The 122893-nt window shown below is 43.5% G+C and overlaps 5 protein-coding genes across 16 annotated transcripts in view; 3 read left to right on the top strand and 2 right to left on the bottom strand.

Annotated features, from left to right (window-relative positions):
* top3b (DNA topoisomerase III beta) overlaps window positions 1–5900 on the bottom strand; it is a 95132-nt gene extending 89232 nt beyond the window's left edge. The window contains exons 1-2 of one of the 2 annotated variants that reach the window (XM_061673140.1): window positions 5664–5701; window positions 216–450 (exon numbers count right to left, since the gene is read on the bottom strand). Coding sequence is in view for 1 of the 2 variants with exons in the window: in XM_061673139.1 (XP_061529123.1) it covers window positions 5664–5733 (70 nt within the window). In the remaining variant the exon portion in view is untranslated. Of the gene's footprint in view, window positions 1–215; window positions 451–5663 lie in introns of both variants that reach the window. The other variant, XM_061673139.1, reaches the window with a different exon arrangement.
* Window positions 5901–5914: 14 nt separating this feature from the next.
* Window positions 5915–19315, top strand: sdf2l1 (stromal cell-derived factor 2-like 1). Of its 3 annotated transcripts, XR_009768356.1 has the most exons (5): window positions 5915–6376; window positions 9070–9266; window positions 11426–11760; window positions 18469–18560; window positions 18647–19313. XR_009768356.1 is itself a non-coding variant. In XM_061673143.1 (4 exons), the coding sequence occupies exons 1-3, from the start codon at window positions 6115–6117 to the stop codon at window positions 11714–11716; spliced, it is 750 nt and encodes a 249-aa protein (XP_061529127.1). In that variant the 5' UTR covers window positions 5915–6114; the 3' UTR covers window positions 11717–11760; window positions 18469–19315. The 3 variants fall into 3 exon arrangements, 2 of the variants coding, with proteins under 2 accessions (XP_061529127.1, XP_061529126.1); XM_061673143.1 differs by having other exon boundaries at window positions 18469–19315; XM_061673142.1 differs by lacking the exons at window positions 18469–18560; window positions 18647–19313 and having other exon boundaries at window positions 11426–12354.
* oclnb (occludin b) lies at window positions 16521–34442 on the bottom strand. The gene is made up of 9 exons (XM_061673141.1): window positions 34331–34442; window positions 29574–29650; window positions 26213–26903; window positions 25495–25659; window positions 23900–24006; window positions 19072–19176; window positions 18721–18892; window positions 17157–17198; window positions 16521–17050 (listed from the first exon to the last, which is right to left on the bottom strand). Exons 2-9 carry the CDS (start codon window positions 29624–29626, stop codon window positions 16967–16969), a joined length of 1419 nt encoding a protein of 472 aa, XP_061529125.1. The 5' UTR covers window positions 29627–29650; window positions 34331–34442; the 3' UTR covers window positions 16521–16966.
* Window positions 34443–47187: 12745 nt separating this feature from the next.
* Window positions 47188–78195, top strand: gtf2h2 (general transcription factor IIH, polypeptide 2). Of its 6 annotated transcripts, none has more exons than XR_009768355.1 (15): window positions 47188–47332; window positions 49720–49792; window positions 49871–49948; window positions 59311–59347; window positions 60040–60126; window positions 60209–60259; window positions 64980–65034; window positions 65707–65812; window positions 65902–65992; window positions 70308–70506; window positions 72104–72167; window positions 72642–72745; window positions 73321–73389; window positions 74763–74802; window positions 77613–77660. XR_009768355.1 is itself a non-coding variant. In XM_061673133.1 (15 exons), the coding sequence occupies exons 2-15, from the start codon at window positions 49737–49739 to the stop codon at window positions 77721–77723; spliced, it is 1182 nt and encodes a 393-aa protein (XP_061529117.1). In that variant the 5' UTR covers window positions 47188–47332; window positions 49720–49736; the 3' UTR covers window positions 77724–78195. The 6 variants fall into 6 exon arrangements, 5 of the variants coding, with proteins under 5 accessions (XP_061529117.1, XP_061529122.1, XP_061529118.1 ...); XM_061673133.1 differs by having other exon boundaries at window positions 73287–73389; window positions 77613–78195; XM_061673134.1 differs by lacking the exon at window positions 47188–47332 and adding an exon at window positions 47346–47563 and having other exon boundaries at window positions 73287–73389; window positions 77613–78195.
* A 1974-nt stretch (window positions 78196–80169) lies between these two features.
* dhfr (dihydrofolate reductase) lies at window positions 80170–122349 on the top strand. Of its 4 annotated transcripts, XM_061673129.1 has the most exons (6): window positions 80170–80314; window positions 94678–94727; window positions 104768–104873; window positions 105285–105408; window positions 120242–120357; window positions 121742–122349. In XM_061673129.1, exons 1-6 carry the CDS (start codon window positions 80223–80225, stop codon window positions 121839–121841), a joined length of 588 nt encoding a protein of 195 aa, XP_061529113.1. In that variant the 5' UTR covers window positions 80170–80222; the 3' UTR covers window positions 121842–122349. The 4 variants fall into 4 exon arrangements, with proteins under 4 accessions (XP_061529113.1, XP_061529116.1, XP_061529114.1 ...); XM_061673132.1 differs by lacking the exons at window positions 120242–120357; window positions 121742–122349 and adding an exon at window positions 116211–116325; XM_061673130.1 differs by lacking the exons at window positions 120242–120357; window positions 121742–122349 and adding an exon at window positions 112547–116181.
* Window positions 122350–122893: the final 544 nt, after the last annotated feature.

Genomic DNA, 122893 nt, shown 5'->3' with positions numbered 1-122893 from the left:
TAGACGGGATTCATTTATCCATCACAGGATGGAGTCCTCATTGCCATTCCCATTGTCTGCTCTCTGCCGTTCCAACCTCAGAATACCCACCACCCTCTGCTGCCCCAGTGGATCTCTGTCAAATTCTTGTAGAGTATCATGACCTCTCCCCGGTATTCAGCAAATACTTGGCTAACTCTCTAACCCCCCACCGCCCGTACGATTGTGCCACTGACCTCTTGCCGGGAGCTCCACTTCCCACCAACCGCCTCTACAATCTCTCGCGTCCCGAGAAGAAGGCTATGGAGGATTACATCCGCGACTACAGCAAGGTCGCCATCCCTCTCACCAGGCTCACATCCAACAGCTCCCCCTTTCAGTGGACCCCGGCAGCCTCCCAAGCACTGTTGCCTCCAAGCTGCGCGTGGGCGCAATTGCGCAATGCTGATGTGGTCTCTGCGCACAGACATTCTGCATTGCGCACAAAAAATAAAAATCCAACCTGAATTGAAAGTATCACATACAACTATTCAGTCTGTGCTATTTTGCAATGTGATTCAATGAGTGAGGGGTGACTGGCTGCTACATCCAATGGCACAATTCACATACGTACTTACACAGCCTGTCAACGTTGCTGACAATGACAGCGTCCTTATGCGCCGCCCGCCACGCTAGCTAGCAAAGCGGTCTGGTCAACGCAGAGTGAAGACGAGCTAGACACACTGCTTATGTTTACCCTTGATGATAATGGTGAAACGAACGGGCAGTGACATATCCTCAAACCAAGCCAAAGTAAAAAAATAAATGCTGTTCTTTTAAGGTGGAATGGCTGTCGGAGTGTGTGCAAATAGAAGACAAAGCGGTGAAACTCGACAAGAATTTCTTTTTCGAACGAGAAAGGTCTGGTCTGCAAAAAGTGTTACGAAGCCAAAGTAGCAAGCGAGTTTTCGGAAGGAAAAGTGTGAACAGAATGGAAGCTGGACTACCTCAAGCGTCACATTCAGCACAAAAGTCATTTGAAAGCAGTTGGAATTGTACGCAGATCTAAGATCGGAATGGGGATCGGTACTTTGTTGGGGGAGAGCGCCAAAGACAGAGAGAAGAGGAATGAGCTGACACTGGTAAACAAATCGAACCCAGAATTCTCGACAATATTATGCTAGCCATCAACATGAATGCATATCTGCTGTCGGTTCACCAAATTCATAATCACATGGCAAAGTACCTGAGTATACCAGAAAGCTGGCGTAGCAAAAATTATGTCTTTGGATTTTTTAATTCAATCAATCAAATAGTGCAGGATGTGACGGTGTGTAATGTTAAAAATGCTCTTTGGCACACCCTCATCATAGATGAAGGCACAGACATTTCTGTGCACAAAATGCTCGTTCTGTATTTTAAACACAGGGAGGAAAATAATGTTCCACCATAAAACTGTGTTTGGCAGCATAATTCAGCTGTCAGCATGCACTGCTAAAGATATTGTGCAGGCAATAATTCAGTTTTACACTTAAATAAAAGTGTTCCGATGGGAATGTAAATGCTGTAATCTGATTGTTTTAATAAATCCTTGTAACTTCAATGGATGTGACACTGACCTGACCACAGTGCACACGTCTGATGTTGCTCACAGAGGTCAAAGGGACCGCTCTGGGGCTTAGTGTGTTTGCTTAGACACAAAAACATGAACATTGCTCCCAAGCATTCCGTAAATTCAAATCACTATTCACCAATGCTCCCATTCTGCGCCACCCTGACCCCTCCTTCCAGTTCGTGGTGGAGGTTGACGCCTCAATCTCCGGAGCTGGAGCTGTCCTCTCACAGAGAGACCCCACGACCCAGAAACTTCACCGATCTCCTTTTTTTCCCCCGTCGCCTATCCCCAGCAGAGAGGAATTATGACGTTGGTAACCGAAAACTGCTGGCCATAATATGGGCCCTGGAGGAATGGAGGCACTGGCTGGAGGGGACTGAACAACCATTTCTCATTTGGACCGACCACAAAAACCTCACTTACCTCCATTCTGCTAAACGTCTCAACCCCGACAAGCTCGCTGGCCAATATTCCTGAGCAGGTTCAATTTCAGTCTCTCCTTCCGTCCCTGTTACCGTATTCACGCACCACCCTCCAGCTCAGCAGAACCTGAACCCATTCTCCAGTCCTTCTGTTTCATTGGAGCAGCCACATGGAAGATTGAGCAGGTGGTCAGAGGCTCAAAAGAACCAACCTGATCCCAATAGCGGGCCTCCAAACCACCTGTTTGTACCGGAATCTGCACGTTCTGAAGTCCTACAATGGGCCCACAACTCTAAACTCACTTATCACCCTGGCATCACCCGTATTACCCAGTTCATCCAGCAGCACCTCTGGTGGCCCAGCCTCATCAAAGACACCCGAGAGTTCGTAAAAGCCTGCTCCTTCTGCGTCCGAGGGAAGTCTTCACACCTGCACCCACCTGATCTGTTGCGCCCCTTGCCAATTCCAAGCCACCCTTGGTCTCACATCGCTGTGGACTTCATTGTCAGCCTGCCCCCGTCAGAATGACTATCATCAATCGCTTTTCCAAATGTGTCCATAATGTGCCCCTCCCCAAACTCCCGACCGCACCGGAAACTGCTAACCTCCTTGTCTTGCATGTGTTCAAACTCAATGGTATCCCCATCGACAGTCTCCGATCGAGGTCCCCAGTTTTCTCCTCAGGTCTGGAAGAAATTCTGCAAGGCGGTGGGCGCGGCAGCCATCTTATCCTCGGGTTATCATCCGCAGGCCAACGGCCAGACGGAGCGGGCCAGTCAATCCGTGGAGTCAGTTCTCCGCTGTGTGGCCGCCCGCAACCCCTCTTCATAGAGTGCATTCCTCCCGTGGATCGAATACGCCCCCACTATTCAAAGTACAGGAGCAGGCGGTGGCAGTTCCAACTGTACAGGATCACCTCCGGAGAGTCCGGGCGGTGTGGGAGGACATCTGGGCGGCGTTGACCCGGTCCGCGGCACATAACAAGCAGCTCGCGGACCGTCATCGCTCCCCTACGCCCGAATACATTGGTCCTTTCCCCATTACTAAAATCCTCAGTCCCTCTTCCGTCCAGTTGAAACTTCCCCAGTCCTTGAAAATTCACTCCACGTCCCATGTCTCTTTGCTTAAACCTGTCTCCACCTGCGGCCTGAGCCCTCCGGCCGAACCCCCCCCAACCCCCCGGATTATCGACGACCATCCGGGCTTCACAGTGTTGCGTATCCTCGACGACCTAGGGGGAGAGGGTTCCAGTACCTGGTCGACTGGGAAGGGTGTGGGAGGACATCTGGGCGGCGTTGACCCGGTCCGCGGCACATAACAAGCAGCTCGCGGACCGTCATCGCTCCCCTACGCCCGAATACATTGGTCCTTTCCCCATTACTAAAATCCTCAGTCCCTCTTCCGTCCAGTTGAAACTTCCCCAGTCCTTGAAAATTCACTCCACGTCCCATGTCTCTTTGCTTAAACCTGTCTCCACCTGCGGCCTGAGCCCTCCGGCCGAACCCCCCCCAACCCCCCGGATTATCGACGACCATCCGGGCTTCACAGTGTTGCGTATCCTCGACGACCTAGGGGGAGAGGGTTCCAGTACCTGGTCGACTGGGAAGGGTATGGGCCGGAGGAGTGGTCTTGGATTTCCCGGAAGCTCATTCTCGATCACACCCTTTTGGATGACTTCTATGCGGCTCACCCGGGGAAGCCTGGCAGGACGGTGGGTGGGTGCAGAGGGGGGTACTGTCATGTACTGCCCTGCACTGCCCTGCAGTTCCTTTATTGGAGCTTGGATGCCGCTTTGCGTCCTCTCTCTCTCCCCCCTCCCCTCTCTGTTTCAGCACCTGTCTCCAATCAGCCTCATCACCACCTGCATATAAGCCTGCCTGTTCCTGGAAATCCTCGCCAAAGTATTGCAGTTACTTCTCGCGGTACCACAGCCCACTTGATTCAAGTAATCCACACTATTCTTCGTTCCCTTTTTTGACTCCTGTGTTGCACAGTTACCCCTGTGTATTTTTGACTCCTGTGTGTTTCAATTTGTGTAGGAGCGTAATCCGTTTGAAAGAAAGACAGCAGCTTGTTCATGGTCTGTCCATTCTGGTTTAGGATGACACCGTAAGCGGTGAGAACTAAGATGGTCACTCTTAGCGTGTTGCTTAGCGACCGGGGATTGGTTACTTGTTTAGCCATGCCTTGTCGTGTGGATAGTAATCTCGGGCAGGATTTCCCGAAGTTGTGTTTAGTACTTAGGTTACCAGCGTCAACGGTGGGGTCGCTGTGGATGTGTTTTATTTCAGTCGTTATGTTATTGGTTTGTGGCAAAGCAGCGCGTTTGGTTTCATCTGTGCCTTGGTCGAGCATCTGAGTTGGAGGACTTGGTTTAGTCGCTGTTGTAGCGAGGATGAGGTCATGGAGGTTGGACCTGCTTGACCAGTCCGGTCTCACTGTGTTGACCCTTCTTCGTTCCGTGCATGGTGTATAGTGGGCGTATGATTGTGTGAGTACAGCATTGACAACATACGATAGACACTTACTTGGGGTGATTGAAAATTTAATATTGTATTCTTATCGCCGGGTCTGCTCAGAGTGACACGAAAAAAAAAAAAAAATCTGGCGACATTAGCTGTCACTCAAAACAAATTAGCCAACGACGACGCATTCCTCATAAAGCCCACCCACCCGAGAGGTTTGTGCCAAAAGTCACACACACAGACACGGAAACGTATGCGAAAAAAATAAAAACGCAAGTGAAAAAAAAAACCGCAAACGCCAAAGTCGTCATTGCGAGAAAAATAAAAATTGCCAGCTTTGCGGCATAAGAAGTGTTGTGTGAATCTTTGCTGCACGTTTGTGGTTGAAAAGGTTTTGTGTGCATCAGTGAATGTTCAATAAAAAGTCCAAAATTATCACAAACAAAAACTGCTCAAAAGTCAATGATCTTTATGTGTTCAAAAGTGTAACTATAAATCGAACCGTTTGAAATCTCAGACCAACTAATAGACTGAGGAGTATCTGCAACATTTGCACAATCAACACTGTCCCAGATTATCGCACAACTCGCTTGAAGTCTCGGCGCCCTTTGCACAATGGTCGTTGCACCAGGACTATTGCAATATTAGTCTTTCGAACTGCTCTAAGTGCGAGAGGACTCTGCATCTTTTTGCACAATTGTCCAAAAAATACAAAATTAAAATAAAAAAATGTATCGTCATTACCAGATAACTAGCAACCCAAATTCCTTGTGTGTTTTTTGGACATACTTGCCAAATAAAGATGATTCCGATAACTAAAATTGTCATCATGGACATTTTTAAGAGCAACTGTAATTGAATTCAACATTTTCTAATTCAATAAATTGTAATGACATACATGTTGTAATTAAATCACGTCATCTTGTTACATGTTACATACATTAGTTACTGCCCAACAGCGATCACACTTGAAGCCATTCCTGCAAAAACAGAATTACAAAGCTCGGTATGTTCTCGACTGAAAGACTGCTGTGTGCTCGCTTTCAAATGATAAAACGAGACTTTGATCGAGTACTACATTCAAATCTGCAAATACGTCTACAATTTTAAATTGCGGCTTTCGTTGGTTTTGTTTACTTTTTGCGCTCACTCAACACATGAACGGCATACCATTGGAGGACACATGATTAATCCGTACAGACCTTTGGAGAGAATTCTGGCAATTGACTGAGCAAGGGAAGGTTTTTCTGCCACCATCAAAACGGTCCTCATTTTGGAGTCGTCAACATAAATTTAAAATAAGACACAAACAGTTAGTGGTGCCAAATCGTTCCATTGATGGCGACCCTCGTCATTAGCTTCTTCTTCTTCGTGTATGACTGGCAGTTGGCAGCCTCCTTGAAGATGCATTACTGCCACCTGGTGGGCCGGGGTATGAAACCGACCGACCAGGTTTCAGCCGCGTTATTCCTGTTCATTTCGTCATGGTAAAAATGACAAAATCATTTTTCGTCTATATTTAGCTACTGATTACACGAGGAGAAGCTTTTCAAGCCACGAGCTCTCAAAACGTTCAGTTATGTCGCGCTTTTTAACAATATATCCAGTGGCACTATATAACGTACCGCGCGGCGCTTCCTTCCGTGTTGTTGCATGTCACGCCACGATTGGCCGAGCGCGTCTCCGACATTTTTAACCCGGCACTTCCCTCGCAGTCAAACCGCCGCAGCACAAGACGTGAAGATGGAGAGCAGCTCCTCGTTCGTTGTCAAATCGCTGGTATTTTGCCTATTGTGGTCGCACTATGAGGCAAGAGAGACGGAGTTGAAAGGGGTCACCTGCGGTTCACTGGTGAAGCTCCTGAACACCAGACACAGCGTCCGTCTCCATTCCCACGATGTCAAATATGGCTCAGGTGAGTTCATGTAAAACTCTATATATATATATATATATATATATATATATATATATCTGATGCATAAAGCTAAATTGTTGACATCCGTTTTCCTAGTTACCTGTTCAGTGTGGCGACTATAGGTCAAAATAGGTACATGCTGCTTCTCACTGTCCTGCTGGGTTGGGTTGACGACCAATGTTCTGACGCCACCGTGTCTGTCCTCCTCCACGGTTTTACACAGAATTTCTATCAAGCACGTTTGTCGAGGCTGGTGCTGGAAGAGCTTTGGATTTGAATCCTGATGATAAAAGAATCCCTCTGTTAATCGCAACAGTGTTCCACTTCTGGGAGAAGCGACACGATCCCAGGATCCATTCAGATGTGAGGGTGCATTTAAATATAAAGGGTCCTCTGAAATGTGCATAAGTCACTGTAATCACATCTGATGTGTCAACTTGGCTAAATGTCAGAAAACTCTCATCAATGATCGCCCCGAAATTCGAAATGGTACTGATGCCCCCCCCCCTTGCTCGTGTGAAAATATCAGAACGATCGCCCAAATATTATGGATTTTAGGAAAGGTAAAGTGGACATATTTTGCAAAACCAACTTTTTCGAGTATTTGGGGTGTAATACAGTGGGGCAAAAAAAGTCAGCCACCAGTTGTGCAAGTTCTCCCACTTAAAAAGATGAGGGAGGCCTGTCGTTTTAATCATTGGTATAGCTCAACTATCAGAGACAAAATGAGAAGACAAAAATCCAGAAAATCACAGTCTGATTTTCTTTAAATTTTTTAAATTGTATTTATGTATTTTTTTTAAAACAATGTATGAGCAAATTATGCAAAGCAAAGCAAATGTATTTGTGAAGCGCATTTGATACACAAGGTAACTCAATGTGCTTTACATTATTAAAAGCATTTGAAAACAAAGACGAAAAACGGCCTATCGATATTTTAAGACAAAAGAGAAAAATATAAATTAATAAAAGTAGAATTAAAACGGCATTCAGTGCAAGAAATACTTAAAAGTGGAAGTGCTCTAAAAAGCATGAGGGGGGGGGGGGGGGGGGGGAGTTTTTAACCTGGACTTAAAAACATTCACACTTGGGGCTGACGTCACTTCTGTTGGCAACTTATTCCATTTGTCTGCAGTATAATAGCTAAATGCTGCTTCACCATGTTTTCTTTGGACTCTGTGCTCCACTATTGGACCTGAGTCTGTCAATCTCCGAGCCCGACTGGGTTTATATATATACCATTAGCATTTCTTTCATGTATTCAGGACCTAAACCATTTCGTGATTTGTAGACCAGTAGCGGAACTTTAAAATCTGTTCTAAAGCTGAATGGAAGCCCCGTGTAAAGACTTTAGAATTTGAGTAATATGCTCTGACCTCTTTGTTTTGGTCAGAACCCGAGCTGCAGCATTCTGAATGAGCTGTTTCATACTCTTTTTTTTTTTTTTTTTTTTTTTTTTTGGGGGGGGAGTCCAGTCAGAAGACCATTACAATAGTCAAGTCCACTTGAGATCAAAGCATGGTCTGCTTGACACATGCAAGCCTTCACTCTGGATATGTTCTTCAGATGGTAGCAGGCAGTTTTAGTCATTGATTTGATATGACTGTTGAAAGTCAGCTCGGAATCCATCGGAACACCAAGGTTTCGGACTTGGTCTTTGGTTTTTAAAGAGAGTGACTCCAGGTATTAACTAACAGCAATCCTCTTTTCTTGCCAAAAATAATTATCTCAGTTTTGTTGCAGAAAAGTTTGGCTCATCCAGTTATTTATCTGTTTTAGACGGTGACACAACACCTCAATTGAACTATAGTCATCTGGAAACACCGCTAGCTATAACCGTGTGTCATCTGCATAGCTATGACAGTCAAAATTAAAGTTCTGAAGAATTTGACCCAAGGGTAGCATGTACAGGCTGAGCAGGAGGGGTCCAAGAACTGACCCTTGAGGGACCCCATAGGTCATTGGAACTGACCCATTTAAGCACTGTTCTATTTCCTCCTACCCACGTTTCCAACTTATCCAGCAGTAGATTATGATCTACCGTATCAAAAGCCACACTGAGGTCCAATAAGACAAGAATTGCACCTTTCCCAAGTCAGTATGAGACTCGGGGAAACGAAGTTTCATTCAAATCTGATGAGATATTCTCTTTAGTTTCTGTTATCACATGTAATTACGGTCAAATAAGAAGATTTCTTGAGTTTGAGATGCAACATCATCCCGTTCTGAACGTTCTGGGTGGAGTCCATCATCTCTTTCTCTTCGAAGCTTACTGTGGCATGATGACAGATGGATTAAAAGTGTTTAAAATTACTTGTAATTACAGACAAATCTGCAGATTTAATAGGACCTTTATTTTTAAATGCAACATCAAATTTGAATGAAACTTCCCGCGGGTGCACTCTTCGGATATCATAATTTCTGGTGTGGTTGCATAATAACAGGTGGATTATTTTATATAATTATTTTAAATCCAAAGAATTGTTGTGTATGTATTTATGGTTTTCATTTAAAAGTGGGTCTCGCAAATATTGTAGAGTACAAACCAATATTGACAATCTGTGTGGAGGCTGGCTTGACTTAATCTTCTCGACTGGAGGCTGCCTGTCGTTTCATAGTTATGGGAGAAGTTTGTGTATTGCCGTGGTTACTACAGTTGTTTGTGTGTGTGTGTGTGTGTGTGTACATGTTAGGGAGCGGCCAGCAGTCTGTAACTGGAGTGGAGAATGCAGATGATGGCAACAGTTATTGGCAGATACGAGGAAAGCCCAACCATCCGTGTCAGCGTGGGACAGCAATTAAGTGTGGTCAGGCTATACGCTTCACACATATGAAGACTGGCCGGAACCTTCACACACACCACTTCACCTCCCCCTTATCAAATAATCAGGTTTGTCGTATGTGCACAAAGTCAGAACTAGTGCTGTGAGATATGGACAAAATGTTACATCCCGATGTGGGTAATTTTCTATCCTGAAAACGCCATTTCCGTCCATCCGTTGTTTTGTGCGACTTATCCTCACTCGTGTCGCGGGCGTGATGGAATCTATCCCAGCTATCTTACCCGGAGAAAAGCCACGCAGGCACGGGGGCGAACGTGCAAACTCCACACGGGCGAGGGCGGATTTGAACCCCGGGTCCTCGGATCTCTCAGGCAGATGTGCTAACCAGTCGTGCTTGCCCATAACGCCATAGATAAATAAATATACAATAAAACAAATATCCAATGGAAAAATACCATTCGAAATATCTGGTAGTACATTCCGTTTTCTAAGAATGTACACTGTATTGTATATATTGTAATCGTAGTTATGCTAGTTGTTGCAAACATACACGAGGGCGTCTGCTGACCTGTTTTCCGGTGTGGCTAAAGTGACATTTGCAAAGCAAGCGCGAGAGCCGTTTCGGTCGACAGCAGAGGGCGATGTTGCGCGACATGGCGGCCCTCCGAGATGGATGAATTATGGTGATGAATTCACCTGCTTCAAGGTCAGATGACAAAAATGTTATGCAGTCGGTTAAAATACATAGTTGCCATGGTAGGTTGATTGAAGACTCTAAATTGCCCGTCGTTGTGAATGTGAGTGCGAATGGTTGTTTGTCTCTATTTGGCTGGCGACCAGTTCAGGGTGTACCGAAGATAGCCGGGATAGGCTCCAGCACGCCCGCGACCCGAGTGAGGATAAGCGGTGCAGAAAATGGATGGAAGGGCTGTTTTATATGTTCTGTAATACATGCACGTCACTTCCAGCAAGTTGTCAACTCTAGTTTAGCTAAAAATGAGGTTTTTATTCCGTGTATTGAGGCACTCCCCGAACATACCCGGCGCTCAAGACACTGGGGTGTGGTTACCCTAACCACCGCAAGGGCTACCGGAACGGACGTTACAATTGCCAAACGCAGCGCGCTCCACTCTATACGCAACGGCGAGCAACGTGTTGGAGTATGCGGAGGATTTCGACGTGCAGAAGCACCTAACTGAACTTGGCATCGTCAAAGCGTTACGCGTTTGAGCCGATCAGGAAGTTGGAACGTGACAGTGACGACGACCGGCAACCAAGTAGCAGTTGGAAAAAGAGAGCGGCCGCTGCGCCGCCTGCAGAAGAGACGACACAATACCGCCCAGAGCCGTTTGGAAATACAGACTGGTATGTTTCTGCATCCCATAAATCCATAATTTACTTGCTCCGGCATCCTCACTTGTCGATAGCAACATAGTCACGAACCGACGCAGTATGAGCAGTCGGCCATTCGTGTGGGATTCATAACGCGTTGGTGCATCCAGCCGTCTCTGTCCCGCTTATATTTGTTGTGATATGATCGAGTGTTTTATTGTACGTGCGTTATGTACACTTGGTCAGTGTTCGTCCGGTTTCTTGGCGAGAACACACTTGAAAAAGAGACAGTGGTCTCAGTGTTCATCAAATAAACAAGGCAGAGGTTTTCTTCCTAAAGAGTATCTTTTAATATTATTGTAATACAGTCAAACATAATGCATAATGACTTGTTTTTCTCTTTTTTTTTTTTTTTTTTTTTTTAAACATTCAGGGTCTACATGTACATCGCATACAGACGATTCACACGACGGATCGATCACATCCTTGGGAAGAAAAACAGAAGAGTTCTGCCATCCTGTGTTGTTAGTTGAATCCGTGCTCAGTGGGAGAGTGAAAACTACAATTATTGCCAACAAAGAGTATTGAGATGAACTTTTGTTATTGACCAAATACTTATTTTCCACCATAATTTGCTAATAAATTGTTTTAGAATCAGACAATGTGATTTTTCTGGATAATTGTTGTTTTTTTTTCTCATTTTGTCTCTCGTCGGTGAGGTGTATACCTCGTCCAATACGTCACCGCCTCGATCGGTGTCGCAGTGTGTATGTTGTATTTGTGAGTTTTTTTGTTTTTTTTTTCACTCCCATATTCAGACTCCGAGCATGTCAGTAATTTCAGTCATTTAACGTGGTGAAGTAGCGAACTGGGTATACTTATTCGACCGTTTGCATACCGTGCTGAAGAGTTGACCGAACTGTTCTATCTGCAGGAGGTCAGTGCATTTGGAGAGCATGGCGAGGGCGATGACCTGGACATTTGGACGGTGCAGTGCGATGGTGTGTACTGGGAGCGCAATGATGCTGTGCGATTCAAACATGTAGGTACCAATGTTTTCCTGAGTGTGACGGGTGAGCAGTATGGCCCCCCCATCAGAGGCCAACTGGAGGTACACGGCATGACCTCACCAAACCAGCATAACTGGTGGCAGGTTATGGAAGGGGTCTTCATCCAGCCAAGCCAGGATCCACTCCACCAATCTATCCATCACAGTGAACTCTGAAATCAAAACCAGCTATCACATAACTCGTCCATGACTGTGCCATGGTAAATTATTTCTTCTGGTTTTTTTTTTTTTTGGTTTGGTTTCTCAAGGAATTGTGTTCAATTATCTGTAGTGATCATGCATAGAGATGGGCAATCAAAACGGGATACATTTTGACAAAATCCTGCTATTCGTTGATGTGTCCGCTGTATGTTCGACAGGCAAGGATACATGATCACTAAATCAATGTTTTTGCTGTCTCTATTGGGTTCGGGTCCTTTTTTTTTTTCCCCCCTCTGAAAGTACAACAGACTTATCGTCCTGGTATTAGAGTAGAGAGGGGCGGGTGAGCAGTCACTCATTGATCTGAGCCAGGATAGCCCCTCCCCCCCCCCCCCCCAAACCCCCCTGTGACAGGCACAAACAGGGCTGTCAGAGGGTGTTAACTGCTGTCATTCTTGACCCTAGTCTATATTGACTGATGCATGTTACAGACATTTTATTAAGACATTTGGGAACCGGAAAAATCCAAACAGCGCGAGTCTCTGCTATGAACCGCAATTGCATGTGTTTTACAAAACATTGGAATTGTATAGACATTTGTAAATTTAAAATAAAACGATACTAAAACATAAAAGAATTGTTGGTGACATCATTTTTAGATTTTCCAATATATGGGTAATATCTGTTCCACAGTGAAGATGAAAGGCTTTCAGTCTTCTCCAGGAGCCAAAACAGCTGCTAGACTGCTCTCGAAAAAGTTGTTTTTGAACTTTTGGTTGCCATATCTTAGTAATATATTTTCTAATTATGTTAGTTAATAAATGGAGGACGGCCCTACAGACTTAGAGAAATGGTTACGCACATTTTAAGCTGACAAATGCCTTAAAATACAGTGGCTACAGAAAGTATTCAGATCCACTTAAATTTGTCACTGTTATATTGAAGCCATTTGCTAAAATCATTCAAGTTCATTTTTTCCCGCATTATTGTACACACAGCACCCCAATATTGACAGGAAAAAAAAAGCAGATTTATTGAAATTTCACACAGCCCTAAGTATTCAGACCTTTTGCTCAGTATTTAGTAGAAGCCCCTTTTTGAGCTAATACAGCCATGAGTCTTTTTGGGAATGATGCAACAGGTTTTTCACACCTGGATTGGGGGATCCTCTGCCATTCCTCCTTGCAGATCCTCTCCAGTTCTGTCAGGTTGGATGGTGAATGTTGGTGGACAGCCATTTTCAGGTCTCTCCAGAGATGCTCAATTGGGTTTAAGTCAGGGCTCAAGAACAGTCACGGAGTTGTTCTGAAGCCACTCCGTTATTTTAGCTGTGTGCTTAGGGTCATTGTCTTGTTGGAAAGTGAACCTTCGGCCCAGTCTGAGGTCCTGAGCACTCTGGAGAAGGTTTTCGTCCAGGATATTCCTGTACTTGGCCGCATTCATCTTGCCTTCGATTGCAACCGGTCATCCTGTCCCTGCAGCTGAAAAACACCCCCACAGCATGCTGCTGCCACCACCATGCTTCACTGCTGGGACTGTATTGGACAGGTGATGAGCAGTGTCTGGTTTTCCCCACACGTACCGCTTAGAATTATGGCCAAAAAGTTCTATCTTGGTCTCATCAGACCAAAGAATCTTATTTCTCACCATCTTGGAGTCCTTCAGGTGTTTTTTAGCAAACTCCATGCGGGCTTTCATGTGTCTTGCACTGAGGAGAGGCGTCCGTCGGGCCGTTCTGCCATAAAGCCCCGACTGGTGGAGGGCTGCAGTGATGGTTGACTTTCTAGAACTTTCTCTCATCTCCCGACTGCATCTCTGGAGCTCAGCTGATCTTTGGGTTCTTTACCTCTCTCACCAAGGCTCTTCTCCCCCGATTGCTTAGTTTGGCCGGACGGCCAGCTCTAGGAACGGTTCTGGTCGTCCCAAACGTCTTCCAATTAAGGATTATGGAGGCCACTGTGCTCTTCAGGTCTCCTTATACTCCTGCGCTCGCGTGGCCGACAACATCCGCATTGCATCACATGACCGAAGAATTGGCCCCCACTGCGTTGCTTGACATGCAGACGGCAAAAATTTTGCTGCACGTAGAATGCCGCGGAGATCTCTTGTGATTGGTCTGTTTTAGTCATATACTGTGATGATGTAATCAGCATTTCTCCCGGTTCTACATAGCACCTACGCCGCCACCTTCTCGACGGATTTTGTAGCACAATTAAACGTATCCCGTGGTTCTCTTGGTCCATTTGTTTGAGCAGACTCTGTTCCACGGTCGCCATTGTTGTCGCTTTGTTCCTTGTTACGGAAAGGAAAGGAAATACGGCTACCGGAAATGGCCACAAAATGCAGAGGAAACTCCACCCTGTGGCGTCCTAGCCAATACCAGCCGTAGCGACACCCCCGACTTGGAGGAGAACTGCAGCACACTTTCAAAACAGCGCGCATGGGTTGCGCTCGAGTATAAAGGCAAACTGCGTGTGAGATAGCCACAGTGACGGTTATGGTTCCTAAGCCTTTAAGAACCATAAGTGCAGCAGAATTTTTCTTGTATCCTTGGCGAGATCTGTGCCTTGCCACAATTCTGTCTCTGAGCTCTTCAGGCAGTTCCTTTGACCGGATTCTCATTTGCTCTGACATGCACTGTGAGCTCTACTTTGTCTCGTTCGAGTTGCATTTAAGATGGCGCCTATCCCAGTTGGTCTCCAGTCAATCGCAGGGCACAAACAGACAAATGAGCACTCACACACGAAGTTTAGAGTTGAGCCTAACATGCTTGTCATTGGAATGTTGGAGGAACCCGTAGTACCCAGATAAAACCCAAGCAAACACAGTTAGAACATGAAAACTACGCACAGGAAGGCAAAAGCACAGATTGAAACAGGAAAACATTTTCAATCCTGGTCATAAAACCCACAGTGTTGCATTGAAGTTGAAGATATACTAGCCACTATTCCACTGTGCTGCCCATTTTGGATGTAATAGTTAATTGTTTGTGGTTTGTGCTGGAAAGAAAATCGACAATTGGTAAATCACAAAATATAAAACCGAATTGTGTGAATGTAATTGTAACTTAATTTCTACCACGAAATACATCGGCTGAAATAAGTATTTAAAACGTCACCATTTTTCGCACGACATAGTTCCAAAGGTGCTATAGACATGAAAATTTTACTAGATGTAAGTAACCCATGCATACCAAGCAGAACAAATTGGCTCAGAATTTAAGGGGTGTGTAATAATGTGAAATGACACAGGGGAAAAAGTATTGAACACGCCAACAGGTATTTATTTAATACTTTGTATAATTATTTTTTTTTAAAAAAGCCTTTGTTTGCAATGACAGCTTCAAGATGCCTCCTATATGGAGAAACGAGTCGCACACATTGCTCTGGTATGATTTTGGCCCATTCTTCCACACAAGCAGTCTTCAAATCTTGAAGAGTAGTGCTTTCATGGACCTTGAGTTTCAGTTCTTTCCATAGATTTTCGATTTAGATTGAAGTAATGTGATTGGCTGGGCCACTATAGCAGCTTTATATATATTTTTTTCCTTTGAAACCAATGGAGAGTTTCCTTGGCAGTATGTTTTGGGATCATTATCCTGCTGAAATGTCCACCCTTGTTTCACTTACATCATCCTCGTAGATGGCAGCAGATTTTTAAGAATGTCTCTGTACATTTGCCCATTCATCCTTCAATAACGTGACGTTTACCAGTACCATTTGCTGAAAAGCAGCCCCACACCATCATGTTCCCTCCTCCGAACTTCACTGTTGGTATGGTGCTTTTAGGGTGATGTGCAGTGGCATTTCTCCTCCAAACGTTGTATGCGTTATGATATCCAAAGAGTTAAATTTTGCTCTCATCTTACCCATAATGAGATGTGTCTTGACTCACACCTTGGCAATGAGACCTTTTTGTTGGGCATCAATTAGGACTAAAGCAGCTGATATTCATTTGCACTAACAAGGGGCTGGATTGCTGTTTTGATTATTGATAGATTTTTGGTGTTGTCTTGGCTATGGATGCCTTTTCGCATCTCCCTTCCTTCATGCGTTCAATACTTTTCCCTGTGTCGTTTCACTTTATTGCACGCAACTTAATTTTTATATTTGCTCTCCTTTCTTTGTATGTATGGATGACTTGAGTTGTTTCCAACATCCGGTGAAAATTTCATGTCAATAGCACCTTTGGAAATATATTTAGTGAGAAAAATGGTGACGTGCTAAATACTTACTTCAGCCGCTGTATATTGGGTTTACAGTACTGTAATACAACTCATCATCTTTTGGGGCCCTGCTTGAACATGTAAATTGGCTGTTGTGAAGACTTAATAAGGAGAAAAAGAAACACCTACACAGTGGTTACTGAAATTACTTGAACTAGAACTTGCCTGTGGCAGAATAATCTCAGTCGCAGCAAGAGGTGGTGAGGTTACAAGGAGTAGAAGAACAGAAGTTACAGGAGTTGAAGTTCTGAGGATCAACTGTTCAAATCAATGGAGAGTGTGGAGGAGAGGTGATGAGATCGCAGGCAGGATTGAAGCCAGTGGAGTAAAGTAGTACGGGGTGATCTGCCAGCTGTTAGTGAAAGGAAAGGTTTATGGGATGGTAGTGAGACCAGCCATGTTGGATGATTTGGAGACGGTAGCAATGACCAGAAGACAGGAGACAGAGCTGAAGATGCTGACATTTTCTTTGGGAGTGACGAGAATGGACAATATCAGGAATGAGTCCATCAGAGGGACAGCACAGACTGCAAGGTTTTGAACTAGAGAGGCCAGATTGAGATGGTTTAGACGTGCATCGGAAGGACAAAAAAATCTGTAGTAACATTTTATTTCAGCGTTGCTAAAAATTACAATTAAAAACATGTACAATTGTAAACCAAATATTGTTTACAAGTGCTGGTCAATGATTTTAAATGCAGGAATGAGTACATGACTTATTACCTATGCCTCTAAGAAAGTATACAGTAGTATATAGTATATAAAAATAAAATAAAAAATAAAACAAAAAAAGGAACAGCATTATTTCTAGAATGTTACTTGACAAATAATCTAATACAATTAAAGTACACGAAAAAAAAAATCATTCTTATTGTTCTTCATAGTTCAGGAAAAAAAAAAAAAAGTCAGTAAACAAGAAAAGCCACGCATCCCTGTTACCTTAAGTCTTAAAGTATATTGTTATTGTATAGGCTGGTGATCAATCTTTAAAAAAAATGAAGACTCTGGAGGTTGGCATCATACCCTGAATAACTCATGATTCAAGGTCGATGGTCATAGTCACTGATCATCCTTTTGATGTGGGACAGCTTAGACCTGAGATATTTGCACCGCTTCTTCAAGGTCTGGTAATCGGGGGAATAAAATTAAAAGAAATGCACAACCAAATCTGAAGCGATGTCATGTTATATCTTTTTTAATTTTTTTTTTTTTTTTTCTTAAATGACTTACCTTCTTCAAATTCTTCAGTTTGATGTAGTCTTCCATGGCATCCTGAAAATAAAATGTAAAAAAAACTAATTAATTTAAATAACAAAAAAAATAATAATTGGAGGTTGGACCATTATACAAAAATGTGTACGAAATTCCAAATTCACAAATGTTCAGTATATTTGCAGGCACTAAAAAAAAAAAAAAAAAAAATCCCATTCCTACGCAAGTAGCTGTACCTTTTGTATTGGTCCTTTTGGAGCAGCTATATTGATGGGTATTTTAATTTCTCAACAATTTAAAAAAAATAATAATAAATGCACTACATTGCCAAAAGTATTCGCTCACCTGCCTTGACTCAGCTATTAATTCAAGTGACATCCCAGTCTTAATTTATAGGGTTTAATATGACATCGGCCCACCCTCTGAAGTTATAACAGTTTAAACTCTTTTGGGAAGGTTTTCCACAAGTTTTAGGAATGTGTTTTCTGGAAATATATGACCATATTTTCCTGAAGCACATTTGTGAGGTGACACACTGAAGATGTTGGACGAGAAGGCCTGGGTCTCAGTCGCCACACGAATTCATCCAAAAGTGTTCTATAGGGTTGAGGTCAGGATTGTGCAGGCCAGTCAAGTTCATCCACATCAAACTCTCATCCATGTATCTATGAACATTGCTTTGTGGACTGATGCACAGTCATATTCACACAAAGATGGGAATGTCAAAAATAGTAGCCCCTAAATTCCAGTGAAAGGAACTCTGAATGCTTCAGCATACCAAGAGATTTTGGACAGTGAAACAGTTTGGGGATTACCCCTTCCTATTCCAAAATGTCTGTGCACCAGTGCACAAAGCAAGGTCCATAAAGACATGAATCAGAGAATTTGGTATGGATGAACATGACTGGCCTGCACAGAGTCCTGCCCTCAACCCGATAGAACACCTTTGGGTTGATTTCGTGTGGAGAGTGAGCCAGGCCTTCTCATCCAACATCAATGTGTGACCTGACAAATATGCTCCAGGAAGCAAAAATACCAATAAACTCATTCCTAAACCTTGTTGAAAGCCTTCCCACAAGAGTTGAAGCTGTTACAGCTGCAATGTGTAGACCAACATCATATTAAACCATATGGATTAGAATGGGATATGACTTAAAATCATATGAGAGTCAAGGCAGATGAGCGAATACTTTTGGCAATTTAGTGTGTGTATATATGTTAAAAATGTATTGCACATAAAAGTTAAATAAAAGTTTTAAAATGTTTTTTAAAGATTAACAACAAATGTCCATTCTTTTTCCCCATGTTCTACATCGTTTACACTCACTAGGTTCGCGGGTATGCTGGAGCCTATCTCAGCTGACCGTTGGGCGAGAGGAAGAGTACACCCTGAACTGGTCGCCAGCCAATCACAGGGCAAATGTAGACAAACAATCATTCACACTCACGTTCACACCTACGGACAAGTTAGTCGTCAATTAACCTACAATGCATGTCTTTGGACTCAGGATTCCGATTAAATGAGTTCCAAATCCGAAGATGGACTTGGAGAAGGGCTGGAGTAGCTGTACTCTCCTCTTACCAGAAACTGTGGACTGCCATCTGGATGTTTTTCCAGTTCTCGATCCAGATGAGCAAGGCTCTGGTTTATGTTGTCCAGCTCTACTTGAATTCTCTTGTACTCAAGGTAATCCTGCTCAAACTCTTGTTTGTAAATCAGACGCTCATCCTCATCCACAATGGGAGGAAATAATCTACAGAGATGAAGAGAGAAAAAAGTATATATATCTTACATAGAAAGAGTCTAAGAATTCCAGGAATACGCGCTAATCCGTATCATTATTGGCAATGGTGCAGAATCAAATAAAAGTCCTAAAGGAAGCCTACACTACAGTCATAACAAACAAATCAAAATATCACCTGATCTACTTACTTGCTGAAGTCCTCCTCCTCAAGGTCGTCTCCTGAATCCGGACCAGTGTCATAATCTTTCAGTCCGGCCTTGAGGACATCCACTGAGCTGGAAATATCAGAATTCCTGCAAACAAATTTTAGATGTATCTGTTGGGTTTTCTATCTACAACACTTCATCCGCTTCGGATGCCTCCTGGACACCTCCCTGGTGAGGTGTTCCCACCGGGAGGAGACTCCGGGGACAACCCAGGACACGCTGGAGAGACTACGTCTCTCGGCTGGCCTGAGAACGCCTCGGGATCACCTCGGAAGAGCTGCAGGAAGTGGCTGGGGTGAGGGAAGTCTGGGGGTCCCTGCTAAAGCTACTGCCCCCGCGACCCGACCTCGGATAAACGGTAGAAAATGGATGAAACCCCAATTCCAATGAAGTTGGGACGTTGTGTTAAACATAAATAAAAACAGAATACAATGATTTGCAAATCATGTTCAACCTATATTTAATTGAATACGCAACAAAGACAATATATTTCATGTTCAAACTGATTTGTTTTTAGCAAATAATCATTAACTTAGACTTTTATGACTGCAACATGTTCCAAAAAAGCTGGGACAGGTGGCAAAAAAGACTGAGAAAGTTGAGAAATGCTCATGAAACACCTGTTTGGAACATCCCACAGGTGAGCAGGCTCATTGGGAACAGGTGGGTGCCATGATTGGGTAGAAAAAGAGCTTCCCTGAATTGCTCAGTCATTCACAAGCAAAGATGGGGCGAGGTTTACTTGAACAAGTGCGTCGGAAAATAGTTGAACATTTTAAGGACAATGTTCCTCAATGTACAATTGCAAGGAATTTAGGGATTTCATCATCTACGGTCCATATTATCATCAAAAGGTTCAGAGAATCTGGAGAAATCACTGCATGGAAGCGGCAAGGCCGAAAACCAACATTGAATGCCCGTGACCTTCGATCCCTTAGGCGGTACTGCATCACAAACCGACATCAATGTGTAAAGGATATCACCACATGGGCTCAGGAACATTTCAGAAAACCCATGTCAGTAAATACAGTTTGGCGCTACATCCGTAAGTCCTACTTGAAACTCTGCTATGCAAAGCAAAAGCCATTCATCAACAACACCCAGAAACGCCGCCGGCTTCTCTGGGCCCTAGCTGATCTGAGATCGACTGAGGCAAAGTGGAAAAGTGTTCTGTGGTCCGACGAGTCCACATTTCAAATTGTTTTTGGAATTTGTGGACATCGTGTCCTCTGGGCCAAGGAGGAAAAGAACCATCCGGACTGTTATGGACGCAAAGTTCAAAAGCCAGCATCTGTGATGGTATGGGGCTGTGTTAGTGCCAATGGCATGGGTAATTTACACATCTGTGAAGGCACCATTAATGCTGAAAGGTACATGCAGGTTTTGGAGAAAAATATGCTGCCATCCAAGCAACGTCTTTTTCATGGACGCCCCTGCTTGTTTCAGCAAGACAATGCCAAACCACATTCTGCACGTGATACAACAGCGTGGCTTCGTAGTAAAAGAGTACTAGACTAGCATGCCTGCACTCCAGACCTGTCTCCCATTGAAAATGTGTGGCGCATTACGAAGCATAAAATACGACAACGGAGACCCCGGACTGTTGAACAGCTGAAGCTGTACATCAAGCAAGAATGGGTCAGAATTCCACCTACAAAGCTTCAACAATTAGTGTCCTCAGTTCCCAAACGTTTATTGAATGTTGTTAAAAGAAAAGGTGATGTAACACAGTGGTAAACATGACCCTGTCCCAGCTTTTTTGGAACATGTTATGATTATTTGCTAAAAACAATCAAGTTGATCAGTTTGAACATTAAATATCTTGTCTTTGTAGTGTAGTCAATTAAATATAGGTTGAACATGATTTGCAAATCATTGTATTCTGTTTTTATTTATGTTTAACACAACGTCCCAACTTCATTGGAATTGGGGTTGTATCTTATAAAGAGAGAGATTTCTGCCGTTCTGGTTTTGTTCGCTTGCCTGAACTGTCTCTTTGATATGCATTGTTGATCATGAATGTGGATACTGGTTTGTTATACACAGAAATCATGCATGTAAAATTATGGATATGATTATATACTGGATACGATACTGTTGTAGTTTTTCCTCCGAGTAAAACAAAATATAATTTTACAGCCACTTAAATGAGGAGGCACATACGCTCACAGACTTTTGAGTAAGTACACTGTTATTCAAGTTAATGTTGTCATCAAACAAATGTAAATGTTAGACAAAGATAATCCAAGTAAACATAAAATGCAGTTTCAAAATGGTGATTTTATTTATGAAGGAATTAAAAAATTCAAAACTACCTGGCACTTTGTGGAAAAAGTAATTGCCCCCTTAACCTTATAACTGGTTGGGCCGCCTTCAGTAGCAACAACTGAAATCAGGCGTTTTCTATAACTGGCAATGAGTCATTCACATCTCTGTGTAGATATTTTGGCCCACTTTGCCTTGCAAAATTACTTTACTTCCGCAATGCTGGAGACTTGTTGAGCATGAAGAGCCGTTTTAAGGTCATGCCACAGCATTGCAATCTAATTCAAGTTCAACCTTTGACTAGGCCACTCCAAAACCCTCTATTTCTGGGGGGCATTCAGAAGTTGACTTGCTGGTGTGTTTTGTATAAACGTCCTGCTGCAGAACCTGAGTGCGCTTCAGCTTGAGGTTACGAATTTATGGCTGAACATTCTTCAGGATTTTCTGGTAAAGAGCAGAATTCATGCTTCCATCAATCAAAGCAAGTTGTCCAGGTCGTGAAAGAGCGAAGCAGCCAATGTCAATCACACTACCACCAACATGCTTTGACTGTTGGCATGATGTTTTTTTTTTCTGAAATGCTGTGTTACATTTACGCAAGATGTAGCGAGACACACACCTTCGTAAAAGTTAAATTTCGCATTGTCATTCCATAGACCGGTCTCCCAAAAGTCTTCAGATATAGATTATAGATTAGTACGCATTTATTTATTGCACAAGTAAGACAAGCTTTTATTTTTATTTTGGTCAGCAGTGGTCTTGGCCTTAGTACTCTGCGATGGATGCTATTTTTGCCCAGTCTCTTCCTTATTGTTGAATCATGAACACTGACCTTATCTGAAGCAAGGAAGGCCTGAAGTTCTTTAGCTGTTGTCCTAGGTACCTTTGTGTCCTCCTGGATGAGTTGTTGCTGTGCTGTTGGGGTTGATGTTTTCTCCATTTGTGGATAATGACTCTCAACCTGGTTCGCTGGAGCCCTCAGCTTTAGAAATGGCTTTGCAACTCTTTCCAGCCTGATAGATGTCAATTACTTTATCTCTCACCTGCTCTTGAATTTCTTTGGATTGTTGCATTTGGTTGCAGCTTTTTGAGATCTTTTGGCCGACTTCATTTTGTCAAACAGATTCTATTTAAGTTATTTATTGGTTGAACAGGTCTGGAGCTAATCAAGCTTGGGTGTGGCAGTGAAAATAAACTCAGCTGTCCAAAAGAAATGTGATTAACCACAGGTAATTAATGATTTAACACGTGGGCAATTACTTTTTCCACACAGAGCCAGGTAGTCTTGAATTTTTTATTATTTTATTTTTGTTTGTTCCCGTTCCTAAGTAAAATCACTTACTAAATCACTTGGGTTATCTTTGTCTGATATTTACATTGATTTGATGAGCTTAAACATTAAAGTGGGGAAACTGCAAAAATAATAAGATAAGAAGGGGGAAATACTTTTTCACAGCACTGTACATTGGATATAAAAAGTCTACACATCATTGTTCAAATCTTTGTGATACAAAAAAACAAGACCAAGATCAATTTCAAATCTTCTTCCACCATTAATGTGATCTATAACCTATACCCTACAACTCAAATATATTTTAGAGAGGGTATAACTTATTATTATTATTTTTTAATCAAACCATGTAGTTACTCTGCTGAGTTTTGAGTTAATTATCGCAAACATTATTTGCTCCTCTGATCTCCCCAAAATCCAAAATATGTGTCAACTGTAAACAACACATTTCAATCACTAGGATACATTACATAAGTCAAAGGATAAACCATTTTGGTACCAACACTGACTCCTGGGCGACACCACACACAATGCGCAACCATTTTAGCGTTAACTCACCCAATTTGATAAACTGCTGCCTTTTTGTTCAGTAGCTTCAGAACCAATTCAAGGTAACATGCCTAATCCCATAGTGTCCCAATTTATTGATCAGTATACCATGATTTATGGTACTGAATGCTTTCTGGAGATCAATAAACAGCCCGACTGCAAGTTTCTTTTTGTCTATGCTGTCAGTGATTTCTACAATTCTGTTAAAGCTAGTGCAGTTGATCAGATTGTTGTGAATTTATACATACCGTCTGAGAGTAATTGTTGTTCTCTTTTTTTTTAAGAATTGCGTCAGAGCAGAGGACCATAGTTTGTTAATTTTTTTTTTTTTTTTTTTTTTTTTTTAAATATAAATCTCTGTAAATGTTAACATTTTCAAATGATCACTTCTACATGTTCAGGTCCCTTCACTGTCTGGGAAGAATGCTGAATGGCCAATGAGTTTTATTTTAATTTCAAAAAAAAAAAAATTGGTGTCGGTCTGAATAAAGCTTTCACTTTTGTTGCCACAATATATGGTGATTTCAGTTCAACACCAAATTTTACATGACGACTAATGGATGCTTTGATGTTAGGTTGGACGCATGACTGACAATTTTCTTTCTAGTTCTTGAGTACACCAACAGATTTAATATGCAACACTGTACCCATTCGGATTTGGAAAATATTGTTTTCCAAATGTGCTCATTATGATGCATGGCTTACCCTGGGATGTAAATAGGTTTATTTAGGTCCATATAGCCCCGGGGTGCCCCAACTTGATCGTTATAGTCATTCACCAGTGTTTCTGGCTCGCCTGACACATTTTTCACCTGTAGCAAGACACAATGTCACATACTTGTTTATACTGCAGCAATGTTTTCTCCTCAGATGGTAAAAAAGTTGTTCAGCAAGTCAAACTTGTTTCAGTACTCCCTGCATGCCTGAATAGCGCGGCACAAACTGGTGGCCAAAGACAGACATAACAGAAATGCGAATGTCAACTTTTAAGTCTTTGCTGGGGAAGAGAAATGAACCAGGAAGGATCGGAAGGAAGGTTTTTAGGTTGATACTGGACTTGCTTGGAGGAATAGCATTTCTGTTATGACAAGACACTTTGATTTATACACATGCACACACTTTAAAATTCTCTCAATTGACCACACCCAGAAACTACTCACAAAACTCATCGCTATGAAAACACAATTGCTTTTTAGACCACAAAGCACATTGTGGGGACCCCAAAGACTGACTGAAATACCACACCAGGTTAAAAATGTGGTAAAATGGTATGTGAAAATGCCTGACTGAATATATGAAAATATGAAAGGCAAAAAGGTTATGAACATACAAGTTCACTCTGAAATGCTGAGAATTCAGATCAGGAGGATACAATTACCAACACGGCGATAAGGGCACGGAAACACTAACCTATTCTTTGTTTTATCAGGTAAGACAACTGAAAACAGTTTTTCATTTATAATGCTGACTTGAAGGCAATTTAGGGTTCAGAGTCTTGCCCAAGGACACTTCGACTGCAGGCAGTGGGGAGCCGGGATTCAAATTGCCAACCCTTCAGTCACTGGACTACCCGCTCTACCAACTGTGCCACAGCTGTCCCGAACAGGCTTCCTTATGTTAAAGGTCCCATATTTTGGCTATTTAGACCTCCATCGAGTGACTCTCTAACATGGACTTAGTATAAAGTGTCCCTTTCATTTAAAAGAACACACCTTGGTTTTGTCATGTTAGTGTCCAGAAAAGGCCCCTCTGACACCTACTTCTGTTTGACTCCGGTTTATCCATATTTGCCTAAAACTGCCCCCATTTCCTCTGATTGGTTGCCTCCTTGGAGAAGACCCAACCCTCGCTGCTTGTGAGAGCACACGTGTTTGTTATGTTGACAGCGCTGACTCGGGAGCGGAGAGGTAGGCGGAGATCTTCTCTGGTGACGTAGATTAGCTCAAGAAATTTGAATGACCTGATTTCAGGCGTCTGTAACTCAGGAACGCGTGGACATTTTTTATTTATATTTCACGTTTACTCAGGCACCATAGAGCCAATATAACATCCCAAATACTACAAAAAGTTGGTTTGGTAAAATATGGGACCTTTAAGAAATATTTGTTTCTGTTTTTTTGAGGGTTTTTTTTTTTTTTTTTTTTTTTTTATACACCCCCCTCAAGAAAAACTTTGCATTTTTTTTTTTTTTTTGCATTTTAAGAAGGGGCTGTCCACTTTTTATATCTACTGTTATTGTTATCTTGCCTCAAAATGTCATTCAGCATCTACCATACTTGTATATAAACATACGCACTCACCCACTCTCCAACGCTGTGATGTCCACCGTCATTGACAAACTTAACCTCCTCCCATAGAATACGATCTCTGCCCCAGCGCCTAATGCTGGAGCGTGTCTTAACAGCAAACACCAAAAGAATGATAAGGGCTATAAACACCAGGAAGCCCAAGACGATTGCTATGGCCTGCAGAAAACGAAAGACCAACTGTCAGCATCAACCCACAAACCAGAAATTGTTAATATCCTGCATAACGTTCTAATCGTCATGGACAATAGGTTTGTGGCATGTATATCCTGTGGTCTATTATATATAGTGTAAACATTATCATACACATATTTCACAAAAACAAAGAAACAATTATGAGGATGACATGACTCGCAACTTAGTCAGCACACAAATTCTGAAATACTGTACTGTATGTTTCAATGAATGACTTAAATTAACTTCAATCTAATATGTTCTGGGAATACCGTATATTTTAATAGTGACCAGAGGCTTTGATATACTCAACTACCAGACAGCTAAAGTATTCAAGGGAGGCCACTAATGGAGTAAAGACTGTAGTCCTATAACAAAGATGCTAAAAGCATAAATAAACCCATTTAATCCAATGATTTATTCTAACACCAAAATGATTTTTTTAAAATATAAGCACACACTTCCCAAACATGAAACAATCAATGAAAGTGAATTCATAAAGGTTTAAGGCTCAATCCCAACAATGTTCATATCTCACCTCTTGGGGTTCCACCACACAATAATGGTACAGGTATTGGTTGAGGAAGATACCCTGGGCCTGGTTCTGGTTTTGATACTGAGCACACAGCTGGCGAACTTGATTGTAGTAAATGGACCCTGAGGACTGGGCGGTTGGGTTTACGGCCACCAGGTACACTATGGTGGCGATGAGCATCAAAAATGCCAAGATGGCACATATGATGATTGTTGCTAGGTAGAACTTTGACGAGTGAGCAGCATTTTGTCTTGACACAACCAACACAAAAATGATTAGCACAGCTATGAAGGTGATGGCGGCAATGGCAATAATGAAGCCTTTTCCCGCTCTAGGATCCATTTGTGTTGTTCCTCCATAGCCACTATAGGTACCGCCAAGGCCTCCTCCATACGAGCCACCAAAACCGCCACTGTATGAGCCACCGTATGAGCCACCATATGACCCACTGCCAAAGCCTGGCACCAAGCCGGTGCTACCACCCAGACCAATGGCATTCATATCATAGTCCCAGGCAAGTGTGGAGGCCACACAGGCAAACACAGCCACACACATGATGATGATCAAGATGCAAAGTATCTTCATCACACCCGGTGGTGACCTCCAGCGATAAAAGTGAAGCATCTTGTCCGCTGGGTGGTAGGAAAATGCTGGATTGGACATGAGCTCATTATGCCTGTGTCTGCTGCTGTGGCTGCAACAAAAGAGACAGAAACTGAGATTCATTTTTGTTTTACTCAAAACAATAAAAAAGTGAAAATGCCTATCCTGTAACTACTCATGAGTCTGACAGTGAGTTAGATAACACAACAGTATTTCTAATTAATGTACTTTAAGCCTGTAAGAGCAAAAGCTATCCATCCATCGATCCATCCATTTTCTTCCACTTACCCGAGTCAGGTCATGGGAGCAGCAGCTTAAGCAGGGAAGCCCAAACTTCCCTCTCCCCAGCCACTTTGTCCAACTCTTCCGGGGGAATCCCAAGGCATTTCCAGGCCAGCTGCGAGGCATAGTCTCACAGTGGCCTCCGCCCAGTGGAATGTGCCCTGAACAGCTTACCAAGAGGCGTCCAGGCGGCATTCTGATCAGATGCCCGAGCCATCTCATCTGGCTCCTCTTAGGGCAGAGGGGCAACTGCTAAACTCTAAGCCCCTCTCAGATGACAGAGCTTCTCACCCTAAGGGAGAGCCCTGACACCCTGCAAAGGAAACTCATTTCGGTCGCTTGTATCCACAATCTTGTTTTTTCGGTCATGACCCACAGGTGAGGGTAGGAGCATAGATCGATGGGTAAATTGAGAGCTTCTTCGCTTTTGGCTCAGCTCCTTCTTTACCATGACAGACCGATACAGAGTCCGGATCACGGACGCTGCACCGATCCTCCTGTCGATCTCCCGCTCCATTCTTCACTCACTGGTGAACAAGAGCCCAAAATACTTGTACTCCTCCACCCGGAGAGAGCACGCCACCATTTTCCGACTGAGGACGATGGTCTGAGATTTGGAGGTGCTGATTTTCATCCCAGCTGCTTCACACTCGGCTGTGAACCACTCCAGCGAGAGTTGAAGATCACGGTGTGATGACACCATCAGAACCACATCATGTGTAAAAAGCAGAGATGTAATACTAATGTCACCAAACCAGACCCCCTCAAAAGGGGGGTCTGGTCTGGTTTGGTGACATTAGTATTACCCTAACCCTAACCCATCGTTCTTGCAGCAAAAGTATAGGCTTTTCGTCAGACCTGACCAATTTGGGAGACTACAAATAGTCACTTAACACACTCAACAACATACAACTCCTAGGCTCACACAGGCAGAAAATCTCTCTGTGCCGAGAAATTCTGCTCATGAAGGTAATGAACAGAATAGGTGACAAAGTGCAGCCTTGGCGGAGTCCAACTCTCACTGCCAGCAATGCGGACCAAACTCAAGACACCGATCGTACAGGGACCGAACACCCCTTATCAGGGCGTCCGGTACCCCATACTCCCAGATTACCCTCCACAGGACTCCCCGAGGGACACTGTTGAATACTGGGTCATGACTACTATATTGAACAAATGATGATCTCGTTTCAATTGAGTCACAAATGGACTTAGTGTAAAATCTGGTCCTGTGTAGTTGAAAACGAAGCTATTATTCTGTTATAAGAATGGCAACAGGTGGTAAACAGGTTAATTGTACCCTCTGTCATCCAGTGGAAGAGCATTTAATTGTTCTATCACTAGAAGTCATTGCCAGATAGATCAACAAAAATACATTATTTGTAGAAAGTAAACCGTCTTCCGACTAAGTAAAATTGGATCATTTGCCACGGCACACCTGATGATCTCTGCTTTGGCACAATGATGGAATCACTGCTCTAGAGTGTCCTTTATACCCCTATATGGACATGCATGGAACCACTGGGGGGGGTGTTAAAGACGTATCCTCAATACCTCAACAACGGCTATTCTTTACTTGAAGACACTGCACAGGTCAGTACCTAGAGCTTGTGGCCATAGGCAAAGGGAAATGCTATGACTGTCCTATGAAAACCTTGTATCGTCGTTTTGTTTTTCCTTTATACACCTTCCAATGACAAATTGTTAATCTGATCCCGAGAGATGCTTTGCCAGGCCTTCGTTGCAGTCATTTGGAGTTGATGCTTGGTCGTATGTCCTGTGGGCTTCAGTTTTGTCTTCAGTCAGGGAAAAAAAAACATGCTCTGTTGGGATTCGGTGAATTACTTTGCCACTGAAGAACATTTATTTGCTCTTTGACTGACATGGTTGACACATCTCTTCCTGTCCACCAAACAATGGTTGAGTGAGGACTCATCCAGAAAGGATGCAGAGTAGCGTTGCTCCAACTGAGGTGGCTTTCTCATGTACTACAGATGCCTCATAGCTTTCCCTCCCATCGTTCTTGCAGCAAAAGTATAGGCTTTTCGTCAGACCTGACCAATTTGGGAGACTACAAATAGTCACTTAACACACTCAACAACATACAACTCCGAGGCTCACACAGGCAGTCACCAAAACAAGGTAGTGACTCTCTAAATCTCATTTTTGGCCCTCAAGTGGCACAATGCCAAAGGAATTAAACACATGGAATCATATATCCTCAGATGGGATTGAGGTCTTTTTCAAATGTGGATTAAAATCTGATTCATACCCGTCAATTCGTTTGCAATGTAAACAGACAGATTAGATCTACCACTACGAGCCTGACGTCATCGTCGTGCACACAGAAAACATCTTTAAACTTTATTATCATCTATTATAATAATATATACTGCACATGGTGCCCAGAGTGAGGGCGTGCGTCTTCAACTGGAGAAATACAAATACACTGTATTATATAAAATAATAGTATACTCACTGTTTGCTGCCACTTGGCTGGTATGGCGGAATGCTGAATTTATCACCCGGCATCGTGAAGTCCACTTAAAATGTACTCTACAACAAAAAACAGATGTTCACTTAAAAAAAAAAAAAAAGAAAGAAAAAAAATACTGTGACTCCGAGCTACGCTCGAAATTAGTGATTCTCAAACTGTGGTATGAGTGCCATGAGTGGTGCGTGGGCTCCGTTTACATTTCATCTTTTAGAACCGTTTGTTCTTTTACTTTGTACAATGTGTTTTTACAGATAGAAATTGTACCTAGTTAACTTATGCGCCATCCCATGCATTTCAAATGAAGACTTAAGTACTTAAGTATTTTCCTACTTTTAAGCACAGTCTTAATGTCCAAACTGTGCATAATTTTACAGTGACTTAATAACATTAAATATATCATTTGGGGATAAAACCACAGTCTTCGTTTTTATGCGACTGCATTTTAAGGATGGTCATTAGGGTGGTATTTTTCGTGGTGGTACTTGGCCTAAAAAGTTGGAGAGGCACTGCCCTTTTGTCAAAACACAATACTTTACAAATTAAAATTATACATTTCTAACATTAACATACATAAATTCACATGTAGCTATAACTAGCCGATATTTTGACTCTCTCATAAAACTAACTGAGACGACAAAAATATTTAAATCACCTCTCCATCCAATACAGTGCAGTTCGAACTAGAGAACCAACAACTAAATAACCAAATTATTAAACTCTGGTTTAGATCAAACTAGGGCTGTCAAGATTAATGCGTATGATTAATCACAAAACAATTATTGCATTAATCATGTAATTAATACAGATTAATCCCACAGGTTATTTTGACCGGACACAATCCTTTACAGATGGATATCTGAAAGGTGGCACAGGTTGCTATAAGGTCAGGGATCAGGTCAATGCTAGCACCAGTGCAAAGACGGGTGAGGAGACTGGTGGGCTTGGCAGCAAATTTTGCTCCAAAAGTCACCCCAATGGGATGTTCGAGAAAACAAAGCTAATTTGCATATAATGCAGCCCTGGCACATTAGTCTGCCATGGGCAATCTTCAGGGGTGCCGTGGGAAATTATCAAATTTTACTTAACGGCTCAAAAAGTTAGTCATTTACAAGAAATAATGTATCTTTGTGGAATGTATCCTCTATTTATGCCAGTGAGGCGTAGTGACAGACAGAACACAAATGCTCTTCTATTAGATGACAGGAGGCACATACAGGAATTACTGTGCATCTACAACCCCAATTCCAATGAAGTTGGGACGTTGCGTTAAACATAAATAAAAACGGAATACAATGATTTGCAAATCATGTAAGACCTATATTTAATTGAATACACTACAAAGACAAGATATTTAATGTTCAAACTGATCAACAGTATTGTTTTTAGCAAATAATCTTTAACTTTGAATTTTATGGCTGCAACACGTTGCAAAACAGACTGAGAAAGGTGAGGAATCCTCATTAAACACCTGTTTGGAACATCCCACAGGTGAACAGGCCAATTGGGAACAGGTGGGTGCCATGATTGGGGAGAAAAGGAGCTTCCCTGAATTGCTCAGTTATTCACATGCAAAGATGAGGCGAGCTTCACCTCTTTGTAGACAAGTCCGTGAGAAAATAGTCCAACAGTTTAGGGACAATGTTCCTCAATGTACAATTGCAAGGAATTGAGGGATTTCAACATCCATAATATTATCAAAAGGTTCAGAGAATCTGGAAAAATCACTGCATGTAAGCGCCAAGGCCGAAAACCAACATTGAATGCCCGTGACCTACGATCCCTCCCCTGCATCAAAAACTGACATCATTGTGTAAAGGATATCACCACATGGGCTCAGGAACACTTCAGAAAACCAATGTCAGTAAATACAGTTCGGCGCTACATACGTAAGTGCAATTTAAAACTCTAGTATGGAAAGCAAAAGCCATTTATCAACAACACCCAGAAACGCTGCTGGCTTCTCTGGGCCCGAGCTCATATAAGATGGACTGATGGAAAGTGGAAAAGAGTTCTGTGGGCGGACGAGTCCACATTTCAAATTGTTTTTGCAAATTGTGGACGTTGTGTCCTCTGGACCAAAGAGGAAAAGAACCATCCGAACTGTTTTGGACGCAAAGTTCAAAAGCCAGCATCTGTGATGGTATGAGGCTGTGTTAGTGCCAATGGCATGGGTAACTTACACAACTGTGAAGGCACCATTAATGCTGAAAGGTACGTACAGGTTTTGGAGAAACATATGCTGCCATCCAAGCAACATCTTTTTCATGGACGCCCCGGCTTATTTCAGCAAGACGATGCCAAACCACATTCTGCATGTTTTACAACAGCGTGGCTTCGTCGTAAAAGAGTGCGGGTACTAGACAGGCCTGCCTGCAGTCCAGACCTGTCTCCCATTGAAAATGTGTGGCGCATTATGAAGCGTAAAATACGACAACGGAGACCCCGGACTGTTGAACAGCTGAAGCTGTACATCAAGCAAGAATGGGAAAGAATTCTACCTACAAAGCTTCAACAATCAGTGTCCTCAGTTCCCAAACATTTATTGAATGTTGGTGAAAAGGTGATGTAACACAGTGGTAAACACGACCCTGTCCCAGCTTTTTTGGAACGTGTTGCAGAACATAACATTCTAAGTTAATGATTATTTGCTGAAAACAATAAAGTTTATCAGTTTGAACATTAAATATCTTGTCTTTGTAGTGTATTCAATTAAATATAGGTCGAACCTGATTGGCAAATCCTTGTATTCTGTTTTTATTTATGTTTAACACAACGTCCCAACTTCATTGGAATTGGGGCTGTAAAAGTATGTGAACATACCTCAAGCAAGCCTTAAATGAACGTAATCTCCCGAGCACCGGTGACCACCAGCACACGTTTTCCCCCGTTTTGTTCTTATAATACATGTGTTGCAATGTCGTCGCCATGGTAACGAGTCTATCCGGTTGCGTTTATGAGTTGACAAGATAAACCCTGTGATCGTAAAAGACGGGATGTGGTGGTACCGGAATACACTTTTTTTTTTTTTTTTTAAACAACTTTATTGGCTGTCAGATATTTACGGTACTACGGCAAAAGAAAAAAAAATGTCGCGTAAATGTCTTTTGCGGAGCGAATTATGACATTGAAGCCGATCAGCCGATCAGCATAAAATGCTAATTGTCGCCCGATACCGATCAGGCCGATCAGATCGGTGTAAAGTGTAAAAATATTAAATTAAATCAGACCTTATTACACATACTGCAATCAATGCAGTATTCACAGTTTTACAATTTCTAGATAGGAAATGCATGCAAAGAGAAGTGCTCTTCATATTCTAGTATGAAAATAATGTGTGCGTCATGGTCTGTGTTTTGGTTTGTGGTTAGTTTTGTTTCATGTTTTCCTGCGTTCCATGTTGTTCATGCCGTGCGCTCATTTAGTTGTGTGCACCTGTTCTCCGCGACCTTCTCCCTTGTTTCGACTAATCAGCTCCCTCCAGCCGCCGCTCGTGTCTTTTCCAGGTGTTCCTCATTGTCACGTCAATCTGTTTGTATTTAGTTCCCTGGTTTCTTTCGGTTCTGGTCGCTTCATTGTCATTGTCGTACGTCATTTTCTCTGTCTGGGCCACGTCTTAGTTACCAGTCATGTTTTGTTTCCAGTTTTAGGTTTAGTCAAGTGTTTCTTTGGTTATCTGTTGTGGAACTTTGTTTAGTTTACTTTATCCATGTTTTTTTTTTTTTTTTTTTTTTGAAGATTAAATATTTTTTGAGACAAATGCACTCCTGCCTTGCCAATGCCTCTGATTGTGCGTGACTTGTGAAAGTCAGCAAAGTTGAAATTGTGTATGGGTGTTTTTCACCTTTTAAACTGCAATATGGTGGACCAAGTGAAACCCTTCTGAATGCGTTACACATTCATTTTGGACAAACAGTTTGGCTGTTTGGAGAGCAATAACATGATTATTCATAACCAGTGTTGCGGAGTACGTAATTACATGTAACGGGATTATGTAATTTAATTTTTTTTTTTTAAATGTAATTGTAATCCACAACATTACTGGTAGAAAATGTGTAATTAAATTGCAGTTGGAAATTTGCAACTAGGTGGCCCCGACAACTGGCCACCGAGTTGGGGCTGCAGGGACCCAATGGACAGTTTCCTCGTTTTTAAAATTTATAATTTTGTATTTTTTTTTATTTTTATTTTTTTAACGGAACATTCACTTTATCTTGGTTGTCATTTGTGGCAATATACAATATAAGAATAACTTGTTTGTTGTGCCAAAGATTGCCATTTCATCCAGGTGTGATACATATTTTACAGTTGGTAGCGATTACAATTCATCATTATCAGATATCATCTTGTTCTGAAATGTTGGATAGGAATTTATGATCCAGACACAATTCTGCGACTGCTCGACAAAAAGTGACTTAAATTTTCAATAGCCCACAATTTTGAGGAATTTTCATTTTCTATGAAAGAGCACGCATGATGCAGCATGGCCCTTCGACAACACAAAAAAAAAAAAAGAGAAATGTCAAGTGGGAGGTGATCACCAAATCCTAAATTATGTTTTCGGTGCGTTAGCATGACGTTAGCAAACAGCTGAACTAGCGCGCCGATGGCGGTGACACGAACAGCTTTTTTTGTTTCCCGTCAATTTGACACTTCCTGTGGGCAGTTTCATGTAAAAAAAATAATAATAATAATAATAACAATAATAAATAAAAGTCAAAAATTGTTCTTTTTAAATTTACCTTTTCGACGCTCTCCACCCGATGGATGACAATGACTCGGAGAAAGACGATACCTGTGCCGCGCACCTGCCCGAAAAAGATGTTTCAAGGCGTGTGCGAGTCACACTCGCTCCTCCTTCACGCTACTGGACCAACCTGTTAGATTAGGTTAGAGTGAGAAGAGAACTGGGAAGGAGATATGCTCCTGAATTTATTTATTTTTTTGGCATTTTTTTTTTTTTTAATGGATGACCCTATCACCTTCAAATGTAATAAATGTAATCATATTAAAAGGTTATGGAATTTGTAAGCACATCGAGGCGCACCCAAATCTGCCAGGACACGTTAACATAGACCTATACTCATATTTCAAGCCTGAGCACTGATTTGTATGTCAACGTCGCGGCCATATTGGATGTGGCAGAGTGGCTCGTGAGCGCCATCGGTGGAGATGTCTCATACGTTTGCCATAGATTAGATATAGGATAGACCACTCGATAAGGCCTGGACATTCACATAGAGATATATAACCACGAGAGTTAGCATCGGATGGATGAGCGTAGACAGTACTAGCCGCCATCTTGAAGCAGGACTCCAGTCATTTATTCCATTTACTTGTATTGAGGTAACTTGGCTCCATTAAATTAATCACAACTGGTGAATTCTTGACTGATTTTGACACATATCGGTTTGTTACAAACATCAGAAGTTATAATACAAGACGAGTGTAATTGTATAATCTGCGCTTTAAAAAAAAAAAAAAACAACAACAACAACAACTTTGTTTTACAGTAAAGCAGCACCTGCATTATGAGGATGCCAGAGCATTGCGTTGGACAAATGAGAGAAAAGCACGTAAAATTACCTTTCACAAGGAAGTCTGAACAATGTGTTTGTCTGTGTTTTTCCTTAAAAAATATATTAGAGTGAAACTGTAATTAATATTGTCCACCAGAGCGTGAAATGCTAACAGCCAAAGCATTAGGCTAACATTAAGCTCCGTTTGCACGAGCTATGAAATCAGAATAAGCTTTTATCTACACTGGGTCACAAATGTATTTTTATATTAATACCTCAAATGGATCCAAATAAGTTAACCTTTACACTCAAGAGTTGTATGATAATAATGTTAGGGGAAAGGGTTGCGGGCTGCTAGAGCCTATCCCAGCTATCTTCGGATGGGAGGTGTGGGGTACACCCTGAACCGGTCGCCAGCCAATCGCAGGGCAAATAGAAACCAACAACCATTCGCACTCACATTCACACCTACGGGCAAATTAGAGTCTTCAATTAACCTATCACGCATGTTTTTGGGATGTGGGAGGAAACCAGTAGAGGCCGGAGAAAACCCACGCAGGCACAGGGAGAACACGCAAACTCCAAACAGGCGGGGCCGGGGATTGAACCCCGATCCTCAGAACTGTGAGGCAGACGCTCTAACCAAACGTTTATCCTACCGTGCCGCTCATTAAATACACTGGTTAACAATGAATTCTGAGTCCTTGCTTCAATTACATCGAATGTTGCCGGGCATTAATTGTTCATCAGTGCGAATTGTTCACGTGTCTCTGATGTGCAGATTTATGATAACAGTTTCCCAGCATCACCTCTAAGTGTCGCCAAAGCACCAAAAGCTGTAGAAACGTGCGTACGCCAGCCATATAGTTGCCGTGAGGCACCGCACATTTCCACGGTCATTTAACCCTTGATACATCTGACCTTTGCCGTGAAAAAGAACTTACGACACGTTTTTGTACGTACGCACCTTTTGTACATGAGGCCCCAGGCTCCTTAAAATGTTCTATATTACATTTGCGCCTCCAAATGTGTGTACACAGATCAGAATAGGTAAATACGACAATACAATAGCCCATAGACTTTAGTTACTAATTGACTACAACCTGGCCAGGTTAGAACTTAGCAGAATGAGTGTGAAAGCGTGGTCTGTGAGAGAAGTGACGTCAGAGGTCCATGTGAGGCCTCCAAAGCTAGCTTACATGGTTATTGGGTGAAGTAACTACAGCGACGATCTGTGAGATGGCAAGTTATCATCCATCCATTTTCCGAGCCGCTTCTCCTCACTAGGGTCGCGGGCGTGCTGGAGCCTATCCCAGCTATCATCTGGCAGGAGGCGGGGTACACCCCCAACTGTCCATCCATCCATCCGTTTTCTACCTCTTGTCCGAGGTCGGGTCGCGGGGGGGCAGTAGCTTTAGCAGGGACGCCCCGACTTCCCTCTCCCCAGCCACTTCATCCAGCTCTTCTGGGGGGATCCTGAGGCGTTCCCAGGCCAGTCAAAGGATGTAGTCTCTCCAGCATGTCCTGGGTCAGATGCCACAGCCACCTCATCTGGCTCCTCTCGATGTGGAGGAGCAGCGGCTCTATTCTGAGATCCTCCTGGATGACCGAGCTTTTCACCCTATCTCTAAGGGAGAGCCCGGACACCCTGTTCTTTCGGTCACCACCCACAGCTCGTGACCATAGGTGAGGGTAGGAATGGAGATCGACCGGGAAATTGAGAGCTTCGTCTTTCGGCTATGATCCTTCTTCACCGCGAAGTACGGATACCAACGCGGCATCACTGCAGACGCACTTATCCGCCTGTCAATCTCCCGTTCCATTCTTCCCTCACTCGTAAACAAGACCCCAAGATACTTGAACTCCTCCACTTGGGGCAGGATCTCATCCCCGACCTGGAGACGGCATGCCACCCTTTTCCGACTGAGGACCATGGTCTCAGATTTGGAGGTGCTGATTCTCATCCCAGCCGCTTCACACTCAGCTGCGAACTGCTCCAGTGAGAGTTGGAGGTCACGGCTTGATGAAGCCAACAGAACCACATCATCTGCAAAAAGCAGAGATGCAATATTGAGGCCACCAAACCGGACCAACTCTACGCCTCGGCTGCACCTAGAAATTCTGTCCATAAAAGTTATGAACAGAATCAGTGATAAAGGGCAACCTTGGCGGAGTCCAACCCTCACCGGAAACAAGTCCGACTTACTGCCGGATATGCGGACCAAACTCTGACTCCGGTCGTACAGGGACCGAATAGCCCGTATCAGGGGGTTCGGTACCCCATACTGCCGAAGCACCCCCCACAGGACACCCCGAGGGACACGGTCAAACGCCTTCTCCAAGTCCACAAAACACATGTCGACTGGTAGGGCGAACTCCGATGCACCCTCGAGGACCCTGCTAAGAGTGTAGAGCTGGTCCACTGTTCCACGGCCAGGACAACAACCACACTGCTCCTCCTGAATCTGAGATTCAACTTCCCGATGGACCCTCCTCTCCAGCACCCCTGAATAGACCTTACCAGGGAGGCTGAGGAGTGTGATCCCACTGTAGTTGAAAGTGGTGGTGTAGTGGTCCCCCTTCTTAAAAAGGGGGACCACCACCCCAGTCTGCCAATCCAGAGGCACTGTCCCTGATGTCCACACGATGTTGCAGAGGCGTGTTAACCAGGACAGTCCTACAACATCCAGAGCCATGAGGAACTCCAGGCGAATCTCATCCACCCCCGGGGCCCTGCCACCGAGAATCTTTTTAACCACCTCGGTGACCTCAACCCCAGAGATAGGAGAGCCCGCCTCAGAGAACCCAGACTCTGCTCCCTCATGGGAAGGCGTGTCGGTGGAATTGAGGAGGTCTTCGAAGTATTCTCCCCACCGGCTCACAACGTCCCGAGTCGAGGTCAGCAGCGCCCCATCCCCACTATACACAGTGTTGGTGGTGCACTGCTTTCCTCTCCTGAGACCAGAATTTCCTCGAAGCCGTCCGGAAGTCTTTCTCCATGGCCTCACCGAACTCCTCCCATGCCCGAGTTTTTGCTTCAGCGACCACCAAAGCTGCATTCCGCTTGGCCAGCCGGTACCCATCAGCTGCCTCAGGAGTCCCACATGCCAAAAAGGCCCGATAGGACTCCTTCTTCAGCTTGAGGGTATCCCTCAATGTTGGTGTCCACCAACGGGTTTGGGGATTGCCGCCACGACAGGCACCAATCACCTTACGGCCACAGCTCCGGTTGGCCGCCTCAGCAATGGAGGTGCGGAACATGGTCCACTCAGACTCGATGTCCCTCGCCTCCCCCGGAACATGAGCAAAGTTCTGTCGGAGGTGGGAGTTGAAACTCCTTCTGACAGGGGATTCCCCCAGACGTTCCCAACAGACCCTCACAATACGTTTGGGCCTGCCACGTCGGACCGGCATCTTCCCCCACCATGGGAGCCAACTCACCACCAGGTGGTGATCAGTTGACAGCTCCGCCCCTCTCTTTACCCGAGTGTCCAAGACATGCGGCCGCAAGTCCGATGACCCGACCACAAAGTCGATCATCGAAATGCAACCTAGGGTGTCCTGGTGCCAAGTGCACGTGTGGACACCCTTATGCTTGAACATGGTGTTCGTTATGGACAATCCGTGATGACCACAGAAGTCCAATAACAGAACACCGCTCGGGTTCTGATCGGGGGGGCCGTTCCGCCCAATCACGCCCTTCCAGGTCTCATTGTCATTGCCCACGTGAGTGTAGCGGACATGCATGCCGCAACTTTGAGGCGTCACAGGGACTCACGACCACCTGAGAAGTCCCACTCCTTCAAAAGACCCCAAACATCCGTCAATTTGCGTAACTAAATCATAACTAGATTTTATTTATTTATCTGTTGGATTTATCTTACCCAACATTATAAAAAATAGACGCAAAAGGAATGAAGACGCTGGTTTCTTTTTCTCATGAGGAAGGGCGTATGGGAGATTGTTCAGATTACAGCCTCTCATCACGCTCTACACAATCTCTCCCGTCGCTCCTGCATTTATTTGAAAATAGCGAGGTTTCTAAGTTTACAAGACATAATGTACTAAGCTACAAGACACAACACACTAAGGGTAGGGTTTCAAGGTGAAAACATGGGACCAACACCTGCCACGTGCCGGCCACGTCCTTCTCTCTGATGATTCCTGCTGAGTCATCTTCTTGAAGGCGAGACATCTTCCTTTATCAAAATCGTCCATAATACTAATGCAAGCTAAGCAAATAAATGATAACTTCTACAATATATTTCACATTATCAGAGCTAAATAAATTAATGAGTTGAATTAGTTTCAAACTTAGTTGACAAGCTGAGTCTTCTCACTCCACCTTCAAGGGTTTTGAATCAAAGATTCAATTGTTCAACCTTGCGCAGCAATTTTAATTTGATCAAATTAATTTGTACACAACATTTGACAATTTTGTTCTATTCGATTACTGCTTCTACGCATGTTCTCAAATACTTTAAAGTTATGTGATGAACATTGACACCATAGTATGCAAATGTCATTTCATTGTTTAACAATTAATTACGCCGCTTACATTGTGCATCTCTTCCAAACTCGACGCACCGCTCAAAAGAGCTTACAATCACAAACCATTCAGTTGCGTACAATTATGGCAGAACTTAAAAAAATGTCCCAGTCATTATGACTCTCATGAGTCTCAACTCGTTAACACAGCTTGTAAGTAAACTTACTAAAGACCCCCGTCCCAGGCTATGCAGAATCTGTCAAAGATGCTAGCCTTGAAGCCCTCAATAGCAACATGGCACAACTTATGACAGGACACTGAGCATAAAACCTCAACAGATAAAAATCTGATCTTAAAAGACTTGCGCGCAACAGAATTGCGCGCAACATTCCGGGATTCAAACCTAAATCTGACGGTTCACACGACACAGCGTACCTGAGAGACATTGACTTTTACCTTAAACGATTTCCTTCCGCTACTACAGACGATAGATTGTACCTTATTAAAGTTACATCTAAGGAGCTTCATCGAACGACAACCGCTACATGTATTGTCAAACTATCAAGCCCTCTGTCAGGCTTTGTCTCAAGAATTTGATGATCCAGAGGCCCCAACCGGCTTCCTGGCAGCTCTTACTGTTAAACAGGAGAGCCTCAAAATGCCACAAGCCACATGCTTATTACTGTTTGTTGAAAACATGCATCTGTATGTAAAGCAACATTTGGGGGTAGCAGCAAGTCCCCGCACGCTGTCCAGTTCACAACTGTGCGACCTCGCCGCTAAAGGCTTCGCAATTCATAAAAAGACCAACACAAAGCTGTTGGATCACAATATTTCTGGTTTGAGCTCCCAAAATAATGACACGCGCCAAAACTTTGAACATTTGCTGGAAAAAACTGACGCCTGGTCAAGTTTGCTCAAACGCGACAAGCCCAAAAGTCAGGTATCTTCCTTCGCAACCCCACTAGGCGTCTCTGACAAAGAATTGGGTTCTACTGCACATGCTATCCTTGAGATCATCCGCAGCTTGCCGAATAATGTGAAGCAAAACCCACGACAGCCAGAGCCCCTGCTTTGAGGCCACGCCCCCGAGCTCGGCCAGCCCGCCGTGATGGTCTGTTATGACTCCGACGTCTCTGTGCATTCGGCTGATTCTCCGATTAGCAATGACAAGCGTCCCGTCCAACAGATCGTAGGCAAGCACATAACCGACCACTGCGATGACCAGGTAACACCCGTTACTAAAATCAAAATTTGCGGACCAAAACCCAGTTCAACAAAACGACCTCGACAGTCTCCGACCCTGCCCTGTGACTCACTGAATGACTCCAGCTACCTGTCAAACAAAAAAGACAAGCAACCATTTCGGCATCTTCTAGGTAAACTCACAGTTAATGATACATCAGGGAAATTTTACTTGACAACCACACTTGAACGTACTTTCCAATATGGACTTGTGGATACTGCAGCAGACATCACTGTCATGTCCGAGGACGCGCTTGACCTACTGCGTGACAAAGTACAGCAAGACAGCCGTACACTCAACCTTCAACACTGTGATATGATAATCCACCCCTTGCTTTGGTGAACACCCACTTAAACTCGCGAGTGTGGTTCCACTGGACAATAGGGCCACATTCCCTAATTCATCCTGTGTTCGTGTCACCTGTCAAGTCAGTACCTTTGCTCATTGGACAAGATCTGCTAAGTCGTTTCATGCCATTAATCGACTATACAAGGCACGAGATGTATGCCCAGGTGCGCCGGCCCCTGAAGCGACCAGAACACAATAGAGAATCCTCCCGGTGCTACGGCTCTGAGCCTCCTGGATGCGCCGCCTCTGCCAAACTCGCAGCCAGATGACAGCTCGCCGAAAGGGGGGCTGAGCCTCCTTGATGCGTCGCCGCTACCAAAATCGCAGCCAGATATGAAAGCTTGACAAAAGGGATGTGTACAGCAGAAACGCTGAAGGTGTCCACCAGTGGGCGCTCTCGCGATCATTCTTCCAAGCTTTCGAGACCACAAGACCCCTCGGTGAGATGGAAAACTGCGCCCTATGAGTCGCATATTACGGGCCACGGCCATCATCATTGGTCCATTCATTCAGCTGTCACTCTAACCTTGATTGTGTCTTTCTTGATTAGGTGGCCGTCACTCTCAGTGGCCGCTAAGTCGTTGTACTTCTTTTGTAATTTATACACACGCATGCCTTCAACAGCCCAGGACATGTGGGCATCGTCTCTTATCAGAGACCTCAGACTGCCTGTACACTTGTTCTGTACACCTTGCAAAGCGCATCTCAATGCCATCGTTTTTCCCCAACCCAACACCCTTTCGTTTCCAGGGCAACGCCTTGTTCTCAACTCTTCTGTTGCACCTGCCATGACCACTTGGGATGTGCAATTCCTTCTGTGCTGGTTCCCAGCCTTCCTCCGCTGCTCTACGTGGTTCGAGTTGTCGAAGTTGCCTGCTTTTCATTTAGTCTTTCCGTGGCTCGCCTTGGCGGCCACCCTCTCAATTCTTTCTTCCTCCGCACTGCGCAAGCTTCACTCTGGTTTCTCCTTGGCTTTGCACCTGCTCATTTGCATTATCGTGGACTTTCGTTACTGCACCTCCGTGGAGCTCACTTCTCAGCCGCTCGTGACTCCACGCAGCGAAGGGGGTTTGGTCAGACAAGACTCCGCTCACGATGCATCATGCACGAAACAAAGGATGCTCAACACAGTGAGACTGGACCGGGCAAGCAAGCCCAGCCTCCGTGACAACATCCTTGCTACACCAAGTCCACCAACGCAGATGCTCAACCAAGACACAGGTAAAACCAAATGCGCTGCTCTGCCGCAAACCGCTAACATAACGACCAAAATAAAATACATCCACAGCGCCCCCACCGGGGACGTCTGTAGCCTTACTACTATCGAGAGACAACATCAGGAATTGCAGTTCAAAATCTAAACCACCCGAAAACGCATGGCTAACAAAGTAGTCAATTCCTGGTAGCTAAGCAATCTGCTAAAAGTAGCCATTTTAGTTCTCAACATTTGCTGTGTAATTTTAAACCAAAATAGGCAGGCCATAACCACGCTGTGGTCTGCCCTCCTAACGGTTTATGCTCACAAACAGATTGCTGACGTTGATAAACGACAGGCTATGTGAAATTGCGCCCTTTCTAGACAACTTTGCAAAAGATAGAATTATCCCACATTTGGGACCCCTCAGCTCTATTAAAATCACTCTGTCTATCGCCCAGACAGGCCCCACCAATCCGGTCCATCTCAGGTCTTTCCTTATAAATTCCACAGCTCTGCATGTCAATCCTGAGTTCCAAAGAAAAACCGTTCTTGTCGCTGGTGCAATCAAAGATGCCACGTTGCATAGTGAGGATGCCACTTGGTACCACCTACCATCCAGCAGTTATGACAGCCAAATTGTGATTTCTAAGTTTCTTGTAAATTTGAATTTGGCCCTGAAATGCTGGAACAAATTACATTCAAAGGAACTCAGGTTTCTGACATCACCAACACTAAGGTGTCAAAACCCCTGCTTGCACATTCCGGCTGTGCTACAGATCTTAACTTAGTGGCCCTAACCATCCTCGACCACTACATGATATCCAGCCTAGGCTCCCTGCTCTACAGAAAGACCCAGGAGCGGCGGCGCTTCCCAGAACAGCACTCCAATGCTTGCCTGAGGTCTTCCGGTAGAAAGGAATGGCTGAGCTCGAAAAAGTCCCAGCTCAAACTGTGCAGGAGGTCCTCCCCCTCTGACCGAACGTTCCCGGACCTCTTTGCTTCCTCTCTGACTTAAGCTAAATTTCCTTTCCTTTGGACAGATTAGTACACCTGCCTTTCACCTCTTCTTTTTGGTTACTATTTGAGTGGTTCACCCCTTTATAGTAGTGTTTTATTTTCCATTTTTCTTGTTTTTGGAGACTCCCTCTGTTTGCTAGGAGGGAGCTGAGCTGAATGACATTTTTTTCTCTCTTTTTCCCTTCTCGTCCCCTCTTTTATTTTTGAAGAGCCCTACAAAGACTCTTCGTCAACGTTTGTGGCAGTCTTATCCCGTCTCTTACAACTGCGCAATCTCTTGACCTCACCATCTATATTCACATATAGACACACACATTGAGTAAGAAGCTGTCATGGACACCTATTACAGCTGAAAAGGGTGGGTGGGGGTATTATGCACTCATGTTGTACTCTGGTAATTGCATTGCTGTGTTTACCTGCCAACCTGTGCCGCCTTCCAAGGAGACATCGCCGAAACCCGCCATCGAGCCGAACTTTCGCCGACGAAGGGGGGATATGTAGCGGACATGCACGCCACAACTTTGAGGCGTCACAGAGACTTGCGACCACCTGAGAACTCCCACTCCTCCACCCTGCCCTGCTGTGAGACGGTGACGAGGACAGGACCTGGTGCACGTCAAGTGAACCTTAACCTAATTAGCAGCTTCCCGTCAAATCTTGATTCCTGTCTTCAAAAGACCCCTTCCCGGACCAAATGGTTGGGGAAGACTATGTGGTTCATATCCACTGATGCACGTGAGGCTCCACCCACTGGCGTTGAGAGGAGCTGCAAACGCCAGAACTTGTGGCTGTGCCTCTGATGTTTGTTAACAGAAGATAAAATGTCTGTTTTTATATCTTGCAAACTCTCTTCCCCTGGGGTATTTAACTCTAAACTCACACCTTTCTCTGGGAGTTGAGTTGAGTTGAGTTCATGCTTGTCATGTTTTTCCTCTCCTCATACCTTGCGGACAGCTCGCCAGCCGGGCTGTCCGTCGGCCACCCCTCCCCCGTTTCCCCTTTTGTGCGGGCACACGGCTCGGTAAACGCGAGCCGGGATCGAACAGACATGGCTTCCCAGCCTAAACGTGGGCCTCCGCTAAGCAATCAGAGCCGCTACTACGAAGGTACCGGATCCGCTCCCAGCCAAGCGGGATCGCTCTGAAATTTCAGCGAGCCACGAATGAGGCAGGAAGAGAGACGTCCGGTTTTCCCAAGAAAGTGTGATGACCAGCCATTTTTCTTCTCCCGCCTTTCTTGTTCCTTTTCTTTCCATTTGCAACCAAATCTGTCGCCTTGCTTCCGGAGCCGCTTCCAAAGGAAGACCACCCCCAAAGACCAGCTGATCAGTTTTTCGTGAGTTGACACTGCAATCCTTACTATGATGTACAACATCAGTGCGTAATAATTGTGGGGAAATTACTAGCTTCATACGAAATCCCAACTTTGCCTTCTCTCGCTCTGCATTAAACGCTCACACGCTCATTTAGTTAAGCCCAGTGACCACACACGATGTCCTCTTTTCCATTTTCGTACGCCTTATTTTCTTTCTTTCGTTTACCCTTCGTGTTATTTTCTTGCTGTAGTTTGTAGTTGTGTGTTTCATTAAATATACCATAAAATTCCACTTGTGGTCGTATTTTGTGTGTGTTCTGTATTGAAATAAACCTCTGTAACCTAGGACTCAAAATGTCGTAGAGTGTAGCAACCTCCAGATTATGTGAAGTTTGTCATCATGTCGTCTAAAGTTAAACTTGTAAAACCGTGACATGGTGCCCCTCATATATATCAAATATCTTGAGATATAACGCTGTAATTACGATAAACCGGAAGTCACGCAAACGTCGCTCCCGGTTTATTACTTTCTCCGAAATTAATTACAATTCTTATTTCATACATAATCGCTACATGAGCATTGAATTCCCCCAGCAGAACGATTGAGTCCCCAGCATTAGCGCTCTTCAGCACTCCCTCTAAGGACTCCAAAAAGGGTGGGTACTCTGAACTGCTGTTTGGTGCATAGGCACAAACAACAGTCAGGACCCGTCCCCCCACCCGAAGGCGGAGGGAGGCTACCAGGACAGTCCTACAACATCCAGATCTTTGAGGAACTCTGGGCGAATCTCATCCACCCCCGGGGCCTTGCCACCGAGGAGCTTTTTAACCACCTCTGTGACCTCAACCCCAGAGATAGGAGAGCCCGCCTCAGAGAACCCAGACTCTGCTCCCTTATGGGAAGGCGTGTCGGTGGAATTGAGGAGGTCTTCGAAGTATTCTCCCCACCGGCTCACAACGTCCAGAGTCGAGGTCAGCGGCGCCCTATCCCCACTATACACAGTGTTGATGTGTTGTTCCCCCCCCCCCCCCCCCCCCCCCCCGAGACGCCGGATGGTGGACCAGAATTTCCTTGAAGCCGTCCGGACGTCTTTCTCCATGGCCTCACCGAACTCCTCCCATGCCCGAGTTTTTGCTTCAGCGACCACCAAAGCTGCATTCCTTTTGGCCAGCCGGTACCCATCAGCTGCCTCAGGAGTCCCACATGCCAAAAAGGCCCGATAGGACTCCTTCTTCAGCTTGAGGGCATCCCTCACTGTCATTGCCCACGTGAGCTTTGAAGTCCCCCAACAGAACGATGGAGTCCCCAGCGGGAGCGCTCTCCAGCACCCTCTCTGAGGACTTCAAAAAGGGTGGGTACTCTGAACTGCTGTTTGGTGCATAGGCACAAACAACAGTCAGGACCCGTCCCCCCACCCGAAGATGGAGGGAGACTACCCTCTCGTCCACCGGGGTGATCTCCAACCTACAGGCACCGAGCCGGGGAGCAATAAGTATACCCACACCTGCTCGGCGCATCTCACCGTGGGCAACTCCATAGTGGAAGGGAGTCCAACCCCTCTCGAGAGGACTGGTACCAGAGCCCAAGCTGGGTGTGGAGGCAAGTCCGACTATATCTAGTCGGAACTTCTCAACCTCACACACCAGCTCGGGCTCCTTCCCTGCCAGAGAGGTGACATTCCACGTCCCTAGATCCAGCTTCTGTAGCCGGGGATCGGATCGTCAAGGTCCCCGCCTTCGGCCACCGCCAGCTCGCACTGCACCCGACCCCTATGGCCCCTCCCACACGTGGTGAGGCCATGGGAAGTATTCAAAATCGGATTTTTAAATTTCCCGTGTCATTTTGTCTTGCCACTCAAGCACATGCTCGTGCAGAGAGAAGTCAGACATTTTGATAACTGCAAGAGTAAGCTTTTTCCTCATTTGTATCCTCAAGTCACATAATATTTTGATTGCATGTCATTACCAAACGACTTATAGTGTTAATATGTTTAAAGATTTTCCTACAAAAAACTTCGTAATCATATAACAATGTTGTACAGGAGTAGCTAGCTAAAAGAAAAAAATATGCTAACTCTACCAGCATAACACAGTTAGCTAAAAACTTTGATATGTCATTACCTCACGTCATCACATAGTGCAGTGTGGTGGTGATGACAGAAACGAAAATCAAGTGCCCGAAATCAAATAAACACCCATATACATTTATTATTAAATTACATTTTTATGTGTTTATGCTTGTTTTCATCTGCTTGACCGACTCAACTTTGGCTTGAAGAAACGGCTGCTCGTGAAAGCTATCCCCGCGTGGACGTCAGGACTTGCGGTTAAAATCACTCGTGTGGCACGTTCACTGTGTCGTAAGTCGTTCCTTGAAGTCCCGCCCCCGCCTGCACGCTGGCCGCTTATTAGTCATTCGCCGAAGATTCAGAAGTGAGTGACAGAACGCTTCAACAGTTTCCGTTTCCGCTCCCAGCCGACTCGCGTGCCTCACGGCGGCAACCAAGCGAAGAACGAATCACTTCATAAACTGATTCGGTTCAGTTCGCTCACGAAGCGGATTCGTTCTTCTGAACGAAACAACACTTGGTCAAAGTCGTCAGCGGATTCCACGTGAGTGGGCGGCATGAAAACTGAAAGAACAAGGACCCCGGCAAACTGTGCTGCATACAACACCGTATAATTTACAAGCGACCTTGCGTTGACCAATCTCGTGGTGTGCGCGCGCGTACATTGGAATGGAATCTTATTTCGCAGTTCAACGTTTCGACACGGATTATAAAAGTGAAACTCAAGTTGTTGAATGGTGTGAATGACACTCAAGAAATTGTTGTTGGATTGTAGGTACGTTCAATGTTAATTTTTTTTTTTTTTTTTTTAATACCAACGATAGCTAAACAAAATACTCTAAAGACGTGGACTTACATTTGACTTGGCACGATAACGGTAAACACTCATAGCAATATTCGAAACGAATAGTTCACTGTACTGTCGTCATGTTTTTATTTTAATTTTTTATTTTTTCGTGTTTGGTTTTGAACAGATTCGTTGTCTGAGACACGAAAGTGTGGCAGCGAGCAGACTGCGCACTCATGAGCTTTGGCGAGGAGGCTTGTAAATTGGCAAGCGTTTGTTTCTGTGTCTCTTCGTGTCTCAAGTTTAATTTACAGTCATAATTTCCAAAGGCAGGCGAATGCATTTGTTCGTTTCATACATATTTAGTTTGGCTGATCGGATAAAAATATGGAGAAAAATAAAATAAAATAAGCGCGGTGTGATTTTTCTCCAAATGAAAGCCAGTCGTGGCTTAAAATGCCTCCAAACTGTACTACCAATCTAAAAGGGATCTATTGAATAAAGGAAGTCCAACGTCGTTATTTATCTGTTGCATATTGAAATAGTAAGACATTGTGATTGCTAAAACGCAGTCCAAACCGCTGGAAATGCGACACTATTTATGGCCAAATATTTGTTTACAAAGAATGATGATATATATATTTTTTTTCAGTTTACTTACTTTATCCTCCGTGTCCTGTGAATGTTTACATTAGTGCTGCATGATAGATTCTGTGTGCAATAGACACATCGCAGGGTTCGCTGCGATGTTTGTTAAAACACTTGTACGGTCACACTGTGATCATATGGAATTTATTTAGTTTTTTTAAATTTTAGAGTAGAAAAGATAAAATATTCTGTAAATATACTCAGTCAGCGCTGCTGGGAATGCAGAGTTACAATGTCATTTCACCATCATTCCTGTCATACAGTGTTGTGTATTTTTGTTTGGACATTAAGGACTACAGTCCTGATTTACTTTTAATTCCTCATGACAAAAAAACAAACAAAAAAAACAAAACAAAAAAACCCCACACAATTCAAGCAAAGCAACGCATTTTTCCTCATGTTTTTAAGGTTGTAGGGTGAAAGCTTGCAGCTGGCTCCTCGTCTGGACTAAATGGGTGGCAACAATGGGGAAATGAAATGCCAGTATTTTGAGGGAAATAGCCCATCAGCAGCATACTGTACAATATTGGGGGTGGGGGGGGGGGGGGAACGATTAACTCGTTAATTTTTGGACCACTGAACTTAGTGCAATATTTTGAATATGAACTATGAATTTAACTCATTCATTTTTGGAATGGTGATCTGAACTTTGAACTAGTTCGCGAAGAAAATCGCAATGTTATTTTTTCCCCCCCAAAATCGTGCAGCCCGAGTTTACGTTATTTTCAATAAAAATGTAAAAACATACAATTGTTTGTATGGTGTTAGTGTAGTGTAGTGTTTGTTTATTTCTTCTGGCCTGGCAGCGCCTCGCATGGCAGCAGTCGCCCATTGGTTTATGAACGTGTGTGTGAATGTGAGGCTTTGTAAAGCGCTTTGGGCACTGTGATGGTGTAGATAAAGCGCTATATAAGTGCAGCCCAGTTACCATTTATTTTTCACAAGATATCAAATAAACTACATTTTTTTTAAATGTCCTCTGTCACGCACACCCTTCCCCCTTTAACGGCCACATGCTGTCCTCAGCCACGTCCGCTTTTCCTCTGTATAAGCAGCGTGTCGGCAGGATATGCTCCCAGCCAGTCAAGCGGAGCGCTCATGATACAACAACATTTCGAGCTTTTGGAACTCTGTGCACACATAAGGCCCGCCGCATTATAAGGCGCTCCGTCCATTTTGGAGAAAATGTAAGACTTTTAAGTGTGCCTGATGGTCGTGACAATACGGTAGTTCATTTGTGGACCGGTGAACTTAGTTCAAAATTTTGAATTATGATCTATGAACTGTACTGGTTCATTTTTGGAACGATGAATTGAACTTTGAAGTAATTCGTGTAGAAAATGAACTTTCCCAACACTGTGTCACTTCACATCACAATAAACAGTGGGTACGGAAAGTATTGAGATCCCCTTAAATTTTTCACTATTTGTTATATTGCAGGCATTTGCTAAAATCGTTGTTAATTTTTTTCCTCAATGTACAATTGTTTTTTTTAGTCTGCATATCAGTCATAATGGATGACGAACCAGAGAGAACTAAACGCTGGGAAGGTGGTTATGAGAGGACATGGTAAGACTTACACCTGAAGACAAATGTTAAATAAGTGGGTTTGTTTGTTCACATTTTTGCTTTGTTTTTTTTTAACAGGGAAATTTTGAAGGAGGATGAATCTGGATCACTCAAAGCCACAGTTGAGGAGATCCTGTTCCAGTCCAAAAGGGCCAGGTACACTCCATTGATATGTCTAGACATGGTGACAAACCACAAGAAATAACTATCTGTGCTTGCAAGGCAGGCAACAAGGGTTACTCCGCAGAATATCCGAGTCATGTTATATTTGGAGATTAAATACTCATTCAAAATGAAACAAGTAATGGGGAAACACTTCACAAACTGAACATTTTTGTGCAGGTTCTGTCTGTATGTATATTAAAATTTACCATTGTAGTATCAAGCAAAAAGCACGTGTATTTTAAGAAAGTTTTAATCCTTATAATAGCTTCCCCCCCAAGACACTCAAATGCATTGGGAACACTGTACATTTTATTTCAAATCAAAACATGCAGAAAAAAAAAATGATCGTTTGTTATTTATCAAAAGTGGGAAAAGGAATGGCGGCACACCCGTCTCACAGTTCAGAGGACCCGGGTTCAAATCCGGCCTCGCCTGTGTGGCGTTTGCATGTTCTCCCCGTACTTGTGTGGGTTTTCTCCAGGTACTCCGGTTTCCTCTAGGATTTACACGATCAGGATTTTTGGGACCGATCAGCGAGTTTAAATAAAAAAATTAATTTGTTTGTTCTTACAAACACATAGCACGAGCCATTATTGTTGTCGTCGCCATGGTAACGAGTGTATCCGGTCGCGTTTGCGTTGACACGAAAGAAGCCCAGTGATCAGAAAAAACGGGATGCGGTCGTATCGGATTTTATTGCAGTAGTCTCACAGTGCAATCGTGAAAGAGCAAATTTGTCTTGTAGTCTCATCCGAGAATTACATGTTGTCTGTCTCAGACGTGTTGTCTGTTCCACACAGCCGACGCGTTTTTTTTTTTTTAAATAACTTTATTGGCCGTCAGATATTTCCAATACTACGTCAAAAGACACGCGACAAGGCTAAAAATAAACTAGCTTTTGGATTCAAATATACTGTGCATGCGGCGACTTTTACTAATGTTAAGAAGAAACAGTACTTTTACTTCGTTCCAGTTATCTACATGCTGCTCGCTACTTTTATTTATAAATCATTGCTTATTTATAATTTTTTTCGTGTGCGATCTGTTTCGACTACTTTTAATTCGAGTTCACCAATCAAATGACATGACAGTCACATGACCGTGAACATCATCTTCCATTGGGCTTCACGGGCATAGGTATAAATACTAAATACGCCAGCCCGGCTCATCGACGTTCTTGCGTGGCGGCCATGTTTGGAAGGTTGTCGTTCCCAATGAAGGCAATGGCGCATGACTGTGTTTAGATTTTTTACAACAAAAACAACAGCTTTCATGCATTGTGTTATTTGCCTGGCACTGTCTGCCCTGTCTTGACAAAACATCTTGGGGTTTGTTTCAGATGTTTTTGTGCATATTAGGCCACATTAGTCCTATTTTATGGTGATAAGTAACTGTAAAACTAGACTTTACGCCGATCTGATCGGTATTTGCCGATAATTAGCATTTCATGCTCATTGGCGTTCATGTCATAAGTCGTCGATCCAACGAATGACGTCATCGATCGCCTCCGCACAATACGTTTAACTCCGCGTCTTCATCGCGTCCAAATCCAAAAGCTAGTTTATTTTTAGCCTTGTCACGTGTCTTGTTACGCAGTACTGTAACTATATGACAGCCAAAAAATTTTTTTTTTTCTTGTCGGTGAAAAAACACGTCGTCGGTGTGGGGCTATTTTGCGGTGTCTCAGACAAACAACACGTAAGTTATTTGCAGTCTGTGCACAACTGAAGTACATCGTGTGGAACGTCATCTAAAGGCTTCAACAAATTTGATCGAGCGCCTGACGAATGTACACGAGGAGCATGCCGCGTTCAAGCAACGCAGTGTGGGGGAAAAAAAACATATAACAAAAAAAAAGTCAAATGGATTCGAACTCTGGACAACACCCGTCCGTATAGCCGGGACAGCGAGAAAGTTAAAGTAAGCATGTCATTAACAGTATTTATTATTTATTGAATTGCAATAAAGTAATTTAATTACAGTACGTTAGCATCCATTATTTCTGTCATGTAATGTTGATTTGACCTAAACTTATGTCAGTGGCCAATCATTGAATGCCCCCTAGAGGTCATTGATGTTTTAACCTTTGTCTAAAATGCAAGAGAATAATTTGAGCTGGCACGACTGGCTCCAGCACGCCTGCAACACTTGTGAGGATAAGCTGTACAGAAAATGGATGGATGGATGGATGTATATAGTTGACGAGTATATACTACCCCAATTCCAATGAAGTTGGGACGTTGCGTTAAACATAAATAAAAACAGAATACAATGTTTGGCAAATTATGTTCAACATATATTTAATTGAATACACTAGTATTCCACACAGTCCACAACACACATGTAGACTGGTGGGGCGAACTCCCATGCACCCTTGAGGACCCTGCCGAGGGTGTAGAGCTGGTCCACTTTTCCACGGCCAGGACGAAAACTTCACTGCACCTCCTGAATCCGAGATTCGACTTCCCAACTGACCCTCCTCTCCAGCACCCCTGAATAGATCTCACTAGGGAGGCTGAGGAGTGTGATTCCCCCTGTAGTTGGAACACACCCTCCAGTCCCCCTTCTTAAAAAGGGGAACTACCACCCCAGTCTGCCAATCCAGAGGCACTGTTCCCGATGTCCACGTGGTGTTGCAGAGGCGTGTCAACCAGGGCAGCCCCACAACATCCAGAGCTTTTAGGAACTCCGGGTGAATCTCAGTGTTTTTAACCACCTCGGTGACCTCAACCCCAGATATAGGAGACCCCGCCTCAGAGATCCCAGACTCTGCTTTTTCATCGGAAGGCGTATCGGTGGATTAGAGGAGGTCTTTGAAGTATTCTCCACACGACTCACAACGTCTCGAGTTGAAGTCAGCAGCTGCCCATCCCCACTATACACAGTGTTGATGGTGCACTGCTTCCCCCTCCTGAGATGCCGGATGGAAGACCAGAAGTTCCTCGAAGCCGTCCAGAAGTCTTTCTCCATGGCCTCACCAAACTCCTCCCACGCCTGAGTTTTTGCCTCAGCGACCACCAAAGCTGCATTTCGCTTGGCCAGCTGGTCAGGAGTCCCACAAGCCTAAAAGGCCCAATAGGACTCCTTCTGCAGCTTGACGGCATCCCTCACCGCTGGTGTCCACCAACGGGTTTGGGGTTTGCCGCCACGACAGGCACCAACCACCTTAGGGCCAGAGCTCCGGTCGGCCACCTGAGCAATGAAGGCGCGGAACAATGTCCCCCGCCTCCTCCGGGACGTGGGTGAAGTTCTGCCAGAGGTTGGAATTGAAACTCCTTCTGACAGAGGATTCTGTGAGATGTTCTCAGCAGACACTCACAATATGTTTGGGCCTGCCAGGTCGGACCGGCATTTTCCCCCACCATCGGAGCAAACATACCACTAGGTGGTGATCAGTTTACAGCTCCGTCCCTCTCTTCACCCGAGTGTCCAAGACATGCAGCTGCAAGTCTGATGACACCACCACAAAGTCATCATCGAACTGCGGCCTTGGGTGTCCTGGTGCCAAGTGGACTTATGGACACCCTTATTTTAAAACATGGTGTTCGTGATGAACAATCCGGGACGAGCACAGACGTCCAATAATAGAACACCGCTCTGGTTCTGATTGGGGGAAGGCGTTCTTCCCATTCACGCCCTTCCAGGTCTCACTATCATTGCCTACGTGAGCATTGAAGTTCCCCAGCGGGAGCGCTCTCCAGCACACACTCCAAGGATACCAAAAAGGCTGGGTACTCTAAACTGCTGTTTGGTGCATAGGCACAAAGAATAGTTAGGACCTGTCCCCCCCACCCCCCGAAGGCCGATGGAGGCTACCCTCTTGTCCACCAGGGTGAACCTCAATGTACAGGTGCCGAGCCGGTGGGTGGGGGTGCAATAACTATACCTACACCTGCTCTCACAGTGGGCACAGTGGAAGAGAGTCCAACCCTTCTCGAGAGGACTTGTACTAGAGTCAAAGCTGTGTGTGGAGGCGAGCCCGATGATATCTAGTCTCAACCTCACAGACCAGCTTGGGCTACTTCCCTACCAGAGATGTGATGTTCCACCTGTTCCCAGAGACAGCTTTTGTAGCCGGGGATCGGCTCGCCACCGCCCAGCTCACACTGCAGCCGACCCCTATGGCCCCTCCCACAGGTGGTGAGCTCATGGGAAGGGGAACCCACGTTACCCTTTCGGGCTGTGCCCGGCCGGGCCCCATGGGTGCAGTCCCGGGAACCAGGTGCTCGCCTTCGATCCCCACCTCCAGGCCTGGCTCCAGAGGGGGGCCCCGGTGACGAGCATCCGGGCAAGGGTAAACGTTTTCCAATGTTTTTATACATCATAGGAGTCTTCTGAGCCGTGCTTTGTCTGGTCCCTCACCTCGGACCTCTTTGCCATGGGTGACCCTGCCAAGGGCATAAAGCCCCAGACAACTTAGCTCCTAGGATCATTGGGACACACAAACTCCTCCACTATGAAGGAACCTTTGTTTTAAAATCTCCTAACTTCCGTGGTTCCAAGCGTGTTCGTTTTCGTGAAAGAACGTCGTTCACAACAATGTATAAAAAACAACCAATTTATTCCTGACAGAGGAGTCTATACATTTTGCAGAGCTCTGGGTTCATAACTACCCTATCTTATCCTTAGCAGATACAGTAGTCGAACAAAAACTATGTGACTCTACTCCAGACTTATACAATGTTTCAAACAGGCCGGTGTGGAATCGCTGTCGTCTGATTGGTCCGTAATCTGACGTCATCGTTGTTTGGCCAAATGATGACTATCTGATCTGGGTCCAGACGTCACCTGTCGATATCTCCTGCATACAATGTTTATAGTGGCTCCCCGCCGTTCCTTTCTTCTTTTGCCATCTGTCTCCAAATACCCCCCGATTGGGGGCCACATACCCCCCGATGGGGGCCTTCCTGCAATATACTCCTATACTCCAATACACATTCTCTTCCAAACTATTTAGAATTACATATTAGAATATAAAGTATTCTATATTCCCTTCAACTACGATAAGGTGACTGCTCAAGGAGGGGGACTGTGAACCCTTAAAAATATATGATCGCCTTATTTCATTACATACTCGGGCTGTCACTATTGAATCTTTTTAGATGGACTATTCCATCGAGTAACCCCCCCACCACCAAAACAAATAAAATAAAATAGTTTTTATTTCATTCTCATTTATGAGAGATGGACTTCTATCCTTTCACTGCATACGTTGGTAATGTGTATGAATGTGGTGTGCAGAATGTGAGTTGAATGTGAATGAATGATACTGTATAGGCTACTGTACATCATTGTAGGTAAAGGGTACGAGCAGGAGAAGCTTGGCCATAATGCTTTTTTTCCTTTTAAAATAAGTATTTTTTACACACTTTCACATAACGCCGCTTAAGACAAGTCTCCCACTATATCTCTGTTTAGCCATGCCCATGTGTCGAAAAAAGACGGTTCGTCATGATGAGACAATCTCTGAAGCACAGACAGCGTCACTGACTGCAGACGATCAAAATACAGTGCGTTCTAACTCGCGATGGTTGGGTTACATTACATTACACAACCCCAATTCCAATGAAGTTAGGATGTGTGAAACAAAAATAAAAACAGAATTCAATGATTTGCAAATCATGTTCAACCTATATTTAATTGAATACAGTACAAAGACAAGATATTTAATGTTCAAACTGATAAATGTTATTGTTTTTAGCAAATAATCATTAACTTTATGGCTGCATCACGTTCCAAAAAAGCTGGGACAGGGTCATGTTTACCACTGTGTTACATCACCTTTTCTTTTAACAACATTCAATAAACGTTTGGGAACTGAGGACACTAATTGTTGAACCTTTGTAGGTGGAATTCTTTCCCAATCTTGCTTGATGTACAGCTTCAGCTGTTCAACAGTCCGGGGTCTCCGTTGTCGTATTTTACGCTTCATAATGCGCCACATGGGAGACAGGTTTGGACTGCAAGCAGGCCAGTCTAGTACCCGCACTCTTTTACTACAAAGCCACGCTGTTGTAACACGTGCAGAATGTGGTTTGGGATTGTCTTGCTGAAATAAGTAGGGGCGTCCATGAAAAAGACGTTGCTTGGATGGCAGCCTATGTTTCTCCAAAACCTATATGTACCTTACAGCATTAATGGTGCCTTCACAGATGTGTAAATTACCCATGCCATTGGCACTAACACAGCCCCATACCATCACAGATGTTGGCTTTTGAACTTTGCGTCCATAACAGTCCGGAGGGTTCTTTTCCTCTTTGGCCTGGAGGACACGACATCCACAATTTCCAAAAACAATTTGAAATGTGGACTCATCGGACCACAGAACACTTTTCCACTTTCCATCAGTCCATCTTAGATGAGCCCAGAGAAGCCGGCAGCGTTTCTGGGTGTTCTTGATAAATGGCTTTTGCTTTGCAGAGTAGAGTTTCAAGTTGCACTTACGGCTATAGCGCCGAACTGTATTTACGGACATTGATTTTTTTGGTTATTAAAAGTGTAGACAATTTGCAATTTTGATATTTTAGCAGGAAACATGAAGTCGATGCACAGTCGATTGATTTCGCTGGGCCACATAAAATAATGTCAGGCCGAATCTGGCCCCCGGGCTTGATTTTGACACCTGTAGGTTAAGCTATTCATATGGGCTGTATTTAGTTGTCTGTATTTTGGTTTCCTCATTTAGCTAGATGCGAGAGTTGAAGTATTCAATACTGTTCTCAGCATGTTGCAGTCCCCTTGTAAACCACTGTAAACTTTCACATACTGATGGATACTTTATCATGCACACCCCATAAAATCCAATCATACACATGCAAGCATGCAAGGAGAGATTCAGAATGAAAGAGGCACACCCCACTTCAGTTGTACAGCTGGGTTCACGAGCCTTGTCCTGCTTGCTTCTTCTCCTGTCCTTGTCCTGTTCTAGCTTGTCCTGTCCTTTCCACACAGGGTGTAGCACTACAGCCCCATGCAACACTCATTTAATGTTTCATTGTTGTAGATATGTAATGACTTACTTTTCTCATCCTGTTTACAATTAGTGCTTTGTCTTTTGTCTTCGTTTCTCTCTCCCCTCTAGAAACTTTGTTCTGTTCGACTCTGATTCTCAATAAACTTCAATTACAATACTAAGAAACCACAGCGGAAACCTTAAAACTCCACTGTGACGCAGTAAAACTGTTCTGGCATAAAAGGGATACAGATCTTCTGTTGTGCTTGACCTAACAGCCGAACAGGGGGGAAAAAAAAAGCTGCTCGGTGGTAAGGTAAGGGTGAATGAGATCTGCCCCGAGTTCCTAAAGGCTCTGGAGGTTTTGGGGCTGTCTTGGTTGACACGCCTCTGCAACATCGTGTGGACATAGGGAACAATGCCTCTGGATTAGCAGACCGGGGTGTTGGTCCCCCTTTTTAAGAAGGGGGACCGGAGAGTGTGTTCCAACTATAGGGAGATCACACTCCTCATCCTCCCTGGTAAGATCTATTTGGGGGTGCTGTCGAGGAGGGTCCAGTCTGGAAGTCGAATCGCAGATTCAGGAGGAGAGTAGAGCAATGGGACCGGCACTACACCCTCAGCAGTGTCCTTGAGGGTGCATGGAAGATTGCCCAACCAGTCTATATGTGCCTTGTGGACTCGGGAAGTCCTCTGCAGGGTGCGCCAAGAGCATGGGATACCTAGACTTCTTGATACAGGCTGTTCGGTCCCTATACCACCGGTGTCAGAGTTTGGTCCGCATTTTCTGCAATAAGTTGAATTTGTTTCCAGTGAGGGTTGGACTTGAAGGCTGCCCTTTCGTCACTGATTCTGTTCAGAACTTTTATGAACAGAATTTGTAGGCGCAGCCAAGGTGTTGAAGGAGTCAGGTTGGATGACCTCAGCATTGCATCTCTGTTTTTTGCAGATAATGTGGTTCTGATGGCTTCATCAAGCCGCGATCTCCAACTCTCGCTGAAGCGATTTGTTGCGGAGTGTGAAGCGGTTGGGATGAGAATCAACACCTCCAAATCTGAGACCATGGTACTCAGTTTGGAAACGGTGGAGTGCCCTCTCCAGGTCAGGAATTAGTTCATAGTTCTTCCCTGCTTAAGCTGCTGCCCACGCGATCCAACCTCGGAAAAAGTGGAAGAGAATGAATGAATGAATGAATGAATAAATGAAAATAATAAAAGCAGATATTTCAGTATGGCAATCAGTAGATCGTTTCCATGTCTCAATTATGGTTGCAGCATCAATACAGTGAGAAAGTATTTGCCCCCTCCCTGATTTCTGATTAATTTTGCACATTAATCACACTTTATTTTTTTAAATTTTTTTATTTATTTTATTTTTTTAAACTTGTCCAGTTCAGCTACATGGCCTTGTAGAATGGTGGCTCTGTATGCCTTTGTGCTGGAACAATTTTGCTGTGCAACAAGGAAGTTTGAAATAGTCCTTCTGCTTATTGTAATCACCATTTTATTAATTTTTATTCTGATGTTTATTGAAAAGGTAGCAGGGCAGTCTTGATAGTTGAACACAAGTAACATTACAGCAGTCATTTATAGATTGGGGGTGGGGGACACCCGGTGAGGACATGCAATAACTAACCAAGAGAACAAGATAAGAGGACAGGACAGGATGTGGGAAAATGAGCAAGGCAGTGCTAGTGGTACGATGGGATGCGATATGAGTGTGTCCAATGTGTGGAGTATTTACAGTGTGAGTATTAGAAATATGCTGTGTGTGTGTGTGTGAAGTAAGAGGCTAGACTCCTGCGGGTCTGTTTAAATTTAATTTGAATATGAATATGTGCAATGATGCTCCCTATCAAACCTGATCGCGCTTAAGATAAGTTTTTCCAGGCGTTTGGCATCATATTCAAAATGACATTAGGCTGTAATTGCTGCCAAATGTACATTAACAAAGTATTGTGCAAAGGATGTGACTACTAACCCTTTTTTTCATATTTGTATGTATTTGCAAAAAAAAAAATGTAAACCTTTTTTGCTGCTCTAAAAACAAAAGAATAGTGAAATGCTGGGAATACTTTCCAGATGCACTGTATATACAACTATTCACACTCTCATCCACACCTATGGACAATTTAGATACCATGTATCTTTTTGGAATGACTGAGGAAGCCAGAGTACCTTGAGAAAACCCACTTAAAGACTGGGAGAACATGCAAAGTCCACACAGTAAGGCCCATGCGAGAACCTCTTAACTGCGACGCCGACGTGCTAACCACTGCACACTAAGCTGCTCAAATAGAAATTAATCATCCAATAATTTCATGCTAAAAAAGACAGCTGACAATTTGGAAATGTTAAGATTGAACTGGTATTTAAATTCCATGTAATTTGTTTCTTCACAGGATAATAAAAAGCTGTGGCCAAATAAGGCTTGGAATGGTGAGTTCAATCTTTTCTTCTAGTCTGTTTTTTTTGTCTATATTTCAATGAACTACAATCTGAGACATTATTTACACTTTTGTGTTCACGTATGCCCCTTCTTCCAATGGAATGGTTGTACCCCCAACCAGCCTGGTTCCGCCGTGTGGTCGCTTTTCCATTCCACTTTTTCGAAACCGGGCGGTGACAATGGCACCGTTCCTCAGAACCTCCTCGGACCTGGTTCTAAAACGCAGGCCGAGGAGGGCCGTGACGTCACTCATCTCATTGGCCGACAGGTGTAGGCGATGATTTAACCGCGGCGACTTGTCACGTTCACAATCATGGCGTCGAAAGGCTGCCGCACACCGAGTAATGCTGCCGAACCCGACTGAACTGTCACGCAGTGTACGTGGTTTGGTTTCAGAAGTGTATCAAAAAGCCTAAGAAAGAAGAAAGACACACTAATCTTTTGGTCTGGGTAATCAAGAGCAAATTAACAGCTGAAATACCATGTCTGTGTGTGGACCAGTTGGTGTTAAGACTCTAATGTTCCAATGAATATTGTCACACTGCCTCTCAGTTCGATTCAGTGAATTTTAAGTGTCATAATTATTAAGCAAACAATTCATCACTGCTTCATCAGTGGTGAATGTTTTGTGGCGGCGAGTTGCATTTAAAGATCAAAATGTGCAGTATGGCCTGTCTTGTAGATGCGGCATCTTTTTGTGGTTATTGACTGTTCGAGAAGTATGGAGGATCAAGACTTAAAACCAAACCGCCTCACTGCAACTCTAAAGGTTAGTATAATGGTTGTTTTCTTCACACTTCACACTTATTAGCAGTTAGTCAATTAACTGAATGTCCTTCCTGTTGCTTCAGCTGATGGAAGCTTTTATTGAAGAATATTTTGACCAGAATCCCATCAGCCAGGTGAGTGATGATAATGGCAGCTCCATTAAAAGCATGGCAAAGTGGTTCGTATAATGCAATCTTTCTACTGCTGGTCCGTCATACATACAGTCAATCCCGAAGTCATTCACACCTATGGCCAAAATAATAATCAACTATTTTGATCAATATTGTAATCCTGATTATTAACCACCATTATTCCTCATGCTAAGGAAACATCTTTATTTTTATTGCACTATTTTTCAACAAACTAACAGTTTTCAGTCCAAAATGAATCTTTAAGAATACATGCTAGGTACTAATAAAAAAATAAATGTACCCCAAACAATTCGACTTTACCAAAGGCACACTGAACTATTATGCAATTACAAAGTGCAATCACGTATTGCAATTTAACGGCAGCAAATACAGTTCATGCATTCATAATAATAATGAATGATTAATGAATTCATAATGCATAATGAAGCCTTAACCATATGTTCGCCCCCTGGTGGCTGGCTGACTAGGTTGCGGGCGCTGCTGCAAATGAAGCACTTTTTCATATGCAGCAGTCAAATGAAAAAAATCGCTGAGGATGAGGCTCATTTGGTCGTGGCAGTCAAAATCGCAATCATGATTACAATTCAATTGTGCAGCCCTATTCAGACCCCTGGCAATTTTTGACTGAGTTACGTTTATTCAACCAGAGAAGTTTTTTCTGGTTTGGTAAAAGCAACAGGCATCTCCAAGAAGATAATAAGATTATGGACAAGAGGCATCACTTTGGGAAAAATTGTTTTGCAGCCTTTATTTACATTCGAACAAAAAAATGGCATCTCCAAATTTATTCATACCCTTTGCAAACTGTCAAAGTCTATGGGAAAAGTGGAAAAAAAACAAAACAAGGTTCCATACTATTCTAAATTGTTCAAGCTATTCTAAAGCATCCCATTTTCCCTGATTGATTGGGAATAGGGATACTAATCAACTTAACAGGTGAAAGCCAGCAGCTCTCTGCAGTTGGTTTGTGTACAGTCATGAAAAAGACAGAAGACCTCACAGAGGACCTGCGACTGCGCAATGTGGCTGCTCACAAGTCGGCAAAGGGCTATAAGGGCATGTATAAATGTTTTCCAAGTTCCAGTGATCTACAGTGGAAAGTATTGTTAGGAAATACAAGACGTTCCGCACGATGGGAAATCTCGGAGGATGTGGCGGAAGCCAAAAGTGACACCTGTGCTGGCCAGAACGATAGTGAGAGAGACAGAGCTGTCAAATGTTCCGGAACGTCCCTATTTTTTTTGCGGAAAGTAACAACTTTGAACAACAAAATAAGAGGCCAGTTAATACATTGAGAGATATACAATAATATATGTCCACACAGGATGCCGCGTCTGAACCGGAAATGAATTAGTACGTCACTGCACACGTCACTTCAGAATGTGGGCAGGTTAAAAGAAGAAGAACCTTTATTGTCATGAACATGTATGCATGCACACGATTATGTTCTCTGCATTTTAGAAATCACAGTGAACATAACGCTTGTTAGTGGAACACACTGGGGCAGGGGGCAGCTGAAGTGCAGCAGTTCGGGGTGTCAGTGTCTTGCTCAAGGACACCACAGCCGTGAGGATGTTGGCCGATGGTCCAGGTAGGGCCTTGAACACAGGTCCCTCACGGTGGCAGGCGATGATCTTAACCATTGGGCGACGGCTGCCCAAGTATATTGTTGTTGTTATTATTATTCAATGTAATATAAGAAGAAATTTGCATCGTTTCAGCATCAATTGTGGGTATAGGAAATATAAATATGTAATATAAAAAGCATGCAAGAGAAGACATATAGAAGTACATTGCACAAAATAGAAACCAAAATTATTATTCAATTCAATCTATAAGCAATGCTATTTGTTTGCCTGCAAAGTAGATTGTCAGGGCATTGAATCGATCGCAACGTGACCTTCCTGTTTGTCTTGGAAGACGTTTTGCCTCTCATCCGAGCAGGCTTCAACAGTTCATGCGACAAGGATTAGGATGCACTAGCCAGTGTTTGTGTGGATAACTCAACTATTTGTGCTCCATCTTAGAGGTATGCCCCTCACAATGTATGGACTCATTCTTTTGGAATACAAAAAAAGGGCGGGAATTTCTTTACTCTTCCCTTCTCTGTGCTTTCACGTGTCTTGCACTGAGGCGAGGCTTCTGTCGGACCACTCTGCCATAAAGCCTCGACTGGTGGAGGGCTGCAGTGACGGTTGACTTTCTAGAACTTTCTCCCATCTCCCGACTGCATCTCTGGAGCTCAGCCACAGTGATCTTTGGGTTCTTCTTTACATCTCTCACCAAGGCTCTTCTCCCCCGATTGCTCAGTTTGGACGGCCAGCTCGAGGAAGGGTTCTGGTTGTCCCAAGCGTCTTACCATTTAAGGATTATGAAGGCCACTGTGCTCTTAGGAACCTTAAGTGCAGCAGAAATGTTCTTGTAACCTTGGCCAGATCTGTGCCTTGCCACAATTCTGTCTCTGAGCTCTTCAGGCAGTTCCTTTGACCTCATGATTCTCATTGGCTCTGACATGCACTGTGATCTGCAAGGTCTTATATTGACAGGTGTGTGGCTTTTCTAATCACGTCCAATCAGTATAATCAAACACAGCTGGACTCCAATGAAGGTGCAGAACCATCTCAAGGATGTTCAGAAGAAATGGACAGCACCCGAGTTAAATATCTGAGTGTCACAGCAAAGGGTCGGAATACTTATGACTGTGTGATATTAAATTTCTTTTTTTCAGTAAATCTGCAAACATCTCAACAATTCAGTTTTTTTTGTCTGTCAGTATGGGGTGCTGTGTGTACATTGAGGACAAAAATGAACTTAACTTCTTTTAGAACATGCCTGCAATATAACAAAGAGTGACAATTTTAAGGGGGTCTTAATACTTTCCGTACCCACTGTACACCTTTGTCTCTTGAGTGTAAAAATGCTTCAGCTCGTCCGACTTCCAGCCTCTGCGCCGCTCAACAGCGCATGTCAGGCTCCACGGGGCTGTGTGTCAAAACTAAAAATGGTGCTTCGCTACCCTCTGCTGGCGGTTGAATCTTTGTGATACTCTGAGATGTTTCTGTGAATTTTATTCCAATGCATTGTGTTGCAAAGTCGCAAGTATGAGCTTTGGTGAAGTTTTAACTCAATGTTAAGCTTTTTCTTTCTGTTATCGGCTCTTATGTTGGTTTGAAATAAATGCTAAAAGCCATCAGAGCAAGAGTGCAACCCACCGTTTAACTTGTTAGCCGCCTCCATGTGGCGGGGGGCCACTCCCGTTGAAAAACTATATTCTGAACGACTGTAATTCTCAATAAATGTCCATCAGAATACAAAGAAACCAGAGTGCCAGCTTAAAAAGTCCACAGTGACACAGTAAAACTTCGGCATAAAAGGGATACAGATCTTCCTTTCTGCTTGACCTAACAGTCGAACAGGACAAAAAACAAAACACAAAAATGACAACAACAAAAAATTAAAATAGTGAGAGCCGTGAAGCCACCTGGCCAAGAGGTAATTGTGTGTCAACCAGAGTTGTCGGGTGCGAACTCCCTCATTGATATTCCATTCGGTTGTAATGGCGGCATGGAACGGTCAAGGAGGCTGTGCTATTTGTTGGAGGTAGAATAATTGAGTTTCTTTGGAATGGATGAAAGGTTGTAAAGGTGGAAGGCCTCCGTGTCTAAGCGCAAAGGGGTGCGGCCACCCCACATTTGGAATTGGTGATGCAACAGCCTAGAAGGAAGTCGGAAGGCTTTCCCTGCTGAGTGGACAGCAACTCGCCAGAAAAGAAAGCCCTAACCTTGCTTATTTTAAAGAGGAGGAGGTGACGCAGCAGGGAAAAAAAAAAAAAAAAAGGGAATGGGAATATCCCATAATAATTTCACGGCAGCATCTCAGCATTAAACTCGTTCGTGAGCTTTCTAGTTACTGGAAGAGTGCTTCGAGGTGTAATTAAGGCTCAGCAGGTCTGTGTATATTATTTTTCTATTGGCCCAAAGTTCGGGGTATTGGGACACCGCAATTATTATGCCTTCCTCCATTTTCTCACAAGTCTGCCAAAATAGCACTCAGAAATCACTCCGCCAGCACCACTCTCATTGGAGGAGCTTTTTGACCCGAGGAGTTTGCCCAAACACTCCCCAAAATATTCCCCAAAATGGAATCCAATTGAGAATCATGAATCCAATTGAGAATCTGTGGAGGGGGCTGTAGATCAGGGTGATTGCGAACCAACCTGAAAGAGTTGGCGCTCATCGCTAAAGATGAATGAGCAGTCAGGAATTGTAGGAAGTGTTTGATTGCTGTAATAGCTTATCAAGGTGTTTCTATTGATTTTTAGAGAAAGGTATGACTAGTTGGGGACATGCCACTTTTTGTTCAAATGTATAAAGAAGCTGATCAATATTTTTTTTCCCCCTCATCATTGAGGAGATGCCTATGTTATTTCCAAACCAGAAAAAAACGTTCTGGTTGAATTAAAGTAACTTTAAGTCATCATTTAAAAAGGGTATGTGTCATTTCGGTGAGTATCTTATTTCTTTCGACACTGTATTTTATTTTATTTCTTCATTTTTAAAATTTTTTTATTATTTTTTTTTTTTTTAAGTACTGATACTTAAAAATGTGAAATTGTTTCATTTTTGACGGCGAGGTACCGCATTACTTTTGTGGTACCGGTATACCGTGCACCCAACCAATATGTGTGTTGTGTCGTTTCCAGGTGGGAATTATCGCTACAAAGAATAAAAGAGCTGAGAAGCTCACAGACCTGTCAGGTAAGGCTGCCATGTCCCGCTACAATGGCAAGTATGCATGCACCAGAATCTGGGTGAAATTTGTTCATTTGATATTAAAGTGATGATAAAATAAAATGTTTCATTTAAAAAAAAAAAATGAATTTCAAACGAAAAAAAAAAAAAAAAAAATTTATATTAATGCAGTTTTAAAAAGTGGGAGACTTGGAGTAAAACTTTGTCTGCTTGCTGCTCTTATAGCATGCGGTGTACTTGAGATGACCAACGCAGTCCACCATACACATAACGATACCTTTTTTCTCAACCTACACGCAACACAAAAGTTGAGTCAAATTTAGAGATCAAAAAACATATTTGTTACAATGAAAAGGTGACATTAATTTTGCTCATTCCACTTCTTGAATTGTGGGTTAAATATCTGTTGTTCTTTGTTTCTCTGCTTTATGTTGTCCCAATGCATGCAAAAGAAATGAACATGAGAAGCCAAAACATTTGTAATTATTGCTGTGGTATCTGGGGGGGAAAAAAGGCATTTTCAATATTTTTAACTAAAAGGAAAAATCATTGTCTGGGAAGCAAGTATTTTGTGTTTATTTCTCATAAACATTAATAGCAAAGGTCTCAAGCCAAAACAGATCTTGATGTCCATGGATAGCCAACTTGCTATAATTGATATCTTCGATCAACCAACAGGGAACCCAAAGAAGCACATTGCAGTTCTGAAGAAAGCAGTGGACACTGTGTGTCTCGGGGAACCATCTCTGTACAATTCCCTGAACTTGGCCTTACAGACCCTGAAGTAGGTTGCGCGCGTGTGTGTGCGAGAGGGAAATTTTCTTGTGATGTCATTTATAACTTTTTTTACATTTTTATTTTTTTTTAATGAAGACACATGCCTGGGCACACAAGCCGGGAGATCCTGATCATCCTCAGCAGCCTCACCACATGTGACCCAGCCAACATCTATGAGATGATCCAGGTGATATCATACACTCAGACTTGCCGCGAGCATCACAGGTTGTTCCTTGGTGCTCATTTATCCCCCCCCCCCCCCACCGAGCTCAATGGATGAATTTAGACTTGCAGTGTGGGACCGACCAATCGGCTGATTTGGTGCAGTTCTCTAGGGCAGCAGACCGCAATCTTGTTTCTACCACAGACCGGTTTTACGTGAAGACATATTTTGATGGACCATCGTAGGTGCTGCGTACAGTGAAACACAGACACCTGTGAAGCATGCCGCCTCATTGCTGACTTCCACGCTCAGTCACCGTTGCGGGAGAGTTTCCATGCATGCAAATCAGTAAACGTTTGCCGAAATTCGCCGTTTTGAACTCAAAACGGCCATTTATGTAAATCGTACAGATCCGATGAGTTGTTCCTGAGGGGGGAGCGGGGGGGGGGGGCTGTCGTCATAGGCTGTTTTGTACTCCGTTACAATGATCTAAATGTTGCTTGCTACTTTTATTTCTCAATTATTGCTTATTTAGCAACTATTTTGTGCTAGAGACTACAACTTCGACTTCTGCATTGGCGCTGTTTGCGCTGATATAATTTAAGCACTAGTGACGTTTGAGTCTAGTTCACCAATCAATCGACAAAAGAAAGTCACATGACCTCACACAACATCTTCTATTGGGCTTTCCGGGCATAGGTATTAACACAAGATAAGCCAGTCCGGCTGATCGTCGTGCCTAAAGGGCCACCATTTTGGAAAAGTCGTTGTTACCATCAAGGCAACGGCGCGCTACTCTTGTTTACATTAGGTTTTACATTATCAGTATTTGTGGGGCCGATCAGCGAGTTTAAAAAAACGATAACTGATCACAAGATGGAGGAATGTGTCTATTTAAATGACCTGTTCATTTGCTGTACATACTTGTGTACTTAATTGCTCAAAAAATTATATTTACAATAAATAATGTATCTTTGTTCCTCTATTTATGCCAGTGTGGCATCGTGACAGACAGAACAAATGGTCTTCTATTAGATGGCAGGACGTAAATACAGTAATTAATATATCCACTTTTTGTGACATTTTTGTTTTTTGGTGTGCCGTGAAATTTTTCAATTGTAAAATATGTTCCTTGGCTCCATAAAGGTTGGAAATCACTGCTCTAGTCAGATCGTGTACCGACACACGTTTTTTCCCCATTTTGTGGCGTTGACAAGATAAAGCCCAATGATCGTAAAAAACTGGATGCGGTGGTCTCGGAATACAAGATTTTATTGCAGTAGTATGATGTAGTGAAAGAGCAAATTTGTCTTGTAGTCTGATCCGCCGGGTATTCCATGTTGTCTGTCCCACACCGCCGACATGTTTTTTTAATTTTAAAAAAATAATAATTTTATCAGCTGTCAGATATTTACAGTACTACGTCAAAAGACACGCGACAAGGCTAAAAATAAACTAGCTTTTGCATTCAAATATACTGTGCACCATGGCGACGCGGAGTAAATGTCTTTTGCGGAGCTGATCAATGATGTCATTGATCCGATCGGCGAATTATGACATTAAAGCCGATCATCATAAAATGCTAATTATCGGCCGACTAGATGTAAAGTCTAGTTTACATTTAGACAAATAAAAACAACAGCTTGTTTGATGATAGTATTTGTCTGGCACTGTTTGCCCAAACGTGGATATTTCAGCTCACTTATAACTTCAGAAAACATCGTGCAGTAAATAGTAAATGTTTAGATTTTTTTTATTTTTATTGTTTTTATTATTTGTGCTATTTACTCAGTACTTTAGTAATTATTTCACTGTGTACTTTTTACTCTTAAATATTTTTTTGGAGGGCTACTTTTTACTTGAGTCACATTATTGTCAAGTAACGGTACTCTTACTTAAGTACAACATTTCTACCCACCTCTGGAGCGGACATCCTCCATTGCTACTCTTACGTTTAAGCAGTGTCGTATTTGTTGCACTGGTTTTTTGTATTTTCGCATTGAGGTGCTGCAGGTCGTGGCCCTGGTTGTGGTCCCAGCGGAACCGCAAAGCACACCTAACATCGGATCCGAAATCGTTCACGGATGTTAATGTTAAATGTATTTAGCGACGGAGCGATGTTAGGGATTATGTCACAACACAGAATGAGCTAGCTTCAAATTCGGAAATGGCCAATGAAAACAGAAAACTATTGTACTTCATATTTTCCTGCCGGATGCATTTGGCGTTAGCCTTTGAAGTTGTTAATAGTGAAAAATGAAGTGAAACAGACAATGATTTGAGTCAATTCTTTTCCAGAATCAAAATACTCACAGATGTAGCATCACTATGTAATTTAAAATCATATTGATCAAAAGGCACATGATCTAGAGCAGGTGGGATACTGTACTTACAATGTACTGTATATCCTTAATCAACACATGCTTATAAAATGATAAAAGGAGACAACAATAAGCAATTGAGTAAAAATGGAATCAAATATGATAGACCAATACGTCTTTTTCAGGCTGATACATATTATTAGAAGACAAGGAGGCCGATAATTGGACCCAATATTGGTTTTGTGGTTAAAAAAAAGGAAGATATAGGCGTCAAAATTTGAAATAATAAGAATTACAGCACTTGACCTAATTTAAATGCCTTTAAGCACATTGATTAAACAGCTTTTCAAATTTGCAACATGTTCATTTTTAGAAAATAGGTAACAAAAAGTGCAGGGAGCTCCCAGGCTCAACAGCATGTTTCACAAAGTTCACTGAAAGCTCGAACAAATGAATAACTCCTTAAAGTTTTCGATAGAAAATAAAGTGTTCCAAAATGTCAATATAATTGAAATGTTGTTTTTACATAATCATCATCGTCATAATAATAATAATAATAATAATATTTTTGTTAACCCTTCAAAAACAAAAAGTGCAAGGAGATCCCAGGGTCAGCAGTATCTTGTATAAAGTTCACTGCACATTTCAAGAAATAGTTGCTTAAAGTTTTATAAAGTAAATAAAACAGATAGTTGTCACGTCCACCGCTGGCGTGGGTCCCCTTTCCACCTTTCGATGACTGTCTCCTTAAAGTACAGATGAAGCGCACCCCTCAACGCAGGTACTGGCCAGCAGGTCACCAGTGCGATGTGCCAGCAGAGAGCTGAACGGCTCGTCAACACTGCTGCGGAAGGATCGCGTTCTCTCCTTTGCCTATTGTGGGTGTTTCCGTCATTCTCATGTGTTCATATGCAGCTGCCTCCTCCTCCTGTAGCAGCAGAAAGTTACGGTTTAAAAGCATGTATGCATAGCAACAAGCGTCACTCTGATATTTGATTGTATTTCATGTTTTAAAGGTGGTATTTTTTATTTATATTTATTTCAGTGATGGTTTCGCGTACCACTAGTGGTAGCGCAATTTCTCGTATATAATGCACACCCATGTATAATACGCACCCCCAAAGTTGACCACAAAATTCTGGAAAACCATTCTACCCATGTATAATGCATTTTTACAATGCATGATTTTGCTTCTACCCATATGAGCAATACATTAACTATTATCTGTAGTTTGTTAGTTTTTTTCAAATAATTATTCTAAAGTTAAGCACTTCATTTGAACACGTAATACTTTCTTTTTATTTATGCTGTTATTTTGAAATTCACAGCCCTACTTTTATTTAGAAAATGAGAAAGCACACAGTTGTGCTCATATGTTTGAGTACCCAGGGAGAATTTGTAAGATGGGTACAATTCTTTAAAGAAAACATGAAGGGCCAGGCGAAACACACTTAGTTTTATTTTAATGGGATTCAAATTAAACTGTCAAAGCATTTCAGAAAGGCATTATCATCAAAACATAACCAGAAAAAAATTAATGATGGTTGTTGTTCAATCATCAGTCGTATTTAAAAAAAGCAACAGCAAAAAAAGCAATATTTTACAAATTCTGCCAGGGTATCTAAACCTATGAGCACAACTGTACATATGCAGTCATGCGTACCCCTGTCATATTGGAATGAAAGTGTAGTCCACACCTTTTTCATAGCCTCTAGGTGGCGCTGGCATAATAAAATGAAAGTGTACACCTCATAACCTCTAGGTGGCGGTGGCATATTGAAATGAATGTGTACCGCTTTTTCATAACCTAGATGGCGGTATACATTTAGAAAGTGGGGAAGTTTTTGATGTATAATGCGCACCATTGATTTTTGACATTTTTTGGGGGGGAAACAATGCCCATTATACAGGACAAATTACGGTACTTGTACCACATTTTGAGAATCTCTGTTTTATACCATACACACTTTTTTTCTTATTATGGATTTGTTTTAACTGCTGTTTCTTGCAATTGTCAGACCTTGAAGTCATTGAAGGTGCGGGTGTCTGTCATCGGTCTGTCAGCGGAGGTTCGGGTGTGTACCGTGTTGACCAGGGAGACTGGTGGATCGTACCATGTCATCCTGGATGAGGGCCATTTCAAAGAGCTGTTGCTGACACTGCATGTGAAACCTCCCCCTGCCAGCTCCTCATCTGAATGCTCTTTAATACGTATGGGTCAGTATGCTGATTTTTACTTTTATCATCACGTATCTCCTTGTTGCAAATGAAAATATGTAGTTCCAGCTAAGCAGTCAATGATAAAGAGTAACGACAATTTGTATGTCACAGTATCGTTTACAATAAACAAGTCTCTTCTTTTATATATGGCTATAGGTGGACAGCTACTGAAACGAAACATTGACCGTTTGTGAATATTGAAAGTCGAAAGCAGGGCTGACTAATCATTGATCGTGATCAACTTGTCAATCTCAAAAGTAGGTTTGAAGTCTATCACGAAGGGTTAACAATAATTGAAGTTTCTACCAATGGGGCTTGTCTTAAAAGTGTTTATACTTTGAATATTTCCTCATTGGCCCCAAATCCCTGGTTACACATCGTGGTGGAAGAGTGGTTAGATGTTCCTTGCGACACCTTTTTTTGGAACTTCCGAGTGGTTTACATATGGCGTGAAAGCTGTCGGACTTCGGCCCGCAACAACCTGCATATGAACATATCAACACACAGTGCTTTACTTGCATTGCATTAACTATTGAGTCTCTGAGTTGCTTGCCTAGTATTGTTGGCTGCTGTATATTTAGTCATTTATGATGTGAGTTACACTTAAGTTTAAATGGTATGTGCTGTAAATTAATCTAAGACTGGTGCTTGATGTTACAGTAATTACGAATGTGTGTTGTTTGTTACTACTTAAAACTTGGTTATTTACAATCGCATATTTCTTTTTTTTTTTTTTTTTCCCTCTTAATCTCAAATCTAAATAAAGTGCTCATACCAATGCACCTAATACACTAAATATAAAGCAATACCCAATGAATATTACTTCAAATAATAATACCAAATAAGTCCAGTTCCTTCCACCCCCTCCTGTGGCTGATTGGTACCTGCTCGCTGTCTGTGGGGAGAGGAGAACATTTATTGAAGTGACCCGAGAGAACTTAGTAAGCATTTCAAAACAACCTCAACTGTGCTGACCACAGGGATAAAAGTAAAAAAAAAATGAAGCAAAAAACAGGAATGAAAACGAGAGCAAGAGATGTAGAGTTGTTTCAACTTTCAGTTTGTACCACCTGGGGTTGCCACAGTGAGTCAATTATGTGATTTGTTTGGCAGTAGGAATTCAGTAATGAACTGAAGAATACATTTTATTTCTAAGTGTGTGACATGCTATCATATAATTTAAAGACAGTTGTTAAAACAATGCTATTCGACTTCTTTTTTTTAAGCGTATGTAAATCACTGATGGAAGAGGGCAAACAATTATCTCGCCGAGGGGAACTACATAGCGTGGGCATGTAAGGCTGCTAATGGAACTGGTTCCCTTGTATTTATTGATGATATGACCACTGACAAAAGCAGCAGGATGAATTCTGAAGTGTTTTGGGCAATATCTTCTCATATTCTCGGTTTAGAGCCAAAAAGATAACCGTGTCAATGTCCCAATATTTATGGACCTGACTATATGCAGATGGATGTGTGCTATTCCAAATCTTATCCCCTTAATCGCGTTTATATTTTGTTTTTCTTCTCTTGATGAACTGAATATTTTGTTGAATTGACATTAAAAAATAATTATAATTCTTTCTACAATCAGGGTTTCCCCAGCATACCTTTAGCTCTCTGACTGACCAGAACGCCAAACCTTCTTTCAGCATCGCGTAAGTAAACTACTTGAAACAAGAGCACTCAAGAGTGCATCAAAAACAGTTTATTGCTCATAAAATATATAGCTGTGTCCCAATTCAGGGTCTGCACCTTTCAGGGGACCCTTCCTACTTGGTCAATCGAGTCGAAACCTTTGGAGGTACCTCTTAAAACTGCATCAATCCTTTTCAAAAGGGAGGGTCCAGTCACGATGCCATGTTGAAATATTTTTCAGGACAGAGCTGTGGCACCAAAAATAATCTTCAGCCATGGGAGGCCGTGAAGGATGCATTTGAAAATTGGGACAGCCTTTGCACTGCATTATGACATCTTCAGTCTTCAAATGCTGCCTCTGAAGGATGTGGGCTCTTAATGGGGACCTAGCTAATGGCTGCAAATGTCAAAAGTTGTCGTCAATATTATTGTACCTGTATGTGTAACCTTTTCACAAGAACTGAAAAGCTTCTAATTTCCATTGTTCGTCTCAGTCTATTAGATGGCAGCAACGATCCAGTTCTCTCTCTGGGAGGATACTTATGTCCGCAGTGTCATGCTAAGTACATGGAGCTTCCAGTGGAATGCAAAGTCTGTGGTATGTCTGGCTGGAGGTGTATAACCAAGTTTTTAGTTTAAATTGTACACAGATGATACAATAACAATGGTAATGTTACTGCTGAGGCTATTTCTGCAGTATTAAAAAAGTTACAGTGGAACGTCCAAAGTCGAACCCAATCCGTTTCATGCTAGTTTGACTTCCAAGGTGTTCGAATTTCAAAAACATGGTTTGGGCATCGCTATAATCTAATAAAGGCTTGTTGTACGTCTACTTGCAGGCAGCATTAGGACACATGCTGCTGCCTTTGGTTATCATTACAGCTTTCCTCTTTGCCCTCACCAATAGTTTTGCGGTGTTAATCAGAAAAAGTCAAATGTGGAGCAAATTTTTAGATACTCACTGAGCTAAATTCTGATGCCACGTACGATGATGGACTTGCAACTGGGTAAAACGCCAAATTGCACCGTCTTTAGGGTGTTCAACTCGGTGAGTCCACTGTCTTGTATGTATTGCTTCAACGATGTCTAAGCTTAAAAATGCACAGTATTTTCATGCCTTGTGGGATATTTTCATAAAGGTTTGACTCTTGTGTCGGCACCACACCTCGCCAGATCCTTTCACCACCTCTTTCCCCTACATGTCTTCATTGAAACACCGATAGGAAAATCCCCTGAAAAAAGGTAAGTCACTAAAGTTTAGTGCTAAAATGAATATGTAATTTTTTTATTTTATTTTTTTACCCTCTGAGAATGGCGTGCATGTTGTCCTCAAGCTCCACCAAAGAGGCTTGGGAACTGGAAATCATTCTCCATAGTATAGAGTTTTGGCAATTTCTGACTTCTGCACCCTACTGGACACCTCAGGTGTACCTGAAATCTTCTCAAGCTCCCCTCACAGTCTGGTTACATTATCTCCTAATAATGCTGACCACAAGTACCAGTGGGTTCCAGTGTAAACCATCTTATTGACTTTGTCATCTAAAGGTGCTGGTCATATAATTAGAATATCATAACAACGTTGATTTACAGTGGGTACGGAATGTATTCAGACCCGCGTAAATGTTTCACTCTTTGTTATATTGCAGCCATTTGCTAAAATCATTTCAGTTAATGTTTTCCCCCTCATTAATGTACACACAACACCCAATATTGACAGAAAAAAAATGAGTTGTTGAAATTTTTGTAGATTTATTCATGTATATATATACACATGTATATATATACATGTGTATATATATATATATATATATATATATGTGTATATATATGTGTATATATATACATGTGTGTGTATATATATATATATATATATATATATATATATATATATACACATATATATACACGTGTATATATATATACACGTGTCTGTGTGTGTGTGTATATATATATATATATATATATATATATATATATATATACACGTGTATATATATATATATATATATATATATTTATAGACATATATGTGTCTATATATATATATGTGTCTATATATATATATATGTCTATATATATATATATATATATATATATATGTCTATATATATATATGTGTATATATATGTATATATGTACATATATATATATATGTATATATGTGTATATATATATACACGTGTGTGTGTGTGTGTGTGTGTGTGTGTGTGTATATATATATACACACACACACATGTGTATATATATATGGGGGAATTCTGTCCAACTACGATTATTTTAAGGGCTAAAATTGGCTGGTTAAATCGGGTGGCCGATTAATCGGTCGGGCCCTAATTGGGATGACCATATTGATCAAAATAATCGTGATTATAACAAAATGTGGAAGAAGTGACTGGAAACTTGTTGCAGAACAGTCGAAGGTGTTGTTTTTGGAAGAGACACCGAAGTCAAAAATGTTTTTCCATTTCTAGTTCCTGTTGGTGTCGCAAGATTTATATGCATTTAGTGTCATTGTCTATACAGTGTACTGTAATTATTTTTTTCATCTATGTAGAATTTTTTGACTGTACAATAATGTTACAATGAATTTCATATCCTGCTGTGGTTGTTTTCAGGTTCTGTGATTCTTGTCAAGGAGAATTAAAAGATAAAAGGGTAAGTGTTGCGGATGTACGGAAAGTGTTCAGACCCCCTTAAATTTTTACTCTGTTATATTGCAGCTATTTGCTAAAATTATATAAGTTCATTTTTTTCTTCATTAATGTACACACAACACCCATTATTGACAGAAAAAAATAGAATTGTTGAAATTTTTGTTGATTTATTAAAAAAAAAAAACTGAAATATCACACAGCCAGGTTAGGTTAGGGTTAGGGTTCAGACCCATCCATCCATCCATCCATCTATTTTCTGAGCCGCTTATCCTCACTGGGATCGCGGGAGTGCTGGAGCCTATCCCAGCTATCAACGGGCAGGAGGCGTGGTACACCCTGAACTGGTTGCCAGCCAATCGTTGGTATTCAGACGCATTGCTCAGTATTTAGTAGAAGCACCCTTTTGAGCTAATACAGCCATGAGTCTTTTTGGGAATGATGCAACAAGTTTTTCACACCTGGATTTGGGGATCCTCTGCCATTCCTCCTTGCAGATCCTCTCCAGTTCTGACAGGTTGGATGGTGGACAGCCATTTTCATGTCTCTCCAGAGATGTTTAAGTCAGGGCTCTGGCTGGGCCATTCAAGAACAGTCACAGAGTTGTTCTGAAGCCACTCCTTCGTTATTTTAGCTGTGCTTAGGGTCATTGTCTTGTTGGAAGGTGAACCTTCAGCCCCAGTCTGAGTTCCTGAGCACTCAGGTTAATGTTTTTATCCAGGATATCCCTGTACGTGGCCGCATTCATCTTTCCTTCGATTGCAATCAGTCTCCCTGTCCCTGCAGTTGAAAAACACCCCCACAGCATGATGCTGCCACCACCATGCTTCACTGTTGGGACTGTACTGGACAGGTGATGAGCAGTGCCTGGTTTCTCCACACATACCGCTTGGAATTAAGGCCAAAAAGTTCGATCTTGGTCTCATCAGACCAGACAATCTTCTCACCATCTTGGAGTCCTTCAGGTGTTTTTTTTTATAGCAAACTCCATGCTGGCATTCATGTGTCTTGCAGTGAGGAGAGACTTCCGTCGGGCCACTCTGCCATAAAGCCCCGACTGGTGGAGGGCTACAGTGATGGTTGACTTCCTAGAACTTTCTCCCATCTCCTGACTGCATCTCTGGAGCTCAGCCATAGTGATCTTTGGGTTCTTCTTTACCTCTCTCACCACGGCTCTTCTCCTCCAATTGCTCAGTTTGGCCGGCTTTAGGAAGGGTTGGTCAGCTTTAGGAAGGGTTCTGATCGTCCCAAATGTCTTCCATTTCAGGATTATGGAGGCCACTGTGCTCTTAGGAACCTTAAGTGCAGCAGAAGCCAAATCTGTGCCTTGCCACAATTCTGTCTCTGAGCTCTTCAGGCAGTTCCTTTGACCTCATGGTTCTGATTTGCTCTGACATGCACTGTGAGCTACTAAGGTCTTATATAGACAGGTGTGTGGCTTTAATAATCAAGTCCAATCAGTATAATCAAACACAACTGGACTCCAATGAAGGTGTAAAACATCTCAAGGATGATCAGAAGAAATGGACAGCACCCGAGATTTTAGGGGGTCTGAATACTTTCCGTACCCACTGTACATTGGCATGAAAGGTGTTTGCACCCTTCTTGGCAAGACATAAATGTTTCAGATCATCAAACTCATTTTAATATTAGATGAACACAACACAAAATGCAGTTTTAAATTATGACTGGGGCTAAAGGTCCTGATCCTGACCTACACACGTACACAAAATTGTTTCGTCCCCACAATGATCACTAAAATATCTTGAAACTGACAAACGTAATTACAAATAAAATAGTAGAATTTTTATTTGTTTAAATTTTTTTTTTAGTATTTTATTGCACAACCTTTTGCGTCAAACCTTCTGTAACTTAGTCTGACTTTTTGGCCCACTAAGCCAAGTGCTCCAACCTTTTCAGGTTTGAAGGGTGTCTTCTCGAGACTGGTTCTGCTTCTTTCACAGATGTTCACTCGTTTTTAAATGGAGACTCTTCAGAGTAGCCCAATGTTTTATTCTTAGCCATTCTTATTTTTTTGTGAGCCGTGTTTGTGTCTTGTCTTGTTGGAAGAACGGCGACCAAGCTTTCTGAAACTGGGCAGCACATTTAGCTCCAGAATGCCTTGATAGTCTTGAGATTTCTTTGCACCCAGCACAGGTTCAAGATGCTGTGTGCTGGATTGGGCAAAGCAGCTCTAGAACATAACTGAGCCTGATGTGTTCTTTTATTTGTATATACTGTACGACACAGGCAAAATGGTTGAAGAAAGAAAACCCCACAATCATCACAAGAAAATTGTCTCAGAAGCATAGTGGCATTTCAGCAAATTCTGGTCTGATCAGTTTCAAGTGATTTCACTGATTATTGTGGGGTTTTCATTCTTTAATAACAGGGTACCAACAATTTTGTGCCTTGTTTATAACCCTGCTATGAAAAAACAGCAGGCTCAGTTATATTCTAAACCTAATAAATTGAACTGCTTGGTGGGCATTACTGCAATCAAGTGTTTGCAATAACTAGCAATTGGTTACATTAGGTTAGGTTTGGATCTCTTTTTTTCTTCCCATAAAAAACGGTTTCGAAACTTCTATTGCATTTACAGTACTCTGGTTATATTTGTCTTACATTAAAATGAGTTTGATCTGAAACATGTTGGCCTGATAAAATAAAAATACTCCAGCTAACTCATAAGAGGACAAATGCCTTTTCACTGCATAAACAGCATACATTTGTCATCAAGCTCTATAAATGTATGATGTCAAACTTCTTCAACATTATTTTCAACTTACTGCTGTATTCTCCATCTGTTTCTAGATGTTCACCTGCCCGTTCTGTCACAGTATGTTTTGTGTGGAGTGTGATCACTTCATTCATGACTCCCTACACTGCTGCCCTGGTTGTGTTCACACTCAAGGCACCCCTTAAAACCACACCCAGTGGTGCGAAGAGGGTGAGAGAAGTGATGATTATTGTAAAAGCCTGTGACTGATATGTTGGGCAATTTTTAATTTGCAGCATTGAAGTGGTGAGGCCCTGGCTGCGCCCCCAGAACACACCCACTCTTGTACTTGGATTAGTTTGTCCATTAAAGCAATTTTGAATATTAGATATTGGTTAAAGAATAGATTTACATAAAGTACACACAGACAGTCCTGTGACACTTTATTATTATTTTTTTTAGGACGTTGATAATTTGCAGACAATTTCATTTCCGAATCACTTATTTCAATGGCGGATTCAGCTGTTTGTTCAACAACTACGGGATACTTTCTTGTGTTAAGACCTGTCTTCTGAGCTTCCATACAACAGTACAACAGAAACCAGCACTTAGACGACAGTGATGCTGTATATTGACGTTACAATTACAAAGAACAATAAAGCTGAAATGTTTTTTATTGCTGCCTTGTAATCTTATTTTTTTTTTTCAGTCCTGTGCCAACGGGATGATGTGTTCAGACTGACCTTCTCCATTTAATTGTCAATCACTTTAGTGTATTGTACTTGTTATAGCACTTTTGAGATACGATTGAGATACCTACAGACCCTTTCTCAAAAAATTTTAATATCATGGAAAATTTTATTTCAATAATTCCATTCAAAAAGTTCAACTTTCATAGATTATAGAGGCCCACAATTGAAACATTTTCAAGTATTTATTTAGTTATTTTAACTTGAATTTGGGCTTCCAGCTAAAAAAACTCCACAAAATCAGGAATTCAAAAAATTAGAGAACTGTGAAGAAATAAGCCCAAATTTTGCAGGCTATAAATGTTTTAAAATGAGTGTCACACACTAATAATCTACGAAACTCAAAGCACCTGTACAGGTTTCCGCAGGTGTCATTAAATTGCTTCAGTTTGGTTCAATTACCTCATTTGGGTTCAATATTGGGAAGACTGCAGACTTGACAACTGGCCAGAAGACCATCATTGATACCCTCCATAGGATGGTTAAGCCACAGAAGTTCATAGCTAAGGAGGTTGGCTGTTCACAGACTGCTGTGTCCAAGTATATCAATGGAAAGTCTAGGAGAAGGACAAAACGTGGCAGGAGAAGATTCACCAGCAAAAGAGATGACCGTGGTCTTCAGCAGATTATCAATTGGAGAAGATTAAAGAATCTAGCAAAGATCCAGAAAGAATGGAATGAGACGTGAGTCATCTTAAAAAACCACCACATTCAGACTCATTCTGGGAGATGGGCTACAACTGTTGGGTTCCTCGGGTCAAGCCACTTCTGAGCCTGAGCCAACGTAGGAAGCGTCTCAACTGGGCCAAGGAGAAGGAGGACTGGACCGTTGGCCAGTGATCCTCTTTTCTGATGAAAGTAAAGTGTGCCTTTCATTCAAAAATCAAGGTCTAAGGGTTTGGAGGAAGAATGGTGAAGAACAGAGCCCAAGCTGCTGGTGGTCCAATGTGAAATATCCACAGTCAGTCATGATTTTGGGGTGCAATTTCCAGTGCAGGTGTTGGTAAACTCTGCTTTCTTAAATCCAAGGTCACCGCAACAGAGGACTTTTAGAGGACTTCATGATTTCTTCTTCTGAGGATCTGTACGGAGATGCAGATGTCATCTTCCAGCAGGACCTGGCCCCTGCCCATACCGCCAGAAGCACCAAAACCTGGTTTGATGTCCATGCCATCCCAGTGCTTGACTGGCCAGCCAACTCGCCGGCTCTAAACCCCATTGAGAAACTTTGGGGTATTACCAAGAGGAAAATGAGGTGCACCAGACCCAAAAATCAAGAAGAACTGACAGCAAGCATCAAGGAAATCTGGGCTTCCATAAATCTCAGGCAATGCCACAGGCTGATTGCCTTCATACCACGGTGCATCGAGGAAGTGATTAAAACAAAGCGATTCTCAATCAGGTATTGATTAACATATCGTTTTGAAAGTACCATATTTTGATTGAATTAATGTGACCCTAACTTATTTAATATTTCTACAAAAACTGAGAAGTAAATGGTGATTTCTTCACAGTATCCAAATGTTTTGAATTCCTGATTTTTGTGGGGGTTTTTTTCAGCTTGGTTGCCCAAATTATGTAAAAATAAACAAATACTTGAAATAGTTTAAATTGTGGGCTCTGAATCTGTAATCCGTGAAAGTTTAACTTTTTGAATGGAATTAGGGAAATAAACTTTTCGATGATATAATTGTTTTTTTTTTGTTTTTTTTGGGGGGGGGGGGTCTGTGTAACACATTCACAGTATTTAAGGGTTTTTTTGGCTGCATAGATATAGTATGGAACAGTTTATATCTCTGCAAAATGGGATCACTAACCCGCCGATCCTCACGGTGGCGGTAATGCACCTAAAGATGATTTGCCAACCACTGCTTTTTTTTTTTTTTAAATAAAAGAAGACGACGATACAGGCTGTGTAGAAACTTTCGCGAAAGTCGAACTGTTAAATCAACGACAATGTCTCGAGTTCTGAACGCTATCGTTGCAATGTGTCCTGATCTTGGAATAGGCAGAGACGGACATCTCCCCTGGCACCCCATAAGACTCAAGTAAGTCAACGTAAATCGGCACTTTTGGTGGTATTAAAGCGTGTTCACAGATGGAGTGAAACACGTAAGAATATTGGGTCGTCAGGGTTTAAAAAAATAAATAAAAGGAATGTAATGGGATTAACGGAGCACGTGAACTATCTCCCCCCCCCCCTTTGTTTATGTGATTTTTTTCAATTTATTTTTTATTTGTGCAAGCTCGCCACATTTGTCACTTTATACTTTCCCGTTACTCTGCAAATCCATTCACGTTCAATAAACATCAGCAGTTGGCCTTATTCGGGCATTTCTGTATTATATTATTTATTATTTATTGAGTTGAACGGTTTGCAGGTCTCCACCAAAAGAGGTTTGATCAAGATTTAAAAAAATAGGAAACAGTCTTATAACTATTTAAAATATAATAGTTTCCTTCCAGTTATTGATGGTGTCGTGGTTAATTCGCCTGACTTCAGTGCAGTCAGCGTGGGTTTGGTTCCCACTCAGTGATGGTCTCGACAGTATATGTGACCTGCGACTGACAGTGAAATCTGCAGGGTTGGGGTTGGGGGGGGGGACGGACCTTTATTTTGAAATGCCACATCAGATTTGGATGAGACCTCTTTTGTTGGAGACCTGGCGTCGTGTAGTGTCCCCCAGAACTGGACCGCTGTTGCGATATCTCAGATTTCTTTGAAACCGATTTTTTTTCAGTCAGGGGTAATGACAGCAAAATATGTCGTTTTTGGATACTTTTATTTTGAAAAACAATATCAGATCTTCATCAAACCTCTTTTAGTGGAGTCCTTGGTGGTCTGTCCCACAGATCTGGACTTGTCTTGCGATACCAATGGGATTATGTTGGGGTGCCTTTGGCACAGTAGGTGGAACAGGTTCGAATCCCTGCTACGACTGTCCGCATGTCGAAGTGTCCTTGGGCAAGACACTGAACCCTAATTAGTTCCCGGTGGGCCTGGCAGCGCCTCGCATGGCAGCAGTCGCCCATTGGTTTATGAATGTGTGTGTGAATGTGAGGCTTTGTAAAGCGCTTTGGGCACTGTGATGGTGTAGATCAAGCGCTATATAAGTGCAGTCCAGTTACCATTAATTTTTCATAAGATATCAGATAAACTACATTTTTTTGTAATGCATCTCAAGATTCAAATTAACCTTGCTGGTTGCATTCTTTAACCGAAGAGCATTGACGTCCGTATTGTTGGGAAGCTTTTATTTTGAAGGTGGCTTCCGCCGCGAGTTGGCGACTTATTACCGTAATGCCTAGTATGAACAAAATTAGGGGTGGAAACGGTAAATTTAGGAAAAACAAAAAAACTGATCTTCAGTGTGCGCCAAAGCAACAGCCGGGGCCGAGACAAAGCTGATGTAGCGGCATTACGCGGAGACCGATAGGTCACCCTCATGGTGCATGCTACCCTAACTGTGGGTCGGTGATCACATGCAGTTAAAAACACATATTTGACTATATTTTGTCATGTAAAACTACACAAAACCTTCATAAGAAATTGGCTTCCATTTTGGCAAGAGAAAAATTGTGGTGCCGGGAATATCTTCTTCTAGAACTACACCAAGATGTCCTAGCCACACGGATGGGCATATATTAATTTTGTGAAATTTGGAAACAATATAAGAGAGTATTTACAACCCCAATTCCAATGAAGTTGGGACGTTGTGTTAAAACACAAATAAAAACAGAATACAATGATTTGCAAATCATGTCATCAATCTATATTTAATTGAATACTCTACAAAGACAAGATATTTAATGTTCAAACTGATCAACTTTATCGTTTTTAGCAAACAATCATTAACTTAGAATTTTATGGCTGCAACACGTTCCAAAAAAGCTGGGACAAGGGTCATGTTTACAACTGTGTTACATCACCTTTTTCGTTTAACAACATTCAATAACGTTTGGGAACTGAGGACACGAATTGTTGAAGCTTTGTAGGTGGAATTATTTCCCATTCTTGCTCGATGTACAGCTTCAGCTGTTCAACAGTCCGGGTCTTTGTTGTCGTATGTTACGCTTCATAATGCGCCACACATTTTCAATGGGAGACAGGTTTGGACTGCAGGCAGGCCAGTCTAGTACCCGCACTCTTTTACGACAAAGCCACGCTGTTGTAACATGTGCAGAATGTGGTTTGGGATTGTCTTGCTGAAATAAGCAGGGGCGTCCATGAAAAAGACGTTGCTTGGATGGCAGCATATGTTTCTCCAAAACCTGTATGCACCTTTCAGCATTAATGGTGGCTTCACAGATGTGTAAGTTACCCATGCCTTTGGCACTAACACAGGCCCATACCATCACAGATGCTGGCTTTTGAACTTTGCGTCCATAACAGTCCGGAGGGTTCCTTTCCTCTTTGGCCCGGAGTACAGGATGTCCGCAATTTCCAAAAACAATTTGAAATGTGGACTCGTCGGACCACAGAACACGTTTCCACTTTGCATAAGTCCATTTTAGATGAGCTCGGGCCCATAGAAGCCGGCGGTGTAATTGGGTGTTGTTGATAAATGGCTTTTGCTTTGCGTAGTAGAGTTTCAAGTTGCACTTATGGATGTAGCACCGAACTGACATTGGTTTTCTGAAGTGTTCCTGAGTACACGTGGCGATATCCTTTAAACCTTAATGTCGGTTTTTGCTGCAGTGCCGCCTCAGGGATCGAAGGTCACGGGCATTCAATGTTGGTTTTTGGCCTTTCCGCTTGCATGCAGTGATCTCTCCAGATTCTCTGAACCTTTTGATGATATTATGGACCATAGATGATGAAATCCCTCAATTCCTTGCAATTGTACGTTGAGGAACATTGTCCTTAAACTGTTTGACTATTTTCTCACGCACTTGTTCACAAAGAGGTGAGCCTCGCCCCATCCTTGCTTGTGAATGACTGAGCAATTCAGGGAAGCTCCTTTTCTCCCAATCATGGCACCCACTTGTTCCCAATTAGCCTGTTCACCTGTGGGATGTTCCAAAAAGGTGTTTGCAACGTGTTGCAGCCATAAAATTCAAAGTTAAAGATTATTTGCTAAAAGCAATCAAGTTTATCAGTTTGAACATTAAATATCTTGTCTTTGTAGTGTATTCAATTAACTAGAGGTTGAACATGATTTGCAAATCATTGTATTCTGTTTTTATTTGTTTAACACAAAGTCCCAACTTCATTGGAATTGGGGTTGTATTTGTCAATATTTATTATGAACATCGACCAGCTGACATTGAACCCGTAGGCTACGTTGTGATATTGCGACAGCAATGACATCGCACCCGAACAGTGTTGGAAAACTATTTTTTTTTCAGCTTTATTGGCCAAGTAGGTTACAAGACCAAACAAGAAATTTGTCTGTGGTAGTTGGAGCCATTCTAGTATGACGACAACCAGCCACTATGACTACCCCAGACTTTCTTTCACCAGGTTTTGCAAATTCCCTCAGTTTTTTTCTCCGAGTTACTCACCGGTGGGGCGGCAGCGGTCTGTGGCGCATGGAGGCAAAAGGGGAAGGAAGCGCGCTGGTATCCAAGGGAAGCTCCGCGAGAGGATATTGATTGTCGCTCCCGTCGATCTACCTCGCGAATCTACGCTCCCTACCCAACACAATGGACGAGCTTCATCTTCTGACAAAGACCAGTAAAGACTGGATGTTCCGCCGCCTTATGCTTGATGGAGAAATGGCTTTGTGAACGCATCCCTAATGGCGCCGTAATGCTTCTGGGCATCCAACTACATTGGGCAGACCGTGTCACAGAGTTATCGGGGAAAACAAAAGGCGGCGGGATATGCTTCAATATCAACGGAAAATGGTGTACCGACGTCACGGAGTTCAGCACACACTGCAGCCTGGATTGGAAGGCTCTGTTTTTGAACTGTCAGACATTCTACTCGCCGCGTGAGTTTGCATCTTTCGTTCTTGCTGGTGTTTACATTACTCCTCAAGCTAACACGAATGCCGCACTGCTCACGCTCGCTGAACAGGTTAAATGAAATTGGAAAAAAAACAGCCAGACTCATCCCTCATTATTCTTGGGGGCTTTAACAAAGCTAAACTCAACCACAAACTCCCTAAATACAAGCAGCATATCGACTGCCCTGTATATAAAAAAAAATAACATTTTAGACCACTGCTAAACTACGCTAAATAACCCACACCGTGCTATACCTCATGCAGCTCTGGCCTCGTCTGATCACTGCTTAATTCACTTCATATCAACATACAGGAAAAAACTTAAATGGACGAAGCCTACGGTGAAAACAGTGAAAGGAGTGGACCACCAAAGGAAAGATAGAACTTCAAAGCTGTTTTGACTCTACAGACTGGAGTGTCTTTGAAAATTCAGCTGGCAGCCTGGATGAATATATGGACACTGAGGATAAGCGGAATGGAAGATGAATGAATGAATGTTATATCCGATATCAGTTTCTGTGAAGAGGTGTGTGTACCAACAAAGTCATTTCGCCGGTTCAATAATAACAAGCCGTGGTTCACTGCCAAACTTAAACAGCAGGTGAGGCTGGGGGACGCCACCTCATCTATGCTCACCACCAGCACTGGGGGGCCCCAAGGTTGTGTGCTCTCTCAGCTGCTCTTCTCGCTCTACACAATCAACTGCACCTCAACTCCTGTCAAACTCCTGAAGTTTGCAGACGACGCCACAGTCATCGGCCTCATCAAAGACTGTGACGAGTCTGCGTATCGACAGGAAGAGCAGCGGCTGGAGCTGTGGTGCCAGCCGACACAACCTGGAGCTGGACACGCTCAAGACTGTCAAGATGATCGTGGACTTCAGGAGGCATCCTCCGCCGCAGCTGCTGGTCACGCTGTCCAACCGCCCTGTATCAACCGTCGAGACCTTAAAGTTCCTGGGAATTACAGTCTCTCAGGATCTGAAGTGGGAGGTCAACATCAACTCCATCCTCAAAAAGGCCCAGCAGAGGATGTGCTTCTGAGGAAGCACGGCCTACCATGGGAGCTGTTGAGGCAGTTCTACACAGCAGTCATCGAATGAGTCCTGTGTTTTTCCATCACAGTCTGGTTTGGTGCTGCTACCAAAAAAAAAAAAAAAAAGCCGACTGCAACGGACAATCAAAACTGCTGAAAAGATTATCGGTACCCCCCTACCGACCCTTGAGTGCTTGCACGTTGCCACAACTAAGAGAAGAGCATGCAAAGTCCTCTTGGACCCTCCACATCCTGGTCACCACCTCTTCCCGCTCCTTCCCTCAGGTCGAACAATGCAAACTAAAATAAGCAGACATTCCAACAGCTTCTACCCTCTTGCCATTAACTTCTTAAACGGTTAATTTACAATTCCATTGTAACATGCTGCCAATTTTGTCTTGAGATTGTCACATCTCTGCCGGGCCAATTATACATTACCTGTGCACTCACTGTAGTAGTCTCGCCGCTCTGCACTATTTGCATATCTGTTGTTGACCAATACTGGCCACTCATGTGCTTGAGTAGCATCTGCACAGTTTACACAATTGACATCGTCCCGGATTATCGCACGACTAGTCACTTTAAACTGTGTCAATTTCTTGAAGTCTCTGCGCCCTTTCCACAATGGTCATTGCACCGGACTATTGTTCTATTAGTCATTTCAAACTGCTGTAATTGCTCGAGGACTGCATCTCTTTGTTCAATTGTCAAAAAAAATTATAATTGTACCGGCATTACCACATTAGTGGTAATCTTTTATTGCTCAGTGACTTTATTATTATTTTTTTTTCTCCCCCCCCCCCAGTCCCAAAAGTATTCTCTGTCATTTGGGTGTCTGTTGTCATACTAGAGAGGCTCCAACTACCGGAGACAAATTCCTTGTCGGTTTTTGACATACTTTGCAAAATAAAGATGATTCTGATAAGTGTACCACTAATGTGGTGATGCTGATATAATTACAATTGTGCAATTGATGCTGAGTCCTTGAGCGATTTTAGAGCAATTTAAAGTGCAATGATCTGGTACAGTGATGATTGTGCAAATGCTACAGAGAGTTCTCAAACATATAAGTGGGCAGTAGTAATAAACAACAGTATGCAAATAGTGCAGCGTGATGAAACAGTGAGTGTACGAATAATGTAGAAGTGTACCAACAGAGATGTACAAAATTGGTAGCATGTGACAATGAAATTGTAAGTCAACTGTTTAAGAGGTTGATGGCAATGGGGAAGTAGCTGTTGAAATGTCTGCTGGAAATGTCCCCAAGAAACCTGCAATCTCTGGTCTGAATGACTACAGGCCTGTCGCTTTGACATCTGTGGTCATGAAGTCCTTTGAACGTCTCGTGCTGGACCACGTCAAGAGTGTCACAGGTCCCCTGCTTGACCCCCTGCAGTTTGCCTACCAAGTGAACAGGTCTGCGGATGATGCAGTCAACATGGGACTGCACTTCATCCTAGAACACCTCGACAGTGCAGGGACCTACGTGAGGATCCTGTTCGTGGATTTCAGCTCAGCGTTCAACACCATCATCCCTGAACTCCTTTCAACCAAGCTTCTCCAGCTCAGCGTCTCACCTGCCATCTGCCAGTGGATTTACAGCTTTCTGACGGGCAGGACACAGCAGGTCAGGGTGGGGGAGGCCACCTCATCCACACGCAGCATCAGCACTGGGGCGCCCCAAGGTTGTGTCCTCTCTCCGCTGCTCTTCTCTCTCTACACGAACGACTGCACCTCAGCGAACCCGACTGTCAAGCTCCTGAAGTTTGCAGATGACACCACTGTCATCGGCCTCATCAAGGACGGTGACGAGTCTGCATATCGACAGGAAGCGGAGCTGTGGTGCGGCCGACACAACCTGGAGCTGAACACGCTCAAGACAGTAGAGATGATCGTGGACTTCAGGAGGCATCCTTCGCCACAGCTGCCCCTCACGTTGTCCAGCTGCCTTGTGTCAACTGTCGAGACCTTCAAGTTCCTGGGAATTACAATCTCTCAGGACCTGAAGTGGGCGAACAACATCAACTCCGTCCTCAAAAAGGCCCAGCAGAGGATGTACTTCCTGCGGCTTCTGAGAAAGCACGGCCTGCCACCGGAGCCGCTGAGACAGTTCAGCGGTCATCGAATCAGTCCTGTGTTCTTCCATCACAGTCTGGTTTGGTGCTGCTACAAAAAAGGACAAACTCCGACTGCAACGGACAATCAAAACTGCTGAAAGGATTGTCGGTACCCCCCTACCCACCATTGAGGACTTGCACGCTGCCAGAACTAGGACAAGGGCGTGCAAAATCCTCTCGGACCGTCTGCACCCCGGTCACCAGCTCTTCCAGCTCCTTCCCTCAGGTAGGCGCTACCGATCAACGCAAACTAGAACTAGTAGACATTCCAACAGCTTCTTCCCTCTTGCGATCGACTTCTTAAACACCTAACCTATAATTCCATTACAACAAGCTGGCAATTTTTTGACTTGAGTTCGTTGTCACATTTCTGTGGGGCCAATTATGTATTACTCGTGCACTCACTGTAGTTGTCTCGCCATGCTGCACTATTTGCATATACTGGCATGAGTAGCATCTGCTCCATTTGCACACTGATTGAGGAGTATCTGTAACATTTGCACAACCAACATTGTCCCAGATGATCGCACTACTCGTCACTTTAAACCGCATACACTCCTTGAAGTCTCAGCGCCCTTTGCACAATGGTCATTGCACCGGACTATTGCAATATTAGTCGTTCGAACTGCTCTAAGTGCTAGAGGACTCTGCATCTTTTTGCACAATTGTTTTTTGTCAATTTCTTTATGTCCCCAAAGTGTTCTGTAAATTGACTGTTTGTTGTACTAGAGCGGCTCCAACTACCGGAGACAAATTCCTTGTGTGTTTTGGACATACTTGGCAAATAAAGATGATTCTGATTCTGATTTTAGTCTGTATTGTTCGATTGCGCCTACCTGAGGGAAGGAGCTGGAAATAGGTGGTGACCAGGATGTGGAGGGTCAGCGAGGAGCTTGCATACCCTTGTCTTAGTTCTGGCAGCGTGTAAATCCTCAAGATTGCGCAGGTAGGAACTGATAATTTTTTCGGAAGTCTTGACTGTCCGTTGCAGTCTGATTTTGTCGTCCTTTGTGGCAGCACCAAACCATCCTGTGATGGATGAACACAGAACCGATTCAATGACTGCTGTGTTGAACTGCAGAGCGTAGCTTTGCAAGGTGAATCGACGGAAGCAGCGTTCCAAATTCTCGCTGATGCAGCCTGACCAGGACAACAGCTCTCTACCCCCTATGCCATCTGCGCCTCCTCCATGCACAATAGAACCCAGCTGCTCCACCATTAAGTAGTGTTGAGAAAAAACTTTGATCTGTGAAAGTTGGCAGAAAAAGGTCCGCAGGGTTGTCCCCAGTCCTTAGCAAATCTTCCCTTGTCTCAGTAAGTTGCATAGTGTCGCCAAATATAAACGAAAATGACAAAAAACAAAGACAATACTAGAGAGCGGATCACAGAGGCGACCACTTGTGTAGGCACCATCTTGTAAATGCGTATATTCGACTGATCAGTGAAAAACATATAGCCCACGATATAAACATCCCCACTGATAAGTAGGTTTGAACATCGTTTGAAGTTGAGTGATTCTGGTCCCGATTCCGGTTCCTCATTTCGATTCCAGTTCCAAACGATTCTCGATTCTGCTTCTTTTAGGGGGCTGGGTCAAAAAGGTTTGCATGGTTTAACGAAAGGATGTCCAAATTATAAACATAAATTTTCTTAGCAGCCTGCAGCATAAATTTAAATGAACGTTTGACTTTGACTTGGTTCTTTATAACCAGTATCAATTTCAAACCTATGAACTAAAAGGCAATGTGTGTGGAACTAACCCAATTGACTTAATATTCATTTTTGCTTCAGCTAAAAGTTAAATATAGCAGTTAAAATAGTTATTTGCAACTGTTTTATCACGTCGAATGGTTTATTATGTTCAAGTTTTAACTTGACTTCCCGTTTTAAGAGTTCTACACATCGTGAAAGCCTCCTTTGCGCAATATAATCTGAATTGAAGTGTTGCACTCAGGTGACTGGTCATTTATTTTAAGATGGTTAAGACACACTTTTGTTCGCCGCTGACGTTGGGCACAAGCATGTCTTTGTGAGCGTTCTTCGTTGGTTTTCTCCGCTTCGTTGGTTTTCGCCACTTTCTTCTTCTCGGCCCGGCGGACTGTAGGCATCGAAACAGGGAACCGAAATGTTTTAATTTGAATGATTCCAGGAGAAGCGGAATGTTAGTCCCAGTTCCAATCGGTTCTCGATGCCCAACCCTACTTATTAGGCTGCACTATCGGTATTGCATCCGAAGTGAAAAAGTTGTATCGGGGCATCCTTCATTTGTGATATTGGTGATTTGTTCAAGGACGCCACAGCTATGGGTCCGGGGGGTGCTGGTGGTGGATTGTCCCTTGCCGCCTCCTTTCAAGCTGATGCGGCAGGCTTTGCATGCTTTTTTATTTTTTATTGTTTTAGTTTACTTCATAATTTCTTTGTGTTTTGTGGTGAAATCCAGTAGGTGGGGCTTTGTCCACTTCATGATTAGCTATGATAACCAATTACCAGAGATGGGGCGACTCGAGTCGATTGACGTGACTCGAGTCGACTCGAGTTGCCAGTTTTATGACTTGTGACTTGCTTGCTAAGTACCTCAGAAAGACTTTACTTTAGACTTGGTAGCTGAGAGACTTGACTTTGACTTGACAAACCATCTCATTTAGAGCTGGAAATCTGCATTTTAATTAAGTCAGTTTGCCTTTTTTTTTTTTTTTTTTTTTTTGAAAGAGAGGAATGTTTTGCGGGGGTCATTCTTGCCAACCTGGCAACCCAGTCTGCATTGTTGCGCACTTGCCACTGTGACGTAGCCACCTGCATGAACAACAATGGAAGGAGCTTCAAAGATAAGAAAATTTGCATTCAAGGATTATGTTGTCAATTAAGTCGTTGACAAAAGTGTATTCCACTGTTAGTAAGTACAGTACAAATTGTGAGTAGCTACGTGTGAATAGAATTTTTATACTGCTCAACGTGTTTATTGAAGGGTCACCATTAAATTGTCATCTGTCGGCTCTATGATCAAGCTATCTGCACTGTTTTTTAAATTGAGACCACAGCATATGAAACATAACCTTTAATCCAGAGTCAGTGCGTCTAAATTAGATTAATTCCAAACACAGCCACCCAAGTAATGAGAGCATGTGCACACACAAGCAATCACTAGTGTGTGCACATGCTCTCATTCTCCAAACACACTAGCAACCACCAACTGAGCGAACAGGTCTGCGGATGATGCAGTCAACATGGTTTTCCAAGATGGCGCCAACCAGTGTGGTTGCCTCGGTAATGCGCTCTTTAGTATTGTTTTTGTGTTTTTCGTCCGTCTTTGGAGATCTTACACGACTCACTTACACAAGGGGAGACCTGCTAACCATCAAGGAGGCTATTCCGGACTTTCTGTCACCAACTTTCGCAAATCCGCTCAGTTTTTTCCTCCCGAGTTACTCACTGGAGCAGCGTCCGCGGTTTTTGGCGCATGGAGACTGAAGCGGCGCCACAGAAGGGAAGCGTGGTGGCATTCAGGTGAAACTCCGCAAGAGAGGACACAGATTGGCGTTCCCGTCGATCCACCTCGCGAATGTCCGCTCCCTACCCAACAAAATGGACGAGCTTCAGTCTTCTGTTAAAGACCAGTAAAAACTTCGGACGTTCCGCGGCCATGTGCTTCACGGAAACCTGGCTTTGCGACGCTGTACCCGATGGCGCCGTCATGCTTCCACATTCATCGAGCGGACCGCGACATGGAATCGTCGGGGAAAACAAAGGGCGGCGGGATATGCCTCCATATCAACGAAAAATGGTGTACGGACGTCACGGAGCTCAGCACACACTGCAGCCCGCATTTGGAGTCGCTATTTTTAAACCGTAAACCATTCTACTCGCCACGTGAGTTCGCATCATTCATACTGGCTGGAGTCTACATCCCGCCTGAAGCTAACACGAACGCCGCACTGCTAACGCTCGCCGAACAAGTCAACGAAATTGAAAAAAAAGCACCCGGACTCACCCCTCATTATTCTCGGGAAATTTAACAAAGCTAAACTCAACCACGAACTCCCTAAATACAAGCAGCACATCGACTGTCCGACCAGGGAAAATAATACTTTCGACCACTGCTACACTACGGTAAAAAACGCATACCGTGCTATACCTTGTCCAGCCCTGGGCTCGTCTGATCACTGCTTAATTCACTTAATACCGACGTACAGGCAAGAACTTAAATGTGCGAAGCCTACAGTGAAAACAGTGAAAAAGTGGACCAATGAAGCCAAGATGGAACTTCAAAGCTGTTTAGACTGCACAAACTGGAGTGTCTTTGAAAATTCAGCTGGGAGCCTGGGTGAATATACGGACACTGTTACATCCTATATCAGTTTCTGTGAAGATGTGTGTGTGTGTGTGTGTGTGTGTGTGTACCAACAAAATAATTTCACACATTCAACAACAACAAGTCGTGGTTCACTGCTAAACTTAAGCAGCTTCGCCAAGCTAAGAGGACGCATGTCAGAGCGGGGACAGGGCCCTGTATAATCGAGCTAGAAACCAGCTGACTAAAGAAATTAATATTGCAAAGAGGAACTATGCAGCAAAGTTAGAAAAACAGTTTAGCGCAAACGACTCTAAATCAGTCTGACATGTGGGCCAATTATGTATTACTCGTGCACTCACTGGAGTTGGTCTTGCCACGCTGCACTATTTGCATATCTGTTGTTGACCAATACTGGCCACTCATGCCAGAGTAGCATCTGCTCCATTTGCACACTGACTGAGGAGTATCTGCAACATTTGCACAACCAACATTGTCCCAGATGATCGCACTACTCGTCACTTTAAACCGCATACACTCCTTGAAGTCTCGGCGCCCTTTGCACAATGGTCATTGCACCGGACTATTGTAATATTAGTCATTCGAACTCCTCTAAGTGCTAGAGGACTCTGCATCTTTTTGCACAATTGTCAAAAAAATAAAAAAATTAAATGTACCGTTACCAGATAACTAGCAACCCTTTTGACTATTTTTTTTTTTTTTGTCAATGTCTTTATGTCTCCAAAGTTGTTCTGTAAATTGACTGTCTGTTGTCGTAGTAGAGCGGCTCCAACTACCGGAGACAAATTCCTTGTGTGTTTTGGACATACTTGGCAAATAAAGATGATTCTGATTCTGATGGGACTGCACTTCATCCTAGAACACCTTGACAGTGCAGGGACCTACACGAGGATCCTGTTCGTGGACTTCAGCTCAGCGTTCAACACCATCATCCCTGAACTCCTTTCATCCAAGCTTTCTCCAGCTCAGCGTCTCACCTGCCATCTGCCAGTGGGTTTACAGCTTCCTGACGGGCAGGACACAGCAGGTGAGGCTGGGGGAGGCCACCTCATCCACACGCAGCATCAGCACTGGGGCACCCCAAGGTTGTGTCCTCTCTCCGCTGCTCTTCTCTCTCTTCACGAACGACTGCACCTCAGCGCACCCGGCTGTCAAACTCCTGAAGTTTGCAGATGACACCACTGTGATCGGCCTTATCAAGGGCGGTGACGAGTCTGCATCTCGACAGGAAGTGGAACGGCTGGAGCTGTGGTGCGGCCGACGCTCAAGACTGTGGAGATGATCGTGGACTTCAGAGGCATCCTTCGCCACAGCTGCACCTCATGTTGTCTAGCTGCCTTGTGTCAACCGACGAGACCTTCAAGTTCCTGGGAATTACAGTTTCTCAGGACCTGAAGTGGGCGACCAACATCAACTCAGCCCTCAAAAAGGCCCAGCAGAGGATGTACTTCCCGCGGCTTCTGAGAAAGCACGGCCTGCCAGAGGAGCTGCTGAGGCAGTTCTACACAGCGGTCATCGAATCAGTCCTGTGTTCTTCCATCACAGTCTGGTTTGGTGTTGGAGGCGGCGTACACCCTGAACTGGCTGCCAGCCAATCGCAGGGCACATACAAACAAATCACAGTCAAATCAGTCACACCTACGGGCAGTTTAGAGTCTCCAATTCATGCATGTTTTTGGCATGTGGGAGGAAACCGGAGTGCCCGGAGAAAACCCACGCAGGCACGGGGAAACATGCGAAACTCCAGACAGGGCAAACTCCAGACAGGCGGGGCCGGGGATTGAACCCGGGTTCTCAGAACTGTGAGGCTGACGCTTCTAACCAGTCGGCCACCGTGCCGCCAATTCCATTGCAACATGCTGCCAATTCTTTTATTTTTTTTTTTACTTGAGTTTGTTGTCACATTTCTGTGGGGCCAATTCTACATTACTCGTGCACTCACTGTAGTTGTCTCGTCACGTTGCACTATTTGCATATCTATTGTTGGCCAATACTGGCCACTCATGCATCTGCTCCATTTGCACACTGATTGAGGAGTATCTGCAACATTTGCACAATCAACATTGGCCCAGATTATCGCACTATTCGCTTGAAGTCTCGGGGCCCTTTGCACAATGGTTATTGCACCGGACTATTGCAATATTAGTCATTCGAACTGCTCTAAGTGCGAGACTTTGCACAATTGTCAAAAAAAATCATAAATGTACCGGCATTACCAGATAACTAGCAACCCTTTACTGCTCAGTGACTTTTTTTTTTTTTTTTTTTTGTCAATGTCTTTATGTCTCCAAAGTGTTCTGTCAATTGACTGTCTGTTGTCGTACTAGAGCGGCTCCAACTACCAGAGACAAATTCTTTCTGCGTTTTTTGGACATGGCAAATAAAGATGATTCTGATTCTGACATTATTGTTTATTTGTACTTCTCTCCATACTTTTTCTAAACGAGTTGTGCAGGTTATGTTTCACATTAAAGGTGAAAAAGCTGTGAAAATATATACGGGTTTTGTTAATGGATTTCTTAAGAACCGTTGGAGTTACAAGGCTGTCATTACAAAGTAAACAGCATAGTTTGTTCAGAAATAAAGTTAAATGGAGTTTGAAATACAACTTTAAAACAATTCAGTGCAATAAATTCAATCAATCATAATCTCAGTTGTTGTTCATTTAACTTTTGGTGTGAATACTTTTTTTAGTGTTATTATTTGTGAAAAAACATCGTTACCACTCCATTACGTGTTGCGACAGGAGCAAGATTGTATGTCTTGACCTGCGATTTGCTTAAACCAACTTGTCTCTACTTGCTTGAAGTTTATTGGTGATGCGACTTGACTTTTTTATAAATTTATTTTTATTATTCTTCCCCCCCCGCAACAGTGACTTGTGACTTGCTTGTGACTTACACCCACCTCTCCCCATCACATATACTATAAATCGATGCATGTTTTTGTCTTACTGTGTGACTACATCTTGGTCCCCAATAAATGTTTTTCACTTCCAGGGATGAATTCAAGTATTTCCAGAAGATGACGGCCACGGCATCTGTAGAAGGTAACTGTTCAAGTGTCTGATGTGTAAGGTAGGGAATGAGGGATGTGAACAAGTAGAGCGAGGGAAAGAGGTGCTCGGTGAATCATAACAGCCAATGTCCCTGGATTATTTTGTAGAACAGGCTAATGACAATGCAGAAATAACTGCACTGTACCTACAATATATTTGGCTGCAGAAAATAAAGAAGCAATCAATCTAAAACCAATTATGCCGTTGTGGTGGATTTACGCGTCTGTAAAACGTCCTCATCCGGCTGCGGAAACGTTTCCGTCGGGGAGGAGCAAAGAATACTTTGAAAGACAGCCATTTGGGCTGAATCAGATTTATGGATGAAGGTCGCAGTTCGATGATCGACTTTGTGGTCGTGTCATCGGACTTGCGGCCACATGTCTTGGACCCTCGGGTGAAGAGAGGGGCGGAGCTGTCAACTGATCACCACCTGGTGGTGAGTTGGCTCCAATGGTGGGGGAAGATGCCGGTCCGACGTGGCAGGCCCAAACGTATTGTGAGGGTCTGCTGGGAACATCTGGCAGAATCCCCTGTCAGAAGGAGTTTCAACTCCCACCTCCGACAAAACTTTGGACCATGTTCCACGCCTCCAATGCTGAGGCGGCCGACCGGAGCTGTGGCTGTAAGGTGGTCGGTGCCTGTCGTGGCGGCAATCCCCGAACCCGTTGGTGGACACCAACGGTGAGGGATGCTGTCAAGCTGAAGAAGGAGTCCTATTGGGCCTTTTTGGCCTGTGGGACTCCTGAGGCAGCTGATGGGTACCGGCTGGCCAAGCGGAATGCAGCTCTGCTGGTCGCTGAAGCAAAAAGTCTGCATGGGAGGAGTTCGGTGAGGCCATGGAGAGACTTCCGGACGGCTTCGAGGAAATTCTGGTCCACCATCCGACGTCTCAGGAGAGGAAAGCAGTGCACCACCAACACAGTGTATAGTGGGGATGGGGCGCTGCTGACCTCGACTCGGGACCTTGTGAGTCGGTGGGGAGAATACTTCGAAGACCTCCTCAATTCCACCGACACGCCTTCCCATGAGGAATCAGAGTGTGGGTTCTCTGATGCGGGCTCTCCTATCTCTGGGTTAGAGGTCACCGAGGTAGTTAAAAAGCTCCTCGGTGGCAGCGCCCCGGGGGTGGATGAGATTCGCCCGGAGTTCCTAAAGGCTCTGGATGTTGTGGGGCTGTCCTGGTTGACACGCCTCTGCAACATCGTGTGGACATCGGGGACAGTGCCTCTGGATTGGCAGACTGGGGTGGTGGTCCCCTTTTTTAAGAAGGGGGACCGGTGGGTGTGTTCCAACTACAGGGGGATCACACTGCTCAGCCTCCCTGGTAAGGTCTATTCAGGGGTGCTGGAGAGGAGGGTCCGTCGGGAAGTTGAATCTCAGATTCAGGAGGAGCAGTGTGGTTTTCGTCCTGACAGTGGACCAGCTCTACACCCTCGGCAGGGTCCTCGAGGGTGCATGGGAGTTTGCCCAACCAGTCTACATGTGTTTTGTGGACTTGGAGAAGGCGTTCGACCGTGTCCCTCGGGGAGTCCTGTGGAGGGTGCTTTAGGAGTATGGGGTACCAAACCCCCTGATACGGGCTGTTCGGTCCCTGTACGACCGGAGTCAGAGTTTGGTCCGCATATCCGGCAGTAAGTCGGACTCGTTCCCGGTGAGGGTTGGAATCCGCCAAGGCTTCCCTTTGTCGCCGATTCTGTTCATAACTTTTATGGACAGAATTTCTAGGCGCAGCCGAGGCGTAGAGGGGGTCCAGTTTGGTGGCCTCAGTATTGCATCTCTGCTTTTTGCTGATGATGTGGTTCTGTTGGCTTCATCAAGCTGTGAGCTCCAACTCTCACTGGAGCAGTTCGCAGCCGAGTGTGAAGCGGCTGGGATGAGAATCAGCACCTCCAAATCTGAGACTATGGTCCTCAGTCGGAAAAGGGTGGCATGCCCTCTCCAGGTCGGGGATGAGATCCTGTCCCAAGTGGAGGAGTTCAAGTATCTTGGGGTCTTGTTCACGAGTGAGGGAAGAATCGAACGGGAGATCGACAGACGGATCGGTGCAGCGTCTGCAGTGATGCGGACTTTGTATCGGTCCGTTGTGGTAAAGAAGGAGCTAAGCCGGAAGGCGAAGCTCTCAATTTACCGGTCGATCTTTGTTCCTCCCCTTAATATGGTCATGAGCTGTGGGTCGTGACCGAAAGAACTGATATCCCGGATACAAGCGGCCGAAATGAGTTTCCTCCGCAGGGTGTCCGGGCTCTCCCTTAGAGAGAGGGTGAGAAGCTCGGTCATCCGGGAGGATCTCAGAGCAGAGCCGCTGCTCCTCCGCATTGACAGGAGCCAGATGAGGTGGCTGGGGCATCTGATTTGGATGCCTCCCGGACGCCTCCCTGGTGAGGTGTTCCGGGCACGTCCCACCGGGAGGAGACCCCGGGGACGACCCAGGACACGCTGGAGAGACTACGTCCTTCGGCTGGCCTGGGAATGCCTCGGGATCCCCCCGGAAGAGCTGAATGAAGTGGCTGGGGAGAGGGAAGTCTGGGCGTCCCTGCTAAAGCTACTGCCCCCGCGACCCGACCCGGATAAGCGGTAGAAAATGGATGGATGGATGGATGGATGAAGCCTTTGTGTCATAACAGCTGTTTTCAAATTCAGATTTTTCTGCCCGTTCGCCACCTTGCCAATGGCTAATTGGAACAGGATGTGGCAAGCCAAATATTGCCAATGTCCGCCACGCTGGTGAATCAAAATTGCCTGCGTCAAAACACAAAAGCCCTTCCTGATAAAAGTTCAAATGATCACGCTCATACTGCCGTGTGTGAACGGTGTTCATGGTTTAGTCCCCCCCGCTTCGTAAACTCTTCAATCCGCCGTCCAGCTGCCGGTGGCAATAAGCAGTCAGGGTCACGGGCTTTCCCACCAGCTGCGGGGAGCGGCGCATCGGTGAAGACGAGACCCGATGCTACTTGGTGCCGAATTGAAGCGCGTATAGTTAGAACTGTGACGTACTTTTGAAGTGTCAATGGCCAACGGGTCCTGAAATTCACATTAGTTCTCGCAGCTGGCTAGCTTTGCACTTTGTCCGGCATTTCAAATCTCTTTAGATTATCTGACCGATAAAGTTAGCCTCCTAATATTTGGCACCAAAGATTTAGAATATAATCTTCAACTAAAAAGTTTAAATTTGAGAAAACTCTGTATAAAGTCTTTAAATTCCTTCTTGTGATTATCAAACAAGTGAATCAATTTAACACTTTTGCAGTAATTGATAAGAACATGAATCAACATTTAATATAGTTTATCATTTCAACCGCTTTTATAACTCACATCCTGTGATGACAAGGGTACTCTCCACTTTATCTATACTTGGCTGACACTGAGAGTAGTACTGCTGCTGACGAGCATCATTATACAGTTAAATTTTTTCAAGGCATAAAGTTAAATCAGTAAGTCAATATTCTGCGATTGAAGATTTTTCTTTTTACAATTCAATAGTGAAGATTTATTCTTCATGTCAATTCATCATAACATTTATGCCCGGCCTAGGAATGAGTTATTTGTTGGCTGTATCCAATGTTCTGTTGGTCATACTATAGAATAAGTGATTTCTTGTATTTAGTGAATAACACGAAAGATAAAAAAAAAAAAACTTCCTCCTGAAGAATTGCATGCTAAATCACAATCGCAAAAAAAAAAAAAAAAACCAAAAAACGTGGCAACGAAGATTTTCAGTCCTAATCCTGATTGATGACAAAGTTAGTTTTAATTGGGCCCACATTGTTAATGTCACGATTTGTAATCCTATAATGGACTGGACCCAAAAAGCAGACTGAGGTGGAGGGAGTAGAGGAGTGGTTTATTAAGGAGTTGCTCCAGGTCGTATTTCCAATCCGTGAGGGTGGTCCGAAGTAGCAAGGAACTGACAGAAGGCGGAAGCGTGAGCAGGTGGATGGGCTTGCCGGCGTGGTTGAAGCGGGAGACATGGAAGGAATACTGGAAGCGGAGAATAACGCAAGAGGATCAGTACAAGTGTGGATAGCTAGGTAATCAACTTACGGCCTGTGCACCATGGACAAATGCGAATACTCTGGGTCTGGATCCCTGGGTCAGGCAGGCTTAACTACAGGCAGTGAAGAATGCTGATTGGGAACAGGTGCGCAGGCAGTGATGAGTGCTGATTCGGAACAGGTGCGCAGGCGAGGGGGTGGTAATTGCTGGTGGGGGAGAGGGAGAGCGGGGAGGGTGGGGCGCAAAGCGCCACCCAAGCTCCAAAAGAGGAACTGCAGGGCACAGATCATGGCACATTAAGGATGCACGACTCTGTGAAGGCAGGATGGTTGTTGATGACACGGCGGCGTAGAGGGGCCGTAAGGCCAGAGGGCTAAGGGTACTGGTGGAGACAGGCTTAAGCAGAGAAACATGAAATGTCGGATGGATTTTGATTGATAGGGGGAGTTTTAACTGTACGGAGGTGGCATTGATGATTTTTGTCATAGGAAATGGACCATTGAAGACCAATGAAGCGTGGAGTGAGTTTACGGGATTCGGTGTGGAGAGGGAGGTCACAGGATGAGAGCCAAACCATCTGACCCACCTTTTATTCTGGCGTGGGAGAGCGATGAACATCCGCCAACTGCTTATTCTTTTTCAGCTGAATGAGTAAGGGCAGCCCTGACATCCTTCCAAACAAATTGGACTCGTTCGTCTAAGGTGCTCCCTCACCGCGGGAACCGCCACCGAATGCTCCAGTTCCTTAAACAGAGGAGGTTGGAAACCGAAACATGCCATGAAGGGAGACATACCTGTGGCGGAGCTGGTGAGGGAGTTGTGGGCATATTCCACCCACGGGAGAAAGGTGCTCCAGGAGGCATGACTGCGTGCAGCAATGCAGCGAAGAGGAGACTCCAGATTTTGATTCGCCAACTCCGTCTGGCCGTTGGATTGAGGGTGGTAGCCGGGCGACAGGCTGGCTGCTGCACCCACCGCCTTGCAGAGCTCCTTCCAGACATTGGAGGAGAACTGAGGACCTCTGTCTGCCTTGAAGTCTGAATACATGAAGGACTAGAAGGTTAGCGGTATTAAAAGCAGAGGGCAACTTGGGAAGGGGTACATAATGGACACACTTAGAGAAATGATCTATGATGGTAAGGATGATTGTGTTACCTTCAGAGGGGGGGTAGGCCGGTATCAAAGTCCAGGTAAATGTGGGACCAAGGACGGCTCGGAATGGGTATAGGGCGTAGCGGGGGGTTGATGCGAAGCCTTACCTAGGGCATAGACGGAGCAGGCTAGGACAAACTCTCTGGTGTCTTTAGCCAGACTGGGCCACCAGAGGTGTTGTTGAATAAATTGAATGGTTCGGGTGGTTCCGGGATGACGGGTAAGTTTGTAGATATGGGCCCACTGAAGTACTTCCAAGGATGCAGAATCTGGTAAGAAGACCCGGTCTTGGGATCCAGTTGGGTTCTCTGAGCCTTTTTTACCATTTGTTCAATCTCCCACGTGAAGAAGGAAGGATGGGTTCTGGTTCACTTGGGCTGGAGGGGGGTGAATTGAGGCGAGAAAAAGCGTTAGGCTTGCTGTTACGTGAACCAGGGCGGAAGGAGAGGCTGAAGTTGAAACAACTGAGAAAAAGGGCCCAACGAGCTTGCCGGGGGTTAAGTCGCTTGTAGGAACGGAGATAGGCGAGATTCTTGTGATCGGTCAAGATGATGAAAAGAGAAACTGTACCCTCCAGCCAAAGCCTCTATTCCTCCAGAGCCCAAACGATGGCAAACAGCTCACGATTTACAACGTCATAATTCCGTTCAGACGGAGAAAGGCGACGGGAAAAGAAGCCACAGGGATGTATTTTTTGGGATTTGGGTCCTGCTGGGAGAGAACGGCCCCTGCTCCAGTGTCTGAGGCATCAACCTCTACAACGAACTGAAGGAAGGGGTCGGGGTGTTTTAGGATGGGGGCACTGGGGGTGTTTTAGGATGGGGGCACTGGTGAATAATTCCTTTAGTGCTGGTGGAGGTGAAACTGGAGAGAGGAACAGCCACTTTATTATAATCCCAAATAAATCTACGGTAGAATTTGGCAAAGCCCAGGAAACCTTACAATTCTCTGCGGTTGAAGGGAATGGGCCAGTGAATGACTGCTTTCGATTTTACCCGGGTCCGGTTGTAGTTTGTCCTTTGGCAATGATGTATCCCAGGAAGTGTACAGTGGGGAGGTGGATTTCACATTTCTCAGGTTTAACAAAGAGGCGGGTTTCAAGTAGGCACTGAAGGACTTGGCGGACATGTTGGCGATGTTCTTCTGGAGAGTGGGAGAAGATAAGAATGTTGTCTAAATAGACAATGACGACCGGGTTTAGCCTATCACGGAGGATGTCGTTGATGAAGGTTTGCAAGCCTGCGGGGGCGTTGGTTAACCCAAAGGGCATGACCAGGTATTCAAAGTGTCCGAGGGCGGTATTGAAGGCAGTTTTCCATTCGTCCCCCTCTTTCATTTGACTTGAATACCTTCTACTGCAGATTTGAAAAGGGCATTTTCACACCCCACACCCACCCAGTCGCACCACCGACCACTATCACACCACAGACTTCTGCGTTAACCATCCGCGAACAGGATGTGAGACGCATCTTCAAACAACAAAAGATTAACAAAGCGGCAGGCCCAGACAATGTGTCCCCATCCTGCCTCAAAGTCTGCGCGGACCAGCTCGCTCCAGTCTTCACTCAGATACTCAATAGATCTCTGGAACTGTGCAAAGTACTGTTTCAAACGCTCCACCATCATTCTAGTCCCCAAGAAACCTGCAATCCCGGGTCTAAATGACTACAGGCCTGTCGCCTTGACATTTGTGGTCATGAAGTACTTTGAACGTCTCATGCTGGACCACCTCAAGAGCGTCACAGGCCCCCTGCTGGACCTTCTGCAGTTTGCCTACCGAGCAAACAGGTCTGCGGATGATGCAGTCAACATGGGACTGCACTTCATCAGTGAACACCTCGACAGTGCAGGGACCTACGCGAGGATCCTGTTCGTGGACTTCAGCTCTGCGTTCAACACCATCATCCCCGTACTCTTCTCATCCAAGCTTCTCCAGCTCCGTGTCTCGCCTGCCATCTGCCAGTGGATTTACAGCTTCCTAACAGGCAGGCTACAGCAGGTGAGGCTGGGGGACACCACCTCATCTCAGCACCGGAGTATCTGCAACATTTGCACAATCAACATTGTCCCAGACTATCGTACTACTCGCTTGAAGTCTCGGCGCCCTTTGCACAATGGTCATTGCACCGGACTATTGCAATATTAGTCATTCGAACTGCTGTAAGTACTTGAGGACTCTGCATCTTTTTGCACAATTGTCAAAAAAAATAAATAAATGTACCAGCATTACCAGATAACTAGCAACCCTTTATTGCTCAGTGACTGTTTTTCTCAATTTCTTTGTCTCAAAAGTGCTCTCTGTCAATTGACTTGTTGTACTAGAGCGGCTCCAATTATCAGAGACAAACTCCATGTGTGTTTTTTGGACATACTTGGGAAATAAAGAGGATTCTGATTTATGCGGATAAGCGTTGCGCAGGTCCAACTTGGTGATTATTTGAGCGTCGCAGAGGGGTTCGAAGGAAGGGTCAATGACAGGCAGCTGAGCTTTATTCTTAACCGTGATATCGTTGAGACCTCGGAAATCAATGCAGGGGCGGAGAGTGGTATTTTTCATTTCGACGAAGGGGCGAAGAAGAGGACCAGATGAGTCTGGAGGCAAGGGAGTCGCAGATATACTTTCCATAGCCTCTTTTTTGCGACTGGAAAGGTTAAAGAGGCGGCTGGAGAGAGGAGGGCAGGAGGTCAATGGTACAGTCATAGTGGCGGTTGGGGGGATGGCGAGATCCTTACTGAAAACCGGGGAGAGGTCGTGATATTCTTCTGGTAACCGGGAGAGATCGATAGGAGTAACTGGTGACTGAAGCTTGCTGGAGGTCGGGACAGTGGGAGTGACAGAAGTCGCCAACCAGTGATTAACAGGGGTTAATCAATCTATGGGTTGTGTTTTTTGACCCAAGGGATACCATGGACTAATGGAGTCTTCGGGGAAGGAATGACAAACAGCTGGAGGGTTTCACGGGGATTTCCTGAGAGAAGTAGGGTGAGCGGTACAGTCTGGAGGATAACGGGAAGATGAGTCGCCCGTCCAGGGCCATAACCTTTTTCGGGGATGGGGGGGATTCAAGGAATAGCTGAAGCCATTTTGCCAAGCCCACATGAATAAAGTTGTCATCTGTGCCAGAATCGATGAGGGCGGTGACCGGGGTATTGCACTCAGAACCAAGGATAACTGAGGGGAATGGTCATACGGGAGGGAGAGCTAGGAGAGGCGTTGGTTTTGCTCACCACGGTGCTTTTCGGGTCATGGGGAGCCTTGTCTATTGATTTTTATTAGACAGTTGGAGATGAGGTGACCTGGCTGTCCGCAGTAAATACATAGCCTTTGATTGAAGCGGCGCTGATGTTCCACGGGGTCTAAACGAGTTTTGCCAAGTTGCATGGGCTCCTCCAATCCAGTGGGGGGTGATGAAGAGGCGGAAGGGGGTTCAGGAGTCAGCGAATGGCTGGAGGCGCTGTGCCCATGGAAGTTGTAATACTGCGTGTAGTAATCCGTTTCGCTCTTTCTCGCTGACGAGTGTCCAGCTGAATTGCTAAGGAGATTAATTCCTCCAGTGAGGGGGAATCATCCCTTGGCTGTGAGCTCGTCCTTGAACTGCTCCGACAGTCCTTTGGGGAAAAAAAAAAAATAATACTAATAATCCCCATTAACGCTGCATCATCTCACCCCACATTCACCCACTCGAATCCTAAACTTAATAGAATAGGAACACACTGAGCTAGAGCCCTGAGTGAGGGCTAGGAGGCGCCGAGTGGTTTCCCTGCCTTTCACGGGTGATCAAAGACTTTACGTTCTGCCAAAAATAATTCAAATGATTCTAGTACTGGTGAAGAATTGTGCCACAGCACGGTAGTCCAACTAGCAGCTCTACTGCTCAGGAGGTTAATGGTGAAAGCAATTTTGGATTTATCAGTGGGGTAACTTAGCGTTTGAAGATCGAATACTAGTGAGCAGTTTAACAGGAATTGACCACAGGAACGTAGGTCCCCAGCGTAGGGTTCGGGAGGAGGGATGTGAGGTTCTTTGTACGGGAGGCGGGGATGTTCGGAGGCTGCGGACTTGGAAGGAATTTTCTTGGGAGGGTTGCTAAAGTGTGTCGGGGAGGACAGGAGAGATACTTGTTCTGTGAGGGAGCATAATGAGTCCATGATTTCGCCTTGATGGCCTTGATGGACGAGCGCTTCCCTGATGGTGTTGCTGGGTCCGAGTTGGCCAGAGTATTCTGTCACGATTTGCAATCGTAGAGGAATGGTTTATTCAGGAGTTGCACTCTGTAGTAAGCGTGAGGGTCGTCCGAAGGAGCAAGGAACTGTCAGAAAGCGGAAGCGTGCTTGATGGGCTTGCTGGCGTAGTTGAAGCGGGCAGTGAAACGGGAGACACGGAAGGTATACGGGAAGCAGAGAATAATACAAGAGAATCAGTACAAGTGCGCATAGCCAGATAATCAACTGACAAAACACGGAGTAGTCTCGAGAGTCGGCCTGTGTACCATGGGCGAGTGCGGATACTCTGGCGAATACTTGTTAGGTCTATGGAAAAGTTCCAGTGATTAAAAAGAGGACTTATGAGTTAAAGAAACAAAATTCTCTGGTCTGATGAAACCAACATTGAAATCGGTGACCTGAATGCGAAGCGTCATATCTGGAGGAAACCAGGCACCATTGAGCTCCTGGCCAATAACATCCAGATCCTTGGTAAAGATGGAGGAAAAGATTAATCCAACACAGTACAGATTCCCCTCCAAAAGTATGGGAACAATGAGGCCACCTTTTGCTGTGCAATAGACTGACAACATTTGAGTTTGACATAAAAGAGATGAATATGACAAAACAGTACAGCTTGAAGTGCGTGGTCATGACTTGTTAACTTGTTGACTCTCCTGCAGGTAAACAGAATGTGGTGGTCATGGGCAGGAAGACATGGTTTTCCATCCCAGAAAAAAACAGACCTTTAATCAATAGGATCAACATCGTCCTCAGTCGACAAATGAAGTATGTCTTTCAACTGTTCTCGCACACGCGCGCGCACAAAATATTTAATCTTTTTAAGCTGACTTTTATAGTGCAATGATGAACTGTTACATATTGTTTTACTAGCAATTTTTATTTAATCGTGAATAGAAAAAGGCAGTTCTGGTGATTTTCTCAGATGTTAATTTAACAGGCATTGAAAACAGGCATGTTCTGACATTTTCTATTTACTCATTTCTGCTAATGTTAAGTTATTTCACTTTTGTATTCATGGTATTGGAGGCCTGGAAAGGTTCACCATAGACATTAGAGCATGCACAGGTAGCCCGCTCCAATTACTGAACAATTTATTGCAATAGTTCAGTTTTCTGTAGTGCAGTTCAATGTAGCGAGAGTCTCTCTGTTTTAAAAGTAGTCTTGCTTGACCTACAGAGTTCCCCCTGTTGGCGCCCACCATCTGGCTCCTGATTTTTGCTCAGCTCTCAAGCTGATTGACACAGAGCTGTCAGACCAGGCTGATCAAGTCTGGGTTATAGGAGGTAGCTCACTCTACAAGGTAAGCATGTTCATTTGTCTGGTAAGCTAAGCATGGGCTGGTTTCAAGCGATACCGCAATTTTAAGTCAGTTTCAAAACATCTAAAACGTTCCATCAGTGGTATGAGCTGTTTTTTTTTTTTTTTTTTTAGTCGTCAGTGCAGGCAAAGTGACACAACTCCTCCTCCTTTGTTGTTGGTGTGAGCAGTCAGTTGAGGGTAACTGCTTGGTAGAGGAAGGTTAGTGCTTCCCATCGCTCTTTGACAAACTCAAGGTAACGTTAATACAGTAATCCCATGCTATATCACAGTTAACGTATTGCGGATTCAGTGCATCGCAATTATTATTTTATTTTTTTATAGGTCAATACTCACCTACACATCGGATAGTTATCTTTACTGGCTGCATGACTCTGTGGCAGCAGCGACTCACATAAGGTCACACCATGTCCGCATTGGCTGTTGTTCACGTCATTCAAGCAGAGCACACCCCGTCTTTAAAGGGAACTGTCCAGTTTCACTAACAAGTTGATTTTATTTATTTTTTTGGTCAAGAAAATGAAACTGGCAGTCATTTCCTATAATAGCAATCCATTTTGGAGCAATTGCTAATTAACGTATTGCCTTTGAAATGCCGTTTTTCATCACTGGCAGTCATTTCAATTGGTAATTAACTAATTGCCCTTATGTAACGAGGGCGGCACGGTGGGTGACTGGCTAGCACACCTGCTTCACAATTCTGAGGACCCAGGTTCAAATCTGGCCTCCCTGTGTGGAGCAGGCATGCTCCCCCCACGCCTGCGTGAGTTTTCTCTGCGTACTCCGGCTTCCTCCCACCTTCCTAAAACATGCATGCTAGGTTCATTGAATACTCAAACTCAATGATTTCCAACCAGTGTGCCCTGAGCGCTCCTCAGGTGTGCTGTGGGAAATGATAAAATTTTATTTAATTGTCCAAAAAATTTATTTATTTACAATAAATAATGTATCGTTGTTCATCTATTTATGCCAGTGAGGCGTATTGACAGACAGAACAAATTAATGGTCTTCTATTACATGGCAGGAAGTACATACAGAAATTAACATATCCACTTTTTGTGACCTTTTTGTTTGTTGGCGTGCCGTGAGATTTTTCAATTGTAAAATATGTGCCTTGGCTCCATAAAGGTTAGAAATCACTGCTCTAAATTGCCTGTAGGTGTGAATGTGAGTGCGAGTGGATGCTTTTGTGTCCTGTAACTGGCTGCCGACCAGTTCAGGGTGTACCCCGCCCCAAAGTCAGCTGAGATAGGCGCCAGCACACCCGTGAACCGCGTGAGGAGAAACGGTTCAGAAAATGGAAGGATGGATGGGGGGAACCAATCCCTGAAACGTTTATTGGTTTATCTGTGCTTATTCAATAATTGTTTTGGTTTTAAAAAAAATCAATATTTTTTTCAATAATTGGCGTCCATTATCCGCATATTTTTGCTATTCGTGGTCCGGCCTGGTCCCTATCACTCGCGAATAGCGGGGCTCCACTGTATTGCTGTCATAAAGGCCTACCGTTGCTCTCTCACGTGAACATCAGTTCGCACCACATGTTATGTTATGTTCAATCGCAAATGTAATATGCTGAAAAATTGCTCATTTATTAGGGTGTCTTTGATTTAAATGATACAAACACTGTGGCAGGTCCCACACGTTCTTGCACGTCTCATCGAAATAGCAATTATATACCATTGCACTTGCACTCCCACATGAACACAGCAGCGATAGCACCTAACAATTGTTCAATATCTAATTTAATATGCTAAAAATAATTTATTATATGGTTATTAATTAAAATGGTATGAGCATGTTGTGATGACCAGCCCTGCATTTCAAGGTCCAGCCTTGCATATCAAAGTCCCCAAGCCGTGCACATGAAAGTCGCCATTAGCAGAGTCCCTGACTGTCCAAAAAGCCTTTAATCTGTGTCAAAATCAAACGCCTGTATAAATTATCATCCAAAACCTTTTTTAAATGTTCAAGCCTGATAAAATTATACAAACATGGCACCGTGATGGCAGGTGTTGGCCGTGTTGACAGCCACCTGTGCCCATCAAAATTCGCTACCGATCATACAAAAACTTCATTAAAAACGAACGCCTGTGTTATGTTATCTTCTAAAACTTTTTGACAAACATTTTTCATTTATTATTCCCTTAGTTATGAATCTCATTCATTCTCTGTCAGGCCATTAGGGAGACGCATAATTATATTTGACCAGCAGAAACCAGTCTTGGCTTTTGCTTAATTGTGTTCTCTTAATAACCGTAGGAGTTACAAGGCTGTCATCATGGTCCACCTCAGATCTTGTCCTAGTTGGTCGGCGCAGAACCCAAGCAGCCACGGACTCAGATTCGGTCAACGTCACCTAGCCCTCTCTCCAAGTGGGAGACGAGGGGGGAGGAGATAGGACAAGCAGCAGTAAAACAGGCCTACATGTACTTTAACTAAATGCCAAAAAGTAGAAATAAGTTTTAAATCGGGATTTATTTCATTTCTACTTTCATTTATTTCATTTCTACTGAGGTAGCAGCTCTAATATCTGGGTGGTAGGGCATTCCAGAGTACTGGAGCCTGAATAGGAAATGCTCGAGATCCGACTCACAGGGCTTCCCGGTGGCGGCCATAGCGAGCCAGGACACTGGCTTCGCGAAGCTAAGGTCCCCCGCAACCGATCCCGACCTGTAGGTCTGCGTTTGCTGGGACAAAGGCCGGCGTGAACAACAAGGCGTCTCGATCTCATCTTGTCTATTGTGAAGCGACGCTTGTCCATTGTACGCCGTAGATACTCCTCGCGTTGAGAGGACGTACTCCTCTCAACGCTGCAGTCATGCGGGCCAGTCAGCCAATCAGTGTATTTCTTTAGATGTACACGCATGGTCATGTGGTGCGTTTACACACAAATTAGGATCTGTTGCAGCACCTTTCCAAAACGAGAAATAAAGCGAACAAAGCTAATTAACAATTTTGTGTGACAGAAGTGAAATATTTAGGTCATACGTTGACTGCAAGCGGTCGTCATGTGGACCCAATGAGAAAAGAAGCCATCATGTCAGCGCCAAAACCTGAAACAAAACGACAGATGATGTCTTTTTTTGGGGCTGTGCATGACTTCGGTAGCTAATTACGCAGAGGTAACAACACCGTTGCAAAATTTGATTGATGAAACACCAATGACAAGGTCAGACAAAATTGTGAGGGAGGAGAATGAGCATTTTGTGAATTGAAAACAACCTTGGCAGGAACAGCAGTATTGGCATTACCAAATTATGAAAACCCATTTGAACAGACAGTTGGTTGTCGAAACGGTCACGTGACCTTAGTTTTGTTGAAAGAACATGGAGCAAAACTCAGGGCAGTAGCATACTATTCAACTCGGCTTGATGGAGTTGCACGAGCAACGCCAATTTGTGTGGAGGCTGTAGTTGCAGCTGCAATGGCCGTGCAGGCATCAGCAGATATTGTGTTGTTTCATCAGCTGACACTCAAAGTTCCACGTGCAATCTCAGTTCTTCTCCTGCAAAGCAAAATGACGTTTTTGTCGCCTGCTAGGCAATTGTCATGTATAGCGGTGCTTCTATCACAACCACACATAACATTACAGAGATGCACAACATTGAATCCAGCCACATTACTGCCAACATCATTAGATGGCGTGGAACACAATTGTTAAGGGGTGCATATGGATTATATTGAATTGAATTAAGTAGGACAAGACAAATATTGCCTAGTGCTGATTGAAGTGTTTTCAAAATGGGTTGACTACAAATCAGGTTAGGCATATGGAGCCTACCCGTCTCAACATCAGTGAAGAGGGGAGCTAGCTTCCTAGAACTCCCCCAACTTTTTAGGAGCTGTGAAGTCGCAAGACCTGAGCACTGAGCAGAAAGTGACTGAGAGGGTCTAGTCCCCCTTCCCGCATCAACAGGAGGGGTAAGGTGCGATCCAAACCATCGTGGGCCATCCTCCTTTTGTCCTTCCTGAAGGGGCGAGAGAGAGAAGTGGCACAAGAGCAGAATAATACACACATTTGGTCAAGTACGGGACAAGAATACTGTTAGATGCAAACGGAGAGGTGAAGTGCTGGTAACCGCTCCCTCTCAGAAGATAGAAAGATGATTGCTTTCTGGCTTAAGAGGAAACCAAAAATTGAAAAGACCGCGACTTCTCATTGACTGCACGCCAAGAGCAATGTTATGTATCGTATTGTTGTGTGTAGTATTGTTGATTCCTCCACTGATATGGCTCTTGCATAGAAGGGAAGAAAATGGTATTTATATTTTTGCCAAAAGACCACAATTTGTGTCAAAAGAACATCATGAGATTCTCAATGAAGGTTGGAATGTATCACATAACCACATGGTACAGGTTTCAATGATTATAAAAGTAAAAAATTGATCCAGTTGTTACGCATGTACAAAGATGTCCGCTTCCTCAATGCACCCTACACGAGATGCAATGTCTATTTTTATAAATACTAGCGTTAAAGCATGGAAAACAAATAATGAGGAAATGACTGACATGAGGATAATGGAATAGTTCTTGATTTATTAACTGCGGCACAAGGAGGAGTTTGCACCATGATCAATGAAACGTGTACATATGTCCCTGAAAATGCTGGAGACGCACATGTAATTGCTGAAGCCATACAAAGAATGAAAAATATAAGAAATGCTCAATGCCAAGATTATATGAACGAAAGTTGGAACCCCTTGAAAATGGTTTACATCTGGTAGATGGGCAAGTGTATTGGTGAAAATTATAAATAGTTGTTATATTGTTGTTTTGTCTATTTACTGGATGTATCTTGCCATGCCTTCGTAGCATGATGTCCAAAGTGTTACATGGCACTGTCACCGGATTGATGTTGAGTGATAAATATGACTTTGTTGCAAGAAGACCAATGTGATGATTGTGAGACAAGAGCACATCAGTACATCAATGATAAAATACATGTTATGATTGTCTTGAAAGTCATTGTGAAACTTTTTAGATATTATCGCATAAAAACACATTGTTGCTGTAACTGCATTAAAATGACTGCACCCTTGTTCACTGGAAACAACAGCAGTTTGGAAAAGTACTACAATGCACATTCCACAATGCACTAACCCCCACACATTGAGACACACTGACCACATCTTGATGACAAACAAGTCCTTAAAAGGTCATGGAATGTGATACCACCTAGCTGTAATAAAAAGAGCTCAGGGGAGGCAGACGTTAGATTTTATATCGCCGAGAGAACGACTACTTCTCCTTTTGTAAAAGATAAGTCCAGGTTGTGTTTTGTGTCTCCTGTCTCCTTTTGGTGCATGCTAAATTGAGAATACCTGTAGATTTACAGAATAACCCTGACAATAGACGCCACAAAACTACATTTTAAGCACAACGGCTCATTATTTTATGCCAAGACAAGGCCACAACGATATCGAGGCACTTTTAATTTCGCGAGAATGTGACTTGTGACATCCCTACATCCGACAATGTTTTTCATACGCTTACCCGATTGGGTTAAATTAATTGCATTTATCTGTTGCGTGAAGTTCTGGAGCTATCTGATTAGGGGGGTTTGTGAGCTTGTCAACCACAGCAAAGGTTCAAAGATTATAATTTCAGAGAAATATTGCCTGGCACTGACTAACTCTTGGTTAAAATTACAGACTGTCTGTAGAGGTGGTTTGGAGTTTTTTTGGGGGGGGAGTTTGGCGTTTAAGTGGAGTCTTTATGTTGAGAGAGGTCCAATATGACCAGTATAGCAGACTTCTTCACAAATCTTTTTTTCCCCCATGCTTTTCAACATGAATGCTAGTCTCCCGTTATGACAAAATAGGTGTGGTCAATACAGATAAGTGACAGCAGTTTTGAAAATTCCTTTATATACCTTTGAATCACCCTGTACTAAACATCAGAGGTATTCAAAAGAGCAAAAATCACCCAATTTCTTTACACTGAAATAGTGATTCAAAAATGGCAGCAATTGCACCGCCTTTTCCCCCAATTTAACAAAAATTGTTGCCTCATTTAGAATTGTGTTTCAGCTACATTCTGTTAACCATGTTTTATTAAGGCGTAAGAAGTCTTCATCATAGGTTGTAATGAAGTCATTTATCAACATTGATTTATTACCCAATGACCTGGTATTGGATAAAGCTAAAATTGCAGACATGATTGGTTTGATTGAAATTTTATACTCACGAAGCTTGTAGCTCTACCTTTTTTGCGCCTCATTTCCTTAGCTGACTTTATGTACCTTTTTGTTACAGGGTTAAAAAAATGCCTGATCTCCACAGGGTTCTGACTTAGTGTGGCTGCCATGACCCCGCACATATTAGTCAGAGTTTGAGATAAGATTCTTTATGGGTGGAGGAGGGGCCATTCGCATCTTAGTGGATGTTGCTTTCAGACGAGGGGGGATGGGAGGAAGATATTGACGTGGTGTGCCTTGGATTCTACCATTGACAAGGCCTTCATCCTGTCTATCAAACAGGGCATGTAGGCTCGATGAGAGTGAGTTTTGCGTTGGACTTTGCTCCAATGGGCCGGGAGGGGTGTGAGAGATTCCAGGTACTGCCTCATCTCATTTGATGTTTTGGGTGTTTGGATGACGTCGGTGACTCCTCCTGCTCGTCGTATTGTCTTATCTCTTGTTTCTCCAATTGTATAGATACAGCTGAAGACTCCTTCTGCACATTTTGTCCTTCAGCCATATCAACAAGGCCAATGTTTTCCTTTTTGTCCCGCTGAATGACGTACACAGTAAATAATGTTGGCAGTCAGTAACTTAAACCTTTGTTTATTTAGACAGAAACCGTCTGCATTGTAAAGATGTCCGCGATCCCAAAAAAGCAGAAATTGTCAATGCAGATCACGTACAGAGCCATACACACTTTTTAAAGCCATTTATGTAGCTGCCTAAGCCTGCTGAAACTTTTATCTGCAGATGGTCCACTGATGAAAACCTCAGCATCCAAATATTGCACCCTTGTTAGATCAATTAAATCTCGTTTCACCACCTCTGATTGCTGCTTGACAATATCCAGGTACCCTGTGTGAATAATGATAGATTTCACAGTTTGGTGCGCATTAGTGATCTCCAGTTTTTTATTTTATTTTTTTTTTTTTTTCAGATATCAGACACCATATCCTTGATAAAACACACTACTTTGGTGGCGCAAAAATGTTTCACATCCTTGACAGCTCCATCACCAACTATTAAGGTTTGGGGTGCCATTTTTTTCTTGTATGAGTTAGTTTGATAACTTTCAGTGGTGGTGGGGATGAGCATTCTTTGCCAGGGTCTTGTAAAAGTGGCTTAAATCTGTTTGTTAGTCTGATGTCAATGTTTTGCGCTGTCTTGCTTCCTCATTTTGTCTGCCCTTTGCTGAAGCGACCTTCCACGGCCATTCTCTGTGGGTTGAAGAAGCACTCAATGCTGGGCAGCCGGATTCCTCAGTAATTTGCTGGTGTTCTGTCCTCCCTTTTGGATGCGGTCCCATATTTTGAGGCTTTGATCCAAGTAAATTCTGAGAACTGCTGGATGATCCATTACGGTTTCCATAGTCCGCATCTGTCCTCTTTGTGGAGCTAACTGGCTGTCTGTTAGCATGCTCCTGCTCACCATTTTGAGACATCAGTAGAGTGGTTTAATTTCCCGACTGTCCATTTACCTTCACATACACTTCAAGGTGGTGAATTTTCTTTTCCAGGACCGCCATCTTCTGTAGCAGTTTGTCATAGTCTTCATTGGAAAAGGGAGGCATCTTCCACTTATTGCTGGTCTTGTTGCTAATAGCAGGCTTGTGCTAATTAGCAGGCCATGCTCACGTATTGGTGAGGGGGTATAAAAACAATATTGGAATATACTAACTACTGACTGTATCTACAAAAAGTACAGACCCACATGTTTAAAAATGCTACGTAAATGGTATTTGGCGGAGATCTTGTTTTTAACTGCTTGTAACTTGTTTTTATCAAGTGGCTGTTTTAATGAAAGTGTAAAAACAATCCCAACTACTCTGCTAAATAGAGGACTGACATCCATCTTAATAACTGACATGCTGACGCCAATGTGCACATGCATACCCCAATTGGAATAAACACACATGAAGGATTTGCTTTGAGTGGCAACAATTGACTATAAACCAGATTTGAAAACGATTGATGACGGCAAGGCGGCACGGTGGACGACTGGTTAGCACAGCTGCCTCACAGTTCTGAGGACCGGGGTTCAAAACCCGCCCCCGCCTGTGTGGACTTTGCATGTTCTCCCCATGCCTGCGTGGGGTTTCTCCCGATACTCCAGTTTCCTCCCACATCCCAAAAACATGCATGGTAGGTTAATTGAAATTTCTAAATTGCCCATAGGTGTGAATGTGAGTGCGAATGGTTGGCAACCAGTTCAGGGTGTACCCCACCTCTTGCCCGAAGATAGCTGGGATAGGCTCCAGCACGCCGGTGACCCTAGTGAGGATAAGCGGTACAGAAAATGGATGGATGGATGTTGACGGCAAGCAATGCCAGAAGTCCCACTAAGCAAAATGCATGGTAAAAGAAATAATGCTATTGTGAATTTATAGTTTTGTTTTTAGACATGAACTGAACATTGAACCGAGCGTTTGTTTGTGAGACAGTGCACAAAGTTGTAGCGTTTATTTGTCAAATAAGAATTTAATTAATTTAGGAGAAAGTAATAAGCCGGGAGCGACGGTTGCGTTACTTCCGTTTATTGTAATTTTAAATTGAATTGTTAAAATCAAACTAATGTCTCGGAAAAGGGCACCACGTCACTTTTTACAAGTTTAACTTTAGATGAAATGACGACAAACATTTTTATTCACTCTCATACTCTGAAGGTTGCTACACTCTATGACATTTTGAGTCCGGGATTACAGAGGTTTACGTAAACTCAGGACACACGCAAAATATGACCAAGAGTGGAATTTTATGGTATATTTAATGAAAAACACAGCTACAAGTACAAACTACAAAAAGAAAATAACAGTAAGGGTAAAAGAGGGAAAACGGGGCGTACGGAAATGGAAACGAGGACATCAGGTGTGTGGTCGCTGGGCTAAAATAAGTGAGCATATGAGCGTTTACTGCATTGAGTCAGAGCGAGAGAAGACAAAGTTGGGATTTCGTGTGAAGCTAGTAATTTCCCCAAAATTATTAGGCACTGATGTACATCATAGTAAAGATTGCAGTGTCGACTCACGAACGCAGATCAGCTGGTCTTCGGGGTGGTCTTACTCCGGACCTCAGGCGGAAATGAAGCAGGTTTGGTTGAAGAAAAACAAAATGCACAAAATAAAAAGAAATGGGGAAGGAAAGTCGATGTCCCGTTTGGGGTGCGCTCATAACTTTCCTGCCGGTGGAACTGGTGGCGGATCGAGCTCTGGCCCGTAGAGACGTGCGGGGACGGTACGGGATGCTGGTACTTGCTCGCTGAGGCTCTGCCGACCGATCACGGCTAGGAAAAGCGTTCGACGCTGCATTGCCGGCTTCTTTGATCGCAAACGCTGCTGACTTGGTTGCGGCGGGCGTTCGCGCACGTGTCTTAGTTTTGTGGGAGTCTGTTTTTGTCACTATCATGTTAATGTGTGACATTTACAGTAATTCTGGCAGAGCAGAGGTCTCTGCATGTAAGAGAAAGCAAGAGAGTGAGTGGAAGAGATGGTGCCAGTTTGTGTGCCCAGGGGCGTCGAACGGGAGGAAAACTGGCAAAAATTTCCCATTTCCGCGGCCATGTGCTTCACGGAGACCTGGCTTTGCGACGCTGTACCCGATGGCGCCGTCATGCTTCCCGGCTTCAACATTCATCGAGCGGACCGCGACATGGAATCATTGGGAAAAACAAAGGGCGGCGGGATATGCCTCCATATCAACGAAAAATGGTGTACGGACGTCACAGTGCTCAGCACACACTGTAGCCCGCATTTGGAGTCGCTATTCTTAAACTGTAAACCATTCTACTCGCCACGTGAGTTTGCATCGTTCATACTGGGTGGAGTCTATATTGCGCCTCAAGCTAACACGAACGCCGCATTGCTAACGCTCGCCGAACAAGTAAACGAAATTGAAAAAAAACACCTGGACTCACCCCTCATTATTCTCGGGGACTTTAACAAAGCTAAACTCAACCACGAACTCCCTAAATACAAGCAGCACATCGACTGTCCTACCAGGGAAAATAATACTTTAGACCACTGCTACACTACGGTAAAAAAACGCATACCGTGCAGCCCTGGGCTCGTCTGATCACTGCTTAATTCACTTAATACCGACGTACAGGCAAGAACTTAAATGTGCGAAGCCTACAGTGAAAACAGTCAAAAAGTGGACCAATGAAGCCAAGATGGAACTTCAAAGCTGTTTAGACTGCACAGACTGGAGTGTCTTTGAAAATTCTGCTGGCAGCCTGGGTGAATATACGGACACTGTCACATCCTATATCAGTTTCTGTGAAGAGGTTTGTGTACCAACAAAATCATTTCGCACATTCAACAACAACAAGCCGTGGTTCACTGCTAAACTTAAGCAGCTTCGCCAAGCTAAGGAGGACGCATATCAGAGCGGGGACAGGGCCCTGTATAACCGAGCTAGAAACCAGCTGACTAAAGAAATTAACATTGCAAAGAGGATCTATGCAGCAAAGTTGGAAAAAAAGTTTAGTGCAAACGACTCTAAATCAGTCTGGCATGCATTCCAATCGCTGACTAATTAAAAGCGACGATCCCCCCAACCTGAGAACAATAGCACACTAACCAACGACTTGAATACCTTCTATTGCAGATTTGAAAAGGACAGTTTCACACCACACACCCACCCGGCCGCACCCGCGACCACAACCACACCTCTGACTTCTGCGTTAACCATCCATGAACAGGATGTGAGACGCATCTTCAAACAACAGAAGATTAACAAAGCGGCAGGCCCGGACCATGTGTCCCCATCCTGCCTCAAAGTCTGCACGGACCAGCTCGCTCCAGTCTTCACTCAGATCTTCAATAGATCTTTGGAAATGTGCGAAGTTCCATCCTGTTCCAAACGCTCCACCATCATTCCAGTCCCCAAGAAACCTGCAATCTCGGGTCTGAATGACTACAGGCCTGTCGCTTTGTCATCTGTGGTCATGAAGTCCTTCGAACGTCTCGTGCTGGACCACCTCAAGAGTGTCACAGGTCCCCTGCTGGACCCCCTGCAGTTTGCCTACCAAGCGAACAGGTCTGCGGATGATGCAGTCAACATGGGACTGTACTTCATCCTAGAACACCTCGAGAGTGCAGGGACCTACGCGAGGATCCTGTTCGTGGACATCAGCTCAGCGTTCAACACCATCAGCAGGTCAGGCTGGGGGAGGCCACCTCATCCACATGCAGCATCAGCACTGGGGCGCCCCAAGGTTGTGTCCTCTCTCCGCTGCTCTTCTCTCTCTACACGAACGACTGCACCTCAGCGAACCCGACTGTCAAACTCCTGAAGTTTGCAGATGACACCACTGTCATCGGCCTCATCAAGGACGGTGACGAGTCTGCATATCGACAGGAAGCGGAGCGGCTGGAGCTGTGGTGCGGCCGACACAACCTGGAGCTGAACACGCTCAAGACGGTAGAGATGATCGTGGACTTCAGGAGGCATCCTTCGCCACAGCTGCCCCTCACGTTGTCCAGCTGCCTTGTGTCAACCGTCGAGACCTTCAAGTTCCTGGGAATTACAATCTCTCAGGACCTGAAGTGCGCGACCAACATCAACTCCGTCCTCAAAAAGGTCCAGCAGAGGATGTACTTCCTGCGGCTTCTGAGAAAGCACGGCCTGCCACCGGAGCTGCTGAGACAGTTCTACACAGCGGTCATCGAATCAGTCCTGTGTTCTTCCATCACAGTCTGGTTTGCTGCTGCTACAAAAAATGACAAACTCCGACTGCAACGGACAATCAAAACTGCTGAAAGGATTGTCGGTACCCCCCTACCCACAATTGAGGACTTGCACGCTGCCAGAACTAAGACAAGGGCGTGCAAAATCCTCTCGGACCCTCTGCACCCCGGTCACCAGCTCTTCCGGCTCCTTCCCTCAGGTAGGCACTACCGATCAATGCAAACTAAAACTAGTAGACCTTCCAACAGCTTCTTCCCTCTTGCGATCAACTTCTTAAACACCTAACCTATAATTCCATTACAACAAGCTGACAATTTTTTGACTTGAGTTCGTTGTCACATTTCTGTGGGGCCAATTATGTATTACTCGTGCACTCCCTGTAGTTGTCTCGCCATGCTGCACTGTTTGCATATCCTGGCCACTCATGCCAGAGTAGCATCTGCTCCATTTGCACACTGATTGAGGAGTATCTGTAACATTTGCACAACCAACATTGTCCCAGATGATCGCACTACTCTTCACTTAAACCGCATACGCTCCTTGAAGTCTCAGCGGCCTTTCCACAATGGTCATTGCACCGGACTATTGCAATATTAGTCATTCGAACTGCTCTAAGTGCTAGAGGACTCTGCATCGTTTTGCACAATTGTTTTTTGTCAATGTCCTTATGTCTCCAAAGTGTTCTGTAAATTGGCTGTCTGTTGTACTAGAGCGGCTCCAACTACCGGAGACAAATTCCTTGTGTGTTTTGGACATACTTGGCAAATAAAGATCATTCTGATTCTGATTGATATTGATCAGTTGTATCATGATATATATTAATTTATCGCCCAGCCATGCTTCTACTTGAGGAATGAAGTGAGTACTTTTGACACTTGTGAATGTGGGCGGGTCAAGATCTGTTAAAAAAAACAAAAAAACATCAGAGAATGAACATAAAGTAAATGCTGAGTCTTTTTGGGGGGAATTCTTCATGCAGAGAATGTTTTCAAGGCCACAACTGAAATAAGTCCCTGTGTTCACAAAGAGACAGAGTCACCTCCAAACCTCTCTGATCATGTGCACCTCTCTGCTCACGCACATAAAAACACTTACCTGTAACTCCATATTGTTATTTATTCAGCTAACGTTGGCTACAGATAGTTTCACAATAACGTGATTAAGTCCATTATTTTTTAGAACACTGGGTGGTGTGGTGCAGAGGGTAAGAGTACTCTCTGCAACCGGAGGGTTCGTATCCCTGCCTGAGTGCATGTCATTGTTGTGTCCTTGGGCAAGAAAACCCACAATTACCGGAATGTCTTGTATAACCCACACTGCCTACCAATTAATGTGGTTGCTTGTTTGGTGGGGGTTGGGGGGGGCCGTACGGCCAAAATGGCAGCCACGCTTCCGTCAGACTGCCCCAGGGCAGCTGTGGCTACACAAGTAGCTTACCAACACCAGGGTGTGACTGAGGAGTGCATTTGCATGAAATTGTAATGGCTATTTGAGTGCCTAGAAAAGCGATATGTAAGTGTAATGCATTATTATAAAACTATAATCTTGCTGCATGAGCACCGAGGTGGCGTGCGCATGTGCAGAGAGGTTTTGAGGAGACTCCACAATGCACACGTACCCGTCCATGTTCACAGCAACAGACGGCTCCAGAACCTTCTTTTGTTTCTGAATACATTGACTGTGTTTGACGATAAGTGCTGCAAACATGTGCGAAGACTGAGGACAATATAGTCCTGAATTTTTGAGATGGTTTAAAAAAAAAAATTTTCACCTTCTACATTTTCTTGATTTTTGTGGACAGGGGGGGACACACCAAATGTCCTTTGTCTATGCAGTGGCCATCCGGTGGAATTGCCACGTCCTCTTTCACAAGGGGCCCAGTTCTACCAGTTTAGCATGCAGTTAGCCATCAGACTATGCCCACAACTTGACAAAAGAAATACATCTTGTTTTTGTTTTTCGACATGAATTGAACATTGAACCGAGCGTTTGTTTGTGAGACAGTGCACAGTCTCCCCCTCCCTTCTCCTCGCAGCTGACCTCCTTGCTACCTCCAGTCTTTCAATCGCTTAACGGCACACTGAATTTCAATGGAAACAACGGATCCGAATGACTCTTTGGCCCGTGAAAGCGTGCGCTATGTGCACCACCCCTCTCCTAGCAGATGGATAGGAGCAGCGATGGAAGTATTGTTGACATTGTTTAACGGCTTGTTGACATTACGCTTTTCTGCGGTGTCGAATTTGCAAGACATTTTTTTGGGCCAATTTGTCACACTTGAACAAGTCATGTGCTTGTGGAGAGTGTGTGGAATTGCATATATGAATTCTAAATGTATGTAATAATATAATGAATAAGTGGTGGCTATTTCATGGATTTCATTTGTCGCGGGGAATTTCTGGAATGTAACCCCTGCGATAAATGAGGGTTTACTGTATTACTGTACGCTGTCTTGAAACGAATGTTTGCAACCAGCTATAAGAGTTAGCGTGTCTACCATTGGGGAAATAAATACTATAGACTCCCTACTGAAGCAGTTAACTCGCTAACTAGCACAACTAATATCAGTTCATTTATGCTCTGATGTTACTTAAGAAAGCAGAGAATAACAGAGAAGTAGCTACTAATTTTCTAAGCGAGAAGTACATTTATACAGTCGATGCGCCACATTTTGATTCCATTTAGAAATGTTTTTAATTTTCTTTTTGCCTTTGGTGTGCATTCAGTAGAAAAAAAGTTGTAGTTATTTATTAAAAAAAAAAAAAAAAAACAAGATTATGCTAAAAGTTGAAAACCTTGCTAAATTACTCATTTAAAAAGGCTCAGCTTTCGGAAACACTCTAGGCAGTGCACTGTGGATATCCTGTCTTATAAAGTGACCTCTATAAAATGTTGTCTTAATGTCTTTTGTTACTCTGAGTTGATATTGATGTTGTTGATGTTTGTAGGAGTTGATGCAGAGCCAAGGGACCCGAAGGTTATTTGTCACGCAAGTTCGGGAACAGTTTCAATGCGACACATTTTTCCCCAAATTTTGCCCAGACGAGTACCATCTGCTGCCTGGGTAAGATAAGCATGGTTGTTATTCTGATTGTTAAAGATGGATTCAGTAGGAAGGGTTAGGGATCTCACATTTCAGTTGCCTTTTTAAAAAAATTCCAAAATATTTTCCTCACCCTTTCAAATGATATCTCAACTACTTAGGCTTATTATAATATTATATAGACTTACAAGTGCTTATATATTAGATGGTATTTTCAATAAATGCAAACTATTTCCTCTCGTAATAAAAGCATTTCATATAGCGGACGGGATATAAGAAGTCTACATATCCCTGTTAAAATGCATGGTTTTTTTTTTGTGGTGTGGTGTTTTTGTGGTAGAAAAAAAAAAGAAATCAATTTGAAAGCTTTTTCCACAGTGGCAATTTTTTATTTTTGTTTTGTTTTAAAATCTTACAAAAAGCTGGCATTTGAGCAGGAGTGTGTGTCGATGTTTTCTATACACTGTAGGTACTAGTTAGTGAGGAACAGTAAATAGTGCCTCCCACAAAAGTATCAAAATACATGATACCACTATGAGACAACATGGACACCTCTGATACCAGTTTTATTCACTGAGGTACATTGCTTAACTACGGAAGCGTATTGCATTCACTTGGATTAAAAAAAAAATCCTGTTTTTCTGAATTCTTTTCTGTTTTTCTGACAAAAAAAACAAATTCCATCTTTTTTACTGACTCTTTTTTTTTTTTCTGTTTACCATATCTGTCCAACTGATTCTGGACAAACATTGCTGTATCTAGCAGATCTGAATGGGCTTTCCTCCTGAACAAACGCAAAGTCCGCAGGTGCCTGCGTAATGTCGACAAACTAATAACAATACCATCTATGTGACTCAAAGACAGGAGTTATCTCCCAGTGTCTTAAACCCACATCAAAATAAAACTTGATCAAACTGAATCAGCCGGTCATGTTGCTTACTACGGATTACGCAGAGAGTCACTTGCAGTTCGCAGGTTCTCAGAAAAACAGGCAGGAAAATAATTGGCAGAAAAACAGAAAAAAATAGTCAGGAAAAAAAGGTGGGAAAAAAGTATTCAGAAAAACAGAAAAAGAAGTCAGAAAAACAGAATTTTTTTTAATCCAAGTGAATGCAATACGCTTCCGAATTTAACAAATTAGACCATTGCTCAAAACAAGGTTTTTGCCAGTTGCCCTAAATTTACACATTTTTATATTTGTATAATGGTTCATACACCAGTCTGTTGAAGCTCTTTAACAAAAAAAATATCTTTTCAATGCTAGAAAATATTGATCTTTCCGTTTTCAAATTTACTGGTTTACAAAAGCACAGAAAAAATATTAAGTATTAAGTAAATTTATTAAGAATACGATGTTTGTATATCGTTGAAATCCAAAGTACAGTAAGATTTATTTGTCTTACAGGTTCCCAGGAGTACCGCAGGGCCTGCAAGAGGAAAATGGTATCCAGTACAGATTTGAAGTTTATGAGAGCGTCGCACATTGTCCATTGTACAGGAAATAAACAACAGAAAAATTGAAAATACTGTATATTGCTTTGTGTTTTTGGGAGTACTGTATTTTGTCATTTTTTTGACATTTTAAATGAAATTGTCATCCATTTTATCTGGAGGCATATCTGAGATGAAATACAGCGATGGCCCATGCTGTTTCTTTTCAGTGACTAGTCAAGTTATCAATCATAAATGCATTATTCTTCCGTGTATTGAGCAGTGAGCAGCAACAGTGCCGCGCCCAGGGAATGAATTCAGATTCATGTTGAAGCAATGACGACAATGCGATGTCCCATGTTCTGATTTTTTTCCAATTTAAAAAAGCAAATTTCCGCTTTCTGAGCAGAAAAAGAAGGTTCCCCTGGATCTGATTATTGTTCCGAAATCAGCCAATGAATTAGAAAAGAAACAGACAGAAAAAAAAAAAAACACCTGAATCTGAATTTTCCCTTATTATGGAAGAAGCTCTTCTTCAATCAGGAGTTGTCATCATCCTCCACTTTCCCCTCCTTCGTTAAATCTGTTGTCATATTTTAGTGTTTCTTTTTTTTTTTTTTTTTTTTTTTTTTTTTTTTTATAAATAGTCCGTTTTCACTTATTTCTATATTGTACGATATTTATTTTTAACCATACTAATATTTATAACCATACTGATATTAGCTTTGTGTTTTTTTTTTTTTTTTTTTTTTTTTTTCCCTGGGGATGTTTTTGCTTCTGTTGTTTTTGTGAAAATACTTGATGTTCCACGTTATCAAGCCAAGTCAAAGTACGTATGCATGATAGGGAAGCAAGTGAGGCTTTTTCTGAAGATGAAAATAAGTAATGGAAACATTTCTAGAAAACAAGCTCATTGTCCTGTCAAAAAAAATGTATGACTCGGAGAGCAATCGGTTCATTGTAATAAAGACATATTAAGGAAGGTTCCAGTCATGTAAATGCTTCTTAAGAGAGAAGCTTTAAAAAAATATATAATAAATCAAATGCATCCTCCGAAGGCTTGCCGTCATGCATACAATTTTCCAAAGAGCCATATGAGAAACTGGAACGCTTCTCAAGGGCCACA

Source organism: Phycodurus eques, chromosome 3 (assembly GCF_024500275.1).
Source record: "Phycodurus eques isolate BA_2022a chromosome 3, UOR_Pequ_1.1, whole genome shotgun sequence".
Lineage (NCBI taxonomy): Eukaryota > Metazoa > Chordata > Actinopteri > Syngnathiformes > Syngnathidae > Phycodurus > Phycodurus eques.
Note: the sequence above shows the minus strand (reverse complement) of the source record. Positions and strands in the feature narration are given on the sequence as shown.

Bases quoted from the DNA above. Each gene is read 5' to 3' on its own strand.
- sdf2l1 (XM_061673143.1), top strand. From the start codon at position 6,115: ATGTCACGCCACGATTGGCCGAGCGCGTCTCCGACATTTTTAACCCGG. The intron at 6,377-9,069 runs GTGAGTTCATGT...TGTACATGTTAG, and splicing joins CGATGTCAAATATGGCTCAG to GGAGCGGCCAGCAGTCTGTA. The intron at 9,267-11,425 runs GTTTGTCGTATG...TTCTATCTGCAG, and splicing joins CCCCCTTATCAAATAATCAG to GAGGTCAGTGCATTTGGAGA.
- oclnb (XM_061673141.1), bottom strand. From the start codon at position 29,626: ATGCCGGGTGATAAATTCAGCATTCCGCCATACCAGCCAAGTGGCAGC. The intron at 19,177-23,899 runs GTAAGCCATGCA...ATTTGTTTGCAG, and splicing joins AAACCTATTTACATCCCAGG to GAATTCTGATATTTCCAGCT. The intron at 18,893-19,071 runs GTAAGTAGATCA...TCATCTCTGTAG, and splicing joins GAGGAGGAGGACTTCAGCAA to ATTATTTCCTCCCATTGTGG.
- gtf2h2 (XM_061673133.1), top strand. From the start codon at position 49,737: ATGGATGACGAACCAGAGAGAACTAAACGCTGGGAAGGTGGTTATGAG. The intron at 49,949-59,310 runs GTACACTCCATT...GTTTCTTCACAG, and splicing joins TTCCAGTCCAAAAGGGCCAG to GATAATAAAAAGCTGTGGCC. The intron at 74,803-77,612 runs GTAAGTGTTGCG...ATCTGTTTCTAG, and splicing joins GAGAATTAAAAGATAAAAGG to ATGTTCACCTGCCCGTTCTG.
- dhfr (XM_061673129.1), top strand. From the start codon at position 80,223: ATGTCTCGAGTTCTGAACGCTATCGTTGCAATGTGTCCTGATCTTGGA. The intron at 94,728-104,767 runs GTAACTGTTCAA...ACTCTCCTGCAG, and splicing joins GGCCACGGCATCTGTAGAAG to GTAAACAGAATGTGGTGGTC. The intron at 105,409-120,241 runs GTAAGCATGTTC...TGATGTTTGTAG, and splicing joins GAGGTAGCTCACTCTACAAG to GAGTTGATGCAGAGCCAAGG.